Here is a 143,499-nt window from a genome sequence, read left to right as displayed (position 1 = left end):
GTTATTGTGGTGAGGTCTCTGTGAGTACACATTACTTGAAATGAGGATTACTAGCCACTTACCCAGAAGAGAAAGTTGAAAACAAAGAGCAGGTACTTGAGGCACACGGTCACCCAGTCGTTCTGGTCATCTTTATAACCCACCGACATCTTTTTGTCTTCAGTTGAATTCTATAAGTGCAGATTTGTTTGTTGGAAACATTACATTTTCCTGCAAAGTACTGCTAAAAAATGTATCACAATAAAAAAAAATCTTACTATAGTTTTCTTTAGATGTGTTTTTAGCATTTACATTCCTTCCTTTACCCAAAAATAGCTAAACAAGTATTGTTCACACATTTACACTTATCCAGCTGCACATAACTCCCATGTCCCAGACTTCTCACTGCACGACATATTACTAGTTGTTTAGTGATGCAGCATCCAAGGCCCCAATATGACATGCTTTTGTTATATCACAAACCACATCTTTGAATTATCACTAGGACATGTCCCTATGAATCATTAATTGAGCTTCTAGTCTTGGCCCTGTAAATAAAAGGCCGTGGGTGTGGAAAGCACTTAGACCTATACAATTGATCTAAATAGCATCCTTCAGCGGACAGAGCATAAAAGAAAATGTTGCAGCTTTTCTGTCTGCCGGCTCAGGAATAATACACATAATACTGTAGGTGTAGATCTGAGAGGAAAAGTGATGAATAAATCATTTGTTGGGGATGAAAATGAATAAGGTAAACACGCAAGTTAGTAAGCTTGCTAAAGGGTCAGCTTGTCTACAAAGGAAGAAGGAAAACGAAAGGAAAAATTGTCTCTCCATGCATGAGATTTTCCACTTCATTCAGGCTTTGAGATATTCCATCTACCTTTACTCATAAACAATAAATGGGAATGGGGTTTCATCTGAAATATCTACAGCATTTTCTACAATACTTCAGTTGTCTCTTGATAATTTACCTTAATTGCCTTGTTTTTAGATTTTATCTGACATGTTGTGGAGCAACAATGCTCCAACAATGCTCTCTCTCTAAAGCATTTGTGACTAATATATGAAGAACAGAAAAAGTAAACATAAAACTGATGAAAAAAAGCATAGGTGTGTCTATAAATAGCAGTGAATCAAGTTTTATTTTGAAGTTTCAATAAGCAGTTACCTTGCAGATTTTGTTTTTTAATAATTCATTTAAATGTATTAATAAATTATTCTATAGACTATTTGCTTCTCAGCAGCATAACAAGAAAATTATATACGGCTGAGTTGCTGAGTCAATAACTATTATTGATCAACATAATGTATATGCTTCTGAAATGGGTCCATTGTATAGAAGGTGAGAGAAGGTTCCAGATCTGATAAGTAAACCCAGTGCAGAAGTGTTAACATTACTATCCATCCATCCATCCATCCATCCTCATCCGCTTTGTCCGGGGCCGGGTCGCGGGGGCAGCAGCCTAAGCAAAGAGGCCCAGACCTCCCTCTCCCCAGCCACCTCCTTCAGCTTATCCGGGGGAATACCAAGGTGTTCCCAGGCCAGCCGAGAGATATAATCTCTCCAGCGTGTCCTGGGTCTGCCCCGGGGCCTCCTCCCGGTGGGACATGCCTGGAACACCTCACCCAGGAGGCGCCCAGGGGGCATCCTTGTCAGATGCCCGAACCACCTCAGCTGGCTCCTTTCGATGTGGAGCAGCAGCTGCTCTACTCTGAGCCCCTCCCGGATGGGGCTCAGAGTAGAGCAGCTGCTGCTCTCTCCATAGAAGGTGAGAGAAGGTTCCAGATCTGATAAGTAAACCCAGTGCAGAAGTGTTAACATTACTATTCTTTCTTTTTATTTAATTGTTTTTTCGGCCAGTAGGGGGCGACTGTGGCTGTATAAAGACAAGGTTCGTGGAAAATAAACCACTCTTTCAATGGCAATGGAGAAAACTGTATAAATATAAATTTTTAAAAAAGGAATAAAAAAAAAAACAAAAAAACAAAAAAAAAACAGGTTTCCATCAAATAAATCTTTTATGATAATTTACCCAGTCCCTGGTGTTCATCTGTACTAAGTATAGTCTGCAAGATCTCTGTTTACTGGGTGCGAAGCGTCCACATTTATATACCCTGGAGGAGGCTGTAAACTTTCTGTAAGTCCAGGAATCTCACTACTGACTGATGACAGTGATAGTGAGGTAAGTTATTGAGGTTATCCTTAACTTTTCCTTAAGGTTTGTCATCTTTTTTTCAGGAGACAAAGCTTCAAGTGAGAACAAAGAGCTGTAGGTGAGGGAGTAGAGAGCAGTGGTGGGAGAGTCGGATGAAGAAGAGGAGGAGTAAGAGGCAGATGATGTGGAGATGGCAGAGAGAGTGAGCAGGATGTATAAAACCCAAAGAGCAGACAAGGAGACAGGGTCGGGAACAGCACAGATGAGTGCCTTTGAACCACCATGTAGTCCAGCTTCTTCAGTCCGGCCCAGTGTGGTTCAGCCACAACCAGTATCTGTGGTCAGTGAGCTTCTTATTAATTTGATTGAGTAACTGATTTTATTTCCTATTTTATTTCACAGTAAGGAGGTCCTGGGTTTGAATCCATTGGCCGGCTGGGGCCAAACTGTGTCTAATGTTTACATGTTCTTCCCATGCAATTATGCATTCTCTCCCAATACTTTGCATTCCTCCCAGAGTCCAAAGTCATGCATGTTCTATATGTGTAAGCCCTGCCATAGATTTGCAACTAGCCCTAGGTTCAGCCTGCCAATTGCAATGGAAAATGACAAAAATTGAACAGAGTAGAGCAGAGGAAAATCAAGCCAAGTAGGTGCTAGTGGAAAAGAGAATCTTGTGCAGTTCCATTGTAATGCAATCTGTAGTGGGGCACAGAACACTACAAAAAAACCCCAAAAACAAAACAAACAAAAACACCCTGAGGTTTACTTTTAACATAGTATTCCCCATGCCCCCCTTATCCTCTTGGTTCCCCTTATGAACCCAAATTTCAAAATATCCTTTAACCTCCCCTGTAAATACAGCCAAATTTCCTTTCCGTGTTCGTGCCTACTGCAAACTATTAAATGACAAATAAAATTTAAATGAAATTAAACAATTTGTCTGATTTTAGAGCGTCTAAGCTGGCCGTTAACTCTTTCCTAACAAGGCCTTCCTGCTTTTAACAGTCTGTCCAGATGAATTAGGAGGAAACGAACACGGGTCCCCCTTAAAAAGAAAAAGAAAAAAGCCAGGTCTCGGACATTTTAGACTTTAACCTGCGCTGTTGTGCTCCAGCATCACAAGCTACGAATCAATACACAGACACTTAAGTCCTTTTCTGTGTAAGTCAAACTTTCCCCCCCCCCCCTCTTCTTCAAGATAGCTGTCCTGAAAATCCTGAAAAAATAAATGTCCCACCTGCGTTGCCGATGGCAGGACAAAGTTTAAACACATTATCTCACAGTTGGACAGACAAACAGGCGTTTTCATCTTATATCTGACCACATACTCACCAGACCGACGTTTAAGGCTGGAAAAAGGACCTTGTTTATCTCCGTCTACTCAGTCTACGGCACCACTGCAGTGGGCGTTTTGTCCGGTCCAGTCAAGCTTGTTGCTTTCAGGGTGTCCGACAGTCTGTGCGGATGGTGCTTTTGCTTGCAGCTCGTATTTTCGAGTTTCAAGAAAATTCATTACATTGATTTGTAACAAATTGTAATAAAATGAACTCCATATATGTGCAGGTAGACACTAAAACTACAAAATGAATCAATACAAATAGCCTCCATGTTTCAAATACAACAATTATTACTTACAGTGTAGGTTACAGTGAGTTCCAACAATGACCTCTCTACTCACACGCAAAATAAAACAAAGTACATCATTTACTTTGTTGGTACAGATATTGCTGCCGAGTAAAAGTATGATTGTGTAAAAATATTAAACAGTCTGGGTAGTAACAGAAATCTGCATAATAGGCATAGCAACGGGTAGTCAAGGAAGGCTGCAGTAGTTAACCGTGTCACATAGTAGGGAGTGACAGAGAAGGAACTGACTCAATACCACTAGGTAGTCTGAATACCACAGTGCCATTAACAGCATAACCTTGGTTACAATGTAACCACAACCCCTCTGAAGAATTTTCCAATAGGGTGTGCATGACTAACCAAAGACAGAGTCAAAAAAGCATAATTTACTGTGAGCATAGCCTTGGCACATTGGCTTGTTTGCATGCAGGTTCTATTCATTTCTATTACTACAGTTGGATAAATCTGATTAATAATTCTAGTCATGCCACTTAACACATTTCAATTTGCTCTTCATAATGTGAAGTTGACTATGAAATTATTGAACAGACCAACTCTGTGACCTCAAAGAGAAAAATGGAAATTTGGTATTTCAGGAATGAGCCTATCAGCATTAATTTGATTGTCTAGACGTTTTGTTTTTTTTTGTTTTTTTTTTACAATTCAGCAATCATTTAATCACCAAAGAATACAAAAAAAGCAGGGAAAAATAAAGAGATAAAACTGTAAAAAAAAAAAAGGTAAACACCATGGTAATTCTGGTACCCACTTATATCAATGTTAACAACATAAAAACTACCTTACTCCTATGTCACTTCTGTTGCTTTACATCCCTGTCCAACCAGTGTGTTCAGTGATGAGTTTTTATTGTAATGATAAATCTTTATCACAACAAGGCATCCTTTTCTGAGCAAAACAGACTCTGCAGTGGGCTGTTTCCTCTATTTCCGCCTCAGTAATTCAATGTGCTTGCAAGCTTTTAGAAATAGATGGTGGCTGCAGGCCTCGGCAGTGGGCACCTGGACTGGCGACAGTCAGTCTAAGAAAACAGCATTACTTAGCAGAGGATGTCATGAATCAGGTCAGGTTTTCCCCAATAAATATTGTCTAATCAGAGTGTGATAAAACAGGCCATCATCGTCCCATGGCTAGCAACTTGGAGCCTGTTTTCCACTTTCTCATAGGTGAGACATGGCAGAATAAACAGAAATCTGGCTTAAATGGTAAATGGTCTGCATTTGTATAGTGCTTTTCTAGTCCCTAAGGACCCCAAAGCGCTTCACACTACATTCAGTCATTCACCCATTCACACACAGGCGATGGCAAGCTACATTGTAGCCACAGCTGCCCTGGGGCGCACTGACAGAGGCGAGGCTGCCGGACACTGGCGCCACCGGGCCGTCTGACCACCACCAGTAGGCAAACATGGGGTTAGTATCTTGCCCAAGGATATTTGGCATGCAGCCAGGAGGCAGCCTGGGATCGAACCACCGACCTTCTGATTAGTGGCTGACCTGCTCTGCTTAGTCTTAAGCCAGCTCTTTTCAGTGCCAGACCATTCCCTCTGTGTCCAGTCCCATTCTGCTGGAGTTACTTTATCACCTTTCATGGTTTTGTAACCCACTAGGCTCTCCAATTCTTTCTCTCACATAGGGGTAGGAGTAGGTCATGACTGAGTGTGCATGTCAATCACAAACAGGTTAAGGGGAAAGCAAACATTGTGTGCACTGGTGTGTGCATGTGTGATTATTGCATCCATTCATTTAAATTTCACATTCTTCCTAACCAATTCTTAGCACCAGTTGCTTATCTAGCCTTCTATTCACGTCATAAAGAGAAGACAAGAAATTTAAAAAACAAGAAATGATACTTGTTTAAAGAGCTACTCAGATCCTACTTCTTATGGCTGACTTCTTGTACCCAGACTGCCACGTGCTGCAGTGCCTGCAGTACAATTCAGGCAGATTATAGGTGCCAAATTGCAAGAGATAAGAAACATCAAGAATCTTACAGAGTTTTATCAGCTTGTGCTAACCTCGTTGCTATTTTTCTTTGATGGATTAGGAAAGGTCAGGATGAACTACAGGATTTCCTGGACATGAACTAAGCGGCTGCTGTAGATAAAATAAGAAATTGTTACAGTGAAAGCTTGAGGGACAAGTCTTCCTGCCTCACAAGGCACAAGCATACGCACAAAGAACTAGAGGACTAGAGAAACACAAGCACAAAGAAGTAGAGAAACACAAGCAGTGAAAGCAATCTGTGTGTGGGAACTCTGGGACAATGTCAACAGATGGAACTGAGCATACTAAGCAGAGCAACACCATGTAGCATCAGCTGACAGATTCACAACGGAAACAAGGGAGGTTGGAGTAGCCATCAAAAACTATAATTAATCCCAGAGTGTTTTTTCTTTTTCTTTTTTTGTTTGTTTTGGTTTGGTTTTTTTTTTAAGGCACTCGAGATTTTTAATCTAGCATGGAAAATGTGTGCACACCTTATTCTAGCTTTACAAACCATCTCAGTTGTCCATCAGCTAGCTGGCCTGCGATTCTGGTCCAAGTAAAAATCACAGCTATCAGTGTGAACACTTCTCCATACATGCATTTTCCCAAGAGGACGGATCCGAATGATTTGAGTGATTCGCACACGTTCCATCTAGCACCCTCTGGAGGCTAACGCCTGTGGGTTTGAGCAAACGGTCTCAACACCTTTACAAACAATACAATTCCTTAATTTAGTACATTTTACTTTATCCTATATAAGTATAAGGTTTTAACACGTAACCAATTTACTTTAGCCTATAATTTAGAACTTTCTGGGGGGGGGCGTTTTAATCCATAATAAATTTACCTACATAAACCCCAAAACGAGCTTCCCAGAGCCCCCTTAGTTAAGTTCTTATCTTTTTTTTTTTTTTTTGCGCTTTTAAATTATATATATTTTTAATGCGGCTCACACCAATTTTAATGTCATGAAAGGGTTAAAAAAAATTAAGAGGCGTATCGTAAGTGACCACTGGGGGAGGGCCGCTTCTGGACGCCAACGTGTTGAAACGAAACTTAAGTAAAACCCCTCAAAGAGAACTGTTTTTTAAATAGAGAAAGTTTGCTTTCTATTTTTCGCAGCTTTTATTAATCAGAAACTTGAGACTTTGCAGGTATGGTTACTTTACTGGTTTCTTACACAGTCTGAGCAGTTTGTTCAGTCCACTGAGTTGAATTGTATTCGTTTTAGGTTATTAGTATTCATTTATTTATTGTATTTCGCTCTTGTGCAGATATGGCAACTGCCAGCAGTCTGTTGTCAGAGGAGAGGTTCTTATGCTGCATCTGTTTGGACGTGTTTACCGAGCCAGTGTCAACCCCGTGTGGACACAACTTCTGCCGCCCGTGTATCCACAAGTATTGGGACTCTAGTGACGTTTGTCAGTGTCCATTTTGCAAAAGGACATTTTCTTCGAGACCTGAACTCAACGTCAACACTACCATGTCTGAGTTAGCGGCTGAGTTTGCAAAGCTGGTCCAAGTCAAAGTGTCAACTTCAGACCGAGAGCTCCCAGAAGGAACAAATGTTCTTTGTGATATCTGCACCGGGATGAAAGAAAAGGCCGTTAAGTCTTGTTTGATGTGCCTTACTTCTTTCTGTGTAGTCCACCTGGAGCCTCATCAGAGAGTTTCAGTGCTTAAGAGCCACAAACTAATCGATCCTGTGATTAATCTTGATGAGAGGATGTGCAAAAAGCACAACAAGATAACAGAACTGTATTGTAGGACTGACAAGGCCTGTGTTTGTGTGTTGTGTTTCAAAAGCGATCACAAGAGTCACAATGTCATCTCGCTAGAGGAAGAGTATGAGGCTGTGTTAGCAAAAAATGATGAGGTAATGGCAAATATCCACAAGATGATACAATCACGATGCGATAAGATAGATGCAATTGAAAAGTCACTTGATGCCAGCCAGAAAGAAGCCGATGAAGAGAAAGAAGCCAGTGTGCAGATGTTTACTGACTTCATTCGCTCTATTCAGAAGAGTCAAGCTGATGTTGTTGAGGTGATTGAAGAGAGGCACAGAGTGATGAAACAAAAGGCTGAAGGTTTTCTGAAAGAGATGAGGATGGAAGTTGCTGAGCTTAAAAGCAGAATAAGCCAGCTGGAGCAGCTGTCACGATCTGAGGACCATCACTGTCTTGTCCAGAACTTCTCAAGCTTACGGGCTCCTTCAAGTAAGGGCTGGTCCAGTGCTGGTGTTTACAGCAACTTGTCTTTTAATGAAGTGAGAAGAGCCATGGCTCAGGTGAAACAAACAGCTGATATAATTTTGGAGAAAGTTCCAGAGATCAAAATGAAAAGAATGAGAGAACATGCAGTAGACTTGACTATTGATCCCGACACAGCACATTGCTCACTTACCATTAGTCAAGACCGAAAACAAGTTGGAACTGCAGAAAAACAGAATCTTCCAAAAAATCCAAAAAGATTTGAGATGTATCCAGAAGTCTTAGCAAAGGAGGGCTTCACAGGGGGGAAGTTTTACTTTGAGGTGCAGGTGAAAGATAAGAGTAAGTGGACTGTTGGAGTGGTGAGAGAGTCTGTAGATAGAAAGGGAGACACACGTCTATCAGTTTCAGATGGTTATTGGACCATCGGATTAAGTGAGGGCAAGTATTATGGATATGAAAATTCAGCTGTTATATTGGTACAGTTAAAAAAGCTTCAAAAAGTGGGCATCTTCGTGGACTACGATAAGGGAGTGGTTTCTTTCTATGATGTGGATTTCAAGTCACACATCTACTCTTTCAGTGGCTTTCGCTTTAAAGACAAACTTTATCCATATTTTTGCCCTCATTATAACACAGACAAAATGAATGTTGCCCCTCTTGTCATAACACCTGTACCTCACAGATTAGCTTAGTATGATCCTCATTTGCAGAAGACAAACTAGGCTTCAGCATTTCCATAATCAGTATGTAAAACTATATCTGCTTGGAAGTTCATCACAAGATCATTCTATATGTTTGCCTTCTTTGTCTAATGTAATATGCTATGATGTTAATATATTTCAGTGGCTAAAATTACCAGCTGACTTCATAATGTAAGTAAGATAGACTTTGACAAGATATTTGTATGTATATTTTTGTATTTAGACAAGGTTACATGCAGGTGAATTTAAAAAAAAAAAAAAAAAATTACACACACACACACACACACACACACAGAAATTCATGCCAGACCTTCTGCTTTTTGTTATCAAATTCAAATTAAAAGCTTTATCAGATTCACAGAAAGAGATGATACTAAGATGAGAAGATGAACTCTCTGTTTAAGCTGTTTTTTGTAGTTAGCAGTAACTGGAAATGAATTGATTTTATGTATTTGAAAAGTTACCTGAATAAACTTCACGTCAAGACTGATTTTCTCATATCGTTCCTTTATATTGCATTCCTCATAGTTTAGGCAGAACTCATATAAATACAAAAGGACTGTAACGTCTTCCCTGTGCCATTTTGACCCATTGAATGCACTACATTGCTTCAAAAGATTACAGTGGCTCTGGTTAAGTGTGTGCATAAGACATAACACACCTTGAAGAAGATATAGAGATATTTAATTCTTCATATAATTACAGGCTAAAGGTCAGTGTCGCCGAGCCTTGCTGCTACCCTGCTTGGAGTCTTTAACACTATAGGTTTATGATGGAACTTGCTGCGACTCACGTCTTTGTCACGCTCACAGCTTTGTGAGACTTATAAGTCAATCAATAGTATTCTGCCCACTGCTTTCACTCCTGACTCCTGCCTGTGTGCTCCTGCCCCCACACTGATTTGTGTGGATGATAAAGGGTATGCGCTCGCATTATCCTCAAGTGTGATGCGTGGGCTGATCTTCTTAAGCACCACTGATGGAGCTCACCCATAACTGTGACTAAAAACCAGTGTGTTTCATTGTGTGTTGTCTGTCATTAATGGGAAATGAGCCCATTTTTCCTTGCGACAAATGTTTTGTTATGTTTTTCAAAGTGGGTTACTATTAACTGAATCCTTTGATAGACTATGAAAAGACTGAGGGAGAGTAATGAAAGAGGTACGGATACCTCTGGAAATGGAAATCAAACATTGTGCGATGAAAGATATTTTGACATTCTTGGAAGAAGGCAGCGTGAATATTACATTGCAGGATTTAACTGCATTATTCTCTCCTTAACATGATCTTCTATCCCATCTTAAGCAAAACATATACTTTTTTCTTTTAGTCGTATGTCTAAAAGACTGAGGAGGGCCAACTGTGTAATCAGGTGTAAAATAGAAATAGAATGATTTAGGGTCAGCTCTACATGAGGTTGATGTGAAATACAAGGGGAGAAATCTCTGACCTGAAACAACACCAGTGAATATCGGTAGGCTACTGGGAAGAAAAAAAAAGTCTAAAAATGGTCAATCACACTGCTCTCTATTGATTCAAAGTACACATTTGTTGTGCTTAGAGCCACAACACAATCAGTGATGACACAGCAGGTGTTTTGACTTTTGCAGCCACTAAAAAAGCACCTGCTGTGACTTCTGATTGGGATGAAGAAAGAGGGCAGCATGCTTAAAAGTTACAGGAGTTACAGTAATGTACAAAAGTCTTGAGCCACTCTTCATTTCTTTAGATTTTGATTCCACAGAGCCAGACTTGCTTGTCATTTTTTATAATGGTCTTGAAAAATCTCCAGGCTTTCTGAAGGCCATTTGAGATGTAGCTGGCCCTTCATTTAAACAGCCTACTGTTCACTGAAACCTCATCAAAAGTTATCTGAGTTGGAAGGGTGGCTGTTAATAAGCCATTCTTAAGGAAGGAGAACAGAGAAAAATAAGGCTGAGGTGTGCCAAATTACACAAGAAATTGACTGGAAAAAAAATCAGCTGTAATATGTCTTATGGAGTAATGAATCCAAATTTGAAATATGCATGGAAGAGGTCCGAAGAGAGATACAACAGTGAATGTCTATAGCCATCTTTAACACAGCGTGGATACTCTACCGTGCTTTGAGGCTGGATTTCAGCCAGTGTTGTTGGAGCTCTTATCCAAATTAATCAAATTATGAATGTAGAAAAGTTCCACCAGATTTTGATCGACCATGTAATACCATGTAGTGTCTGATTGGCAGCAACTTCATTTTTCAGTACGACAATGATCGCAAACATACTGCCAATGTAGTCAAAGTATGCCTGGATGAAACAACGCATCAGTCATGGATTGATCTCTCCAGGGTTCGAACCTCAAGATAATCGAAGCAGTGTGGGATCATCTTGACAGAAAACAAAACAAAAGGCAGCCAGCATCCAAAGAAGAGTCTCGGATGTGTTTCAAGAAGCCTGCAGAACTAAGAAATTACAAGAAAGCTTACCTATTAGAGTTTAAGCTGTGTTGAAGAATGAAAGGCAGCTTTAACTGAACAAAAGGGGGAAAAAATCCCACATTGACAGCTAACTCAAGAGACAAAAAGCATTAGAACTTAAGTCATTACCTTACTTAAGGATAAATAAGTTAATTAATTACATTAACACATAAGCAGAAAATAACCTACAGTAACTACTTTCCGATATGGAAGTGCAAAAGACAACTGAAAGGGAGGATAGTTTCTATATATGTGGTTTCTATTAAGGGACAGAGGAACGATAAGAAATGATAAGAAATCAAGGACAAGGAGTGTGGTGTAGATAAGTGAGGAAATCCGATCATTACTACAAATTTAGTTGAAATTTAAATATTTTAACTATGGTGTGTGAGCTGGGCCCCTGGGTGCCTCCTGTGCGAGCTTTACCGGGGATGTCCTACCGGGAGGCTAGATTACATCTCTTGTCTGGCCTATAGGAACGCCTCGGTGAGTCCAGGAGGAGGGGAATGGTTTGCTGAGGCTGCTGTCCCCCAACAACATAAAACGGATGGATGGATATATTCTAACACTTAAAATAAAGATTCCAAAACGGAAATGATCGAATAACGTATGAAAAAATGTGCTCAGAAATTAATGTATATGTGTATTGTTTGAATGGACCTGCTCTGACTGATTTTCATATCACAACGAATACATGACTGTTTCCATGCGTTGTCTGTGGTAGACTACTCAGTCATGAATCGGGTCAAATAGCTTTTTTTGTACGTTTTGGTTGTAACACTGAAAAAAGATATCGTCAAAATCATTTTCAGCTTTCCACAAATTACCATGAAATTATAAACGGAATCAACTTTCAAGTAACAATGTAACTATAACATGATTCTGATAGGCTTTGTGCCAAGTAATTAAAAACTATTTACTGCTACTAATCGGAAGCTGCACACCTTTAATCGATTTACAATTCAGATATCATTAAGGGACCTATAGGTAGCCTACACCTCTCTCAACATTAAACAGCCTCATGGTCAGAATTAGCATACCACGTTTGTATTGCAGTTGTTGTTTTTTTCTTCTCCAACTCAAACACCTGTGTTATATAAGCGAGCCACTAAGAATCTTGCCGGTTGCCTGGGTCCTTTAACTGTGGGAAAGTCTGGTGTGAGAAGGAATCTAGCTTTGAGAAGGCAGAGATTAAGCTATTCTTTTTGGTGACAGTTGTATTTTTGTCACCACTCGTTTCATGTCGTCAGCGGGGTCCCAGTTTAACGGGCAGGCGGGTGCACACTAAGCAGTTTGAACTCCCCTTTTTAAACTTTCTCTGCGGAGAAAGCCTTCGGCGTTACAACTAAAAGGGCTTTAACACAAAAAGATGCGACTTTTGGTGTCGGAGTCCCTGTGATGAGAGCTGTTTCCAAGAGATGAAGTGGCTGATGAGAAGCATTTTTGTGGAACTGCTTTTGTAATACGCGACTGAATGTCTTTCTTGGTGGTGGTGCGGCACATTTCGCGTCTTCTCTGATAGCCTGCTTTTACCGGAGATGTAAAAATGAGCGAGCGGGTTACGCTGAAGCGGCGCACGAGGGTTTTAACGGAAGGACCGACTAGTGCTGGTATCAAACCTACAACCTTCTACTCGCAACACCATCTCTCCAGCCAATAGACTGCTCTGCCTCCCTGAGTCCTCCCACTAAAAACAACCTGTATCGCATTTATAGTATGGATATCCGAACGTTTCACCTCGCTCAAATTCATATTCACAACTTTCCACCGGGAGTGGGTTTAGCCTAATTTGTAAGAAATTGTGATACATTCTTAGAATGACCCTCACTTTTCCGTGTGTTCCAGTCATATTCTGTGGCTCTCTGTTATTTTTCCCATGCTTCTATTAGGATTTCAGAGCCCCCGAACACTTAAAAGAGTTGTAGCCTAAATCTCGTCAGCTCTCATGGGACTGAGGCATTCGTCGCGTTGTTTGCTGCTACGGCGGAAGATGGCGGAGGCGGACAGCTCAGAGGTAGGGACCTTGTGGTGTCCTGCACCGCATTTAGCGGGACCGGTGAACTCTCCGTCTGGTATTTTTTGATCGTGTCAACACATTTGGTGTAGATATTATGCATATCTCTGTATTTTTCAGCGATAATTATGGAGACGAGTTTAAGAATAGATTTTGCACTGATGGCTTGTAAGCTAAGTAAAGTGCATGTCCTGCAGATGTCAGGACAGCTCTAGACTCAAAAGACGCATGGAAATGCAGTTAAAATAGACGATGCATATGGAATATTTGCATTTTGATTAAGTGGTTCATTACTGATGCACGGACATGGGCTGCTGAACGTGATAATGTCCGCTGTCCTTGGTGCTGAAGCGGAACCTGCATCTCTTGCCGGCTCCTCCATGAGTGCACAGTGTATCACCGCTGTCTCATATGTGTTATGGAAATGGCTTTACAATACAATTAAAAAACATTTCAGAGTTTATTCTTGGTTTGAATTGAATGATCTCTCTAGAAGACCGTTATTAACCTGTAACCTATGTATTCCCATAATTTCGTTTTAAACCATTAACTTGACTGTGATGTCTAAATGATGCTACAAACTCTCCCTTTTTTTTCTTTTCTTGTATGTCCTTAACAGAGGCAGCAGCCTGTAATGTCCCCCATTTCTCAGTCTGCTCAGCCCTCCCCACTGCCTAAACCAGTGCCTACTACCCACCATGTGCCCTGCGTTCCCCATACGCCTCATGTAGCAGCACTGGCCACCTGTCCTGGTCGAGGCAAGATTGCCAAGTTCATCAGCCCCGAGGAAATGACATCACGGGACTACTACTTTGACTCTTATGCTCACTTTGGCATCCATGAGGTATGCAGACAGGGCTGGAAAAACAGCAGCTTGGTATGATTAGAATTTTTAAAAAAAGGCACCCCCTTGACTCTTTCTATCTTTGCCAAGGAATTTCAACCATGCTTGGCTGGCTTTACACTAGTAGGATATGTCAAAAAATAACCTAAACCGATTTAACACTATAATATACAAGGACAATTGGGCTTTTATTTTGATTTTGATGCATATTCTTATGCTGTATTTTCAATAACTGTGAACCTTGTGCATACAGAAATCAAACCTTCAGTTCAGTAGATCCACTTAAGGTAACAGATGCCAAGGGAAAGCCTAACGAACGACTAAAAGCAACAAAATGGAGACAAATAAAAACAGAACTCTCAGAATCTGCCCTTAAAAGGAGTTTGAGATTTAAACAAAAGCATCTGCAACATTTTTGAAATTATTAAATTTATCGAATAATAAACTCCCAGCATGAACCAAACTTTAAGTATTAAAAGTGATTTCAGTAGCTGACAACTGACAAAACACAAGGCTTTTCTATTACCAAGCACCACTAAAAACATTATATGCATGGTAAAAATCCATATTCAGCACTCCAGTAGTAAAAAGTGTTTGTTTGTCTTTTAAAACTATCTGAAGTAAAGTGCCAAGGCCACAGCCCAACTAATGACCTTGGTATGTGACAAAGAGATGGTGGAAAAGTTTAGGAACATATAGACCTCTTAAACAGTGTCTGCATTTAGCATATAGGTCAGCTTTTTGTCTGCTTGCAGTCAACCAGTGTGTCCTGATTAAAGCAGTGCAAAGTGAAAAAGAAGGAAAGTGGGATATGTGAATGGGCTCAGGGAGAAGGGTATCAGGCAGTCCCCAAAGGCTTTGTGTTGTACTCCTGTCTATTTCAAGAAGCTCTGCCACTGTCACTAACGCTTTTGGCCTAAATACTGCCTTTTCCATATCATTACTCATGGAAAAAAAATCAATGTATTCTCAAAACTGCCCACACTTGCCACAATGTAGATCCATTATGTAACATAATGTGTAATATGTATTCCTTTGAGGATTTTTATGAATCACACTGCTCTTTGGTAGTTGAGTTTTTGGTCCTTTGTATGCGTGCCGGTACTGGAAAAATCATCAGGTAACATGGACTCTTACTCTTATTATCACTGCAGGAGATGCTGAAAGATGAGGTGCGGACACTGACCTACAGGAATGCCATGTACCACAACAAGCACGTGTTCAAAGATAAAATAGTCCTGGATGTCGGTAGCGGCACTGGAATCCTCTCAATGTTTGCTGCCAACGCCGGTGCCAAACATGTGTACGGGGTGAGACAAATAGATGAACTATCTGACCACAAACAAATGCTTCACTGCAATCAAACATTCACTGCTGTTGTTTAAATCTTTATGAGAGAAATAGTTGCAGTCTACACATATTTGACTTCTGACTCCTCCATATCAAATACATTTATTTTAAAAAAGTATCCTGGCTTTTTAAAAATGTATCTTAAGAGCTTGTCAGGCAAACTCTGTTAGACAGAGGCAATAAGAGACACCTGGCTCCCCTTAGAGAACAGCTGTAAGTGACAGGTTGGTGTTGTAACCCACAGTTATGTATGATTTATAGGCTGTAGTATACCCATGAATAGGAAGGTTTAATCATGAGTTTTCATTTGGCACCAGATCTGAGATGACTTATCTGGAAGAACAGCAGCTGCATCCATAGACACTGTTATTTGCACTTGAAGATGCAAAAAGCCCCTTAGTGTTTTTAGATGGATTTGATTAATTTTTTGTGTGTGTTTACTCACACTAAAACCCATGAAATATTTTCTAATTATTGATAAATTGATCAAAAAAGTGTTTGTTTGTTTTTAATTTAAAGATAGACCAATAACTCCATGTCTCGACCTTTTAACTGGATGTTATTTTTCTGTGATCCTGCAGATTGAATGCTCAAGTATATCTGAATATTCAGAGAAGATTATCAAGTCGAATCACCTGCACAATGGTAAGAAGAAGTATTGTTTCTCATTACTGCCATAATCCCACATCCACCTATCTGAAGACAGAACGATGCAAACATATCTGGTTGAGAAGTAGCGTGTAAAATCTGTATATTTCCATCATTACCGTCACACTTGACAATATTAGTCACAGTCCTGATGGTTAAATGGCAGCTCGTCAAATAACAGTAATCTTTGCCATCAATCAGAATCCCCTCAGTGGGGCTTATTACCATTGTAAAATGCCACCCTGAACTTCACAGAGGGAGGATGGGAAACAGATGCTTGGTTTCATAACCTACATATTTGACATTAGGCTGGTTTTAATTTAATCTTTTATATTTACATTTCAGGTACTTGGCTTTTGATCCCCTGAACATAGACTAGTGGTAAAGTTATAATGTCAGGACTTCCGTTTATGCATTAATAACTATAAATATTCCAAAAGTAGATGTAGAACTGACTATCAGTCATTAGAAAAAGGTAATTTAACCTCCAATTGTGTTATTAGGGGCAGAGTATTGAATTGCTGAATTTTCCTGTAATTTCTGAATATTTGATAAATGAAATTTTGTGACTAGCTCAATTTACAAAACCTTGGCATAAATTCAGTAACTGCCCCTTTATGCTACTTTAGAAGGAAAGCATCTGTGCACTGCATTCATTAATGTTGTGGAACACAGATGGCTTAAATTCACTGAATGAATGAACACCTGCCCTGAGAAAATGTATACATTTTTAAAATTATTTTTCCTTATATTTAGTAATGAAATTAATGATATATACTGCACATCATAGGTCAATTGGTAATACAAAACTCCCTGCCGTGTAACACCTCTTTAAATTGGTGGTGTCTTCTTCCTCTGGAGGTCAAAGATGTCAGAATGGGGAAATGAGACAAATAAAATGCATGCACCAAAAAAAAAATCAGGCGCCAGATGACAACAATAATTAAGTTGGACTAATTTACAGCAATCCCAAGGCATACAAACATTGTCATTTGAGAATAAAGTCATTTGCTCTAATCTGATGAAGAAGCTGTGAAGTAATTTACTGCCTGCTGTTTTGTGGCTATGCACACTGCAGTCATTACCATCTTCAAGGGCAAGGTGGAGGAGGTGGAGCTGCCCGTGGAGAAGGTGGACATTATAATCTCAGAGTGGATGGGCTACTGCCTTTTCTACGAATCCATGCTCAACACGGTCATCTTTGCCAGGGACAAGTGGCTGGTAAGATGGTGCTGCGGGAGGTTTGGGGAGTTGAGCAGGGCTTTATGTGCGTGTGTGTCTGTGAGTGGCTGGCTGGACAAATAAGGCTATTTGACACATAGACACAGCACACAGCGTTGAAGTGGAGAATTTACTGTACGCTCGCTTGCATGTGTCTGCTCGCCAGATGCTGAGGTCATACATGAATGATCAGGTTGCTAACCTCAATGGCTGTCAGCAGGCTTTGAACTCAGCACATGTGATCTTTTATTACATGCCAGGTGTGTGAACAGTATGAGTGATTGATGGCCTTTGTGTGTGTGTTCACTGGATACCTGACTTTTGTTTTCTTCTTGTATTCAGAAACCTGGAGGCCTGATGTTCCCTGACAGAGCAGCGCTCTACGTGGTAGCCATTGAAGACCGGCAGTACAAGGACTTTAAGATACATTGTGAGTAGTTACGATACATTTGTTGCAGTTTCATTTAAATTCTTTCGGGCTTCCTCTCAGCTGTGTTTAACTAATGCCCACTGTTGCGTCACAGCGTGATGGTTCCTGTGGATGAGTAGTAGATAAAGTGCATATGAATGTTTGTTTAAATTTGGTTTGTATTCCGAACTGATTTAAGTAGTCAGTAAAACCAGATTACAAAAAGTCCAAAAGTTACATTTCAGACTCTACAGGTGTGAGTTAGCATGTTAATGTTTGTGGCAGTACAAAAGATTGAACAAGTGTTTACTTTGCTGGGAGAAAGCCTCTGTGAGGGTGAAAGGTAGCAGCCTAGGTTTGGGTCAGACCCGAGGCCCTTTCTTTTCCCACTTCATGCCTTTCTGTCTACTTTATATATGGTCTGATAAGGAGTCATGCAGCAAGACAATGATCCCAAGCAAAGCATCAAAGGTACAACAGAATGGCTAAAAATGGAAAACAAAACAATACTGCTGTTGCAATGCCCCAGTTAAAGCACAAACCTGAGTCTGATTGAAATGCTGCGTTGAGACCTTAAGAGTTGTGGATAAACAAATGCCCACAAACCTCAAAGAACTGAAGCAACACTGTAAATAAGAGTGGGCCAGAATTCCTCTACAACAATGTGAGAGACTGATAAAGTCACGTAGAAATTGCTGTTAAAGGTGGTTTTACAAGCTGCTAAAGTGCATAGTCCTGTGGAAGTTTTTTTTTTTTTTTTTTACATGACTGCAAATGAAAGTCAGTTTCTTTGACCAGCTTTAGACTTCATCAGTTGCTAAATTAAAATACTGGGTTCCACTCTCCTCACTAGTAGAGCAACTTGTTTATAATGTAATAATAATAATGTATACTTTATTGATCCCTGTGGGGAAATTTCTCTCTGCATTTATCCCATTCACTCAGTGAAGCAGTGGGCAGCCATTGGGCACCCGGGGAGCAGTGTGTAGGGACGGTACTTTGCTCAGGGGTACCTCAGGGTAGTCGTTCAGTGGATTCGAACCCCCAACCTACCGATCATGGGGCCACCACTCTACCTACTGAGCTTTTCCTGCTTGCCTCAAATGCCTCAGATGTTTTCAGTCCCAAACTGAAAACATCTGAAAAGAGCTAGCTACTTCTAAGACTGAACCAAAACAGTGAAGCTGTAGGTTATAAAACCAAACAGTACTTTATGTGACAGTGACAAGCCATAGATTTTTCTTAAATGCTGATTAGTGACTGCAAGGGGGAAAAAACCCAAAACATGCCACAGTAAAAAGCAGTACCTTCTGCAAAAGTGGCTAAAATGTACAGGGTATTTATTGGGTTATAGCCATAAAGACCATAAGATTAAAAATTGGGTGAATGCAAATAATTTTTAATTTAAGTGGAAGTAGTTTAATCTAGCATTGAAACCTGTTGTGCAGCAAGAGGTTCAAAAGCATTTAAACCAGCGTGTTACTTTTTATCCTGAACTGCTTTCTCTGCTCCAAACTCACGGCATGTGTTCAAATAGCTAACACAGCTGGAGGGCTGAGCTTAACATTGTGATCCAGTATTAAAGGTGCCATTCAAACCTGTACGTACATCGGCTTTGAATCTGGGTCAATAACGCCTACTGAGTTCCCTTTCACTGCACAGGTGGCCTCCTGTGCTTTATTACATCTAAACATACATAAAGGTACATTCTTTCACATAAATCCCAAAAGAACTCACTTTACCCCAAACCCTCACACTCTTATTTTTAGTTTTTTTTGCGTTGGTGGCACACTCACCATCTCATGATACAGACTTAGTGTTTGGCCTCCTGACAAAGCAAGGTGGAGTGAAGGGACTGAGTGAGTGGGGGAGTGAATGTGTTTTTTGGTGTGTTTTCAGCCCAAATTATAATAAAACAAGGATGCCAGACATTCTGGAGGAGGTAGAGGAGGAGGCCAGAGTATATTTTCGGGACGGCTTGTCTTTCTCCACATACGGCCTGGATAGACAGAAAGACAGCGGGACTGTTCTTCCTGGCAGAGTCAAGCGCTCTGTTTTATTTTCTCTGCTACCTTTTTTGTGCTGACAGCTTAGCAGGAACAGGGAGAACAGAGCTTTGCTTGTGCCTGAAAACTGAAGGAGAAAAAAAAATCCAGAAAACACATATTGTGTGCATGGTCATTCACATGGGTATCTGGTTTGCTTTTTGTATGTACAGGGTGGGAAAACGTATATGGGTTCGACATGAGTTGCATTCGCAATGTGGCCATCAAAGAGCCTCTGGTAGATGTGGTAGATCCCAAGCAAGTGGTGACGAACGCCTGCCTTCTGAAGGTTAGTCTGCATTTGTACCAGTTTGTGAACGCGTTTTGTCTACAGTATGATTTCATACCTGTTTGTGGCACATATCCAAACACTTTTGTTTTTCTCTATCTCCTGGGTACATGAATTCCCAGAAAAAGTCAGACAGCTGTGATCCTCTGTCACTGTGAACATTCCCCATCTATTGAGTCTATTTTCTAGTACATAATAGAGATTTCTGGCTGGCTGTAATAGGCTGCAGCTCTGTTTTCATGCTTGAAGATACAACAGAAGCTTGTCTTTCATCTCGCAAATGAACAGAGGATGAGAGCATTCACAGAGGTGATAGCCTTTTTGTTTGTCCCCTCTACCTTTACCTTTTCTCTATTTCACTGTCCCTTTTCTCTCCATATATCATGTTTCTTTCTATTCCGAGCATTTTATGTCTTCATTGCCCCTTTTTTCATTATCTCTGTCTCACATCATTTTATAGTCTCGTTTCTCACTTTCACTTTTCTAATCACTCCACCGTTCCTTTCATCTTGTGTCCCATTCTCTGATTTTAAACAATGTCAGGCCTCAGTAGTCTGAGTGAATAGGGAGGTCTCACTCAGTGTCTCCCTCTGTGCGATGGTGAAATGTCACACAAGAGCAGGCATTGAGTCACCAGTGGGAATGAAATGGGCTCTCCATCAGTGTGATAAGCGATGGTCTTGCTTTTGTGTTAAGAAAAGGTGATTCATGTGTTAGGATGGAGGAGCTTAGCCACTGACATGCCTGTCTGAAATTTTATTCTCACTGCAGGTATCTTTTTTACATGTATGTATTCAGGGCATCTTCACCCCAACCCACCCCTGCCAGCCACTTCACCGCTTCTTAATTCAAACTGCCAGTCATTCCTCGCCTGCTAAAATTACAAAGTCGCTCCCGGGAATTTTTTTCTCTCCTCCTACAATTTGCTGTATACGATACTGGCCTGGTATCATTGGAAAGGACAGAGGTGTTAAATCACAATCTGTCATGGTGACGCCACATGGCCGAGTGCTCCAAAGCCCAATAGGCTGGGCAAGATGAACAGGTTGCAATTTAAAATAAAAATCCCCCTCCATCCTCCTAAATACAGCATCATCTACATGCAAAGCAGATATGCACCTGCTCCTCTATTTTGAACCCAGTATGATGCCTAGCAGGTGACAAAGTACTTAGATCTGTGGCTACCTCAGTAAGGCAGTTTGATATAAAACACACACATATACTCACACACACAAAACCTCCCTCCCTTGTAGACATGAGGGAGGACACCCACACAGCATGTGTAGTGCGAGCAGGCTTCATTTGCCAGCCGTGATTCAACCTGTGGGCTTTCACACACACACATATTCTTGCACATGCACAGTAATCATGGTGAATAATCAAGAAGCATTGACATACATGTGCCGCATGTGTATGTGAGAGATCGCAAATGGTGGTGGCAAGTTGCAAGCCTGTGATTGTACAGTGGCTCTATTCTGAAATAGCATGGTTATGGATTTCAAGCTCATTTGCCCTGACATATATAACATCAGCTACTGGCAATTTTATTTTCAGGAAGTGGACATCTACACTGTGAAGCCAGAGGACCTGTCCTTCACCTCAGCCTTCTGTCTGCAGATTCAGCGCAATGATTACGTCCATGCTCTGGTCACCTATTTCACCATTGAATTCACCAAATGTCACAAGAAGACTGGTTTCTCCACTGGTGAGGCTAAACAGGAGCCTTTTTTATTTTAAAGAGTTGAGATTTAAACCTCTGGGTCAATCAAATAGAAAAAAAAATTGTGTCACATATTTTGGTACAGTGTGTGTAAAAGTCTTGATCAACCCTGGTAACCAGACTTCAAAATGTTAAACTGGTTTAACTGGTCGTTCTCCCAGCTTTCTGATAATCTTCCAGGGTTTTTCATTAGATATTGGCTGCTTTTTCACTTATTTTAAGGAAGAGGAATATTTCTTATTTGGTAAGCCACTTAACACTGACCTATGAATCATTCAAGCGTTAAAAAAAGGCACCTAGTTCAAGGGATGAATCAGTTTTATTTCCACACATAACAGATAACGTAGAAAAAAACGAATTGTAATTTTATCTTTTGGAACTCTGCGACTAGCAATTCATTATAAAAATACATAATTTGTTCCAATTCTTTAGCTGAATCTATCAAAAATTCCAAAGACACCACAGTTTAACAGCCCTAAAATGCTATTTCTGGACCAACAAGGTGATTCCTAAGATCTATTGTTAAAAACCTTGACATTTCTGAGCATGCTGGGTAGTCTAATTAACAAAATTGAGGACACTGAACGGGTGGAGGACAAAAGAAATGACAAAATTATCTACAGCAGATGAACAGTGTCTGAAATGCATGTCTTTTAAAAAATAGAAAAAACTCCAGAAAAGATGCATCTGGTACTTTGGCTGATCCATCTACGGCTCAGTAAAGTCTCATGAGAAAGGAAGGGTGCCTGCAAAGAAGCCATTTTTAAAGCAGGAAAACAGGAATGAAAGGCTGAGGCATGCCAAATTACACGAGAACTGAACAGAAAATAAGTGGCAGCAGGTGTTATGGAGTGATCAATCCAAAACTTACATTTTGGATTTGTTTAAATCATCAATATGAACCAAGGTGTTTAGGAAAGAGTCACTACAGCCATCTGTAAAACACAGGGGAGGCTCTCTCATGGTTTGGAGATGAATTTGTTGTGGAGGTGTGTTGGGGATCTTGTCAAAATCGATTCAATAACAAACACAGAAAAGTGCAGTTAGGTTTGTGCCACCGTGCAATATAATGTGGAAAGAGATTGGTAACAGTTTGATTTATCAGCATGACAATGATCCCAAACACAGAAAAACACACATGGAACTATCAGTCATGAATCGAACTATCAATCAGGGTTTGGCCAGAGCCTGAATCTCTGGATCATCCCAACAAGGAAAAGATCAAAAGACAGCCAACATCCATGGAAGAATTCTGAATGTCCTTCAAGAAGCCTGGAGAACTATTCCTGAATAAAACTCGTTTCAACAAACTGCTGCACCCATTTCCCATCATTGAAGGAAAATATACAGAATTGAGGGGTGATTCAAGCCATTTCCACAGTACTGTACTATACATTTTTGATATTACTTTCTCCATGTGGTGCTTATATAGTGAGGTTGTGTTATGCTGCATAGCAGACAAGGACAATTACTTCCCAGGATTGTCTATCAGGACTCTATTGCAATGTACCCAATGCGATGCAACAGAAAGGTTTATGAAAAGAGTGGACAACTCCTGTAGTTCACTTTCAATGATAAAACAATTCACAATCTTTTCTGAAACTTATGCCTTAAAACACATATTCTCCAAATCCACTTGTTATTTAACTGAAACACCAATGAGTGACATTTCTTTTTCACTTGTGATCAGTTTTATTTGTCACAGCAAGTGTGTTTCAGAACTGAACTGAGGTGTTCAGCGATTCACAGATTTCAAAACCTGATATAAATATTATTTCTCCTAGATTATTCAGTTATTTTACACCACAAAAGTTTATAAAATGTATAAAACTGTAGCCAAGGATACATGAAGATTTGCTTGCACCGTTAAGCAGATTCACATCCTGGCTCGCCCCGCAGCCACTTGAGTAGTTTGAGCAGTGAATCAGTGGATATTAAATGGATGGCGCTCCATTTCTGCACCTTAGCTCTTGGCTACACTCTGCTGGTGTTACGTGACCAGTGTTTGAACCAGCAGAATCACCGAGCGCGTCATCATGCTGTTGAGGACACCTATTATAGTGAAATATGTTATGCAAGCTTATGTTAATACATTCACGCATCCGGTGCTTACATAATATCACGTAGAGGAGGTTCTATTTTTTGGCTGTCTGTTGGCCCTGAGGCTGAGCATCACCGAAGGAGATCTCTTCTATCTGCCTCTGTATTTTTCCCATTGGATGAGAGAATTTCAGGCACTTTGCTGTTATACTTCTTCTATGCTAACATGCCGAAGGCAGTCTAGTGCCTGTCAAGACTATTCTGTAAATCTTTTTATTTCCCCTACTCCTCTTTACTCCTCTTTCCTCTTTCCTCACCACCATTCCTCTTTAACCTAATTTCAAATTCTCTCCTCCTCTCTCTTTATCATCTCCACCATCTTTCATTTTCACTTCCCTGCCTTTTCCCTTGCCCTCCATCACATCCTATCTTTAGCTCCAGATGCCCCAAGCACACACTGGAAACAGACTGTGTTTTATTTAGAGGACTACCTAACTGTCAAGAAGGGAGAGGAGATCTTTGGCAGTCTTGCTGTCAGGCCCAACGAGAAGAATGTGGTAAGACTAAAAATTTTCAAGACAATTCTCTAGACTTAAAAAGGGAATTTACCTAAATTACAACAGCAGCAACATACTTAGAAATATAATAAAGATATGGATACAAATAGTGGAAAAAGTCCTCTTTTTACTATAGATAAACCTTCAATTAGTAAAAAATGCCATATTTTTAACATCCTGTTTTACTGTAGACTGCCTCTAATAGCGCATATTTGCTTAGCAAGCAAAAAGTAGCTGGTTTAATTCCAGCCTGAGCCACAAAATCCCCTTTGGGGCTGCGTCAGGAAGAGCTACCCACTACGGTGACCCCTTGTGGCAAAGGAGCTGCTGAAAAGTAGCTGCTTCTTCTGTATCCTGACCACACACCATTAAATAACAGAAAATATTCAAATAATGGTATGTCCTATGTTCCCTGTAGTTATTGTTAATAATAGAAAATGTCCTGTTTATTTGCTGTGTGCATGCTGTTAATTAATAGAGAATCTCTTTTCTTTTTAATTAAGGAAATATTTCTTACAGTGCTGCTTGTCCTTCGCCTTTTTGGTTGTGTGTAATTCTTTGTAACTGATTACTTCAATTCACTTTTGGTAATGTTTGTTGCAGCGTGACCTGGAGTTCACCCTTGAGCTAGATTTTAAAGGACAGCTATGCGAGGCCGCCATTTCCCACGACTACAAAATGCGTTAAGAACAACAGACCAAGCCGTGCCGCAGACCTAGCCTCAGCCCCTCTGGTCAGCGAGGGGGAGGGCACAGGCTCTCCAACAAGCATTCCAGTTTGCCAGGGAGGGCATCTGGGCGCATCTGATAGGATGCCATCAAGCCAGCATCTAGGTGATGTCATCACAATAGGCACGTATCTATCAGCAATAGTGCCATCATGTGTACCAACTTGATTGACTCGGGCACCTCATTGAATGTATCATCCTACTTGATTTTTTGGTCTGTTTCTGAGAATTATTTTGATTGATGTATGAAATGAAAATCATTTATTTATTTATTATTATTATTATTATTATTATTATTATTATTATTATTATTACAATGAATGGAAAACGATTAACTTGTGTGATGTTAAGAGGATTATAGCACAGTCATTAACTGTTTTACCTTTAGTAACATTTATTACATATTGTATAATTGTATAGAGAGTACAGTAATTCATTGCTTTATTTTAGCAAGTATCTGCATGTGAATCCTTTTTCATTTTTTAATTTCAGAAAGATGTGAAATGGAATTTATTTCTTTAATTACTGAGAACTTTGGTGCCAGAAAAAAGAGAAGAATGCCTCAGAACAGTAACAAACATGATGCAATTATGCCATGTACCACTTTGTTTAGAGATCGGATGATCAAAGAATATGAAAAAAAAAAAGAATGTGGTGATGAATAAAATGTCAAAGAATCAAATAATTTATCCCGCTTTCATTTCAAACTTGAAGCAAAGATTCTGTTATGAAAAGGCTACAGTATACTTCTGATTTTCCTCTTAGGTAAAAGGATTTTATTTAATTGCAATAAGGAATATTCTAAATACTACAAAGAGACAATTTTGATTTGGCATTTACAGGTAATGGCACAACTTTTTGTTTTACTGTAGAGGAGCTCCTTTCATTAAAGTTTGACAGCAGTTTGTTCACACAGACTATACGGACTTCTACCGCATATTGATGTAAGCATTTACTGCCTTCCTGGTTTTAAAGTCCATTACTCTTTTCAGTTTTGTCTTCAAACATTTTAATCTCCACAGAAAAAAAAAAGATCTGCCTCTCAATAAACTGAGTATAGCAGTACAAAAATTTTTTTCCTATGGTTTTAGGTTTTCTTTGCGTTAGCTTGAGTCTTCACTTGCAGCAGGCTTTCTTCTTCACAGGCTGAGTGCTGAGTATGACTGTTGTATCTCTCACCCTGTCCTCCTGCTCCATTAACACTCTGAGTAAACAAAGAGGGGGAAAAAAGGCTTGACATCTGCTGCGAATCACAATGCAGCCCCAGTGCACTGTGTATCAGATTGTTTTGATCTTACCTGGCCAGGTGAGTCAGGGACTCTGTCACATTCTTTCCCGTGTAGGCACTGACCTCAAAGAACATCACCTTGTTTTCCTGAAAAGGGTGTGCACACAAATTCAGACCCACTGTTGTCCTAGAACAGGCAATACTTGCACAAAAATGCATTAGATTTACATAAGCAAGTTGCTCAGCTTCTTTAAATGACACCTCCCTGTCTTCGTCCATGTCCATTTTGTTACCTAGCAAGAGAATAGGGATCCCTTCTCCTGCTGCTTCCTAAGAAAATAAAGAACAGTGTTCCAGAGCTTCCCATTTCAGGATTTGCCAAAGATGTGAACTGCATAAACGTTATGAGCAATAACCCCAGCTTTTAAGAATGTGAATTCCAAAATTGGACGAACTGAACCATGCATGCAGCAAAACAAGACTTGCACAGGACTGAATGGGTCAAAGGTCCAACCTGAACATTGGTGAGCCAGGGCCACACAGCCTTGAAGCTCTCCTCCACTGTAACATCATACATCACCACCACACCATCTGCCTTGCGAAAGAACTGCTTGGTTATGCTGCGGTACCTGTGTCAGTAGCAGGATTTGAATGTCAGCACAGTGGCCCATTTTTCAAATGTGAGTATAAGAATACATTATGTACATCCACCTCAATACTGATACAATAATACTACATGGTTATTGTTTTATAGTGACTATTCAAGAAAAGAAGAAGAAGTGTTGGAAATACGACACATTTTTTTTGTAATTTTGTTTCTGTTCACTTCTACGGAGGATTTGAAACACTCAAGAAGTCCATAGTATTGGATTTAATTCAAAGGTTTTGACAAAAGTAATGCATTAAGTGAAATAAAAACATTTTTATACAGTATCTCTAATTTTCAGTCTTCCGAAACTTATTAACCAAACTGTATATACTGTATACACTTCCATTCATGTAAAATAAAGTATTGCAAGAGGAATTGTGTTTATTAAGAGGGCATATTAGATCAATTCTATAAAAAATTTTTTAACATAAAATAAAGTAATACAGTGGCAGGGTAAAAGCATAATTAAAGGAAATTTGCAAGTGTGGAAATTTTGTTTTGAGAATGTAAAGTCATAATTTGTTTAAAAAAAGCTCACAATTTCTCTCAGATTAAACCTAAGATTGGAGGAAGGTTGCAATAAACTGACTATATATTCAGACTTTGGATACGATATTCTTGATTAGCATTTTATTGGTAAGCTTAAAGTTGCAAGATATTAGTGGTTTATATCCAACCAGTTAACTGAAATATGCTGAAGGAAGTGGTCACTCACCTCTCTTGGCCTGCAGTGTCCCAAAGCTGCATGGCTACCTGCATATTGTCCAATGTTAATGTCTTCACACTGTAGTCAATACCTGATTTAAAAAACAACAACAACATATAATAACATATAATACATAATCGAACATAATATAAGGACACACTTCTCACATTTAATTTAGGTTTGATTTTACTTCTCGTTTTCACTACGAAGAAGCAATGATATAAATGGCCAGTAGGGGGATCAAAGTGCCTGTGCTTCATTCCAGCAGAAAAAGGGGTGAGAAAGGTGGTGACAACAAGGCATAAAAGGAGGATTGGAAAAGATGAAAGCGAGGATAAAGAAAATTCATCCAAAGTGACATAATCTGTAGTACAATGAGTGCCAGGGCTCTTAGACAGGCAGTGTGACTTCACAAGCCCTTTCATGTGATGCTAAATCGCCCCCCAGTATTCAGGAAAGGCATCCACAGCCACACTCGCACACATGCCCTTCAGATCTGTTTAAAACGGGCCCTGAAACATCAATAAAATATGACTGCCTTTCTTCTCACCCACAGTAGCAGTTGTGGAAGGGTGGAAACGGCCCTCACAGAAGGAGCGCAGCAGGGATGTTTTCCCAACGCTGGAATTTCCAACCAGGACCACTTTAAACAGGCGGTCTGGGGCAAACAGTTCTTTCGCCTTCTGTAGGCGAGCAATTAGAAAGACAGTTTCATTACCTCTCCAGTAACTTATCTAAAAGCATATATAAAAGTGGGGAGCCGTAAACACACCTGTGAGGTTTCCTTTCCCACAGGCTGTCCTCTTGGAGATACAGGTGGGGTCTTCTTCGATTGAGTAAAGTAGGATTTCCTTGCAGGAGGAGCTTCTTTTGACACTGAGATGTAACGTGGGGAAGCACTGAGGTCGCTCCTTCTGTCGTCTTCTTCCTCCTCATCCCTCTCGTCTTCCTCCTCGCTGAGCTGGTGCAGTAAGGGCTGAGGTCCTCCTTGGAGCAGGTGGGGCAGGTGGTCCTCTTCTATGGAGATGACTCTGCGGAGGGGCCACCCGTCCGGCGGGGCATCTAACACCTCCTCCTCTTCTGCCACCTTCTTATCAATTTCGACTTTCTTTGATTTGTCTCTGCTTCTCCCTAACACCCTCTTGCTGGTGGCCATTTTGGTGGACAGCCTTTTGGCCTTTGTCTTCACGTCGTGCACTTTAGGCAGAACGGGGCTGATGTGACCGTTGGCTAAGCCAGAGTTCCTATTCGCTGAAGGCCTTTGTTGGCACACAGGGCTGCTAGCAGCTGTGGTGGAGGGAGCAGGGGTGGCAGTGGTGGTGTCATCTTCACTACAGGAGGAGGAAGCAACAAAAACGATTTGAAGGTGCTCTATAGGCAAGGCCTCCAGAGATAGGTAGGACCCATCCACCAACAGTGAGGCTCTTTGGGGACAGAGGAGAAACAGAGGATTTACTGGATCAATTCACTTGAGTTTTCTAATATTTCTACTTGATAATTTGGCTATTTTTTGTGAGTATAAGGAATCAGACATCCTCTGTTTTTCCTCCTTTGATGCATGATTTTTACATCACATTTGTCATTTGTTGCATAGGAAGCAATCTGACAGGGATGAATTCTGTTAAAAAGAGTACTTGAATGATGAATGAATCACCTTTTTGCCGGCTGGCTGCTGTCATCAAATATATTGCCGAGGCCCGCTCTCTGCTTCTGCTTCTTTCTGAGTGAGGTTCGAGGCTTGTTTACAAAAAGAAGGTGCATTACTCAGCTATTCTAGTGCTGTAATCGAGTTAATGCAGTTACATAAAATACTATTTACTTACTACACCACAGCACAAGTCTCGCTCATCCTTTAAATGCTTGTTCATCTCTCTGGGAAGTTAAAGAAGGGATGTTAAAGAGTGTTTTGTGCTTTGCAAATCCTTGAACCTTGGAGTTTGATTCATAGGGTTTGGCCAGTTAGGACTAAACCAGGAGCCAAAATGAGTAAAACAATAGTTGTGGTCAGAAACTTATATCCACTCAACATTGGCATGAATGATTGTACAACTTTTGGATTGTCTCCAGTCCACACAGGCTCAAAAGTGTGCATACAGGCTCATCAAAAACTCATGGACTATTACCCAAGTTTGAAAAGTGCTGGGTGTTCTCATTATACCTGAGGAGGTCAAGCTGCTTCATTAGACTTTGCTTTTCCCTCTGCAGTCCTTCAGTTACTCGGTACATTTCCCTGAAACAAGACAGAAGAAACTTGCTTTTAAATAGCTACTCTATGGCATCTGTTTGCACACTGCAGGGAAACACAGTTAATACAAACAATGCTTATACGCACATTTCTTTCTCCCATTGTAGCCGGGAGGCCTGTTCCTGCAGCATAGCCAGCTGTTCCTGGGCCAGCACCAGCTCCTGGCTGGTGCTCTCCAGCGCTCTGGACAACTCATTGTTGGTCATTTTCAGTTTGACGTTCTCTACGTGGCTCTCCTGCTTCTCACTGCTCAGCTCAGAGCACTGGTGCTCTAACTAAACAGGGAGATATTCACAGGAGTTATAATACACTAATGCTGGGTAAGTGTACTTAGGGGATATCTGCACAGGGAACAAAACAGTGAGGTTTGGTGTAAATCCTCTCTACACGACAGATGTAATGCCACATGCCCACTATTCAATAGTTACACATAACAAATGTTTTTACAGAGAGCTTAATTTTTTTTTTTGTCATGCTGTTACAATGGTGGATGTTTCTTATTAAACATGACCGCAGAATTTCTTTGGGATGCTTCGTCCATATTAACTTACCCGTTTCTGCTTCTGGAAAAGCTGCTCCAAATCTCTCTCCTTCGTAAGAAGCTGGTGCTCCAGGTCCTGGCTGCGCAACTGAAGCCGCTCAGAGTCCTGCAGGACCAGAAGAAGAAAAGGTTCAACTAGCGGTTAAAAGAAAGTGCACAAAATTAACTCGAAAGGTAAAAACACTGCTGTCAATATGATATAATCCTTAAGCAAAACTACGCTTACATCATTACTACTGCTTGTTCTCTCTCTTTGAAAGACCCAGGATTTATGATAATGCAGAAAGTGGTCTTCCACTTTACTGAAATAACTGTCTAGTGGTTGAGTGTGGAAGACTATCAGCTTCCATAAGGAACTGCTTTTTTTTCCTTTTTCCTTGTGTTCCATCCATTTGCTTCCGCTTATCCTTTTCAGGGTCGCGGAGGTGCTGGAGCCTATCCCAGCTGTGTTGAATTCAGAATTAAAATGAGCACACAGAAAGTTATTTAAATTTGAAGTTGGTCATCTTGTGTCATAGAGTGCACTTCTGTACAGTGCAGTCCAGCATACATGTCTTTAAACATCTTGCTTTGTATTTCTGAATCTTTTTTACTTCTTCGGTTGCCAAGGAGATGCTTCATTGTCAGATTTTCTTCATGTCTGAGCTCTTTTACCTTTAGCAGCAGCCGTTCTTTCTCATTTTTGATCTGTGCCTCCATCTCTTCATATAAATACCGGATCTCACTGTCATGTGTTGCTGCCTTCCTGAAATGACACGTTAAGGTAAACGATTTATCGATGAAAGACACAAGGTGGTACATGTAATATCTAAAAACAGAACAACATTGCTGTCTACACTGTGAGCACTTGACATGCAAACACATTTTCAGACTACTGGTAAGTACAATCCCTGTAATGATCGTTAAGACCCCAGCAGCCAATTAGTTAAGTTTAGAAGAATAACAAGCTGTAACATGGTGCCACGCAGTACCATGAGTAAGCCTACATCCCACTGATGCTCATGTTGCATTTACAAAGACAAAAGACTATAATCATCAAGTATGTCATTCTGCATATCAGGGGAGTAAATACATTAATATACAGTACAAAAAAAAACAACCCCTTTGCTCTGTGTTCACTCAATCATATCATTAATGTGTTTGCACACCACTAGAAGGCAGTCAGAGTGTGGATCTAGATTAGTGGTCATTTGACAATGGATAAAGACGTTGTTCTATAGAGAATTACAGGTAAATCCCATGCACCAGGCTCTGGCTGGCGTCCACAATGTAAACACAATCCCACCCTTATGCCACTGATTATTTAGGGGCTAATGCATAAGAAGCATATTGGCTTTACTGTGGTTTTTGGTCCGTAAAGTGTTGGTTAAAACAAAGTAAATAAATAAAACATATATATATATAGCATATGCATTTCCTTACTTATAGTCTTGCCAAAAACCTGGCACCTCTTGAGATGGTATGCAGTGTCGTTAAAATATGAGGACAAGTGGAGGACAAAAGAAGATGAATAGTATCTTAAAGTCATGTCCTTAAGACACAGGGGAAAAAATTCAATAAAGACATCGCACAACGTCTGAAAGATGCATCTGGCCCTTCGTTTGAGCCATGTACTCTTCACAGAAGCCTTGTCAGAAATGATCGCAGTGGAAGAGTGCCTGTCAAGAAGACATTCTTAAGGAAAGGAAACAGGGAGGAAAGGCTTATGTATGTCTTATGAAGTGATGAATCCAGATTTGAAATTTCTGGTTCAAATCCTCTTCTGAGGAAGTCAGACAGAGGTACAAACAGAAGTGAGAGTCTGACTGAATTATGGACTCAGAAAAGTACAGAATTTGATCCACCATCAACATCATATGGATAGTATCTGGTTGGCAAGAGCTAAATTTCTCAATATGACAGTGATCCCAAGCACACTGTAAACACACACACACATTCATATGAGCAATCCAAACAGGAAACAGCCAACCTGTTTTTATATAAAGAAATTAGGGGTGGCTCGAGACTGTTGCACAATGCTGTATTTCTTTCTCATTCCTTCCCTATATTAAGCCTCATGTCCAATATTTCGTCCACACTCATAGTCACTAAAAACCTTGTGAATGGGTAGAACACCATGAAAAGCCCCTTTTCCCTTGCCCCTTGTGTATGTGTTTTCTGTCTAACTACCTCTGGAGGGCGCTCTCCATCTCCTTCTTTTCCTGATGAGCTTCCTTGATTTGGTGGGTGACCCTGGCCAGAAATTCCTCAAAATTGGACAAGAGGTGAGGCTCATCACGTCTGAGCTGGATCCAAAGGCTGCGCACCTCGTCTGGACTGGAGAAAGAGAGGAGAAGGGGATAAAGAGGGAGAGACAAAACTCAACTTAGCTCACAGGTTTGTCAAGAATGGATCATGACAAAAAACAATAATGCACATAAGGTTTTGTTGTGATTAAACTCACTCTTCAAATACATTACTGGCTCCCAGGCTTTCCAGCAGCATGCAGAAGTGCCTCTCCTCCTCATCCTCAACTCCTGACAGCTTGGCTTCCCATTGGCTCTGATAAAGGGCTTCCTTAGCCCTGAAGACTGGGCCAGGGGCCTGATTTTGGTCATCAGTCACAGAGATCCTTCGACCATGCAAGAACTGACCTGAAACACACCCACAGCTTTTAAACTTGAAAGATAAATTCAAAAGCTTTTCATGACTTCCCACATCTTTTTCTCTTAGCTGCTCCCATTATCTGCCTCCCATTAGGCAAATGATCGCTACATCACTAAATCCACAAATCTTCTCTGTGGTCTTCTACTTTTCATTATTGTCTGGCAGCTCTATCTTCTCATCCTTTCTCTAGTCTCCTACCACCCTATCCTTGCCTCTCCAAACCGCTCTACCTGAGCTGTCCCTCTGATGTAGTCGTTTCTAATCCTGCCTACATCTGGTCACTTCTGATGAACACCTTAACACTCCAGCTCTACTTCCTGTCTTTGCTTTAGTAAACTTCCCCTTTTACTTTCGTCACAAATCAGCCCTGCCTGCATTTTTACAAACTATTCCTTATTATTCTATTTTGCACTTAAAGCCGCTCTGTTTTTTTGTGTTTGCAGAACTACAAGATACCTTTAAGTATTCAAAATCAACTTGAACTCAACTTGATGCTATAGTAATGTCTTCTATTTCAGGTTCGACATAGAGAAATCTATTTGGAGTAACAAGTGTGATATGTGTGATCCAAGCAAAGAGCCTCTGATGGCAGAAAACCTACTGAATCCAGAGGTGAATGCCTCCAGTGTGAGGTAACCCGTGTGGTCTGTATCCAGAGAGTCAAACACGTCTTCCAGCTCCTCTGCGGACAGAGGCAGCTCTCTGTGGAGCCTCTGCCAAGAGAAACACATAAACAAAAAGGACTTTAAAATACCACTGTGGTGAGCTGAACTCCACTTCAAAATGAAACACACTCACTGTAAAACCACTGCAAGTTACTTTTAAGACACAATAAATAAATGTCTCGTGATAAGTTCGCACCTTGAATCTGCTACAGTACATTTTCCTCTGTAGTGACACAGCTCAGACGAAGCTTACACTGACCTAACAGTTGCACTGAGGTTTTTATTTTTAACTTTTTTTTTTTTTTTAAATGTAAGAGTGTTTTATTAAAAAAACCCTCAACACAAACCCACAAGAGCTGCCCTAATTAGCTGGGAGCACAGCTCACTAATGGTCAGACCTTTAAAAAGAGGCTTGCATGCATTGTTCCTGCCTGTGCTCTTCACTGCAGCCTGTGCGCTGAGAGAGTGGCATTATATTCATAAACATTTCCATCAGCCGTGCTGCTCCGACACTTCTCAGGCTGTTTGAGTGCTCCGAGTTCTTTAGCAACGGTAATATGAACTGAAAAAGTGACACTGAGTGTTCCCTGCTCGGTGCTCACTGTTATTAAAGCCCCGCAGGACACTAAATTGTTCCACAGGTAAAAGTGTGTCCTTTTGAACTGTTGTTCTTCTTAGCAGCGGCTTAATGCACTCACAGGTCCTCCACGGATTTTTAAAAACCGCTGAAAGAGTAAGAGTGTCGAGGAAAAACTGACCCCTCCCTGTTTTTCAAAGGAAATAAATATTCATATTGGGCTGGCACAATTATTAACCTAACTGGTGGAAAATGTTTACAGTAATGATATTAATAGATGGATTTGTTAAGGCTTACTTTCTGACAGTATATACACTGAATGATTAATCCTTGATTCATTAACTACCATTTAAAATGTCTTATATATATCTGCCTTAATAATGTGAAATTGTCAAATGCCTGCAGACTTTACAGAAGTGTGTAAAGTCCACAGAAACACACACAGCCTCCATCTCTAACCCTCATATCAGTGCGAGTGATGAAGCCTTTTCCCTCCACATCACAGGTCTGGAAGAACTCCTTGGTCTTGTCCAGCAGGGCAATGCAACCCCAGTCAGAGCCCCTCCTCTCTGGGCTCCGTCCAAAGCCATTCACCCCGTCCTCCTCCTCCTCCATGCTTGGCTGTGTCTCTTTTATCGTTATATATTTATTATTTTATGGACACTGTTGGGTGGTAGGTTGCATGTACTTTGAAGTTTTCTTCATTAGCCCTATATTCAGTCCTCTGGGCCTCCTAGAGTCACCATGACAACAGAGGCAGGAAGTAGCACCAGATGATGAGATCACTGATAACTTGGTGGCTTACAGACAGACTTAAACCTGGTTGCAGGTTCCTGTAAGACAGACAAAGAATTAAAAAATTACGTGAAGGCAAGTTTAAGAAAACTAAAGTGGTTACACAAATAGCAGAGCACTACAGCTAAACTGCATTTCCCTTTTCTAGTAAGCCACTGACAAAGGTATGTAAATACACAGTAAAGGATTATCTTAATACTCCACCATACAGAACACATGACGGCACAATGCCTGCAAGACTGCTGCAAGCAGCAGATGAATTAATGTGTCCCCCTATGTGTTTTCCTCGCGCCTTTGTTTTGAGGTGCTGTCTTGTTTGCACTGCTCCGAGCTGGAGCGCAGTTTATGCTGTCAGGAATTCTAAATCTGCAGCAAACACTGCTGAAAGTGAAATATCAGAGGCAGGTGTTGGATTGTCAAGTCTTGAATTTGGATTTTTCCTGAAGGCTGTTTAATTAGTGCAAATTTTAACTTGGCTACAAACTAAGTGAGTACATACTACTAAGCAGCACTGCCACCTACTTTGTAAAGACAAAGACACTTAAACAATGTAAGTAAATTTCTGGGCCTTCCTCTGCAGCATATACAAAACTCTTGGCGAATTCTTTCTTTCCTCAGCTTTTGTATCTACAAGTTGCACAGGTTTGCATTTGTCCCTTTTTTCTTTAAATAAGTCAGAAACGGAAGGAAAGCTCTTACCTTCTACAAATGACGAGCACAACAAACTGAAACCTTTTGTATCCACTCTCAGTATTAACAGAGCTGTGACCGCACTGTGTTTAGGAAGTCTTGCCTCACAGACGAGTGTTAGGCAAGTCATTCTGCAACCATGTGATGTCATGAGGAGGCAGCCTGAGGCTTTTCAGCCTGGGTCCACCCGCTGCTCTCACACTGAGATGGGGCTGCAGAGTGAGCTTACTCTATGCAGGCTACATGTGTGCAACATGTTTATGTAGTGTGTAATTAAGACAGCAGCATAATGAAGGCTGTCAGCGGGATGAGTGTTATTGTGTTTTTGGAGGTTTACTTGGAAATAAAAGCTAAACTTGTTGACTACCAGAAAATTGGCCAAAAGAAAGTTGTATTTATGGTTTATTTCAAAATAAAAGCACATTATTGGAAATTATATATTTATTTATTTTTAAAAATAAAAGCATGCTCTGTCCTCACTTCATTTCTTATGATGCCATCTTGTGGTTGGACAGTACAATGACTTTCAGTGGTCAGAGCAAAAAATACTGTGAAATCACAATATATATCTCAAAGTAATTTATGGTCAAAACAACCACAAGTTTCCACTTTGATTTTGCACAGAAAATCGCAGCCTTGATTCAGCCTATGAGGTTTTAAGTAAAGTCCTCTACTGGCATTCAGTTCTGAGGAGGAGTCATTTCCCACTTCCTTGTATCTTCTGAAGTAAATATTCCATTTGGAGGTTTAGATTTGGCTGTCCTTTCTTGGTCTTCTTGTTTAGGATCTGGAATGTCTCCATCTTTTTCTGTTTGTACTTCTGGATGGCCTCTTCTTTCTGTTGCTTGTTCTTCAAGTACTCCTAAAAACAGCAAACACACAGGCTGTTGTTTAAAAACTTTTTTCATTAAAAAAAATGAAAGACTGTGATCTTATTTTTCTTTTACTTAGTCAAACACATTACCTCTTTCTTCTTTCTCCGCTTCTCTTGGATCCTCTCAAATTCTTCTTTTGTCTTCTGGTAAGAGTTTTTCCTCTCCATTTTTTTCCTCATGCGATTGCTCATTGGAAGACTGGTGGAAACAAGCAAACATTTTTTTTTAAACCCAACATTATAAAAGCTGACTTTGTCTATGCATTCTCCACCCTCTCTTGTTTTAAGTGTTGTGTAAAAGTTGTGAGCCACCCCTCATTTCCTTATAGGACACAATGCATACCATGCTGAGATATGCCAGGTTTTCAGTTAGTAGCTCTTTGGGAATCAAACTGTTTTATCTTTGGCATTTTTTTTTTAGGTTCAACTAAAGAACAAATTAGTTTTTGCAACAAACTGCTAGCAACAAAGTGATTCAGTGTAGCCCCAACACTGTTCCATCCTTTGTACAAGGTGTGTTTTCTATGCTTCAGTGATTCGTACGTCATTGCTGAGTGGCTGAACAAGCAAGGAAGTGATCAAAAAAGCAGTCAATGCTCCTTGAAAGCTAAATATAAAGTAATGAGGATTGCTTCATGATTTTGGCACAGTTCTGTATGTCTGCACAGACTTGCTCACCTTTCGCTCTGTGAAGCTGATGTTGGCTCAGCTTGGTTCCCGGACACTGACTCTTTCAGCTCAGATCCCCCACTAACTTCTCCTTCACCAGCTGCCTCGGTCTGCTGTGCCTCATCATCATCCTCTTCCTCTCCATCACCTTCCCCCATCTCTTTCGTCTGCCCTTTCATCCTCAGCTTACTCCTGTTCACTCTGTTTGTCCAGGCTTCTTCCTTCAGTTTCTCTGCCTCAGCCTCGTACAGATGCCTGAGGTGTTCTGGATACTCTTCTTTGTACAGGTTTTTGGACCCTGGGTTCTTCTTCTTCTCCTTTCGCAGCAGTTTGTTGTATTCATGTTTGACTTTCTGCTTCCTGTTGAAAGCAAATCCTTGACCTGAAGAGTTAAGTCAGAGATTTTAAATACAGGCAAATCAAACCATTTAAAAAAAAAAAAATCAGATTCAGTGTCATTACTTATCTAGACTATGCTCATGCTCTTGTGTTGACAGTCGTTTGAATTAACCCAACACGGATTAAGTTCTGATTTTAATATGAATTCCTATGTTATTTAAAGATAGAGACTGTGTCGTTTTTACGTGTACGTTCAGCCTTATTGTACCTTCTTTTACGCTGCCTTTGAATAATTTCTGATCGGAGATCCATTTTCTTTTCTTTTTGACACCCTTCGCGCCACTTTTTGTTTTCGCCAAGTCGCCCTCTTTCCCTGCAAACTTCTCATTCTTCGTTTTTTGATCTGTTGGTGCCATGTGTGTTCAGTCTCTTCGGGAAAACTCAAATGTTTACAACCTCCTCGTCGACTTCAGCTAGCATGCCGTTTCGTTACAGACGCTGTGTGATGACGTCAACAAGACAAGACTTGATAAATCGATTGCGGAAGGCCCTATTTCAAAATGTTCCTTGTTGAAATTCCTTGTTATAAATTCATGCTGTAGTGAACAGGTATAAAAGGAGGCTTCAGTTAAATTTTTTTAATAGTTTTTGAACAACTTATCAATAACAACGTGAGTTTTATTATTTTTTTCTTGTCGGACTTCCAAGTATGTTGGTTTTTGATTAAGTGTAAACGCCCTGTTACACTGTGTAAACTCGCCTTGTATGTATGTAAAGCTTATATTATTGAAAAATAAAAAACAGATCAGTAAATTCATCGAACCGTTTTTTCTACTGCCAATGTCTAGGCGTACACCAGAAGTGGGACGTTTGCGTGCTTGCCCAGCTCCTCTTCGTTTTATTAATTAACATGAAATCCTCCTCATGCAGCCTCACAGAAATTCAGCAACGGATAGACGAAGTCACTCGGTTTCTATCTATAACTCTTAATATTGCTAATGCCCACACAGTGGAGTTTTACACTCACGACGTGTGGAAACGGTTCGTGGCCGTATCACCGGAGGACGTCCTGTCAGCTGTAGGTTCCGGTAATCACCAGCAGAGGGAGCCACAGCACAGGCAAAGTGGTAAGCTAGTTCCAACCAAACAAGAGAGCGAAGGGCTTTTCTTTTCTTTTCTTTTCTTTTCTTTTATTGTCTAATATGGAAGCTTGTTTCCTGGAAAAATGTCAGAGAGACCTAATTTCTTAAAAAAATTTGAGATAACAACCCCAAACATTGACTTATGGATGGCAAAAAATAAAATAAATAAATAAACTTTTGGAAACATTCTTCCATGTTTAGGAACAAGGAGTAACCTAATACTAATGATATATATATTTTTAAAGTGTTGATTTTACTTAGACTTGAAGTTGTTAGTTGCTTTTGAAACAAGGTAATTATCAGCCCAAATGTGTGTGGATCATATCGCATCTGAAAAGGGACTGCAGATGTTCTGGACCAAAATCTATGTTAGTATCAGCTTATTAAAGATTTGATCCCCAGTATTTATAAATTAATATAAATTATCAAGGCATAAAAGCAAAACTATTTATACATGGACCGAAACTGTGAATTTTAAAGTATATTCTATGTGGACTTTATGTTACAGATATCCCATATCTGTCTCCCTAAACAGAGCAGCCCAGCACCACATTTGGGTTTTGCAATGATACAAAGCGACTGGTTGGCACCCAGGAACTTGTGCAGGCAGCTAAAGAGCACTCTCTTCCCAGCCTTGGACTCTGCATGAGCCGGGAGAATCTACTGCAGGACCTCAGGGACATGAAGTCCGACTCTGGTACTCCAGAGGAGACAGGTAGGGAAGGATTGTTTCCCACTGAGAACAGGAAGCAATCCAGGATTGTCCTGTTCAAATCACAACCATAATTTTTGAACCTATGTGGTGTCAATTTTGGGGAAACTGTGACATTTCTTTCCACTGACCTTTTTTTTTTAATATAGTGGCTGCTTTTGAGTCAGATGAGTTTATGACTTCTAAGAAATCCCATGAAGTCCAGTCCATGTCTGAGGTGGTGGCCTGCCTGGCTCAGCACTGTGGGGTTAATCAGGTAGGGCAACATTTTTATAGGTACAGGCAATATCCTAAAGGTATATACTGTAAAAAAGAAATCTGTAAAAACCACTGAACAGCTCTTAACATGTACTGTTTTTGTTTTTTAACTTGACATGCAGGTGATAGATGTAGGCTCAGGGAAGGGCTACTTGAGCTCCTTCCTCTCTCTTCAGTATGCCCTTCGGGTGTATGGCATTGACTCCTCTAGCACCAACACCCACGGTGCTCAGGAGAGGAACAGGAAGCTAAAGAAGTTCTCGAAAGCATACCAGAAACACACCAAAGCAGCAAGGACGCAATCAGAGGCCACACATTCTCCTCAGGAGGAGTTAATAGAAAGAAAAACTGGGCTGAATGGAGACGAAGATGTTTTCTCTGGTAATGGGCCAAGAATTCGGTCACAAGAGGAGGAGAGGGTGTTAACAAGCTCATCAGACATCAACCCCACAGTGGAAGGACGTTCAGAGCAAAACCTAGAAACAGACGAGCTCTTCCTGAGTGCTTTATCCGTGGATGTAATACAGCCTGCTTCCCCCAGAGTTCCCCCAAGTCAACTCAGTGCTGAGGAGAGAGAGAGGAGGAAGAGAGAGAACCTGGAGAGGAAAGCTCAGAGCAGGGCAGACAGCACTGGAGCCGTGTTTTCACCTCTCACATCTTACGTTACTGCAGAAACAGAGCTCCGAGACCTCATCAATGAGCTGGAGGTGAGCAAACCCAAAGCCAAAAGTAAATGTTTAATAATATAAGTAAAAAAAGAAAAGCTTCTTATATATTCAGCCAGCTGTAGAGCATAGTAGCATAGCTTGATTCCCATAGCAACTCCTAGAATTACAAGTGTGTCACAGCAGCTGGAGTTTGCATTACTGGAGTGAGTCTGGGATGTGACTGCGGTGCCAAATCTGCAGCGCGTCATCATCAATAAATTTTACCATCGATCTCTACTACTCCCCCTACTTGCTTCCACCTCCTTTTCTGTTCTCTCCCATCTCTGTGTGATTTGTCCAAAACCCAGGATGCAGTCATGGTTGGCCTGCACACTTGTGGCGACTTGGCTCCCAGCACGCTGAGGATGTTTGTGGCTAAACCGGAGCTAGCCGCAGTCTGCAGTGTGGGCTGCTGCTATCACCTGCTGTCTGAGGAGTTTGACCATGCCGGACAGAGTAAACAAACACACACACACACACACACACACACACACACACACACACACACACACACACACACACACACACACACACACACACACACACACACACACACACACACACACACACAATTAGAGGTGTAAATCGCTTCCAGGAGTCAGGAGGTGTGTTTCTATCTGTCTCTGTTTGAGTTGAAAAACTGTAACTGTACACACACACACAGCCTGTGGTTTCTCATGTGCTGTTTATGTCTATTTCTCTCCCTCCTTATTTTCACTGACACTTCTCCCATAGTCCAATCTCAGACACCTGCACTTCATCAATCTGCTCTTATCAGAAATGTAATCTTATATTCCCACAAAGAGTCACATAAACACTTAAACCGAGCCACCACAACATTAAAACCACCTGCCAGATATTGTGTTGGTCCCGCTTGTGAGCACTGACCCGTAGACACAGATCTGTGATGTTCTGCGGTGTCTGTCACCAGGGCTTTGGCAGCTGAGTCTTTGGGTCCTGTGGGCTGTGGGGTGGAGACTGCTTAGATCAAGCCTTGAATCTTCCAAGTCCCAGTCAGTGCAGTAGTGCTGGATTCAGTCCTGTAAGGTTCAGTGTGAACCACTATAGTCAGAGAAGGATTATCCTCTGTATTTTTCCCATGTAGAGATCTTTAGGGTTTACAGAGAATGGTCAGAGCAGTAGAAGATATCCAATGAGCAGCAGCTGGCTGGGCAAAAATGATTTGTCAGGGGAGAATGGCCAGGCTGTTTTGGGCTGATAGAAAAATAACTAAATTAGCCACTCGTAAAAACCAAAGTATGCAGAAGAGCATCTCTAAAAATACAACAAGTCAAACCTTGAGGCATATGGGCTACAGCACCTTTGCAGCAACTGTAGGTAGACTCAGTCAGGTTGAATGGTGTGCTTTATACAGTGGGGCAAAAAAGTATTTAGTCAGCCACCGATTGTGCAAGTTCCCCCACCTAAAATGATGACAGAGGTCAGTAATTTGCACCAGAGGTACACTTCAACTGTGAGAGACAGAATGTGAAAAAAAAAAATCCATGAATCCACATGGTAGGATTTGTAAAGAATTTATTCGTAAATCAGGGTGGAAAATAAGTATTTGGTCAATAACAAAAATACAACTCAATACTTTGTAACATAACCTTTGTTGGCAATAACAGAGGTCAAACGTTTACTATAGGTCTTTACCAGGTTTGCACACACAGTAGCTGGTATTTTGGCCCAGTCCTCCATGCAGATCTTCTCGAGAGCAGTGATGTTTTGGGGCTGTCGCCGAGCAACACGGACTTTCAACTCCCGCCACAGATTTTCTATGGGGTTGAGGTCTGGAGACTGGCTAGGCCACTCCAGGACTTTCAAATGCTTCTTACGGAGCCACTCCTTTGTTGCCCGGGTGGTGTGTTTTGGATCATTGTCATGTTGGAAGACCCAGCCTCGTTTCATCTTCAAAGTTCTCACTGATGGAAGGAGGTTTTGGCTCAAAATCTCACGATACATGGCCCCATTCATTCTGTCCTTAACACGGATCAGTCGTCCTGTCCCCTTGGCAGAAAAACAGCCCCATAGCATGATGTTTCCACCCCCATGCTTCACAGTAGGGATGGTGTTCTTGGGATGCAACTCAGTATTCTTCTTCCTCCAAACACGACGAGTTGAGTTTATACCAAAAAGTTCTACTTTGGTTTCATCTGACCACATGACATTCTCCCAATCCTCTGCTGTATCATCCATGTGCTCTCTGGCAAACTTCAGACGGGCCTGGACATGCACTGGCTTCAGCAGCGGAACACGTCTGGCACTGCGGGATTTGATTCCCTGCCGTTGTAGTGTGTTACTGATGGTGACCTTTGTTACTTTGGTCCCAGCTCTCTGCAGGTCATTCACCAGGTCCCCCCGTGTGGTTCTGGGATCTTTGCTCACCGTTCTCATGATCATTTTGACCCCACGGGATGAGATCTTGCGTGGAGCCCCAGATCGAGGGAGATTATCAGTGGTCTTGTATGTCTTCCATTTTCTGATGATTGCTCCCACAGTTGATTTTTTCACACCAAGCTACTTGCCTATTGTAGATTCACTCTTCCCAGCCTGGTGCAGGTCTACAATACTTTTCCTGGTGTCCTTCGAAAGCTCTTTGGTCTTGGCCATGGCGGAGTTTGGAGTCTAACTGTTTGAGGCTGTGGACAGGTGTCTTTTATACAGATGATGAGTTCAAACAGGTGCCATTCATACAGGTAACGAGTGGGGGACAGAAAAGCTTCTTACAGAAGACGTTACAGGTCTGTGAGAGCCAGAGATTTTCCTTGTTTGAGGTGACCAAATACTTATTTTCCACCCTAATTTACGAATAAATTCTTTACAAATCCTACCATGTGAATTCATGGATTTTTTTTTCACATTCTGTCTCTCACAGTTGAAGTGTACCTCTGGTGCAAATTACTGACCTCTGTCATCATTTTAGGTGGGGGAACTTGCACAATCGGTGGCTGACTAAATACTTTTTTGCCCCACTGTATGACATTTGCAGATTGGATCCAAGAGTCCTCCGTGTCATGTCTGAGCTAACTATTCATTTAATTTTCCATAGCTGGGACATGCCCAGCCACACTGCAATGTTGTGGCTGATTAGTGCATATTCCTACTTTTTAGTAAACAAGTCCAATATTACACTGAGAATTCTGAGACTCGGCCTAGTTACCCTTCTGGAGATTGAGTTAAGCTCTGACGCCTACTGTTACAGTCATTAGACTGGATTTATGGATTTAAAATGGCTGTTGAAGGCTGCTGAAAATGAGAATATTTGACCCTTGTATTTAAAAACAGAATCTATTAGAAGGAATTGATTCTGCAGCCAGCGTGAAGTATTCTGTGTTTACGGTGTCGTAGTTAGCCCCGAGTTTCACACCGTAGAGGCTGTTTATCATTGTCTGCTGCTGCCCTAGCTTGACGGCAACGCAGGTGCCAGAATGCAGGCTGATATCATCCCTGTCTCATATATTCCTCCACTCCAGAGTTTATGAGGTATGAAATTGTCTACATGTGTCCTCGTGCTTTGTCTGTAGCCTCTGCACGTCTGCAGGAAAAGAGGCCTCGCTGCTGTCGATACAGCACCACGTCATCTCTTGTTAACAGTGCGACCCTCGACACTTGAGAGTGGAAAATGCTATCATGACAGCTGATTGAAAACACTCTTTTCCACACTTGTTTCTCGATCATTTAAGGAAAGGAACAAAGGCGTTCGCTCACACACGCACAGTTTCACTCCCCTGTTGGCCTTACAGTGCAGTCTGGGCTGCAGGCCAGCTCCTGTGGTGGCCTGCTTCAGCCCAAAAAAGGATCCAAAGGCCTGAAAGCTTCGTTGGAGAAGGACGTTATACATTTATGTGATCGGCTCATTTAGAATTCAAGGATTTCCTGAAGTGCAGCATCCACATCTAGTACTGTAAACTTTCTATATACTCACAACAGCAAAAACGACTCCAAGACGAGTACAGCTTTTGAGTGTACATGTCCGGTCACGCACTAGAATATCAGAAATATTTATCTGACCACTTCAGAACGAGCTCTGTGACCAACACAAGCAAAGCTACTATAAACAGCTCTGTGCACATAATGTACTGAAATCCACCCTTCAGATGTCACAAAGCCTCGTCCACTTCAGTTGCTTCTAAGGGCCTGTGTTGGCGGCCATGTGCCAGGCAGACGTGAAGCTAACCTGACTGCTAATATGCCCCCGTGTCCAGAGCAGTTTGTGAGAGCCTGACCATCCACAGCTGCACATGTTATTAGTGCTTCCTTTGACTGTACTCCCACTGGATTCGCTGTGCCTTGACCTCAGTCTTCCAACCTTTTTAAAGGGACATGAAAAGGATGGCATGCTGTCAACACTCGCCACCCTCCCACTGGGAATCAGGGTTTTTGAGTACTAAGAACTCCTGCGGTTAGAAAAATGGGGCTCAAATTGCTATTTTTCCACACAATAATTAGAGGTTAGCCGTACTGACTATTTAGGGGGTAACATATGAATTTGCTTGCATTAAAAGAGAAGTTTGAAGTTCTTTTGGGTGATTTTCTGCTGAGAGTTAGATTAGCTTAGCACAAAATGATTAAAAATTAGGAGGCTAATGGTCTTAGCTCCTCAAAGGTAACGAAACACTCTATCAGCATCTATAAAGCAAAATAATTACGCTAGGTGAAATTTGCTAAACTGTACAAAACCTCAGGATTGAATCAATGTTATTTTTAGGCTAGGCTTGCTTTCCCCAAGATTTATCTTTTGTGCTAAGCTAAACTAAATTCCTGCTGGCTGTGTCTTCGGATTTAATTTAACACTAACTAATAGGTCATTTGAATCCACTCCCCTGGGATGTTCTAAGGCAATCACTGCAAAAAACAACAAAAAAAGTTCGGTACTTTTGCTATCTTGATGTTTCTCTTGCAAATATTTGAAATAGATGAAAACAGCATGAAAAATCTCACTGGTCAACTAAACTGATTAATCAGTTGACTCATATTCCTGTGTGTCCTCTCACAGAGTGTTTACAGAGTGTGTGTGGTTTCCCTCTGAGTCAGTACCTCCGTGACCAATCCTGCTTTTGTGGCAGAAATGCCAGGATGTCAGCATGTTTGGTAAGTTTCTCATGTGTTTTTTTTTTTTTTTTCTTTTTTCATGGCTGCATACAAAAAGCCCCCCAAACAAACAAAAAAAACTATTAGCTGACAGTAAAACTTTACACTGATGAACTCAAGAGTCTGACCGTCAGTGGATGAATCACATACTGTTCATGTTTTCATAACCCTTGGTGCATACTGAGGTCTGATGGATACAGTCAACTGTATTTATACTGTTGCTTCCAGTGTATATAATTTTGCTTCTGTAACCAACCACAGTGGATTTGAAATGAAGTAGTGAAGCTGTGATTGAAGTGCAGACCTGCAGCTTTATTACAAGCGGTTTAAAAAACGTTGCATGGCAAATTACACCCATTTGTTATAAAGCCTTTCCATTTTCACAGGCTCAGAAGAAACTGTCCCCCCACCACCACACACACACACACACACACACACACACACACACACACACACACACACACACACACACACACACACACACACACACACACACACACACATTCACTTGAACAGCATGCTCGGATGCATTGAGGTCACTTGTCTGAATTGGATATTTAGGAACATTACATTTGTTCGCCTTACAAATCTCTGGGGCTGCTTGCACAGCATCATCCATCGTGGCCCTATTTTTATGCTGCAGATCTGAGCACCTTGGCCGGGAGTCCATTGATTAGCCACTTATTAATCGTCACACAGTTGCTTAAAGACAGACTCCCCAAGGATTATAGTTGGAAGCCAGAAATCTTCTCGTATCAAGGTCATGTCTCTCTCCTCTGTGACCAGTCCAGATATGTGTTCGTAGAAAAAACATCATCACCAGATCCTACATCCACCAACGCATCACTGCGGTTTTGACAGACACTTTGGTATTTTTTGTGTCAGTGGTTTCCCAATAGTGTGCACATTGAGGCAAGTCTGGGTGTGCCCTGATCCAGGTGTGCTTTGGTATTTTTGTACAACCATTGAATTGTTATTGCAAACATATAACTGTTCTATGTGCACTGCAAGGGTCTGTTTCAGAATCAGAAGCCAAACAACTCTTCTGAAAGAAACTTGGCCTACCTTAAAAGAGCACTGGATTCATACCAAAGGCTGACAAGTTAACAGAGGCAAAGTATTGTTGAGTGGTGACAACTCTGCAATAGATTACAAATGGCACGGGCTGTCAAAGAGTGTTATTCTGAAAAGCAAAAAGGGAGAACTCTTTGGGTGACAAAGATTGTTTTGCATAGATACTCCGTAGTTGTGGCTTGCTCGCAAAGAGTTTGAAAACTAATACTTTGGACCATCAGCCCTTTCATTCTGGCCCAAGGTAAAAGTTTTTTTCTTCACCAAGGAAATACCAAGAATTCTTCAATCATCAAGAAATTTCTTGCCTTCCTTGGGTAAATGTCTGTGTTATCCATGTTGCTGAACTTTCCGGTGCATCCCTTCTTTCCAAGAACCTGCAAAATTGAACTGGCAACCCAAGAGTTTCCACTATCTTTCCAATAGATCTCTTTTGTTTTTCACCCTAGCGATTGCATTCTTCATGTGCGCTGACACATCTTTCCATATCTGTAATATTGAGAGTTCCCATGAGCAGCTACCAAATTCAACTTCAATATGTGGCGTTTTACAGAAGCAAAAATGTACCACTGTTCAAATACTTATGTACCTAATATACTAGACCAGGGGTGGGGGAACTCCAGGCCTAAAGGGCCAGTGTCCTGTAGGTTTTAGAGGTGTCCTTGATCCAAGAGAGCTGATTTATATGGCTAAATGACCTTCTCAACATGTCTCGAAGTTCTCCAGAGGCCTGGTAATGAACTAATCATTTGATTCAGGTGTGTTGACCCAGGGTGACATATAAAACCTGCAGGACACCGGCCCTTGAAGCCTGGAGTTCCCCACCCCTGGACTAGACAATAGGCTCAGAAGTCTTGTAGAGTCCATCTGCTGTTCTGGCAGCACACAAAGGACCAAGACTATATTAGACAAGGGTGATCATAATGTTTTGGCTCATTAGTATAACCAGAGCATCAGAAATGTTTTTTTTTCTTTGCTCCTACAGCTCACTTTTTTTCCAGGAAAGTCTTTGTCTTAACACTTTCCCATTTGTCTCAAACAGGCACTGGAAAGAGTTGCACTTGGCCAAGGGGTAAGTAAGGCGTGCATACTAACTATAATCAATATCATAGACAAATAGCCATCATTGCAAAAGAATGGAAGCTCTTTCTGTAAACTGTCATTACGCTCATCAAAACAAATACATCAAATGATTTCAAATCACAAGTACGGGCTTTCACAATCACCCAGGACCGTATTATCTTCATTGCTGATCTCCGGCATGCATTCAAACAATCAGCCCATTAATTCTGCTATTGTTTTAAGTCTGTGATTGACTACAGTGTATTTATTTGAAATGCAGAGCTTGGAGGCTCCAGGCCAAAGCTGATACATGACACCCGCTGCCATTAATATGGAATGTTTATAAATATTAATGCAATCATGGAAAGATTGATTACTGACTGGAACAGAACTCTGAATCCAAAAACAGGCTTGATTGCTTGCTAGTGTTGCACTAAGTTTGCAAAGTGTCAGAAATATTCGTCGGCCATTTGTACACATGTTTGGTGAAGGAAAAAAAAGTTTTTCACTGTAAAAGCTGAGTTATGTTAATTCAAATAAACAGCTTTGTCCTTCCCTGCAGATTCAGATGGAATCTCTGTTCTACCGAGCAGTCCTTCATGTTATTCTGAGGGACCACTACAGCTCCTATAAAAGGTAATCTACAGGAATTCACATCTGGACCAGCGGATTTCTAGTGGAGTATGAGAAATCAGGGCAAATGCATGTAATTTTTTAAGACCTTTTTTTTCCTTCCCCCTGTCAGTGTGTACAGTATCAACTATGTTTGGTTAGAATGAGTGAGAACAGAACAGGTGTCAAGCTTTGATAGCAGTCCAAAGGTTTTGTTTTATTTGTTGTGAACCAGAAGTGAAAGGTTTCTTTCTCTGGCTTGTTTAGGTTACAAATGACCCAAGACTTGCCAGCAAAAGCCATATGTACTCAATTCCTGGCCAGATTTGGGTGTATTGTTGTATCAGGCCTAATGAATAATAGACTTGAGGGTTCAAATGAGCTTGAAGTTTACATATAGATCAGTTAGTGGACAGAAATTGAACCGACAGGAAAAAGTCTTTTGTTTCCAAGCAGGTAACCTATGGCAATTCTAGCGGCTAGAGCACAGCTACAAATGTTTTGTTCTGAAAATGTTCAAAGATCATTACCCTTCAGTGTTATAGTGATGTTTTCAGTACAGGAAACATTAAAAAAATCTGATTAATAAACCAGTTTTCTGATCTTGCAGGTATTATTTGCCAAAAAATAGGAACATTCCCTACTACATGCAGCGTGACCCCTACATAGGACAATGCTGCTTTAATCTAAATGCTAACATAAGCTATGTTATATGTTCATACTGTCTACGCTAACACATAACATAGCTGGAAACATTCCTCAGAGATTTTGGCCCATGTTGACACGATGGTGTCACACAGTTGCTCCAGATTTGTCGGCTATACATGTGTGATATGAATCTTCTAGTCCACCACATCTCAAGGTGCTCCGATTGTTTTGAGATCTGGTGACTGTGGAGGCGATTTTAGTACAGTGAACTCAAAGTTGTGTTCAAAAAACAGTTTAAGATGATTTGAGCTTTATGATATGGCATACTATCCTGCTGTAAGCAGCCATCAGAAAGCAGGTATGCTGTGGACACGGTCAGCAACAATACACAGCTAGGCTTAGGTATTTAAATGATGCTTAGTTGGCAATAAGAGACTCAAAAAGTGCCAAGAACGTATCCCCCCACACCATTAAACCAATGCCAGACTGAACTGCTGACACGAAGGAAGATGGATCCATGCTTTCATGTTGTTTACACTTAATTCTGACCTCACTGTTCAAATATCACAGCAGCAATTCAGACTCATCAGACCAAGTTTTCTCAGTAGCTCATGTGCTTCAAAGTTTGATGTGTTGGCATGCTCGTCTGCATACCTTGGTATTAATTAGTGGCTAGCTGGGTTATTGTTACCCAAAAGCAGCCTGGCCATTCTGTTCTGAGGTCTGGCATCAACTACATCTTCACCCAGGGAACTGCTGCTCACTGGATATTTTTCCTTTTTCAGACCATTCTCTGTAAACCCTAGAGATGGTTGTGTGGGAAAATCCCATCTCAGAGGAGGTCATCACCATGCCGTGTTCAAAGTCCCTAAAATCACCTTCCCCATTATGATGCTTGGTTTAAACTTCAACCTAAAGTCGTTGAATTATTAACTTGTTTGATTGATTAGATATTTGCGTTAAAGAGCATTTGAACTGGTGTACTTAATAAATTGTCTAAGAGTAAATACTGTTTACCATGCTTATCATCTTATTATACAGAGTTAGCATTGTAACAGTTACTGTTAGCACTAAACACAACAGTAGTTGGTCAAAAATGACAATTAAAGTGATGATGGGACTCTAATGCTAATGCAATCAAAGTCATTCCAATATATACTGATGGGAAGGTGAATGTACCAAATTTCATAGCAGTCCATTAAACAGTCTAAAGAAAGCCAGTAAAATCATTAAAATTTGTACTCTGAGAATCATTTCTATAAAACTTCAGATGCTTTTAGTTATTTCTCTTTCGACCAAAGTGGTGGCGAGACTAACTGGACATACATGCCGTAACTGACTTACTTAGATCCACAAAACTACTAGGAATAAAAAGGTGAGCCGTTGCCTACAGAGAATTTAAATAAAGGTACCAAAATATGGGCACATATATGAGAAGGCAGCGTCATAACGCACACAGAAACATGTTTAGACTGGCAGTGGTTCTTGATTACGCATTTTAAGTTAAAAATTCCTGCTAAACTCCACATCTCCTTTTTTCTTTGTGAATTTTCTAGTGTTTCTTGTGGATTTTTGGTATTTTAATGAACATTTGTACATTTTCTACATTACTAGAAATACTGTAAAAAATAGAAATTCTTAACACCATCTGGTAGCAATTAAGGCAGAATATGCAGGCATCCTTCAAGCTTCAGTTTGTCCTTAATTCACCTTGCTATCCAAAGAGTAGCTGCTGCTTTACAACCCAGCCCATTCTCACTCCATTCCCTATACTGTAAGGCCTTTCAGCCAGTGTAGTGCACATCTTTAGTGACTTATTGTATCTGCCCGACAAAGCCAAACAATAGAAGGAAATGCTGCAGACCTCAGTTTACTCTTATCAAAATATTATCACTCCAGACACCATCAAAGAGAACCTGCCTGCTGACCTTTGACCTTCATCAGATCAGCATTGAATACCCATTAGTCTTCCCCAAACACCAGCTATTCCTCATCGTTTAATCCTTAGAAACATTTGCTGAGGTGTGAGTGCATCACTGAGCAGAAACATGTTTGTTCCACAGTGAAAAGCGAGTTGGGAATGTTTACTCCAAAGCAAAGTCATTTGTGGACTACGTTCGGCGAGCTCTGCGCAGACTGGAACTGGATGAATCAAAGGTCGGGAGCAGAATATTACACTCATCTTTACACCTTCCACAAACACACAAGAAAAGAAATAAACACACTGTCCTTCTGCATTTTCAGCTACAGATTTAGGTTAGAGCTAGACTCAGTAAGTGGACCATTTCCAATCCATATTTTTACTCATGACCTCAAACAGAGAAGCGTTGCATAATTCACAATTCAAAATTATCCTTATTTGTTTTATACTGACCCTTGTTGTAGTCCCTGAGTTCATTCTCAGCTGTTTAAGCTCCTCTCTCTTTAAGGCCACCCTCCCTTTGATCCAGCTGGTCTTCTGATTGGCTGCATGGGGCCAGTCCCAACCAGCCAATCAGCAGCTGGATAGGCCCAGATGTTTTGACATCTTACAGAGCCATAAGTACAAAAAAAGACTGTCTGACAGTGGAATTATACATCTGCACCTACTGCACTGTGACCTAATGTGCAGCTCCATAGGAATCTAACTACACGTCACACTCAGTGCGGCCTCCACAGATATAAATGCTAGCAACAGCTTTAGCCACTTGTGAAGCCGACATCATAGGATGCGTGTAGATGAGGCCTGAGCTTTTGCCTCTCAGGGATTACTTTCACATATGCTGACCTCATTATTTGAAAATTTGAGCAACAATCATTCTAACAGCATGTATGTGACAGGATATAAGTAAAAACCTAACAGGTTGATTTAGGTTAACAATAGAGTGTGTCGTATCGTATAGTATAGTATAGGATCTTAGTATAGGATCTTTCACACTGTTGAGAAGTCAGTCATCTGGTTGCTCTGGGTAACAGTGGGCGATGGCGCGCTGTCTGTCTGTCCCATGTTTCTCACAGCTCTTTAAAAACATGCTATTTTCTGTCACTTGTCCCACTTCACATCTCCCTCACAGCTTGCTTCCAACTTTTTTTGTCATTCTCCTCTCTTTTACCTGCATATATAACACGTCACTCTCTCTTTAGCTCTCTGACAGCGACATCCAGGATTATCACAACACATACAGAGTGCGAATGGATGAGATGCATGCTTTTAACATGGTAAGTCTTCCATACATCTTGGTTCTCTCCCTGTCGAGCATCCTAGTATTTAATTCCCACCTTAGATTCCAACAACATGTTTAAACCCTTTTTTGTGTAAAAATCTTTTTTTTCCTGTAAAAAGAAAAAAAATTACAGACCACTAAGTGAGGTCATTGTATTCTACGGGGAAATAATGAGAGAGTGATTGCTCTGAACGAGAAGAAAACCACCCACTTTTTTCCCTCTTCTTTTCTGAGGCCACTAATTGTGATGTCAGCCAGCATACCAGTTTTCTTTCATGACACAAACCAGTAAAATAGGTTTTGGGGAATTGCGGACTACTTGGAAGACACAAGTTTTGCATATGTGTCAAATAGAGTAAAAAAAAAAAAAAGATATACACATGTGCTTTCTCTCATGTCGGCCTCTTTCTACAGCTGAAGGTGACCCTTGCTCCCTGTATCGAAGGTCTGATTCTCCTCGATCGCCTCTGCTATCTGAAAGAACAGGTAAAAAAAATATTTGGTGTCATCAAACTGTCAAATCCTGCTTAAATGAATTCAACTCTGATGGTGCTTCAGAACATTCACAGCACAGCTTTGGAGGATTTTTCCAATTTTCTGTCTGGGCTCATCTTTATGATTCGCTTGTTCAGCTTGTTGATTGGGATATGAAATATACTTCCCAGATGATGAAAGTGAACACACAGAAATGTCAGCTGAAATCTGGAAACCTCTCTTTGTTATTGACAGTAACATAGGTGTCGGCTAAATTGAAGCCAGCCTGCAATTTATCATCTCGTGTTCCGGCAGCCAAACACAACACGCTAATCTTTGGTCTGAGTCATAACGATGAGATGTGTATGATCGAAAAGCTTTGAAGTTCTGATTATGCGAGATTATATGTCAGATGAACCTCCTTAAATGAGAAGGGGGGGACGTAATCAAGCTCTGTAACATCAAGTGCACTGGTCAGCGTTTGGGGGATCTCCCTTGAGGTCAAGCAGAGGAAGGGGGGAAAATAGGAGATGATGGATGGATGTTAATGTGATCCATGCGGTGATAAGTGTGCAGAAGCACGTTCAGCCTTAAACAATCATGTAAGCACACAAAGATCAGGTGTTGAATTGATGTGTTTTCACTGAATTTGCAGGCCCTGATAGTAGAACAACGATGCACATATTCCAGTAAGGAGAGATCATCTGGAAGAAGAGAATGAGATTTATTACAAAAAATATGAATATGCAAATTTAGACTCAAATGAGAGGCGACATCATGGAGCAGATTCCCAGATTATGGTAGGAGATTGGTTGGACCCACAGGAGTCACATACACTGCTTGTGGAGCAGAGTAAGCAGATGGCTGCTGAGCACTTTTGGATGAGATGCCCTGGAAAACTTGGATGATGTAGAGATGGGGAGGAGGAGGGTTGCACGACGGGCGGCCTGAAAGGGAGAATTTACAGATCACTTTACAGAGCGAATTTAAAGGACTGAACAGGGGCCTGAATGGAGGCTGATTGACCCAGAGAGTGTGGGCAGATAGATTATTTTTGGATAAAAGCACAAATGGCAACATTTTCATAGAGGTGAGTATGACAGCGTGGAAAATCGAAATCACACCGGGGCGGCGCAGCCGAGCGTGAAACGGCTGGGTTTAGAATTAGCACCTGCAAGTCTGAGGCCATGGTTCTCAGGCGGAAAAGGGTGAACTGCCCACCCTTTGTTGTGGTGGATTGTTGTCCCAAGTGCAGGAGTTTTAAGTATCTCAGGGGTCTTGTGAGGGAAGAGTGTAGCAGGACATTGACAGATGAACTGGTGTGGCACCGGCAGTCAAGTTTCAAGTTTTATTGTCATGTACAGATAAACAGTGTAGCCACATTTACCCATAATGAAATTCTTTGGCTCGAGCTCCTCAGCTTTACATGAGCATATAGAAAGTCTGCAGTTATATTAAGAAGAAAATAACAGAAAATAGCAGTAATAATAATGATAAAAGAGAAAAAAGAGAGGAAAAAAGTATTAAATATTTAGAGAATTTAAGACAAGTTGGTATTTACAGGTTGTGCAAAACTTGTGCATGAGCATTTAAGTGGCATTTGTTGAAGTGCCAGTGTGTAGAGTCCTGTAATTATAGTGAGTGTGTAATGGTGTGTATAGAATGTCAGCAGTTCAAAAGCCTGATGGCTTGTGGGTAGAAACTGTCTCTGTGTCTGCTAGTGCGAGTCTGAATGCTCCCGAATTGCCTGCCGGACGGCAGGAGCGTGAAAAGTCTGTGGCTGGGGTCATGCAGAAGCTGTACCGGTCTGTTGTGGTGAAGACGGAGCTGAAAATAAAAGAGAAGCTGTTGATTTCCTGGTTGACCCGTGCTCCTAGCGCTTGTGGCCATAAGCTGGTGTCAGTGACAGAAAGGATGAGATAATGGGTACAAGTGGTGGAAATCAGCTTCCTTGCAAGAGTGGAGGGTCTCTCCCTTAGTAATGGGGTGAGGTTTTAAGTCATTTAGAACAACTTGAAGCAGAACCAGTTAAGGTGGTACAGGCATCTGACCAAGATGTGTCCTGGAGGTCTCCTATGTGTGGTGTTCTGGGCATGTCCTATTCGGAAGACCCAAGAAATCCTGCGTGGACGTGGCCAGGCAGAGGGAGGTCTGGTTGTCTCTCCTTAGACAACAACAGCAGCAACAAAGCTCTTGCTTGTGATGGTTTAATGGATGACAGTGTTAATCAGCCGCTCAGTCCCATATTTTGCATAGGGGCTGGTCAGAATTTGAATTTGTCCGTCATTGGTTTGTGACTAAACCTAGCACCACCCACCAGGCCTTCCTGTAAAATCCCCCAGCCACAGGTTTTTAATCCAGATAAGAACTCTAAAGAGTGTTCACGGGTAAAAGTTTATTGTAGAAATACTATTTTAGGGGAGGAATTCCCAAATGCCTCACAGCAAGAGGGTCTAAGATCTGAATCCTCTGTCTGGCCGGGGGCTTTCTGTGTGCTGTTTGGACGTTCTCCCTTTGTTTGCATGTATTGGTGTGACTGTGAGTGTGAATGGTTGTCCTTGTTAGGCCTGCAGCAAACTGGTGACCTGTTCAGGGTCTCGCCCTAAGTGGAAGGATGACATGATCACTTGATCGTGTATGAATCATATCAGAGTTTCAGAAAAGGTGGGCGGGAGTAAGCGACACAGTATGCTTGTTTTATTGGTGTAAATGCTCCCCATCTGTAGATATGCACTTCTGTCCATGATAGCACAGTGTTAGAACTTACAACGGATATTTTTGAAGACCCCTTGGCTATGAGTTACAAACACCTGCTTTAAGATTTTTAAATGGACTGAGTACAAACATGGTTGTGGGGTGACTGCCTGAGAAATTTCTGAACACACCCTAGTCAGCACTAGATGATGACAGAGAGAGAGAGATTTCCAGCGCGCATACAACCTCTGGGTTGGCTACAGTTCTACAGCTAAACAGCTTAGCTGCCAAGGAAGACAAACGTGTTTTGCACATAAACATGAGCCCACCTGAGTGAACACTTGCACAGATATTTCTTCTCGGGGGATTCAATAGAGAATTCTTTTATAGAGGAAACATCCTTCAGCTGTAATAAAGCCCAAACTGGGAGCAGAATCAAGATTTTTATATCAGCTCTGTTGTGTGTTTTTGTTTTTTTTTTTCCTTGTATGCCAGGAGGACGTGTCATTCTCTGCACTGGTGCAACTGTTTGACCCCCTGTTGTCTCCCAGATGCTATGCTGTCATCGGACTCAAGAATGATGGGAAAAGAACTACAAGCTGAGGAACTCAAACATATGCACATAATACAATGATTCAAGGTTCATGTTTATACATGAACGAAGCAGCAATCATGCTTTGAAAGTGATTGTATTATGTATGCATTCCTAACTGTTTGTTTTAATTGCAACATTTCATCTAGTTTGAATCTTTTTTTTAATGTTATCTCGATTTGTGGAACACATGGTGTTACTTTTAAATGGAAAAGTATCTGAAATATTTCTACTTCTCTGGTCTTGGCCTTGGGTTCTTCTCAGAGATCAAACCCGTGCTCGAAACACCTGGAAAAACTGCCTTTTCTCTTTGATAGCATACTATGTATTGCATCCTTTTAACATGTTTTTAAAGACAGTTTAGGGGGTTTGAAGCATTATGGGATTTAAAGTAACCAGGATCCCCTCAGCAGGTCTGGAAACTCAATTTCTAGAATCCCAAACCAGAGGAAGTAGAGGAAAAGACAGGGCATGTGGTGCCCTTGTCTCCAATCTTAATATTTACTTTTTTTAAATTTACCTCTGCCTCAGTTATTTAATAAATCATATTCTTTGTACATGTTTGAAAATTAATGTATGTGGGTTTTGTTTTTGTTTTTTTGTTTTTTTAGCATATAGCTCTTCTTCTGACCTTTCCCTGTAAAACCCGTAAGATGTTCGTGTGTGCAAATTGCAGTAAATCAGCAGTTTCTGAAATATTGTGACCAGCCTGTCTGACACCAGCAACCATACCACATTCAAAATCACTTAAATCACATTTCTTTCTCATTCTGATGCTCAGTTTGAACTTCAGCAGGTCATAAAGACCATGTGTATTTTTTTTAGCTGCTACAGTGTGATTGGCTGATTAGATATTTGCATTAACAGGCAGTTGATCAGGTGTTCCTAACAAAATGACCAGTGAGCATATAGTTAATATGGTTACTGTAGGAATAAAACATTACATTTATGGGAAACTGTTCAGCTACCAGGTTAATGGATGACAGCTTCTTACTATATGAATATAATATTTAACTGGTTAAAATGTTAAACCCTCTGTCAAGTGCAAAACTTGACCGAAATTTAACAAACTCAAAATAACCGCTTTTGTAGTGTTAGTTTATCTAACAAGACTGCAGTTGAATAAATAAAACATAAAAGTGTTTGGAAACAATATTTTCTTCCTAAATGATGAGAATTAGTTCTGTCAAGTTGTATTCAGCTTTGTGCAAAACCGCACCACTGAGCCAGTAATGAGTATGTCTGCTGTGTGTGTGAACATTTTCATTAAAGCTAGGTAGTAAATTATGGAGCCTGAACAAACGTAGCCTGCAAGTAAGGAAATAGGCCATAGGACACTTTCCCACTGTGCAGCACTGGTGCAAAGCATTTCTTGTTTTCTCCCACTGCATCTATTTGTCACTGTAGCCACAGCAGCCTGCACATCTGTTGGCAATTCATAGGTCTGTCAACGTTGCCGTGGTGAAGCTGTGTCCTCGAGTGTTATTTTTATCTCTGTAAAGACACATGGCGAGGCTCTCTCTGCTGTGTCTGGACCGTGTTTGGATCCGGCACCGTGCTTCACACTGACAGCCTGCTGTAGTGGCCAAACTGGACTGACACGAATACAAACAATTCAAGATGTGTACAAAGCTTGTTTAGGATATAAATATTGTCGGGTTTTGTTGCGGCGTGTGAGTCACGTCCTCTTGACCTTTCCCATCTTTGACTTCTAGCACGCATGTTTACGCAAATTCAAAAATCTCCTTTTCATGTGCCCACAAGGAAGAGGAGGAAAATGGCACGATGAAAGGCCTGCATCCGACACAGGCACGTGAAAGAAACCAGTTGAAAGGTATAGTCGGCGCAGTGTAGGCAAACTGCAATTTCCTGATTTGCAGTTGACAGATGACAGGGAAAGAAATGTTTCAGGGTGCGATGACGGCTTCAGACAGAAATCGTCTCCAAGGAAAATCATTCAAAGCGTTCCCATCTAAGACTTCTCACTGTAAGGTAGGAATGAGAGGAAGCAGAGAGGAAGCAGAGAGGAAGCGAGGGGAGTGTGTCAACACATTTGCTTTCAGCTGCGATCACTGTTTCTCACGGTGTTTGGATACAATACAAGCTCCTGCCACCCTCCCTGATTTAAACTAAAGAAAAAATCTCAAGGGTCCACTAACGTAATAGGCACTACTGTCCAGTAATATCTCTATTACACAGCAGGTCCGTGTGAATGAATGTAGACTGGAAGAATGCTCTTTCATCCGAGAGGGAAAACAAAGTCTTAGTCAATGAATCCAAAATAATTAAAGGATACAATGTCAAAGGGAAGTGCTGAACTTTATCAGAGATAGCATGACTACTTCAAGTAGTCATTTCTAAAATACCAGATTGCGAATTAAGATTAGGTCTCTGCTGTTATTTTAATATGTTTCATCTAAAGAATCGGTTGTTGTGGTGCTGTCTTTTACCTAAACAGAAACAGGGGACTTTTGGGAGATTGCGTGCCAGTCACAAACCACCTTGTCGCCGCATATGACGGCAGGCTTGTGGAAATAAAGAGATTCAGCTGGACGTTGCGCTGGAAACACGTGGCTTGTTTTTTATTGTTATCACCTCCGGCCTCTGCAGATACATTCTCTGAAGACGCACGTGGACCAAAACACATTCACCTGTCAGAGATTTATCTGTGGAAGTGTAAACAGGGATGTCAAACTATGTAAATGTTTGACTCGCCGCTCCAAATAGCGTCGCCGTGAAGAACCACTTAAGAGAGAATGGACAAATGATGTTTTCAGTGTGAAACACAGTCATCACATCCTTTGAAAAACAGTTCTTGTCGTTCTGATTCATATTTTCCATTCATCTTGCCCGCTCCCTTGGAATGGTATCCAGATTAATAGCAAATTAGACTGATTTAAAACATCTGCTAAGTCATGAAAAAATAGAGAAAAAAAAGAAACGCTGTTACGTGTGGTCAGCAGAAAGTCCAAAGTCAGTGTTACACAACAGTTTGTCTTATATATATTATTAAAGGGCAGCAATGTTCTTTTACAGCGACATCCACTTCATTAGGTTCACCAGTTCAACTGCTTGTTGCAAGTAAATAAATAATCAGACAATCACATGGTAGTAACTCAGTGCATTAAATGTGACATTATCAAAACCATCAAAACATTATCTACTGGGATTTTCCCACACAATCATCTCTGGAGTTGACGAAGAATACTCAAAATAAGAGAAATATCCAGTGAAAAGCAGTTCTCTGGGTGGACATATCTTGTCGATGTCAGAGGTCAGAGGAAAATGGCCAGACTAACTCTAATAATTACTCGTTACAACTAAGGTATGCAGAAGAACTGCTCTGAACTCATAGCACATCAAACTTTGCAGCAGATGGGCCACAGGAGCAGAAGGCCACACCAGAAACGAGTCCTGTCAGCTAAGAACATGAAAGTGAGGCAGAAGTTTAACAGAAACATCGTCTGCTCTGACATTTGGATGCTAAGGTCAGAATATGGCATAAACAACATGAAAATCGTGGATCATGGACCATGTCGCAAAGCTCAAACCAGCACAAACTAATATACTGAACATAGCAGTGCACTAAAACAGCCCCCACAGTCACCAGATCTTAATCTAATAGAGCACCTTTGGGATGTTGTGCACCAGAAGATTCACATTATGAGTGTGAAACTGATAAATCTGGAGCAACTGCATAATCTTATTGTGTCAAAGTGACCAAAATCTCTGAGGAATGTTTCCAGCACCCTGTTGAACCTGTGCCATAAAGAATAAAGGCACTTCTGGGCTGGATCCCACTAAGACAGAAGGGGGTCCAGCCCAGTGAGGTAGTATCCAACAAAGTGGCCTGTGAGTGTATATACGCTCAAATACACAGAGTGGCTATGAGCACAGAAGCTCAATGCTGTTCAATAAAATACTCTAAGATACTAATACTGTACTACATTATCCTCACATTAGGGCAACTTTTTTATTTAATACAGGTTTTATTTTTTTTACAAAAAGAACACAATCCAGTGACATTTTTAACCACTATTCAAGCCAACTTCAGTCAACCATTATCTTGATTTAAAAGTAAATGTCAAATAACAAAACCTCATTAACTTATCTACTTTAATTTACTGCCCAAGCCAAAACAATAATCGTGCTCACACTTATTCAAGACAAAATGATATTTCTGATCTTCCTGAATTAGGACGTGAAGGCTTTTGCGGATGTTCCACAAACCAGGGTGGGTTTGATCTGAGGTTCTGATTTTCGGTTGCCAAGCTTCAATGTTGATATTAATACCACGAGTGTGCTATTTCTGTGAGGCCTGGTCCTTCCAGCTGTGATTATCTTTTTCCTGTGTGATGTCAATCTGCTTCAGGGGAAGAAGCAGTGGTTCCGGAGTGAATAGCATGTGGAAATTACCATTACTTGCTCTGTAGGGCTAAAAGGGATGAGGAAGTGGACATAGTTGTGGCATTTAATATTTGCCCTGTTGTCAGTTTTGCCTTTTACTTTACTTAAGATTTGCTTTGTGAACTGCTAAAGAACATATTTATTTAACCTGTGCACTTGTATAATGACGCTATTAGGAGTAGTGAGCACACAGTAGTGAGAGGCAGATGGTAAAACCCCTGGAAATATAAGGTTACTGCTTGTACACAAGAAATAGTTTAATGCACACCCCAGTGTAAAACCGTAGCTTTGAATACAATAAATAATTCACAACATGTGACCTTTGGAGATAGTGGCAGGTTAGGTTTGTTGGCTTAGGACAGAGCCATGCTGTCTTTATGCTAATCAACAACAAACATAATGTTCATTGTGAAGAATCATGCAAAAACAAGTCTGGATGCATATCATATTCAGTATGCGAGCATTAGCTTTTTCCATGAGCAAAACAAAATCTGGTTTTAATGATCAAACACATACGTTTTAAATTATAAGCTTTAAAAATGATTGCCACTTCCCCCCAAAACAGAAAGCAAACAGGAAATGAAAGAAGGAAAAATACATTAATCAATTATGGCAAATGCACTGAATGCTCAAAAGACTCCTCATCCTCCACTTACTGAGGCCTCGAGTGACCTTTCGGGCCGGCATCTGAAACCAAAATAGGATGTTTTTGTTTAGGATTCTTGGCTGTTTACACCAAAAGAGCACGGAATATGTTCGTTACGAGCCAACACGGTAAGAGGGTTGCAGGTAATCAGTCTGAGGGAGTAAACACTTATTCCCTTCAATGTGTTTGTTTTGCCCTGGAGCTGTTTATTCTTTCCCCTGGAATATTTTTTCCTGATTTTTTCCGTTACTAATCCCTTAATTACTTGTGCGGGCTTCTCCCATACAGAGCATCTCCTTGTCCCTTTGGGGCAGACAGAGGGCACAGTGTTCATCTTTGTGTTTGCCTCCTAGCATGTGTTTGTTTGAGTATAGCTTGTGACAATGATCATTCACAAGACTCCTTATCTATAATGACTAACATAAAAAAGGGATATATTTTGAGCTTGTCTCATTCATAAACTGTTAAATAGATCAAATCTCTTCCAACAGCCCAACACCAACTCTCATTTGTTACCTCTTGACACTGATGAATACTTTAGAAGAGGAAAAACATCAACATAAGTCTCAGGTCTCCTAAATAATCCAGCAGACAAGTTCCATGAGGTGGAGGTCAAGTCCTGCTCAGAATTAGGGTCACTGGTACAAATGTCTCTCTTACTTCCACCCTGAATTTTTTGTCACTGTCTCAGCCATTGTCAGCCAGTGCCCGTATGTTCTATACATCCTCCTCCAGCCATCTGTTTTTCTTTCTCCGCTGCTCTGCCCTGGATTTATCGTCTTGGATCCCCAACTGTGGGACAGGCGTTTGTCCAGCTGGTAGTCAGCGGGGCCAAAAGCGTTTCCAAACTATTATGCGTGCTCACCATAGGGTGAGGTACAGTAGTTAATCAATCACACCTACTCTCTCAGTAACGCTTCTCCATAGAGACAGTGGGGGGTTGGTGTTGCAAATTAATCAATATTTTCAATTTGGAGTAAGAAAGAAGCTAATGTGACGCCTGCAGTGGGAGTGGCTTCCCATCTCAGCTTCCCAGAGTTAAATTTAAATAGAATTTCAAAGAAAAAGGGCCTGAGGCTTCCACCAGTTTGCAGTCATTAGGCAACATATGCCTGATGAGAAAGTGCTAAGAAATTATTATCTGTTATCCCCTTGCAGCATGAGAATGGCGTTTGAATATATACAAATTATATATTTTCATATTAGGCAAAACATGTTGAAACAGAAAAATCAGTAAAAGGTAAAAACTACTGACAAAGTAAAGGAAAAGACAATACAGTGTGTGTTACTATCACATTGGGCCGAAACATGCCACAGGAACAGCTTCAGTGTACTTTTCTTTGACTCACATGGCACGTTTCTAGTCTTACTAACCACTCACAATGGTTTACACTATAAGCCATATTCACCTTACGGGGCGATCGTGGCTCAAGAGTTAGGAGTTCGCCTTGTAATCGGAAGGTTGCCGGTTCGTGCCCCGGCTCGGACAGTCTCGGTCGTTGTGTCCTTGGGCAAGACACTTCACCCGTTGCCTACTGGTGGTGGTCAGAGGGCCCGGTGGCGCCAGTGTTCGGCAGCCTCGCCTCTGTTAGTGCGCCCCAGGGTGGCTGTGGCTACAATGTAGCTGCCATCACCAGTGTGTGACTGTGTGTGTGGATGACTGGATATGTAAAGTGCTTTGGGGTCCTTAGGGACTAGTAAAGCGCTATATAAATACAGGCCATTTACCAATTAAATCTGTAGCAGTTTATCTATGTCTCACCAACATTTTACAGCCAATTTACAATCAAACTGTCTAAAATGCATGTCTTTTGGCTTTGGGAGGAATCCTGAGTGCCTGGAGAAAATGCATGTGGTTTGCATGTAAATGCAACATGCAAACTACACACAGGAAGGGCCCAGGAAGTATCGAACTCGGTGAAGCGGCAGTGCTACCAGAAAGCTGCTGATGGCAGAAGCCATAAAATATAATAATCTAAATTTTCATACTCAAACAATACAGCAACCATTTGTTCCCTTTGGATGGAGGCACTGTTTATCTACCTCTCATCCTTGGTTAGAGAAGACCGCTTCAAACACGATAGAACTGTGGAATTAAAAAATCATTCAAAGCAACCTTGTGTGAATTCGCCTCTATCCTCCACCAGTAGGATCGCAGCAGAGCTACTGAATCCCTAAGGGGGCTAAGGGTTGATGGTGACCATTCTCCCTTCTAAAGTCACATGAAGACCACCGCAGCAACCTGAATTTCAACCATTCAAATCCTATTTCAGATACACCATGTGGACACAAAAGATACTCATGGCCATTGTGATTTCAGTCTCTGTGCTCTGCATTTCAAAGTCTCAGTGGTAACAGTTTGGCAACTGACATGTTTGCTTCTTAGTGTCAAAAATTAGAAGGTGAAGTGGTGAGCTATGAGCTAAGGTTAGCGATCAGCTGTGTCAGCACAGTGGTCAATCAAAGCTGCTTTGGCTCTAATTTTAAGCTACAGAAAAATTCAAGAGTAACTTAAAAACTGTATTAAAGAGGCAAATTGGCTATGAAGACCAAACCCAGGCTAAAAACATGTAAATTTCACAGCTTTAGTGTGACATTTTAAAATGTGAATCTATAGAAACTGATTAGCTTTAGGATCATCAAGTGGCAACTGGAGGAACTACACTTTGATGTTTGCATCCTATTTTAGCTCCAGAGAGTGGCACTTGTTCGGCAACCAAAGCTTTCTTTTATTTTAATATTGTTTTTTTTGTGTGTGTTTTTACTCCCCAAAGGTTTGTTTTCCAGCTCACAGTTACATCATTGTAACACCATGTCATATTTTAGACTAATAATATTTACCGTGCCACACTAGAAGAATACAGAGGTCCTGACCTATGGAAGTCTGTTCCTCATTTTTGGTTAAAATTGGATTCCGTGCCATGAAATCAAAAATATAATCTTGTCATGGCAACAATCTGCAACTACCATTTCATGCATGACTCCCTGTTTATAATTGATTTGCAGTGTAGCCCATCAGTAACACGCAAAACCACAAATCCTTACTTCACTCGCCACCTTTTCTCCCTTTTCTCGCCAATGCAGAGCCCATTGCGCATGCTCACCCTCCCCGAAAACCACATGCGTCTCCCCGCTCTGCTCTCTCCAGTGCCAAGGCAGGGAGATGCTCACACTGAAGGCACCGCAGCACAGAAATGCGCACCGTTCCGAGCCGGACCGGGCGACAGCTGCACCTCCACTTCTCCAGGCTTGACGCGTTTCACAGCACAATGGGTTAGAGGGTGATAAGGGAAACTTTGACACACTTTGCATGACACGGGAAAATGCCCTGCGTTGCCTGTAGAGCTCTGCTGCCGAGCGGCTGAATTGAGAGCATAATAACAGAGACTTCAGAGAGAGAGAGACACACAAACAGAGAGACGAGGGGACCTGATTCCAATCATTTCTATCCCGGTTCCTCTCCCACTTTGGTTTTGAGAGATGATCACGGAGCTCGTGTGCACCGCCGTGGCTGTGGGTCTCTATCTGAACACGCTGGACGCAGATTTCTGCTACGATGACAGGTAGGTTTCGCCTACAGAGCGTAGCAGCGCCGCTGCCAACAACATCACAGCCCGCTCCTACACTTGTCATCTCCTCCGGGTACGTCGGCACGGAAGGGAAGCGGAGAGGGACGGGTCGTTGCTCCTGTCCGCATGTTTGCATGTGCTTTTGTCTGTAGCCTGTGATGAATCACCGCTTATTTGTCGGCTTAAGGCAAGACACAAAGACAGAGTGAGGGGGTGGGAGTGCACTAAAACCCAAGCGTTAAATAAATGTTGTAATATTCCTAAAGCATCTACTGTGCTCAACTGTGCGTTCATATAACTTGAGCTGCTCTTGAGTTCATATAGCCTCATGACTAAGTGTACGTCTTAATGTTCTGTGTTTAGCCCCACAAATAATTCTTAAGTATGATGGACATGATTAAAGTCCACAGAGACGCGGGGTTTATTTCCACAGTAAGGAACCTCACAGCTCAAGTTCAACACGTTGTGAACCGATAGCAGCCCTGGTCCCCTCGCCTGCATGCACATGCACTGCTTCTGATGCTCTTTGTGTTGCACTCATGCTTGTTCTAACAATGCCCTACTCTCCGGGGAATAAGGCTAATTTAAACCGGGAGTGATTTTGCAAACAGCTGAATAAACATGCCAGCATTTTAATAGCTATGGAAGAGCGATTAGAAAGAACCTCTGGACAGAGATGGACAGGGATCTACTGTAAAATGTAAAGGTGGACAAAACGGGACTCAAAGTTATGATCACTGTAAAGCAAACATACAGAAGTCTTATGTTTAGGGATATCTGCATCAGCAAGATTTATCTGCTCATTATTTTTTCCATTGACTCCTCTATTGTTTAGCCTATAAAACGCTGACAAATATTCACCTATTTTATACACTATATCCAATTAACAGCCAAGAGCCCAAATGTTCGTTTTTTAATGCTGTAAAACATAATTCTCCTAGTTCTGGAGAAACTGCAATTGGTCTTTATTGTCTTCATACAGTCTGAGAAGTAAAAAAGGAAAAAAGATGTGCGCAAACCAGTAAGATAGATGGTTCCATAAGCATAAGGGGCTCAACAAAATGCAGAAGATCAGATTAGGTGACACTAGGCATGTACAAAAGAGAAAAATGTGGTACATTTCAGGGAGTGGGTGTGCTCGCAATGCATCTGTGCTTGTTAGAATCGCCAATTTGTAATGTAAATGCCTGGGAGTTGCAGCACAGCTGGGCTCCTTTGAAAAAGAACATCTGGACAGATAGTTCCCCACTGACCTTGAAATACTGTATATGGCCATAAAGAGAGCTTGGCTCTGTGAATCCTGATATCAATTCATCTTCCATTATCAAGTGTTGAATCATGGGGCGAAGCTGCTGATATGCAAGGTATGCGGTAGGTTTCTCTGTGGATTAAAAGCATGAACAGACCGAGAGCAGGCTCCCTCCCTTATTCAGCCACAGCTCAGTCAGAAAGGTTGCTGCCTGGCTAGCATCTATGGACAGCCCTTAAAAGTCAAAATATCCCCCCACTTTCACTTTTCAGCACCATCGGTGACCCCTCTGTGTGCTGTGTTTGAGTAGGACGGAGTGAAGAAAAAGGAGGTGACGCAGCACAGAAACGTGCGAGTGGTGGTAGGAATAAATTTCGTATTCTATCTTCAGTTACATCGCACCTCGCCAAGTATCCCCCTGTAAAAATGCCCAGAGGTTCTGTGGCCATCGGCTTTGTCTGCACGGCATTGCAAGGTTGTCAAAAAGCCAGTCGGTGAAAGATTATCCGGGGGAACTGCTCTGCCCACTCCAGCCTACGCTTGCTCTTCATCCCGTCAGTGAAAGTTCAGTATCTCCCCCACCCAACATTGTGTATTTATCAAAGTCACCATGGTAATTTACACTCTGGGGGACAAGAACTGGTGTTTTGGTTCAGTGCTTTCAGATGGAGGAGGCTGAATACCAATCAGAGGTCTGACATTCCCTGGTCGTTCATCAAACGGAGTCCTCTCTTGGGGTCAAGAGTCGTGCGCTCCCGGTCTCTTCCCTCAGGGTTTGAACGAGAGTTATGAGCAAAAGGTTAAGGTGGGAGAAGGATTGAAGTGGAGGAGAGTTCAACTAATCGTTCTGGTACGGAGCTCTCTGCAAAGACTGATTTGGTTGTAGTCAAGTTTGTTTGTCCCCTGGTAGGGAGCTTACGTGATCTTATCTTACCTTTAACTCTCTAATCAAATTCTCATTACATGTCACATGCAGCTCCTAGCATCCTACACAAGATGCTGAAGCAGATAAAACCTCTCAATTCAGGCACTCCGAGTTGTGGGGATGTTATGGCGTGTCTCTGCTTTTTCAATCATGTCAAGTGTTTTTCCTGGGCATTGCTCAGGGCCTGGCCAAGAAGTCTCTTGGCCAGTGGTAATCACAATGAAAAGCCTCTGCGTGTGAAATGACTAAGTTTTACGGGAGCTGGGAGGGGAGTTGAGCCAGGCCATATTTGACTCAGGGAAAAAGATCAAGACTTCTTTTACTGTAGGGCTTTCCTTGGGTTTAGCCAAATGTAAGGGCAGACTTTTCATCTATGGTTTCATCCATAAAAAACAAAATGTCCATAGTGGTGATGTTTGTATTTGTCAGATTGATTGCGTGAGAGATTTGGTAATAGATTGGAAAATGTATTCACCATAACCTCTGAACTTTCCTTTGAATACCCATCATCGCAGCTTTGACAAATGTGGCTCCGTGTAATTCTGACATCTCAATAATATTGATTTTATAACCACACCTTTTGACTAATGGATCAAGTGGCTGAATGGATGTCTTCACTTAGATGGCATTATTCAGCGGATGCCAAATGTGAGGCAAGGACAAGAGATAAATGAATGAGGAGAGAAATGAAATGCATGCTAAGTGGCTTTCAGTGTCTCCAAGAAACATCTGTGACCCCAGTAACGTCACAGACCCTCTGTTCAGCTCAGAAGTGCATTACGGTCCCCAAGGGGATTGAAGTGAAAACATCTTCCTTCTTTGTTTTAGCCAAACAGTTTCATCTCCCGGGGCTGCACAAGTTTGGCTACGTATGGATTTTGTTGTATGGCACAACGTGGTCCTGAAAAGTGCACTGTAAAAATCTCCATATTTTCAGCGCTAATTAAATATACCACACATATAGTGAGTCAAAAGAAGTGGCACAGTGAAGACTGAGGATCACAGAGTCTGTTAGTTGCAGCATCTGCTCCTTTTCTAGCTCGGGTTTTGTGGTTAACCAATAAATGCATCAAGATGAGATTGCCTTTTAGGAGCACCCTTTCATCATAGTTCAAACCATATAGCTTTGAATTGAAGTGCTAATGGATTATGTATGTTAATGATGCACACATTGCTTAGCACTGTGGAACACTTACTAAAACAAACAAAACTGCCTTGTGCACTTTCAGAGAAAACAGAATCAAATCCAGAAAATCCTGCTTTTCTTGCTTCCTTCTGTATGTAGTCACGTTGTGGAAGCATGCTCACTTAATAGTAAGGATTTTACATGTCTATGTGCTCAACAGCAGACTGAATCAGGAGTTAACTACACAAAAAGTTTTCAAGTATTTCTTTTGTCTTCTGTACAGCTGCCATATAGACATTTTTTTTCTGTTGTAATATTTTTCTATCAGCTCAAACATAAACATAATGTAAACAAGATAGATCCAGTTAGACTCAGGTAACCTAACAGTTACATGTTCTACAGGTTATTTTTTGAGGGGAGGGGGGAGGGAGGCACGCCCTAGCCAGTCTGTTACTGAACATAGTAGGGATGTTGCCAGAACTGGTATTTGCAATACCTTTACTCAGACAAAGGGACGAAATACTTCTAATATTAGCAATGTATCTAATAGACCAGCATCTAGATCTGTTTAAAAACTTCAGCATTAAACAATATCCAATGTTCTGTCCTTCTTTTATTACCCTAAAAATTTATGTTACCCTTTTGCTTGAGACATCTGGTATTGCCGTTGTAAAAATCAGCCTTGAGGTAATTTAATGTGACTAACTTTATACCTCACAGTAGTGTTAGGCTGGTCAATGAGCAGCCTACTAACATTTCATTATGTTTCACTTCTGTCTAATTTTGTTACTTAAATTTTCAGTATAGGAGTTTGTGTTCAGGGATAATCGTTTTGTTTTGGTGTCAAACTGAGTACTGATGATTGTGTAGTTCTACTTGACTACTAAATTTCTAGGATTTGTAGAAGACATAGACAATATCAAAACTCAGTCAAGCTCTTGCTAAAGCAAAAAAATCAAACAAACAAACAAAAAAAATCCTTAAACTATGCAAATACTGATGGTTACATAGTTTTTATATCAGTAACCTTTAAGAGACCACTGAGTCCACAGATCTTAAGCTCAGTGGGAGAAAGTTCCAGGGTCTGGAGGCCACTGTTGCAAAAGCTCTATCTCCTTTAGATCTCGGCCTTGTATGCTGCACAGCCAGCATGCCCCGATCACATGACCTAAGGGAATGTGTGGATGTAAAAGTTCACTGATGTATGCTGGTGCTCTTCCATGCAGACCTCTGAAAGTTTAAAGTTAACCAGAAATGTAACATTAACATCCAAAGTAACAGCAGAGTCAAAAGCCACCCCAAGGTTCCTGATAAAAGATTTGGTAACCGTGCAAAGGGGACAAGAGTTTATATTACCTGAGGCTCAAATCTGTTCAGAGCACAAACAAGGATTTATGTTTCCCCATTGTTAAGCCTTCCAACTTTATATATAATCTTAAGCACCTATGAAAGTCGGTGCATAAACAATGAAGGCCCCAAAACAGAACCTTGTGGCACACCCTGGCTAAGAGAACTGCAAGAGGATCTGTATATAGAAGCAGCCACAGTGAGCTCTATGAAAGCCAGACTAAAAGGAGGATCTAAAGGAGACAGAATGCTTTGTTTTTCCAAAATAGCTCCAAACCGTAGGTAGTGGGAGGCAAAAAACCCCCCAAAACTCTCCTCTTTTATATTTAGTTTTCAGCAGCAGGTATTTCACTTTTTCTGTCTTAACCTTTTGAAACCAGATGTCACACGCTCATGTGATAGTGTACATTAACAGTAGAACATGTATGCAGGTCAGAAGTGCCTTAAATCTGGTTTTTCTCCGAGGGCCACCAGATGGTGATAGTTGTGGTTGCAAAAAGACTTTGAGGCTTCAAAACAGGACTTTAGAAACCAGTGGGTGATGTCATGGTTGCTACATCTACCTTTTACGCTGTATATAGTTGCGACTTCTCACAGTAGAGCCTGCTGTATTGTTCTTTGTGAAGCTAATGGGATTGTAGTTTTACAAAATAAACATCATGCTGTATTCAAAAATGCTTTAAAGCAATGATTAAGACCCTAACCTCATCAGGAAGTTCTACTGGGGACATGGATCAAAGGAGTTAAGGGGCAGTTTTCCGTAGATGCATACAGCTGGACTTTATGTTACAAACAGAAAAGTCACCTCCTCCTCACTTTTAAAAAATAATGCACATTGAAGACATTTCCACACAAATATTTTCAAAAAATGATAACCAGGTCTTACAGAGCCTATTTGGCAAAAAGCATTGAAGAAAAACTTCTTTCGTGTGCTGTTACATTACCCATTACTGAAATACCTCATTAAAATATCCACCACCGCGGATGTGGTGACACATGGTATCATGACTGAAACAGTAAGAAACAATTTAATGTTTTGGAATAACTTATTTTTGAGGCTGAGGAAATGAAAAATTATAATTAGCACATTGCACAAAAAAGTCATTTCTAACCAAATGCCCCCTGTCACCTCTCGATCAAATCTGTTTATCATAACGGCTCATAATTATTATCTCTTATGGGTTGAGGCTCGTTGTGATCAGTTTCAGCCCACCATATTAAATGCTGCCAGGAATCCCGTTGCCTCTAGTGGAATAATTATCTAAAACATCTGCCCTAGTTGCGTTGAGGCTGTTTAAGTTACAGTATGTGCTTGGAGATGCTAAATATTGAGGCAAGAGGAAAGCTAATCAAATGATTGAACAAAGTCTCTTTTTCTGAACTATGTGTGGAGCAAGTAATCCAGCTGAGGTGAAACGGCCTGTGTCTGTCAGGAAGAGTTTTGAGTGTAAAATGCCTGAAGACAGAATTAAAGTGTGGTAAGGATAACTGATGAAAAAGGGTCTTTATGAACAGTAATTTGAGATAGTTTTGAGGCAAGGAACTTTTAACCAGATTTGCGTACTAAAGGATTATGTGCTTTCGAGGAGAAATGGGCAGACCTCATGAAAAGTGTGGTTTCGTGGTGAAAAAAAATCTTTTCTGGTAATATGTCACCATCATATGCACCCAATAACCATTCACATATGTTTTTGCTCCCTAGCTTTAAGAAGTGTTGCCATTGATGTCTTGTTTCTGCAGACTCCTTACACTTGGGATGGAGACCTCAGACTATCATTAAAACAATAGGAAGGCAGGGGAAGGAGTCTCATCTTGATTACTTGCAGATTTAGTCAACGTAAGCACTTAGTGGTCGACCTTTAAGATATTGTGGCTTCAAAACTGTTTTCAGGCCAAAAATGAAGGCTTGGAGAAGTCAGGAAGTTGAATTGGGTGAATTAGATTTCCCCTATAGTGGTTGTCTAGCTCCACGTTTAAGGGAACAAATGGCAATAGATCAGCTGAAGACAGAGAATGAAATATCAAGGCCAATCTCCTTGAAATGGCATGAGCTCAAAGCTTTTACAGGAGTGGTAAATAAAACCACTTGCAGAGATTTTTCTTCATAACAAAGGGGCACTGAGACATTTTCTGTTGATCAGAACCATCTTATGAGAGGTTTTATTGATTTAAAGTTGTCATTGTAGAGTTGTAAGGTGAAGATTAAGTTTCCTTTTAAATCTTCAGTTTCAAGGTTACACTACGCAAATGCACACAACAATGCAAACAGCTCCATTTGCGTGATACTAGTTTATCTTAAATGGGTCACAATTCCTGCCTCCTCATTAAGTGATGTTGTATGAACTGTGTTCCCGGGTCCTCTACGTTGAAAGCGCTAGTCACACAGGCCTAAAGACCATTTAGCAATTGCCTGGCAACCAGAAAAAAATGTATTTTTCAGCTAGATGCGAGTGGATGTGAGAAGTTTCTGGCAGTTGCTGTGAAAGCAGTTGTTAGAGCCCTGGCCAAGAGACTGGTCAGGCACCCTGAATAACGACTGGTAACTAGGGGAAAAATGTGTGTTTCCCAACCAGTTGGGGAGTGGTTGTGGGAGGTTGCTTGCTGTTGCTAGCTCCTTGCAATAGCTTGTAATTTGTATGGTAAACATCTTTGCAAACATTCACCAGTTACTTGCTAGCAAAACTGTAAAAAGCTATATAGTTTCTGGGATTGTGTGACTACAGCCTCAATCTCTCATACTTTTCCTGCAGTGCTGTGCTACTTGTTTGTGATAAGGCCTCAATCCTAAGTGGACTAAGTGGACCTTTTAAGCTTTTCTGACATACTGTTGGATATTCATACCAAACAAAGCTAGGTTTTACAAAGGCAAGGCTTTCTTATTGTGGGATGTGCGACACCAGCCCCAGGGCACAGATTAAATTCAGTTTCACAGTCTACAGCAGTGCACACATTTACGCATGTGGTACAGTAACAATAACTTTAATACCACACAGATGGTTTGGGATCTGACAGTAAACAATGTTTTGTGTTCTGCACATTGTACATGTTGTCTGTTACACACAGATTTGTATGGTGGAACTCCCTTGATAAATGCTACTTTCCACTCGAGTTGGTTCTCAAGACTGCACACAGTCGCCAGCATTTTCTAACTGAAAAGTTTACCCTACTATCATAAACATATCCAGTCCGCTTCAGCCTTCTCTCATTTATTTATTCTGAACTGACATGTTCTTCTGAGAAAAACACTTGCACTGTTATTTTGTTAATACATTACTCCACAAATTTGCTTTTGGTAGAATTCTGGTCATTAATGAAATAAACTTTTGTTTAAAATCATTAATCAATTCACATACAGCATTTAGGTCATGGTTGTTGTTGTTTTTTTAAAGGCAAAAATGTCAAATCCTCAACTAATCTGATTTTTCAATAGTAAGAAACTAATGTATTCTTTCCCCAGTGTAATGATAAACTAAACGTCTTTAGGTTTACTAGTGTTGCTGAGTTTTTGCTAACTGATATTGGCATTTCTTGCATTTCATAGGTCAAAAAAATTAAGCAGATAGTAAACTGGCAGGTAAATCGGTGATAAACATATCTGCTTGTTGCAAACATGTTAAAAAACCGTCAGTACATTTCTCAGTGCCTTTTTCAAAGCTATTAAGGAACACCTAATATTTGTATCATGCTTGCACCCAATACAGAGACACACAAAAGAGATGGATTTGTTATTTTTAGGTTGTCCCTCCTTGTCCCATCAGATCCCAGCGATGCATGAGGCTGGTTGAGGCTGCTGCAGTAACCCTTGGCTGGCCTTTGTGCTCCACAGGCCGCAGTCGCCCCGCCTTTCTGCCAAGACAGGACCGCCAAACCTCAGTCCCACGACCCTCCCTGTGTACACACCATATGCGTATCCCAAAACAGTGGTAGCCACTGACAACTCTGCTTACAAGATTGCCAGCCCTCTGCACAATACACATACCAAAGGCACAGATTTGTCATGTGGCACTTATGCTAGATTTGGTAGGACGGAACTCTCAGGTTTGTAGATAAAGTGGTGAAAACATTGTCTTAAATTTATAATCTGTCCAAATGCGTGTATCCTCTTAATCTGAGACCCTTCATCACTGTGTTCAGCAGCATGGGGTTGAATTTCTACCACAGGGCACTAAACTTTTCTTTGTAAGCAAGGCACTTTTTCTGTGGCATTGGATTACTTAGGAGTGAGCATCCACATTCCCTCTTTACGCTGTGAGGTGGACTTCAAAACAAGTCGTGGCAGTTGGGGGGTAATACAAAACCAAACCGAAGCCGGGGATCACACGGTCACTCTTTCTACCATTTGTAATCAATAGCCATTGTGTATCATTTTTCAGTGACCGTTGAGTTTTTTCTAGCCCAGAACAGCTGTCAGGACAGTAACTCAAACATGCCTTTTTTCTCTCTTTTTTTTCCCCTGCACTTGACAAAGCAGTCGTGTTTCAATACACATTGAAAAGTGAGTCTGAACCAAATCCCAACATTGATCACAATCTTAAAAGGATGTGTTCATGGATGTGGAAGGGTTTGTTTTTTCATGTATGGGGACCACTGACAGCCCTTCCCTTGTGATGAGGAAGCCGTCAGGAGATTGTCGTGTAAATGATTGGGCTGATGGATTATGCTTGTGGTTGGTATGAGCTGGGAGCTTGGTGTGGAGGCTTTTTTTTTTAAACTTTCTTTTTTCTCTATTTATGGTAGAAGGTTGCAATAGGTGGTTGCAGAGGGGTTTTGGGATAGTCTTGGAAACATATGACATGAGTTTCACTGGTGTTTTTGCTAAGGTTGGATCTCTCTCAACCAAATCTTAACCCCAACAAATAGTATAATGAATTAATTTAGAGGTATTTCTATGTGAGTGTCAACTCTTTCTTAATAAACACAAGCAAACAAAATACTCAAGAATTCAATCCTGCTGACCATATTGTGTTTTACAACTAAACAGCTACAGCTTATTGGATATTTGGAGTGCTTTTTATTTTAAGCTGGGTAGAAATTTCGCCAGAATATTATGACGAATAAATGTTCTTTTTATTTATTTTTTATTGCCAAACTGTTTTTCTGTTTGGGACATACCTAGAATATGATGAAGTAAAATGATTATGCCATGCGAGCTGCGATGAAACTCCCATTCATCTCAGCATGGTACACTCAGATTGCACTGTGCCTTAATTATTATTCCAAGTGTCAAGCGCTTCGCAAAACCAGTAGAGATTCATTAGCTTGGCAGCCTTGGCACTAACTTAGCTTCACACATGGTCAGCTAATAAAAATATAGTAATATGAAAAAGGCTTTCTGGGCCCGAACAGGGCTGGCTGCAGATACCCAGTTTGTGTGTGGGGGAAAGTCAGTTTGTGATTCTCTCCTCATAAAAACCTGAGACATGGAGAATGTGAAAGCTAGTGTGAGGGCTAGAGGGATTTGGGGTTCAGGAGAGATCATATGACAGCCCTGCTACCTTTACTCAAAGGTATAGTATGTGGTCCAGAGATGTAGCAGGAGTGAAGTGATTACGCTGAAATTTGGCATTTGTTACCTTTTATGTAATGGTCAGAAGCAAAGCCTCTAAGAGGTCATGATGAAGTGTTATAAATGTTTATAAGGCATATAGCTTGTTTGTTTCTCACCCAATGCCCTTGATTTACTCTGCAGAGTGAGATAGCCTTTCTTTGTTTCCTGTTTCCTCTTGATAAGTGCGAAAAGTTGAGAATCACACGAGATAATACAGACAGAGGAAGTGTGGACATCTCAATGCTACTGTGTTGTTTAGCCCCTGACTCATTGTGGTGTAACAGAGGGCTATTTCGAGGAGTGATGACACAAGCTGCATAATGAAGGGAAATAATATTATTATTGTAGCTTGTTGGAATTGAAAGCATTTTCTATTGTTCTTAAAGTGTTGGTTTATTCAGAAATGTGAAATAAGCATGGTTTGATCCGAAGCTGTTCTGTTTCTAACTAATTTCCTGTTTTGCCATATAGCTGCATTTTTCGGGTTTGCGGTACACCGTTTCAGTCAAAAAACACCAAGTCACTCAGGTTTGGCTCAGTTGCAAGGTCCTTATTCTGTGTTTAGAAGCATAAAGCATATCATCTCTCAAGTTAACTATCCTCTCTAATTACCAAGCCAAGGATAGGAAACATTTAAGCTAATTTTCCTATTTTGCACTGCCCTTTAAGCACTGTTCAATAGTCTGCTCACCCATTTTTACAGAAAGAAACTGAACTTATTTTTTTTCTTTGGAGTTAATCTTGTGATGGAATCACTGGCTGGCTTTGCAGGTATTGGGAGTTTTGGAAGATAAGGCGAATTGCTCTTTAAATAAACATGGCAGTTTGGACTGCAGCAAATCTGCATGATAATGGCTGCTTTGGAGATAAACCAGCCAGTCTCTCTTTTTCTTCAGAGGTGCAGTTTTAATATTCATGGATCAGTGGCTTTAGGAAAGGCTGTACAGTTATTGTGCTTTTATGACAAGCTATGACAGCTCTGTAATTTCTTTTAAATAGATTTTTGAATATCCTATACAGTTTAGCCTTTTAGTTAGTTTCATTTTTTAAAATCTTGTGGGCTGTATTGAAGGCCATTGAATAATGCATGCTTTTTATTTGGATAAGAACAAGACCAATTTATATGAGCTCTGTGATGTGTCTTCGCTTTCACTTTGATAAGAAGCAGACACCAGAGAACTTGGAATGTGTCGATACTATAATTGGTTTGTCCTTGATTAAAAGAAATTCAGTATTAAAGGCAATCAATCATGCCCTTTCATGTGAGTGTGAGCAAAGAAACATCCAAAGGTGCTGGCCTGTGGTAGATTTGTATCTGTGCTGTGTACACACAGCAAGCAGTCCGATTAGCAGTCACTGTGGAGCGTGATGGGCTAGCTCATCCGTCACACTGCGCATATTTCATCAAAAGATACACACAGACATACCCTCCCACCCCAAGGCTCCCTGTAACTGTGATACCACTTCAAGTTAGACCGTTATTGAGCTGACTGACAGCGCCAATTTAATCTATACTCTGTGGTCTTGCTGTTTTTTCCCCTACTATGACCAGCAGCATCTACTGATAAATAGTGTTGTTAGCAGAAGAAACATACTTGACATACTTGTTGGACAAACCAAAGACATCTGTCTAGGTAGCATCTTGCCATATATCCCTTCAGATTAGGGTGCATGCTATCATTTGTTTTTGAAGCAGATTGTTTCCTATTGAGAGTTGAAGAGTTGATACCGCTCTTGTGTTGCTACAAGGATTACAAACACTGCCATTGTGAAACTGGTTACGCCACGCAGTGGCAAACCAGTTGGATGCAGAAAAATGTGTAATCTATGGGCACATACAAAAAAAAGTACTATCACATGAACAAGGCAAACAAACAAACAAACAGAAAAAAACAAAACAAAAAACAAAACCCACCAAAAAAACCCCAAAACAAACAAAAATAGAATAAAATAAATACATAAATAAAAGGGGGGGGGGGGGGGGGGGGCTGCATTGTGCGCAGTTCTTTTTGGCTTGCTACAGATAGTAGGTGGCTCTAAAGAAAGAAAGAGAAAAAACCCCCAAACACAGATAAAAGCAGTATTACATCATACTTCAGTAAATGACAACTTCTCCACATATTCAACAAAGGATGACCAGGTTTTGTAGTATTTACTTTGAGACCCTCTCAAACTGTATCTCAAATGCTCTATCTGCAAACACCTCATCACCTCTCTCACCCACTGAACAAACACTGGTGGACCTGAATCCTTCCATTTAAGAAGAATTAGCCTGCGTGCCAGGAGAGATGAGAAAGCCACTGCATTCATTTGATAAGAAGTTATCCCGTGTTGGTTTGGGAGTACACCAAAGACTGCTGTCATCGGATTAGGATCAATTGTTTTCCCACACACATAACCAAAACCGGTTCAAATCAGAGCAGGTCCAGAACATATGGCTCATAGTGGCGGGTGATTGCTTGCACCTTGGACATCTATCATCGGAGGGTGAATTCTTCAAGTTTATGCGGTCACCACAAACAGACAGGCACATGGACATCTGCATGCACCCTTGTGCTCACCGTCTGACAAAATGAATGTCACTCGGACCAACTCTTTACATTTGCAGTATATATGCAAGTGTAATCCTAACTTTACTATATACTCAATAATTGCAACATTATGGAGTATATAGCCGAGATTACAATAACTGCAAAACCATCTCGACAGGTCTTGCAGTTATTGCAATCTCAGAGGAAGGTGGTCTCTAGTTTACACTTTGCCTTTTTTGTACAAATAAAAAGGAATTAGTTAGCAGTTGTCGAGCTTATCCAGATTTTTTGTGCTAATCTTTGTGCTTTTTTTAATATATGAATCTCACATATATGACAGAAAATTTAAAAAGTATATAATAGTTTCCCTGAATAGAAACGATCCAATATATTATCATTAGCATGGCTTACAGGCAGAATCTGTTTTCAGGAAGAGCCAAGCTAGCTGGCCCTGTTTCTAGTTGTTTTGCTAAGCTAAGCTAAGCTAAGCTAAGCAAATTAAAGTGTTTCCTTCATATATGTGGAAACATTAGAGAAAAGTTCAGTTTCTTTTTGCCCCCTTGTGTAATATGTATGTATTGAATAACAAAGGGAACAACTTGGCCACAGTCACTTGTAACCCAGTCTTCCATACACTTGTCATGATGTTATAATATGACATCATGTCTGCTTTTCCCTCCAGTCTATCTCAGAGGGGAATATGGTCTTTTTATAGTGTTACACAATGCGTTTTATGGTCTTTATAATAGAGTTTCCTGCAGCATTCAAACATAGCTATATATTTTAGAACACCTGCTGATAGTTTGACAAACTTGGATTATAATAAACCTCCTGCAGGGAAGGGAATTTAGCATGTTTTTGTGTAATCTACCAAATCTTATCAGTTTCATAATCCATGCACTTGCCAGTAGTCCACAGATAGTTTCATTAAAGGCTTCAAAAGAAGTCTTTAATGAAACTATCTTTGAATGACTTTTGACGACTTTTGCTTTGTCCAAACTTGAGGGTCAAATGGATGCTGTTTCCACTCTTGGGATGACTCCATTGGTTCCAGTGTTAAAGTTAAGTTCAGGAAAATAGTTTCATTGTACCAGCCGTGTTTAACAGATCACAGATCAGAATTTGAAAAGATCTTAGATAATTAGCACCGATCCTTGAAAAGAAGACAGATTTAGTTTGGGTTGGCCCCTGTGGTACCCCTCTTTAGCTGCCGTTTCTCTCTGGCTAATGCTGGAATGTGACAACTGGTCACGGCAGAAGAAAGAGGGGCCTATTCTGAATTGGATACAGTGCTGTATGGTCTGTTAGTGCAGCTTACTTGGCCATTACAAATTCTGCATGTGAATCTGACCACTGAAAGCTGTCAAAACACAGAGAAACTTGACTGGTCCAGAATGTGACACTGAACACTGTTTTCTGTAAGACTCGTAGCCATTCTTTACGTATAATGCAAATCCTCCACATTCTCAAAATAGCTGCATTTTTAAATTTGTGATCGGATTACAAAACGATTCTGGGGGAGCGTTATAGTGAATTTTTTTTCCTAATCAGAGACAGAAAGCGTTTGAGCAGAAACAGAATGCTGCTTTGTTTCTGCAGCTTCTCCCTTGGCAGCGCTGCAGCACTGCAATCCTCTACTGGCTCTGTGATTTGTCATCAGCAATTAAACTTGTCTTCATTATAATCTCGATTGCAGATCAAAACCGATCCAGTTTCTCAAAGAAACTGCAAAGTCTGAACAGAAGTCGTGTCTCAGTGGCAAAGATCTGTAGTATGATTATAGAATCCTCATAATTTTTTGATTAACCTTCAGGAATTAAAAAAAATTTAAAATACAATTTTTTTTAAAATGTCTGTGTGCTACTTTTAAGGAGAACAAGAGAGGGAACCTTATCCTTGGTGAAGGACAATAGACTCTGTTGGACATTGCAAGTGAACAAACTAGGCCAGCAAGACCGGAGAGGGAATCGGTGATGCTTTGTGTCCACACCTGGTGCTCTGCGTGTAAATTTGAACATGTGCATTTAAGTTACACAGCTGGACTTGGGTGAAAAGTGAGACGAGAACACTGGCAATCATTTCGGAGACACGACTCTTCGTGACCTGTCAACACCCATCTATTCCCCATAGAGAACAATCAATGCCAGGCACTGGCCTGGTCTTGGACCCACTATTACAATTCAAATATGGAAGGAGTGTTTCATAGTGATTAGTTTAGATGGCGGGGGGTGCACCTTTTTATAGGTCACTGTGCCAACACCTGGAGCTATTTGGAAGTAGGCCAGTGGAATTGATTGTAGAAGCAAAAGGTGAAGTGAATTAAAGAGGAAAAGGAAAGAGAATTTTAACTGCTGTTTAATATTATAGTCACAATACATACAATTTTAGAGTATTTGGATACAAAATTACAATGTAATAATTTTTTCTTTAATGGAGACTTCAGTTGCACAATTTAGTGGTAGACAGGCTGTACTGCTGCAACACTGTTTCTAAGTTGGACCCAGCTGCAGACAAATGGACATAAGAGAAAGAGAAAGACAAAATTAAGAAGATTAAAAAACTTCAATTAGTGATGCTTGATAAAACAGAAGAGTCCCAAAAATGGACAAAACACAAAAGCAAAAAAAAAAAAAAAAACTACCCCAAAATGCACGGAATGATGAGGAAGACTCATGAACATGTGGGAGATGATGAAGGGAGGGAGTAAAGACTAAACAGAAAAAACTGGTGCAGTAAAGCCCAGGTAACCTCAAACAGGAAAATGCCAGAAGAAAGAATAGATATACTACTTGTGGTTATCAAAAGAACAAACAAATACTTGGATACTAATATCCATTTTTCAACAGTATTAAAAGCGGCAGTGCCATCTTCACCCCCTCCAGCTAATGCACAGCTTCACACAGAACTGCTGTAGACACACAGCCCCTCCCTTCACTAGCAGCTGAACACTTGCACAGCAGCACAACAAACCAGCAGCACAACAAACCCATCTTAAAGACTGCAACCCTGGGGCCCGTTCTTCGTACCTCGCTAAGTAAGTTAGCTGGATTAGATTGTTGACGATTTCGCGTGATCTTGGATCGTTCGGTTCCCCGAAGCTCATCCGGGACTTGCTGTCATAGCAACAGAGCCGTAAGCGTAAACCTGCTCGGGAGCAGGTTTACTTTATGTAAACAGGATTAGATCGCGGCCACGCAGGTATGTCCGCTTCATTTATACGAAAGCAACAGCGATATTCCACCACTGTTTCACCATAAATAAATAACATCAATGTAACTAAAGATAATGCAGCACTTGATCCTTTTATTGATGTCACACAGATACATACAGGTCATTTCCTAAAAAAGGGAAATGTACTATTAACATTCTATTACATGTATGTGATTATTACAGATGTAATTCATATTTCAGAGTAGTAATTGTAAATTACTTCGTGTAATCAAGATGAGAGACCACGGCTATAAAAGCCAAGGTGGATTTGGGAAGCCTGTCGCAGCCATGTCCTGTCCGTATACGCGAGCCACCCATTGCGGAAGGTGCAAGATTGATAAGGAGAGTCCTCAGAATTCAGCGTATATTGCGGGATAGACAGGATCCTTTAGCTCAGCGCGACAGTGTGCTCATTGAGAGATATCGATATTCCCGTGAGGGTATTATTTACTTAACCAACTTGTTGACGAGGGGGTGCAGGACCACCACCTGTCTTTTTTTCCTCTGCCCTTTTCTTGGTTGCTGTTATGAACAAACTAACAGAGTATTACAGGCCAGTATTACCTTGCCAAGAGACGCAAAGCAATCTAAGAGATAAATATTACCATTCTGTAGAATACTCCTGTATTCCACTTTTACTTGTTCCCATGTTCTTGTGGGTCCTGTTGTGGCTCTAATGTGAAAGGGGATATAATATAACATATTATAATATAATATAATGCCATATGATATTGGACAATATAGTGTCATATGTTGGCCAGAGGGGCCGATGGCGCGATATGGCAGCCTGGCTACAACCGTAGCTGCCTCCACCAGTGTGTGAATGTGGGAGTGAATGAATAGTGGTATCGTAAAGCGCTTTGGGTGCCTTGGAAAGCGCTATATAAACCCAATCCATTATTATCATTATTATTATTATTAAATTACCTACGAGTTTGATTTGTCAGCAACTTTCTGCCAGCCCTCTCTCCTTGCTTTTGCAGCCTTTGCAGTGTTCCCTTGCGTTTTAATTAAACTCTGAAACTCCTGAAATCCCTCAATCAAGAGTTCTTGCTCTGCTGCCGGAAAATACCGAGCACGCCCCTTCGACATTTTCGCCGACCAATCAGCGGGTTGCCGATCAATGTTTCTACTATCGATGCGTAGCCCCTTTTACGACACCCAGTGATGTCACATTACTGCGTCCAGCTGTACTAATCGTCAACAGCAGGTGTGTTCGGGGAACTGGATTAGCGAGCTCACGGTTAGCGCGATGGTTTGGTCTTGGATGTGTCATTTGATCTTGGATGTAGTAAGCGACGTACGAAGAACGGGCCCCTGATCTTTAGGCAAAGTTTTGTGAGGGTAAAGCTCCCGATTCAACAACAATGTAGTGTTAAGCAGTCTTTATAAATATTAACTTGGCCGGTGCACACGTTCATTTTTTCCTACAAGGCTGTAGGTGAATACAATTGCTCGGACCAGTCTTGTTCTTCATTAAAACAATACTTCTTTTGTTAGCAATGTGTTATTGAAAATAATACCACATATAGTGTCTTTTATTGTAAGGCATAAAGATTGACGGTTTTGTATTGTGACAAGTGTAATATGAATATAACAAAATGCAGGTACCTCTGTTTTCAGAGCCTCACTGAGAAGTCAAAAGCTAATGTTATCTTAAAGCATTTCATATTCCAAAGCCAACAAAATATATATTCATATGTTATATATTAATATGCTTCTCCATCTATGATGCAGTCCAAAGGCTTCCTACAGGATTTGTCCGGCTGTTTGGTGGCCTGATTTTGCAATAATAGAGAGAACATTAGCCTAAATTAATACAACAATTTTAGGGACATCCCCTCCTGGATTGTGCCATAGACTTCTGGTTGATTAAATTGCAGTTTTAATTGAAATATAATTATAGACTTATAATTAATTAGGGTTTTTCTTTTCCAAGAATGGGCCTCTGGGGCATGACAACTCACAAAAACTCAATCAGTTGGGATAAAGTGTAAAGGAATAGTCTGTGACTCAGTGATGACCGTTTTATGAATAAGCATCTCTGTTATGCTTAATTAATTGAATTAACCATAACATTAAGCAATTAAGCATAGCATAACAATTAATTTGTAAAACTGGTTCTTTTTCCCCCAGTGCTCTTGAATTTGAAGTTAAACTAAAATTCCTTTAAATTTTCTTTTACATTTAAATAGTAGTTTGGGGTTTAAGTATAAACGCTTGTTTTCACATAGTATGAGGTGATAAAAAATGGGACGCAGCAAATTAAGACCTGAGTAAAACAGGCTTTCTTTGCTTTTCATGTTGAAGCAATAATCAACAACAACAACAACCTTGCATTTTACACCATATCCCCAGCCTGTACACAACACTGATTTATGCATTGTTTGACTAAGTCAGGGTACAGAGCTCTGTCCGTTTTTAATCAAGCATCACATTTATCACGGGATGCAGGCGACTCGCGGAGGCCTCTCTAATTACACATCCACAGTCAGACACTGTAATTAACTGTCGAGCCTAAGCTAGATGAAAAACTGAGAGGTGATTGGCTGCTCATTTGCTTTTTGGTAACATTGCTGGAGGTTGTTCTGGCTGGATCTTACTGGTGGGATGGAGGGTGTTAGAGTTGGCCACTGTTTCACTGATAAGAGGTGGCTGTGTGGGGAAACCCTATAAAACTCAGCATCCATTGCTCCTGTGTTGTGTTTCACGCTGCGTCTGCTGTTGGGCACAGTACCAAACTGTATGGCATATTTATTGGGTGAGGCTTAGCAGAATTCTATAAATTTTGCAGTAGGGCTCCCATCTTAATGTATACAGGATAAACACAACTCTGCATAAGCATTCCTGGTGGTCTGTGGGTGTTCATGGAGATGTAAAACTGTAATTTGCTGTTGAATTGAAAGGCTACACTTGAAATGCTAGCCAAGCCTTAGTCTCTATTGTTTTTCTGCATAAATGCATCTAGTCATTTGTACAACAACTCTATACAACTGGTCTGCAACATACTTAAACTGCTATTCTTCAAGGATGAACAGTTGCACAGCTTCTGCAATTCAGTCCGGTAAGTTAACCCTAACCCCTTTCAACATAAAGCTTTTATTTGTGCTGTGAGGGCTGGCCACTTTAAATCTCAACCAAGTCTTTCTGTTCACTGCACCTGCTCTGCTCCCCCCATAGAGATGTAAAGCATTAGATTTATTAGCAATTGATTTCTCATAGCCTTCCCGGTGGTGAGTCTGAGGATTCATCACAACCTTTTATTGACATCAGCTCTCAGGAAATGCTGCAGGGGCCCCAGCCACCATTTTTAGCTGAGGTGGCAGTGGAGGCATTGTAGTCAGATCACTTCGATTTTACGGGACAAGCGTAATGGGAAGTGATCAATCAATCACATAGATGGAGATAAAGACTGGGTAATCAATCTGCTGAAAAACAGACGAGGGAGTAACACTCTCAATGATTAGGTTCATGATCTTTTTACCACTAATTCCATATATTGACAGTGGGTTTTATTCAAGACTTTGAAAGTTTTAAACAAAACTTTGTTTCAGTGTTTAAAACAGTGAACAGCTCATCATTGTATCAAAAAAGTGCTGAGAATTGGATCACATCAATTGGTTTATAATAGTTTTTACTGTCCGTTGAGCATGAACAGAAGATACTTATTTAACGAGCAGAATGGAAGTATTTCTTGGGGGTTCAGTACTTGTAAAAGGACAAAGCCAGCAAAGTTAATTACTTCCTGGCTCTAAACTAAAGCTAAACAGACAGAAATAATTTTCAGTAAGTCTGAGTCTTATATTTCCCCAAATCTGTCACCTTGGGCTAAGATAAAAGGTCTGCACTCATTTAACCTTACCAAAGCTCTGTAAAACTCTTTACTGTGTTTCTCATTAACATATCATTGGTTGCCATACAAGGTAATTGCCTTCCACTGGGAGCAACATGGGGTTCAGTTAGCCACAGCTACCAAGATCGCATGGATAAACAGACAAATCATTAGACCCAGTTGTTGTTGATAGTATTTTCATTTGATTTGTTAAGTATAATAAAAACAGAAAATAATGAAACATGTCATTTAAGACAAAACCACATCTATAATTTCTACATAAACTGAATCATCAGCATCACTCAACCAGTCACGATATTTGCAAGAGGCATGAATTTTCACATAGCTTCACGCATGCTTTAGACTAAAGTCACTTTTCTCATTGTTATATCAAATTCCCAGCCTTTCGTCACTACTTTTCACACTAATCAAAACCGATATTACAAGGTTTGAACACTTGTGAAACAATTCTGATATACATTAAGAGACTTAAAAATTGGACAATTCGTGTTCAAGGTTTATTTAGGGCATTGACTTAGGGCGGTGCACTGTTGGGTTTTAGTTGTGCTGCTTATCAGGAAACCGGCTTTATAGGAAACATGAAAGCAAGTCCGTTCCCTGACAAAAGAGAGACAGCCAACTTCCTGATGTTGAACTCACACTGTTTCTCCCTCTTTGAAGCTCAAAGCCCCCGGAAGAAATCTCTTGCTCTGACTCGCCAGTTTAGGCAGACTGAGGATGTAGAGGCGCCTTTATCCTAATCAACACTGAGTTGACCTGAAGCTAAAACAGCTGGACTTCAGTGATGAGTCATAAGTGAGAGCTTACGATTAATTGCAACAATTAAATCTGCAGATAGTTATAATATTTAATTGGGCTGAGACCAAATGTTGCAGCGCTGATCTCCAGTTGTCCATTAGGTGTCATCACAGTTTATACATGACATAGCAAATTAGTTTATCTGTTTTTAGAGTGAAAGCAAATTTGAGTTATTACTCACTCCCATTTCTTGTTGTTGCATATTGAAGCTCTACTTGGAACCTTTTTAAGATCCAACCATGCAAAATGTGATTTTTTTTTGCCATTTTTTAAGTGGTCTTAAACTTTTGATCGGGACTTTATATGAACTCTGAACCATGTCCTTAAATAGTTACTCAAATTTAGCTATTCATTCAGAATAGCTAAATTCACATGTATGAGGCATATACTGTAAGTGGCTACAGAAAATAATTAACATAAATGAGCAGTTCAGACAATTTGTAACTCAAAAGATTCCTTGAAGTGGATGGGCAGTTAAGGGATGGACAGCTTTGCATTTGGTCCATGGTATGTGGACACAGGAGTGTATGAATGCAAAAACAGTATGTGGATGCAACTGTAACTTCTTTACAGCCTAATTATGTATGTCAGTGCAACGCTGGGTTGCATTGAAGTGACAGATATTTGTACAGTGTTTTCAATAACAGAGATTGAGAAAGACCAGCCTTTCCTTTACAGTGTTTGTGCAAGTTTTGTTTATATACAGCTGTTGGGATAGTGGGCTACCTTTACACAATAAACAATTTCCTCATAAACACTTGGTCAAGAAGCATTTCCTCAGAGTAAACATACATCCACTGGAGGGATTTGTGACCACAGAAATGGCTGCAAATATGCACATTTGCTGAATTAATTGAAGCTATTTCACATTTACGTGAAGAGTTAAAATCAGTCATCTAAATGGTCTGTTCATTCAGCTGAATGTGGGGGTTTTTTTCCACCCAAGGGAAAACTGCTGGGAGCAGCATGATGGGCTATTAAATCAATGGAAAATATAGATCCAACAAACTGAGCGAGCAAGAAAAAAAAAAGTCTGGTACCTTGAATATAAAATAAGCTTCCTCTTGTGTCTCAGGTTTTCTTTCAAATAACATAAAAAAACAAATGAAAATCTTGCCAGTTTTCAGAGCCCAGTTTGTATGGAACACCATCCAGCAGCTGTTTATCACATTTAGTACATTTCAGTTGATTGAAAGAAACAATTCATTATCTGAACTCTGCATAAAATCAGCCAAATTAATATCAGATGTTGCCTCACGCACAAGGAAAAGGAAGAGCCTCTGAAAACCTTTGCACAAGTCTTTCACCAGGCCACTGGCTGCATGGGTTTTATGAATGCTATCTTAGACATTTATGCATTTTTTTCCCCCCCCTCCTCCCATATTCGTGCCACACTGGCGTGGGACAAAGTGTGGGAAATTAGCGGTGCCACTTCTGGTATTGTTCTGCGAGTCGCGTTGATGACGTGTGATGTTTAAACACACGCTTAATGCTCACTTCCTGACCTTTCAGATACACAAACTAAACAGATACAAAAGTTGATAAAAAATGACGAATGTCTTTATTTTCTCATTGAGTCTCCAGCATAAGAATTTTATGAGGAGAAAAATTACGGTTCAAATAAGAAAAAAGTAGGTTTACCAGGGGTAATTACTTTAGGTAATATTGAGAACGGGTAATTATGAACTGTGGGTTCTGATCCCCCTCAGCATCTCACTCATCTTCATCATCATCTCCTCATAGTCTGTCATCATGTTGTGGCAACGTACTCACAGGATTATAGCAGATCATAATCAGCCAGTGAATGACTTGGGGCAAGCAAGCAAACATAATGACTTTATACTAGATTTTTGCAGTTGTTGGGCAGAAATTGCGATAAAATGGATTGATTATCTGTTCTACTAGCTGCAGTTAGCAGTGTAAAATGTTTCAGCAGATAAGGATAAAAACATCTATAAAAACATATTTAGAGATTATCTGCATCACCAACTTAATGGACATAAATTGCTGAAACTATAGTTTTGGTCAGATATTTACATACACTCATCAAGGGCATGAATATTCTGGTAATTTTCACAGAAGTTTAATGTTAGCCTGCTTTGTATTTAGAATTGGAAAACCCAATTGTGTCCAGGTTTTAACTGTCTGGATATTGATTTGAGGTAAAGAAGAGCTTTGAGGTTTTCTACCTTCTTAATTATTCCATCCACTTTGTGCAGTGTACCAGTACTATATGCAGCAAAACAGCCCCAAAGCATAATACTACCATAACCATGCTTAACAGCTGGTACAGTGTTCTGAGGTTTGAAAACCTAAACTTCACTCGTCTTGTCATTTTGGCCAAACAGCTCAATCTTTTCTCCACACGGCATTGAACTTGTGTATGTCGGCTTCTGCAGCTCAAAAAAATAAAGTCACACTTGTTCACCCAATTCTTTTTTTTTTTTTTGAAGTTATTAAAGTTGTATGTTGTCTGTTCATTCCACCCTGGAAAAAGAACAGTTCGAAGGATTCATTAAAAGCCCCAAATTACCATGACATTCATTCCCATGATGAGTGTAGGCAGTTAGAGCATGTCATGGGAAAAAGAATCCATGACGAACCAAAACTCTGAACATAACCTGCTCCAGACGAGGTTATGCGCTGCTGGATCAGGACACTGTGTTGTAGAATCACAAGTGAGGAGACTTGAGCACACATACATATAATACACAGACCTAAATCAGATTAGTTATTGACCTCAACCTCTGTGCATGTCTCAGAAACTCAGAGCACTATATGATCACCTTCTAATCCTGTTAGCATTGGATTAACACACAAGCTCTCTGGACTCTTTACATCCACCCATATACAAGCCCTCTCTTTATCACACTGGCCTTTATCCCACTGTATGTGAGACTGAATTGAAATGAAGATGAAATCAATAAGTGGACTTGGTTGCAGCACAGTAAAAATGCTAATAATTTTAAGAACTCAAAGGTTCTCAAATCTATTTATTGACAAGTGTTTTTATCAGCAGTGTTTTCAGAAGCATATGTCAGTTTAATAATTCAAATACTTCAAAGCAAGGACGATGCAGAGAAAATATACAGATTAAGCTCAAAGTGATATTAAAAGAGGTTTATTTTTCAATTCATTTTAATAGACTATTAGAATCAAATAAGTTAAAACAAGTGAGTCAGTGAACAGTTCATTTGATATTAAATGTAGAATTGACATGAAAAATAAACACGGGCATGAATGAATTAACAAAGAAATGACTTTAATAGATACTTAAATTTATTTGGGAAATAAAGTGTTGAATGCAAAGGGAAACTAATATTAACAAAAGAAATGAATACTACAAATATAAATTCATGAATTCATATTTTTGAAATGAATTAATGCCATATTTGGCATATTTGTTTACTGAGTTAGTTATTCATTTATTTCAGATTTTGGCATTTGTGCCCCTCCATAACAGTAATTAACTTCAGAATGAAATGGGTGCACAAACACATGATAAGTCTTGCAGCTCTTATTTGTTTACAGAGATGGCGGCTCTCTAATTAAACCCTCCACCTGTACACATTTTCTGCTGTGCCAGTGTGATATGAATTTTCTTTGTCCCCTCCATTGCGGACAGTTTTTCTCCTCGCAAAGTTTTAATTATCTGCATTCCTGATACTTCTGCATAAAGCCAGCAGCATCAGCGCCGTGTTTACTTCAACGGTGCGCCAGACCAAGATTAGCAGTGTGTGAATAGGCCGGTCTGCTGCCGCTCTCTGTCTGTGAGTTTAATTAGCTCTGAGATTGCTCAAGTAAAGGAGATGGGAATTTAATAGATCTTGGCCAGACAAGTCATATTGTAAAAGGTTTGGTAGCGAAGCAGGATCTGGAGCAGATAAGGCTTTAGAGGCTGATGGCGAAGATAAAGAGAAAGGTGGAGGACAAAAGAAATGAAATGGAGGAAATGGAGAAAGTGGTGTTGACTTTATATAAAGCAGAAGTGAATTTAAAAAAAAAATGGGGAAATGGATCTGTATTAATAGAAGCAAATGGAAGAGAAGTGAAAGGAAACCGAACCAAGAGGTGATGATATCCATGAAATAATGTCTAGGCCAGTGTCCATTAACAATCCTGTTTTATGATGATTGGCTAATCCATCTCGTTACTGCTGTCGTGGAGCAGCAGGATGCACTCTGCTCAAAAAGCCTGTAATTCAGCCAGTTCTGATTATGCTAAGTGATGGCAGTTTATACTAGACATGTTTATTACAGCGGAACAAGCTTGTACATGCTGCAGACGTACGAAGCTGGACGAGAGCCCAAATATTTAAAATAGGCTCAAGTGCAGCGTTTTGCAATGTTGTTAATAATGTTGTCCTTTGAGTAAAGGTCGCAAAAAACATGTAAACTAATGATCTATTCACCCAGCACGCAGTGGGAGAGAAATCTGTAAGCTGAACTTTAAAAGGTTGCAGTTAAGGAAACAAGTTTTGGATGGGATGCAGTCTGTTTATCTTGGGATTCAAGATTTTAGCTGATGTCCATACAATATGACAACACATGGAGCTCTTGAAGCCTCGACCCCTACAAGGAGGGGATCCGGTGGCTTTATTGTGCTGGGCTCTTTTTCGGTCTTACTGACATAAATTTCCTCATCAGATGGAGAGCATGTGTTTGCAGACATCTGCCTGGTCTGCAAACACAATTTTTGTGATGCCAGAGACACTACACTACAAAACACCACCATCAGTTTTCAGGCCAACCTTAAGCAAACATGAAATAAAAAGCGTAACAGGAATGACTACTCGACCATGGTGTCTGCAGCATATCTGCAGCTGAGACAATTTCTAAGGGTCACTGAAAGTGATTACAAAATTGTTCTCAGTGCTTACTTACAACCCTGAAACTTACTTTGAAATCACAACGATTTACAAGTGTACCTAGCACTCCTGGAATGCTCCCTTTTAGTACTGAGGAGTGCATTTAAAAAAACATACTAAATATAACTAAAATATCCTAAAGTCACTCTTGCAATAGTATTTTTTGTAAAGTGTAATACTGCAAAGTAGACCAGAAGCGGGGTGTTTTATTTTGAAAATTGTCAGGATGCTCCTGTGTATGTCTCCTGTTTTCCTCATCTGTTCTGACAGAGCATGGGAGCCTCTTCTGGGATGTGATCTGACCTTTGAGCAATTGAGTAAATGCTTAGAGTTCTTTCTTTAATCAGTGAACTAGCTCTGTAGACCAAGTTTGTGCACCTCGTGACTTTGATTGGTTGTTAGTGACAGTAAATATAAATCCTTAAGCCGTTAAGGATGTTACGCATTTTATTGCACTGTAGCAAAGGGGCAAAATAGTAAAAAATGGTAGTAATATCTGCTGGTATGCTATATTTGTTTTTTTAAATACATTTACTTTTAAATTCAATCTTCTTAAAGTTCAGGAATTTGCTTGTCTTTTAACTGGGTTTTGGTAAAATTGTCATTTATGAAGTTTATGCAGGGCATAACTTATAATATATTGAAGACACTTTAGAATAAATATTTGTGAAATATTTGTATTTTTCACATTCAGTGTAGGAAAAAGTCTGTGTGTCTGTAGGCAACAACAACACATGAAAAACCAAATGACTGGTGGTGAGATCACCGCTTGGAGAGGTCCATTTGCATAATGAGAAAAAAAACATACCCAAACACTGAAAGACAGCCAATTTTCTTTCCACTAAAAGCAGCGGACAGGTGAAAGTAGACCTCACCCCATCACAAATTGATCTAAAGAGGGGGAAAAAAATCCCTGCTCACCAATGTGTCCTTTCAGACAATGTGGAAATCCCTCATTACCTCCCCCCACCAAAAAAAAGGTGGTGGTGGGGGGGGGGGGGGGGGGGGGGGGGGGAAGAAAATTGAAAAGCCCAAACCCCGTCCTGTACTTTACGGATTGTGAATAGAGTGCCCTGCAGCCTGCCTGCCTGCCCCACATACGGCGTTTGAATACAAAAGACCCCCTTCTGTAAGAGCAATCACTCTGGGAGGCCACTCTATCTGCACCGCTGCAGAGACGGGCCTCAATGAAGCCATCAGCACAGGCTCTCTTGTCACACAATCTCACATGCGCATGCACTCGCAAACACAAAGAACGGACACGTCGCATGTAACCATTTATTCCTTTGCGTGCGCATGCACAGACCCGTTGCCAAACTCTCATGGGTAATGCATTCTTTGCATCCTCCAGTGCCGGGCAGGAGCAGGGAGGGAGATGAGTGGTTGGCGCTGATTTGAATATTTAAATTATTTATCACCGCAGAGTTTTGAGACCCAAGACATGGAGAGGGACACAAGGGAGCTGGGTGAGACTGAATCAAGCCATGTATGGATTTCATGGTGTGCTAACTAAGCGCCCAAAGGGACAGGATGGGAAGAAGCGTGAGCAGAGTTGCAGATTTTCACGAACAAAATATTTATTCTGCTTCAGTAAATTGCCAACATCTTTTAGGAGTGTTTTGGGATAAGCATAGAATGAGTTGCAATGTGAGATTACTTTAAAGACTTGAATTTTGATAAACTTGGGATACATTTATTTTCCTTGTATCCTCAGTCCTTGCTGTCCTCATGCTCCACGCTATGCTGGGACTGTAAATCATTTCTAAAATAACAGCTCAATGTGGAACTACAGTAAAAAAGGAAGAGGCTTTGTAAACTGCATGATGTAATGCACCGCCTCCTTAGAAATATTATATGCTGTAAGTGAGAGCCTGAGAAATACACAATGCTTTTTTCTGACAGAACAATCTTGGGAAATGCAGGAATTTACTACAGCTCACGCGATGACAGGACTGAAGGCTTAAAGGAAAAAAACATTTAAATTAATTCCTTCAGCAGTTATTGTTTTGAGACTGGATCTGTAGGCTAATGGGTTGACTTTTTTCCCTCTCTTTGCTGTCTTAGTTATTCTTTTACTTTTATCCTGTCTTCTATTACAGGCCGACATCTCGGTCTTTTTCTCCCCTGTCCTCTTTTTTTTTTTTTATAAGCTCAGCTCTGAGTTTCAGTCTGTAAACAAAGGAAGTCCCCAACTGGCCTCCTTTTGCTGTTCCTTTCCTTCCCGAGTGTGCCATGCACAAACACAGAAACATTGCAAAGGATGATCAAACCCAGACAGAGAGAAAGCGGGGGATACTACTGGGTCAGTGTTAAAATCCTGGAAACGCAAAGCTTTTGCAATCAACCTCACATAACCCAAGCTTCTCCTAGTGATATTAAAATAATATATTCAGCCTGTTTAAAAAAAAAAAAAAAAAAAAAAAAAAAAAGCAGCATTGTCCTCAGAGGATAAGAAAAGCTGGAATGAATCTGCTTGTTGTCATCACCCAGCTGCTTTTAATTGGCACGTCAGCCCTGAGATCAGTAGATCTGGCTATCTTTTGGTTTTCTCTATGTTATAAATTAAACACAGTTTACTCTTATTTCCTGTTCCAACAATTAGTGGCATATTTCTTGTATTGTGGGCTTCTCTGTTTTTCTACATCCACTATAATTTGATCTACAGTAATATTTTCTTTGTCTGCTCCAGTCACCTCGTAGGTACTCATTAGGCTGCATTCTCGACAGCATGCAACCCTTCTTTGAAAACCACACTGCCTCAGTGATACTTGACATTGCATCAAATTACTATCCATCAAACACTCGGCAGATTTTTCAGTGCAGACACTGGTGTTCTGGTGTTTTCAATCCCCCTTTCATTTATTCAGTGCATCAGTCCTGCTTTTCAAATGCTGCACTTATTTTTATGGCTTAGCTGGCTGTAGGTAATTTTGTTTCATTGTTGTAAATGCAATATCTCTTCCATGTGATGATGGAAGATTTGGCACTTGAACCCAAGGATGAAGTGATGAAAGGTCAAAGTCATCTTGAGTGGGTGTGGGGTGTGGGCCCCGGCACACGCTGGTCACAGGCCTGGGTTGCGTCAGGAAGGACATTGAGCAGAAAATCAATGCCAAATCATATATGCGAGCCATCAATTACACATCCATACCAGATCAGTTAACAACAACCGCCTTTGGTACAGTTGATCAGTAGGATGCCAGTGGAGCGGAAACTGTGCTCCGAAGACAGGAGGAGGAGGATCATGGGTAGGTGTTGTCAGAGGTAATAGGTAAAAAAAATAAAGGCCTTTAAATGTAGGGACTGAAGCTGTGAATATGCAAGGACTGGAAGTATTGATGAGGTGGATGAGTTTAAATACCTGGCTTCAACCATTCAAGCCAATGGACTGTGCACAGGAAAGGTGAAGAAGAGAGTGCAGGCAGGGTGGAGTGGATGGAGACAAGTGTGATTTGTGACAGAAGAATGGTAGCAAGAGTAAAGGGGAAGGTTTACAAGCTGGAGGTGGCAGAGTTAAGGATTTATGATTTTCATTGGGCGTGACCAGGAGGGACAGGATTAGAAATGTATGAGAGGAATGGCTCAGGTTGAGCAGTTCGGAGGCAAAATTGGAGAGGCAAGCTTGTGATGGTTTGGAAAGGTGCAGAGGAAGGATAGTGGATATATTAGACGAAGGATGGTAAAAATGGAGCTCCCAAGGAGGAGGAAAAGAAGAAAGTCACACTGAAGGTGTTAGGATGTAGTGAGCACATGAAAGAACAAGGACACGTTTTTTTGTTTTGTTTTTTGTCTTCAGTGGTGACATTTTATATTGCACAATTTGAAGAACAAGTCTGGACAGAAATTGATATAAATTATATGTTGAATGGTTGCTGTATGCATGCAGCTGTGAAGCAAGAATAATTGTTATCTGACATGGCTGTTCATGATGGGAAAGCAAATGCTGCAAAAAAAAACTAACTGGAAATGCACCGCTGCTTTCCACGAAAAGAGGGCTTCTCTCGCTTTCTCTCGATCGTGGCTCAAGAGTTGGGAGTTCGCCTTGTAATCGGAAGGTTGCCGGTTCGAGCCCGGCTTGGACAGTCTCGGTCGTTGTGTCCTTGGGCAAGACACTTCACCCGTTGCCTACTGGTGGTGGTCAGAGGGCCCGGTGGCGCCAGTGTCCGGCAGCCTCGCCTCTGTCAGTGCGCCCCAGGGTGGCTGTGGCTGCAATGTAGCTTGCCATCACCAGTGTGTGAATGTGTGTGTGTGAATGGGTGGATGACTGGATGACTGAATATGTAAAGCGCTTTGGGGTCCTTAGGGACTAGTAAAGCGCTATATAAATACAGGCCATTTACCATTTACCCAGGAATTTCAGATATTGCCTATTTTAGTCAATGGGAAAATAACTCAATAACTCAGATCTTTGCACTGATCTGGTGAAAATGCAGTTTTATAAAACTGAATTATATAAACAAAAATTAACTACCTGGTTTATTAGGCAAATCACATTTTTAGGACTGACTGTTGCGTTGTCATTTAAAAGATTGATTTCTATATCTGCATTGGTTGCTGTGGTAACTGATGGAGGAATCTGTGCGTGTGTGTGTGTGTGTGTGTGTGTGAGAGCGTGTGTGTGTGTGTGTGTGTGTGTGTGTGTGTGTGTGTGTGTGTGTGTGTGTGTGTGTGTGTGTGTGTGTGTGGCTAAGTTGGTGACTTTGTAGTTATGATAACAATATTACTGACTTATTGCAGTGAGCAGACCACAGTGACAAATGATTTCTTGGAAATTTAATGATTACAGAAAAAAGTAAATAAAAATTTAACAAGCCATTCAGTGACTTTTATCATTTGACTGACTAAAGTTTGTTAAAGGTCAGTTTGTTCAAGTAAGTGTCTGGAGATGTTTTGTGACAACACAGACTTTTATTAAAGTGTATGGAAAATGTAAATTTCACTGCAGTTTCCCCTCTGTTACTGATTCCTTTGTCTTTATTTTGTGGTCTCACTTTTCTCCTGGCAAACACTTATAAATCTGCGGAATATCTACGCAAGCTTTTTCTTTCACTAACCTGGCTTCGAGTTGTTGTTGTTGTAGCAGCGATCCCATTCATCAGTCTCTGCTGTGATCTTCATTTGTTGCCGTCTGTGACTGTACACGAATGCTGCTCATGTCCCTCAGTAATGAGACGCTAATTACGAGAATCCGCAGAACCTCGGGGGTGTTATACCACCTGTCTGTGTGTGTGTGTGTTTGCAGGTACATGTGACATATGCGCATGCTGCGTGTGTGAGAGCTCAGCAGCGTGCACGTCTCTGTGTTTAATCAAATACTCTGTGGTGTTCTCATTGCATTTGGCTATTAAGTTTCACTTATGAGTGCATGATTAGCAAGATAGAAAACTTGGTATTCCAAATGACTCCTATCTCCGTGTACACAATTCAGATGGATGCTACGTAAGGGCTTCTGCAAAGAAATTCTTTGTTAATACACGCAGTTGAAAACACATTTTAAAGAATGTTGACCTTAAAGTTGCTTTAATCTACACCCATACTTGTATGTTGAAAATGTTGGCTCATAGCACAAAATATCAATATTAAATCAATAAACGCCTCATACCTATTCCTTTTGTTCTTTCAGCCGAGCCATCAAGACCAACCAGGACCTTCTCCCTGAGACTCCCTGGACCAACATCCTGTATGACGACTTCTGGGGCACTTTGCTCACTCACAGTGGCAGCCACAAGTCTTTCCGTCCACTCTGCACCCTCTCCTTCCGCCTCAACTACTCCCTGCACAGCCTCAACCCTTGGGGCTACCACTTAATGAATGTGGTGCTGCACGGCCTGGTCACAGCCCTTGTCACAGCCTTCAGCCGGCCGCTGCTGGGTGGGGGATTGTGGAGCCTTTTGGCAGGCCTTCTTTTTGCCTCCCACCCGATTCACACTGAAGCAGTCGCTGGTGTGGTGGGAAGGGCGGACGTTGGTGCCGCTTTGTTTTTCTTGCTGTCTCTTCTCTGCTATGTGCGACACTGTGGACTCCGACCGGTGCCACATGGGGCCTTCCAGAACAGGCAATGTGGTGGAGGCTCTGTCATCAGGTGCTGGGGCTGGATGCTGGGCAGCCTGTGGTTTGCAGCAGCCAGCATGCTTTGGAAGGAGCAGGGGGTGACGGTGCTGGCTGTGTCAGCTGTGTATGACCTCTTCGTGTTCCAGAGGCTCCGGTTTCGCCAGGCACTTCTTCACCTATTAGGAAAGGTAAATGAATTCTTGCCGCCGGGGGTAAATGTCTGTGTATTTTCACTGGCTCTTGTTTTGGCATCTCTGCGCACCCCAATTTCCTCTTCCTTCCCTTAGAGGTGAGCCTCAGCCTGCCAGCTGTTAATGGTTCCTGGATTAGGTTTTGTGTGTGTATTTAACAAGGTTTTGTTTGTGTGTGAATTGTGTGTTTGCCTTTCATTAGTGGTGTAATTAGGAAAGCTGTTTGCTTATGCAGACTCCGTAGTTGCTGCATGAAAAATAAGCTTTCCTCATTCGCCTGCTAAACAGGAAGATTGGAAGTTTTTCACTTCCTTACAATGCTGCCACCACCTTCAATTTGCTGCAGTAAATGGATACACATTCATGCAAGGAAATCTAAATTAGGATCTCGGACTCATATGCGTGGATACATGTGCATTTGAGGAAACGGGGCTTGGACAGGAAAAAGCTATTTCAGGGGTGAGTTGATTTCTCATTTGAAGGTGACAAAAGGTATGTGCAGAGAAGCAACAGCACATCCTTCTCAGGTGTATTTGGTTATACACACAGTTAATACACAGATGTACACACACAAAGATAACATGTGCTTCCTCTGCAGGGAAACCCGGCATGGCTCAATTCCCCCCCCTTCCAAAGTTAAGTTATTTAAGGAAGACAACCTTGACGTGGTGACTCATCTGATTATGGGAAAGAGTGTGTGACTCCACACTCCTCATTTGATTAGAGAAGCTGCTCTTCAGCCAACATGATGGCCCTTGTAAAATGCATAACTAGTGTAATAAAAAGTCCCCTTGGGTTTACTGTACAAGGACAGTCTCACTCTAAATGTGCATGTGTCTGCATGAGGATCTGTTTATAGTAATCTCTTCTTGTGGAAACATCTATAAATACCTATGTTTGCTTGAAGGTTTCTGATGCAACCTTGTACAGTTCATCTCAAATGTCTTGTGGCACTCTCTGTTATGTATAGAGTGTCAGCACATTCGTGTCTTCTTTATGCTGCCAGCATTCCAACGAAAACACATTCGTTACCATCTTCTTCAGGAGTTGTTTTTGGGAGAATAAATAACCATGACTGTTATAAGAAGTTTGCAGTCAGTGGCCCAGAGAGATAAGAGACCAGAGAAGTCATAGTCTGCTTCTTTACTATGTTCTTGGCATGAGAACCTGGAATTATATGTGCTTTCACAGCCAGTAGACCATAGTAGATACAAAAAAGCACCTGCCTTTCAAATTGTACTCAGTCATCTAGTATAACAAGTATTTGCATATGCTGATGGAGAAAAAATAGCCGTAATACAAGCAAAGATACATGAGTGAAAAAGAAAAAACCTGGTTTTAAAGGGGTTTGTGCAACATTGCCTTTAGAGAGTGTGAAAATGATCTTTTACGTTCTACAGAAAACATATATTTTATCACTTTTTTTTGTTCCAGACTACAATATTTCACTTTGTATGAAATAAAAACAAAGTAAGAACCAAATGGGAAGTTTATATTATATTTATGTACATAAATTGCCATATGTAGGCCATTTTTACAAGATAAAGACTTTTTAAAAATGCTAATGTGTAAATGGACTGTAGTGTAATTTGAAAATTTGGAGGACTAAGAGTTGCTGGACTAGCTATATGGTGCTATATGGACTGCTTAGCAATTTGTTCACATCAATAGGTAAGCTAGGTAAATTAGGTAACGTAAGCTAATTTCATCTACTGAAGCTAATCGATCCAAGAAGTGAAAATATCCCAAAGAAGCTACAAAGCAGGACATACGTGGGTCAGCATGGGGTGAACCGAAAACCAGCCTAAGCTGGACTTGTTTCGGCTAATGTTAACCAAACATAGGTTATATAAAAGATGCCCTGCAGCTAGAAGTGTTACACGTTATGTGGATGAGGACCCAAAGACTGGTGGAATTTCTGGTAGAAAGGGTGAAACATTTATTCAGGCTAGCTTTAGGTCCTCTGAAAAGACGAAACGCAAAGTCCAAAACAGGAACTGAAAACTGTAAAAATTAAACATAAGGCTAGGAAAAACACTGGGGCAAGATCACAGTTACTCTGAAAAATGACTAAAGGGAGGACAGGAATACCCACACGCACAAAAGGGCAAAAGTCGAGACAGCTGAGCGGAACGAGACACAGCTGAACTAAATCACAGAAGATAATACAAAGTAAGCTAAACTAAAAGCAAATTACATGGAGCAACTAACTATCAACAAAAGCAGGAAAACAAAAAAGGGAAAATACAGACACAAGAGTGAAGCAAAGACAGGAGACTTACTGAAGCAAAACAGTCAAACACCAAGGGAGGATTTAACTCTACACCAACTCAGAAAAGAACTAAATATACTAAGAAAGAATTCCACAAAGCAACCATGACATTAAACAAACCACTGTGTGTATTTCAAAGCTATCTGCTAATGCTATCAACCTTGGTGAAAGCAGTATTCATAAATTGTACTTGCTAATTAATGCTTGATAACAGATGTAAAAAAACAGTGTCCTAAAATTGAAACCCATACTTCTCGGTCACTCTGTACCACAGAGAGGGCTATATTAGTTGTCAGTTAGCACCACATTCTTTGTGCCACGCTATAAACGCTGACTTGTTTTTGGAGTCAGCCTCAAGTGGAAAATGGTACTGCAGGAATTGGTGTTTGTGTGTTGGCTTTTTTTTAAGCCCTAGAGGTTGCTGCATGTACCCATTTCTAACTTTGAATTTGCAAATTGCGAGCCATCTAATGCTGTATACAGTCTTGATTAGACACTTTCGGCTTATTCACAGAAAGCTTCCAGAGCTGACTTGAAAGTTTAATGTTATTTCAGCCTGTCGCAACCTGTCTCATAGCTTCACAGACAGAATTATGGAAAGTCAGATTTTATTGTGTGTTTATCAAGCTGTGTAGCAGAGATATTAACAGCAACCTGCACCTCTTTGCCCACACACAATAACCCTGGCCAGCATTCTTGTGCCAGCCCATCAGGTCGGTGCCAACCCCCCAGCAACTCCTGTTGCCCCCGGCACATCTGGCTCATTTATCAATCTGGCAATGCCCTTGTCTGCTGGACTAGTCACACTTATCTTGGCAAAGAGCTCGTTACGTGCTGGGGCCAGCCGTGGGGGCAATCATTTCCTCCATTATGAGCCAGACGTCTCGGGACGCATGGGAAAACAAGGGAGATGGATAAAGTGAGAGAAAGAGCAAGCGAGGGAGAAGGAAACTATGCTCTCACTTCCTTTCCTTTATCTATTCTTGGTTTTTCTTGCCCACGGTGCCCTTAAAGCACTTTGGGAATGGGGGGTTCTCCTGTTGCCACTGAGGCTTAATCAGTTGCTATTGAATTGGATAGTATCTTAGGTGGAGAGACTGCAAAGACGTGCTTCAGAGAACAATGGTGCATATTGTGATTTTGTCTGAATACACGTTTTCATGCTTTCTTCCAAATGAAGTTGAATAATACAAAATCATCAACATCAAATCACCTGAATGAGCTGCTTCACAGCAGCTATGAACAAAAAAGGAAACGCTCCAAAAGCAGCTCCAGTGCAGCAGAGGGGACAGGTGTGTTTCGACCAGCACTCCATTTCTCATCTTGTTAACTCTCTAATAAGATTGAGATGAGATTTCAAATGAAACAAGGTAGGATGGAGGGAGAGTTAGGTGGTGATAGATGGAAACAGATGAAGGTGAGGTGTTAGAGCCGCGGTGCATTGAGAAAACAGAATGAGGCTTATATCCCAGACATTATGTCTTTGTTTCGCAATTCTGGGTTTGTCAGTTGCAAAAACAAGCATGTTGACAACAGGCCCAAGAAAATAGTTTCTTTTTGTTTGTATCAGGAAAAGCCAAGGAAAGCCAAACATTTCGTAAACCCAGGGGTTGATGAAATGTTTGGCATATATATATATATTAGGGGTGCAACGATACACAAAATTCACGGTTCGGTTCGGTTCGATACTTTGGTGTCACGGTTCGATATTTTTTCGATACAAAAAAAATGTTCATGCCTTTTTAATTTGTCATTTATTAAAATTATAAATATATATTTTAACTCAAAAGTACAGTTTTTAAATTTAACCCTAACCCTTGTGCGTGTTTTTTATTTTGACAGCGAATGCGCACCTGCGGACCACTTATGTGCAGCCCTGGTTATTTAGCTCGTCATATTGCAGCCACAGAAATTCTTTTGTCCATGAAACCATAAAGCTGCACTTTCTTTTTGCCTTATAGTCTGATTTGTCATAACTTCTCCGTTTTGTGGTAAGCTTTTCTTTGGCTGTCACTTCTTCACCCTGACCTGTCTTATTTGGCTCAGCAGAACTAAAATATATATCTGTCTGTGAAGGTTCTCAGTCATCCAGGTCATCGTAGTCAAATATAAATCCTGCTGCTTTTACACACGGACTCACATAAGCTCAGCGATTCTCTGCGCGATCAACCTCTCACATGTTTAAGCTGCGGGAGATTTCACTTGTCATGTTTGCATAGTAAGCTAACAATTAATAAGACGATGTCAGAGGAATTGGTGCGCAAATTATCATCACTCACAGATCAGTGCTGTCGCTCTCTATACACAGTTCGCGCGATTGCAAAGTGAAAGCAAAAAAACAAGCGCAAATTCAAACGCGATTTCAATATGTCACATATTGACAGTGGCTCACCGATGCCAATGACATAATTACCCAGCTACATTTCCGAAAGAATGCAAAAGCATTGACATATATTTTTCCTTCCTACAATAGCTCGACGGGCAGGGCAGAGATAGATTTTGGTACCCCGACTGAAAAAATCGCTAGCCCCGGGACGTTGCGAGCCCTGTATCTGATTGAGGAATCACTCATCTTTGGAAAAGAGAGTTTATTACAGAGAAATATCTCTTTCCAAAATAAAAGCTATACTATCCACTTCTTCTGGGCTATATTCTCAGCAGCATATTAAACAGCTGTCTAAATGACTCGGCTAAAGTTAGTAGCATGCTTGCTTGTTTTTTTTTCTGCTTCCACTTGTCTTTGCACTAGGATGATGTCGGCGTAAATGTGCAGTCATATTCGTTGTGTTCCCACTAGTGCTTTCAGGTTAATCTCGTTGAAATGACCTTAACGCCACAACACGGCAAATCTCCGTTAACGAGCTACCGCCGATCGCCCCGTGCATGGGGCTAGACGGCTAACACGTTAACGAGCTAACTGCACTAACACACTAGTTCCCACCCATGTAATTGAGCATTGCATGGCACATCCAACATACTGTTTTACTTTAGTCCATGACTCGCTTACCTTCAGGGTCATACGTCACATGAAAACCAAAATAATTCCAAACGCCAGATCTGAATGAGGGTGGGGGAGGTCCATGTTGTAAGGAGAGCTTAACTTCTGTCTCGCTAGCTTGCCCTGCGCTCTTCCTTCTGACGATGCTGTCTGTGTTGAGCGCTCAGTGAATCTGCGTTCGACTACTCCGCCTAGGCTGCACTGTCGACCCTATGCGGAGTAGTCGAACGCAGATTCACTGAGCGCTCAACACAGACAGCATCGTCAGAAGGAAAGTTGATAAAATAAATTACAAATTTTGTATTGTTCGATACATACAGTGGGGCAAAAAAGTATTTAGTCAGCCACCGATTGTGCAAGTTCCCCCACCTAAAATGATGACAGAGGTCAGTAATTTGCACCAGAGGTACACTTCAACTGTGAGAGACAGAATGTGAAAAAAAAAATCCATGAATCCACATGGTAGGATTTGTAAAGAATTTATTCGTAAATCAGGGTGGAAAATAAGTATTTGGTCAATAACAAAAATACAACTCAATACTTTGTAACATAACCTTTGTTGGCAATAACAGAGGTCAAACGTTTACTATAGGTCTTTACCAGGTTTGCACACACAGTAGCTGGTATTTTGGCCCATTCCTCCATGCAGATCTTCTCGAGAGCAGTGATGTTTTGGGGCTGTCGCCGAGCAACACGGACTTTCAACTCCCGCCACAGATTTTCTATGGGGTTGAGGTCTGGAGACTGGCTAGGCCACTCCAGGACTTTCAAATGCTTCTTACGGAGCCACTCCTTTGTTGCCCGGGTGGTGTGTTTTGGATCATTGTCATGTTGGAAGACCCAGCCTCGTTTCATCTTCAAAGTTCTCACTGATGGAAGGAGGTTTTGGCTCAAAATCTCACGATACATGGCCCCATTCATTCTGTCCTCAACACGGATCAGTCGTCCTGTCCCCTTGGCAGAAAAACAGCCCCATAGCATGATGTTTCCACCCCCATGCTTCACAGTAGGTATGGTGTTCTTGGGATGCAACTCAGTATTCGTCTTCCTCCAAACACGACGAGTTGAGTTTATACCAAAAAGTTCTACTTTGGTTTCATCTGACCACATGACATTCTCCCAATCCTCTGCTGTATCATCCATGTGCTCTCTGGCAAACTTCAGACGGGCCTGGACATGCACTGGCTTCAGCAGCGGAACACGTCTGGCACTGCGGGATTTGATTCCCTGCCGTTGTAGTGTGTTACTGATGGTGAGCTTTGTTACTTTGGTCCCAGCTCTCTGCAGGTCATTCACCAGGTCCCCCCGTGTGGTTCTGGGATCTTTGCTCACCATTCTCATGATCATTTTGACCCCACGGGATGAGATCTTGCGTGGAGCCCCAGATCGAGGGAGATTATCAGTGGTCTTGTATGTCTTCCATTTTCTGATGATTGCTCCCACAGTTGATTTTTTCACACCAAGCTACTTGCCTATTGTAGATTCACTCTTCCCAGCCTGGTGCAGGTCTACAATACTTTTCCTGGTGTCCTTCGAAAGCTCTTTGGTCTTGGCCATGGCGGAGTTTGGAGTCTAACTGTTTGAGGCTGTGGACAGGTGTCTTTTATACAGATGATGAGCTCAAACAGGTGCCATTCATACAGGTAACGAGTGGGGGACAGAAAAGCTTCTTACAGAAGACGTTACAGGTCTGTGAGAGCCAGAGATTTTCCTTGTTTGAGGTGACCAAATACTTATTTTCCACCCTAATTTACGAATAAATTCTTTACAAATCCTACCATGTGAATTCATGGATTTTTTTTTCACATTCTGTCTCTCACAGTTGAAGTGTACCTCTGGTGCAAATTACTGACCTCTGTCATCATTTTAAGTGGGGGAACTTGCACAATCGGTGGCTGACTAAATAATTTTTTTGCCCCACTGTATGCGTACCGAACCGAAAGCACTGTATCGAACGGTTCAATATCGATACGAATATCGTTGCACCCCTAATATATATATTATATATATATATATACCTTTGAGTCTAAATACATAACTTAGAAGTATTGTAGAACTGTTATTTGCAGCTGGTGCATGGTGTTTTGGCTAATCTGTACAAGATTATACGCAACCCATGTAACTAACAACAAGAGCCGGGAGGCGTCTTCCCAAGCACAGCTATCTGTTTCATAGCAACAGCATGGAAGGCCTGGGGTTTCAAGCATTTACTTGCATGAAAAACACGAATATCAGTGATTGTACCTTTCAGATAAAGTATTGCATGAAAATCTTTAAATCCAAGGTATGAAATTAAAAGTAGTTCCTTCAAGAAAAATAGATTAGATGTTAAGAATTTATTTACTTTAATCCTCCATACTTGACACGTTGAACTTGCACGTGCAACATCAACGTCCACATCTGCAGTGTAATCAAAGATGACGGCAAATGTTTTAGTGGAGGTAGATGGACAATGGGAGGGATTTGATGGCAGGCTTACAAAGTCGAAGTTGAATTGGTGTGGACTTCTCCTCCTCATTTGTCTCAATGAATGCCCCAGACACACAGATTAAGGTTAGTTTAACCAGCTGACGGCTTGATGAATGTTGTGCCAATTATCCTGTAGCAGAAGCATTCGGCTATGAAATGATGGCCCCTGTTGCAAGATCTGCTGCATGCTCTCTATTTAGCTTGCATTCCTGTGGATGCTGGCAAGGCAAGCTTATTTTTATATACTTAGCCCCCGAATCTTGCTTACTTTGTAAAGTGGTCCAACTAAAAAACACCCAAACATTAATTTTAAGAAACATGTGGTGAAGCTAAAGGTTAAACAAATGTTTTGCTCAGTGGGGAAAATCAGACATAGGGCAAATAACATGCTTGGACCGCTTTTTAAATTTTGTTTATAGGTAAGAAAATGAATGCATCAAGCTCTTGTGACTCTTCTTATGTCATAGGTATATTGAATGAATATCCAGTGTAGTGTCTTATTGCAGTTCTCCCATAAATTTTAATTAAAAAAGGGTATTGCCTTAAAGAGATGCATTTTCTTTTTTCATAACAAAAATATGAAAGCGACAGTATTTTCTAATTTCTAGGGGTTTTGCCATCCATCTGATCTGACATCTGAAAATGAGGGGCACAACACCATTTCAGTATCTGCTGGGTTCTCTTTTATGTACCTTTAACTAGCTAACGGCTACTGCTAGTTGTTAAATATTGCTACTACAGTGGACAAAATGTTCTTCTGGACATTTTCTCAGTGACTAAACAGCTTCAGGAGTAGAGCCAATACCTATTTGCATGTTTCATGAAAAAATCAAGTCCGATGGATTTGCTTTTTTTTGTTAGCTTAATGCAGATGCATATTTACTGTATGTGGCTAAGTGTAAATGAAAGACTGCATCTGGCTTTCATTCAGATAAAAGCTTGAGTAATTAGAGGCTTACATCATTTTCACGGGGGCAATTAAATCTGATCGTCTTCGCATAAGCATATCTTTCAAGAGGCTCATTATAATTTTCATATTTGGAACGTGCATTTTAGCTCCTTATACACAGCTCCAATAATAATCAGCTTTAATGATTAAAGTCTAAATCAGATACATGACAGCTCTTCAGCAGCATCACCCAGCCCTGACTTTTACTGTCTCTTTCTGATACTGATGACCTGACATTACACACCCAGGAAGCTCTTTAAAAGTCAGCCCAACATGGACAGCGCCTCTTCTTTGATCAGCTATTGTTCTGGACGGCGTGCAAAGCTTCACCCTGTGACCTATCTCATTACAGGTCTCTGTGCCAGCAGCAGCAAAGCTTTCATGAGGAGAACATTGAGATAATTGGGTCACTCTATCAAAGTCAGCCGTTCTCAGTGCCAGCCACGCTGCCGTCTGATGACTTGGATGAGCTGCGCCAAGTCAGCACAATACAGAATACGTTGGAGTGCTGGAAAAAGCACCGAATACGTGCCTCATTGTACCTTTCATCACAGTGTACTATGTCACTGTTAATGCCTCAAATAAGACAGGCTGCTGGATGTTTGTTATAAAAATGCAGGGCGTCCAACACTTTGTAGGCCTTTCCATGCACATGTCATTGAGAACGAATCACCCCAAAGGCACAACTTCAACTCAAGGTTTCTAATCACAAAGGATAAGAATATAAGATTTTGATTAAAAAAATGCTCTGCATGAGCTGCCCACCACGTTCCAAAGCATTATGAGGAGTTTGTTTGTTTAAATGGGACATGCCTTAAACAAGAAAAGTCAGGAAGATTGTTTCCCTGCTGTCTTACGTCAGTCCAAGGCGGCTTTAAACAGCACAAATATGAAGTCAACTGTAGGGTGCCTTGTCTTGAAACATGTTTTAAACACTCTGCACGCTACAGTGTCAACAGGCACACCACACACTTCTGGGATTTATAAAAGCAGAGTTAATAATGAGTGGCAGTTTAAGGATGAAGGCTTAGGAGCTATGTTTTATGTGCAGAAAGAGGCCGATGGAGAGAATATTAAGTCAAGGGAGAACGTGGATAATAAAGCAAAAGAGAACAAAAAGTATTTGAGCGAAAGCTTCAGAAATTGATGCTGAATTTCCAAATGAGGATCCAAAGTGGAGGAGATATGTGGGAGAGTATTAGGTTCGGATGTTTGACACGAGCCTGATGCTACATTTGACAGCTGGCTGGGGATTATGCCAGCCATTCTCCGTGGATACACGCAGATCTTGTTAAAGCTAGTAAGAGTAAGAACCAGTTCCCAGGAATTTCACTCCGACTGATAACGGTAAAATTTTAAAATCACAAAGCCCCTTCAAAACTTTAAAAACAGACCAGTGGTAAGTCCGGGATCCGTTGAGTCTTGCATCCACAGATAACAATGAAAAGCAGCGATATAGATGACTTGCAATGCAGTCTTATTTCAAGACAAAAGAACTTGTGGTTTAAAAAAACTAAATCTTTACACTTAGCCTGGACATTCAGGATTATGAATTTGAAGGCAAATTCTCAGTATGCTCACATCAATCACTCTGCTGCTACGTTTCGATTCCCTGCTTCGTAAGGATCCCTGTGCATTACTCATAATCCAGTGGACTACTTTCTGTGTTTACTTTCAAATGCATCAAGAGTACCTGTATTGCCTTAAACAATGCTGACACTCTTTCAAGAAAGCAGTTTAAAGGCCAAGATAATACACAGGGTGACCATTTACTACCATCTGTCTCTGATGCTGTGTGATGCAGAATGACCCTGTTTACTGTAAACAGTATACTGGCCATGCATACTGGCCACTGCTGTATTTGAGTGTCCAGTGTGTAAATTTGTCTGCTATGCTGTACTTTACACAACAGAGAGGTAAAAGTAGCTTAAATGCAATGCAGGCTCACAATCCCACAATTCGGTTTTAGAGTATATAATAATGTAGAGATTAGCTTCCTGGTTTAATCCAAAATATTTTGCAAGGCTTAACATCAGATGAGAGAATGCGGTTTAAGCTGTGGTTTCCGTGTCTGTGGATGCCTGGAAGCCTAAACTCAAAATGTACTACACAATAGGCACATAAGCACACGTTCCACGTATGTGAACTGGAAAGCAAGATGACAACCTCTTGACAGTGCGCCCGCTTAAAAAGAGTAGAAACGAGGGAGTGGAAAACTAACAATGAAATGCAGTTGGAACACAAAACAAGCATTCAATTTACTCGTACTTCAGTGCAGTTGATGTTGACAGTGCATGGCACTGCAAGTGGAAAACGCCTTTTGTGTGGGCCACAGAATTCTGTGAAATAACCACACCGATGAAGCAAGTAATAGTTTGTGTCACGTGTCTGAAAAGGTGCTATACCTTAGCTTTTCATGCCTGGAGCACCTTGCCCATAGTTAAAAAGCACCTTGGGAATGGTAACAAAATTGGATAAATGTCAAATATCAAAGATGCCCTGACACATGCTCCTATGACCTCAAAATAGCAATTTACTCTATAATATTTGGATGAGTTCTTTGCTAAGTGGACAAGATAAAAAGACTTTTATAGCAGTTAGAAGTTGGATCTGTTAAAGGACTGATTGTTTTGTGTGAAGAGGGTAAAGTTGGGTTAGTGGAGATCTGTTTTCAGCTACCACATAATATTCTGCTGAGGTTAAACTGACTTTCCTGATGCAGAAAACAGTTTCCTCTAAAATGCACTAACGAAAGGTGGTGTTAAGAGTTATTTGCTCTCTGAATTTGTGAAGGCGCAGTGGTGCATCACTGGAAAGTAGAACTAGCAGTGCACCCCACCGTTCTGCAGTTTGAGATGTGTGTTTGTGTGTGTCTGTGTGTGCAGCTGATTGCGAAATCAATTAAGGAACAGTTTAGAAATAGACAAGCCATCGAGTAGCAGAATGAAACTCATTCAGCTATACCACAAATGACTCTCTTACAGGAATTGGCTAATCTTCCAATACTGAGCAGAAGTAGGTTCCTCTGTCAGTTGCCTTTCTTTACATTCAGTGTGGTCTCATCCATCAATAAGCACATCCCACCTTTTCTTGTGTAAAAGGCACTCTATTTTATCCTTTGCGCACCACCTTTTGGCATCTGAATCAATATCCAATTTTTCCCCGCTCATTTGCCCCCTGCCTCTCAGAATGCTCTAAATGCTGAAGTCCTTAAACTGGTCCTTTTTCATCCTACAGTTGACAACTGATCTAGTGTAACTAGGCTTCTTGCCTCATCTAACTTCTCCAAAGAGACCATGCTTTTCCTTTTCAGATCTGGAGAAATCAACAGTTTAAGTGGAGCCAGCAGGTCAGGGTAGATGCTAAGCCTCTTATTCTAATCCTAGCATGGGCGTGTTATGGATAACATGAGCACGCGTGAGCTTACTCGAGCATGCTCATTTCATCAGAGTTCATTAATGACACGACTGATTTGCTCTTTGTGCGTTGTGAAGCTGTAAGAAATGGCAATTCATATTGCATAGATTATACAGCGGAGTATAAACGATTACTATAGTGAATAAACTTACTTGGAGATAAAAGCCAAAGCTGTGCTATCCTTTTCAACAATATGAGTTGTATGAGCTCTTGTAGTAATTTTCAGATCTATTAAAGCTTTACGGATGATAATATACTAGACCAAAAGTATGTGTGCTCCTCCTGTCCTGGGCATTGATAGTACACATTATAAAAACTGTGAGCATGCACTTGTATACACACAGAGAGCTCAATTCCCTCAGGATACTGTAGGTTCAAATAAAGTTCATATTACAGCAGTGCTTGGATAATAAATGGCCCCAGAAAATAGGAAGTTAGCAGCATCTCTGTGATCATCACTCATAGTGTTATGCCATGTTCATCACACAGTAATATAACTAACAAACACTTTTTAGTTGGTGTGGCGCCACACTGTCTGTGTCAGTAAGTCTTTGACTATATGACTTTGAAGAGTAATCGGTGTATAAGAAATGAAGTCAGATTTGCTTAATCTTGTCAAAAACATACCACTAAATCAGATTTGAGCAGTAATTGATTTCAGAACGCATCATGTCAAATTGTGGTATTGAGGAAGTCTGGCGTCACATCTGACAGATAGAAAACCAAATTAAAATGGTCTCAAAAGCATCACTGGTCTTACAGCTCCCTCAGATTTCACCTAACAAATGTAATTTAACCAATCTGTGACCAAATGTTAACCAATCAAGGAGCTCATAGACTGTAAATTATAGATGGACATTGCCTCTGTAACGTCAGCCATTTGTGTATACTGCATGCTGAAGCCTCATTGTTGGCATTGGAAGTTGGTTTGCATTGGAAGGATACAGATAACTGCTAAGAAGCTCTAAGAGACTAAGAAAAATACTAGAATATGAATCATTAAAACAAGGGCTCAAACTTCTTAAATGGGCTGTACCTCAAACAGGAAATATTATTTGATTATTTGATTAACTCCATTAAAACTGCTCCGAAAGGCACTGACTATCAGAGATTCAGCTGAGTGACCTGAATGGGTGAGGTGAGGCTTAGCAGAAAGATTTTGAGTTGAATTTTGAGATAAATTATAATATTAATTTTAATGTAGAATTTCAACTTGCCTACAAATGTTTAAAAGGTTTCTTTTTATTTATTTATTTATTTATTTCAATATATTTTTTTCCTATTAGAAGGAGCGAGCTTCCATAGAGACCAAAGCTGCAGTTAAAGTGGATTAACTCCCATTTGGAGCCTCAAGCGGCTATAAGAACTGCAGTTTGGATTGTTTAGTTTATCTTTCTGTGGAATGGGGGGGGGGTTTGCTGGGTGTGATCTGACAACCTTGTCATGTCTTAAAAACATTACACCAAATTGCAGTGAAAGGATTTTTATTTTATTTAAAAAATCCTCTTTCTACTTCCTTTCAAGCATGTGCTTTATCAATAAGCAACAGAGCTCTGTGCAAAATTAGAAAGGTTACACAAACTCTATTTAGTTCAAATTTTATGGGTTCCTAAACAGTTTGGTCAAAGTTGTTGCGTGACAGAAAAAAAACAATAGTGATTATGTTATAGAAGTAATGCTCTTATGAGATGTAAACGGCATAGATCAGAACAATGAGTCCTAAGCCGATTACCAGTCACACTTTCTGCAACAGGCCGAAAGAGTTGGGAAGAAAACCTCCACTGTTTCAAATTTACTTTGGAGTTGCCTACAATGAGATCAGAACTGAGGGGTGTGTGTGGAATACTAATAAACTGACATTTTTTGAAGTTTGTTGATTTTTTTTCTATTCTTTGATTTTGGACTTTGACATTTTCCGGACGGGATTCCCGGCCGCGTCCTCAGGTCATGCGCGGCTCAGCTGGCTGGAGTGTTCACGCACATCTTCAACCTTTCCCTTTCTCTGTCTGTAGTCCCAGCCTGCTTCAAAATGGCCACCATCGTCCCTGTACCCAAATCCTCCACCATCTCCTCATTGAACGACTGGCGACCTGTAGCCCTGACCCCCATCGTAAGCAAATGCTTCGAGAAGCTGGTCAGGGACTTCATCTGCTCTGCACTACCCGACTCACTGGACCCTCTACAGTTTGCATACCGCCACAACAGGTCCACTGATGATGCCATAGCCCTGACACTACACACTGCCCTGTCACACCTGGAGAAGAGAGACACGTATGTGAGGATGCTGTTTGTAGATTACAGCTCAGCATTCAATACCATCGTTCCCTCGAAGCTGGACAGGAAACTGCAGGATCTAGGACTGAGCAGCTCCCTCTGCAGCTGGATCCTTAGCTTCCTGTCTGACAGACGCCAGGTGGTCAGACTGGGCAGCATCACCTCATCCCCCATCACACTGAACACTGGTGCTCCACAGGGGTGTGTACTGAGCCCTCTCCTGTACTCACTCTACACCTACGACTGCACAGCCACTAACAGCTCCAACATCATTGTGAAGTTTGCGGACGACACTACAGTGGTGGGTCTTATCACCAACGGTGATGAGACGGCTTACAGGGAGGAGGTCAGCGCCCTGACCCACTGGTGTCAAGACAACCATCTCACCCTCAACGTCGCAAAGACAAAGGAGTTGATAGTGGACTTCCGGAGGTGCAGAGAAGTACACACCCCCATCACCATCAACGGCGCTGCTGTGGAGAGAGTGAGCAGCTTCCGGTTCCTTGGTGTACATCTGGCTGAGGATCTTACGTGGTCAGTACACACAAACAAAACAGTGAAGAAGGCGCAGCAGCGCCTCTTCTTTCTCAGGAGACTGAAAAGATTCGGCATGAGCCCCCGCATCCTCAGGACCTTCTATCACTGTGCCATTGAGAGCATCCTCACTGGATGCATCACCACCTGGTATGGCAACAGCACCGCCTACAACTGCAAAGCTCTCCAGCGAGTAGTGCGGTGCTCTGAACGGATAATTGGAGGTGAGCTTCCCTCCCTCCAAGACATCTACAGGAAGCGCTGCCTGAGGAAAGCGGGGAGGATCATCAAGGACTCCAGTCACCCCAGCCATAAACTGTTCAGACTGCTTCCATCAGGAAGGAGGTTCTGCAGCATCCGGTCCCGTACCAGCAGACTGAGAGACAGCTTTTTCCATCAGGCCATCAGACTGCTGAACACGTCATAGACACCTCAGCTTCACTACTGGAACTTCAACATTATGCACTCCACACTGTATATAAATGCCACTTGTTTTGCACATATTCAACTCTGTATATTTTATATATTTTATTATTATTATTATTATTTTATTTTATTTTTTTACTATTTAATTTGTAAAAATGTGTATACACACACACACACACACACACACACACACACACACACACACACACACACACACACACACACACACACACACGTAGGAAAATATTTAGTATACACATCCAGAAATGCATACACTATTATATATTGTACATATATTTATTAGTTTCAGGTTGGCCATTCTTGTATTTTGCTCGTTTGTGTTGTTGTGTTTGCACATCTCTGTTGCTTGTGGGGCTCGCACACAAGAATTTCACTCGCATGTGCTGTGCCAGTGTGCCTGCACATGTGATGTGACAATAAAAGTGATTTGATTTGATTTGATTTGATTTTCTCTTGTTATCTTTAATATAACTTTCTGAACATCAAAAATGTATTGGCAAACCAGTTGTGAATTTCAAACAAAAAATATTTCACCACTTTGAGTAAGACACATTCAATCTGAAGCAAATATTTCATCATATAAACAATCCTGTTGCTTCGCACTGAAACTGACACCAACGAGAATGCCCTGCTTTCCAGATCCTAATGTGTCTTTCACCAGTTTGCATAGTGTTGTTTCTGGCTTTTTGTGCATTTTAACTTTAAGAAGTCTGCCAGTGTTGCAGTATAATTGTTCACGAGTGTGGTTTAAACCCCAGGCAAAAACATCCCAGGGACTGCTTTACATACTTTCTTTTTCTCTGTATTGTAGGAATGAAAAGATAATAAATTAAATAATATTTAAGCAAGTGCATATCTATAAATTATAATGAAACGTTATTACTTATTATAACACAGAAAAGGATCTTGTTCATATAGACTAAAAAAACACAAACAGGACTATGTTTTGCTTGAGCGCTGATTTTAAAAGGTCTGATATACGTTTAGCTGTCTAGCAGGAAGTGCATCAGGTGTTCTTGAACACAGACACAAACCTTTGGCTTTGACCTAAATGTTGATTTAGGTGTTTCCCTTTAACATTTTTTTCCCCTACTTTTCAGAAAAAGAACATCAATGTTTTGCTGAGTCTTGGCATGCTAGCTTCCTGGGGAGCACTCTTGCTGTCAGCTCGCCTCTACTGGATGGGCAATAAACCTCCAAACTTCTCCAATTCCGACAACCCTGCAGCCGACTCGCCTCATTTCCTCACTCGAATGCTAACGTTTCTCCACCTGCCTGCTGCCAACGCCTGGCTCCTCCTCTGCCCTGACAAGCTCAGTTTCGATTGGTCCATGGATGCCGTGCCCTTGGTCAGGTCCTTGGCTGACTGTAGGAACCTTCACACCGTTGCCTTTTATGTTGGAATGAGCATTCTGGTTTTGTTTGGCCTTCGTGGTCCCACCTCCAAAGTCAAGGAGACCAATGGGAAGGCCCATGTCACTAATGGGAAATCCATCACTAATGGTAATGGTTACCACGCTCCTGATGCAAACCATAACACAGAGCATGGCTCTCCAAAAACCGCCCTAAATGGCTCAGCTGGACTGCACCACTGCCCTCCACGGACACCCCTGCCCCCTACAGAAAGCCTAGTACTATTTTCACTGGGCATCCTTTCATTGCCTTTCATCCCAGCCACTAACCTATTCTTTTATGTGGGTTTTGTAATTGCAGAGAGAGTACTATACATTCCCAGTATAGGCTTTTGTCTGCTTGTTGCTGCTTGTGCAAGAGCCTCGTTTGTTAGACTGAGGACTAGAGGCTGCAAGGCTGTGCTGTTGTGTCTCTGTATGGGTCTAGTACTGCTGAATGGACTCAGAACTGTTCAAAGAAACAAAGACTGGAGCAATGAGGAAAACCTCTACAAGTCTGGGATTAATGTGAATCCCGCTAAAGGTAAGAAGGCCACTGGCTATCTTTAGATGTAAGTAGGAATCCTCCTACCTTCAGCCTAAAGCAAGGAGCAAATTTGAATGACTGAATTTTAGAGCTCAATTGATACAGGAATTTTTAGGACTGATAGCGATGTTTTCTTTCCAGCAGGTAGAACGTAAACAGAATCTTCATGTGTAGTTATTTATTATTATTAAGATATGCCAGTACAGATATGTCAGCAAAATTGGATAGTAATATCTGCCTGCCGAAAAATCATTCAAGCTCTAGTTAATTTTACAAACTCAAAGCTAGCTTATCAACCTTTTGGCCACAGCAACCGTTACTATAGCTATGAAGCTGTTTTTTTTATTAGGGGAACATTACGCACCCATTCCTGTTATTTTACAGGTAACATTCAAAGATGACGAAGCAGTTTCACAGCATCAATGAATACTGATAGCTACTCAAGATGAAAGTGAACAAAGAACGTAAAAACTCTGTTTGGCAAATGCATTTTTGCCGCTTGGATTTTGTGCTGTGTTAATATTTGTTTCTGTACGTTTTTAGTACATTTGAGACATTTCACTTGTTTTGTTAAAGATGGAAAAAAATGGCATGTACAGCAAATTTTTAAAAACTCAAACAATACCCAGTTCTACTTAATATGCATGTTTTTAACTGGGCTGAGATCTGAAACCCACTGTGGGAACCTGATCTTGAAAGAGGCAAGTAGAAATATGTGCAAGAAAATAACAGAAAACTGCTTAGAGGATTGTTACACACTTGCCTAAGAATACTTAAATAAAAAAAAGAGAGCACTCTAAATAAACAAGTAAGCATGAGAAGTACAATTAATTGTTTTTATCAAGTGATACTAGTTTACTTTGACAAATTAGTGTGAATAACTGCTTTTACATGACCACCAACTGCATCTTTTTTTTTTCTTCTGCTGTATAACTCTTGACTGGCACATTTCCTCTAGCCTGGGGAAATTTGGGGAACGTACTGAAGAACCAGGGCAAGATGGCGGAGGCAGAGAAGGCATACAGAAATGCTCTGCACTACCGAGGGAACATGGCTGACATGCTGTATAACCTGTGAGTGATAAAGATGCCCGTTCCACCTCCTCGTGTTTGCATAGTCTTGACACAAACAAGTTCTGATTCCTACCATCCATCACTTTAGATCACTGTGGAAAAGGAAGAGAAAGGGGAGAGAGGAGAGCGCATATAGACACAGAGTGACTAGCAGGAAAAACTTACAGAGGGCACACAAGAATAGATCTAACACAGGAGAAGAAGCAAATGAAATACAGAGTATGGCTTGATGCAAGAGAGTTGTGTGTCCCTTGTGGCTCTTTGTACCGTCTGCTGCTGATTTGATTAGTCATGGTTTGCAGGGTTCGGGGGAACACAAAGACACTTAGAATCCTGCAACACAAGGTGTCACAGATGCCAAAACCTCATAGCAGACCCGTGTCTGTAACTCTCATGCAGACACTGTTTTCCTTCCCACTTCTCCGTTCCCTCTCAAGTTACGGGTGCCAAGAAACTGGCAAAGAAACAAAGAGAGAAGGGAAAACTGAAAGGTGTTTTGCATTCTTTAAAACAGAGGTGCTACCTGAGCTTGATGGATGGTTGGCTATATTGGGATTATATATAAGTATATGGGATACGGGAAGAAAAACCTGCCACTTTCACCACTCATTACTTTGATGAGAGGTTAAAGCTTACTTTGCATGCAGAGTTAAAAGAAACTGTACTGCAGCTTGTCACATCTTTGCGTTTTTCTTGGACCAGGGGTTTGCTTCTGCAGGAGAATGAACGCTTTTCTGAAGCGCTGCGTTATTACAAACTTGCCATTGGGAGTCGGCCTACGCTGGCATGTAAGTAAATCTCGGAGAGTCTCATTTTTGTAAATGATCTATGAGGCGGTCAGCCTGAGGGGAAGAGCTGTCATCAATTAGACTTTGGGGTTAATTACACTTTAATTTTATTGCTGATGTGGTTATTCTTTTTTGCATGGACATGTAAAGGGCCAGTGAAGTAATGCAATTCAGTCCTGCGCTTGAGTGTTCACATTAGATGAGGGTCCAGCTTTTACTCTACCAAGTAGAGTAGCTTTATTGTTAGCTTTATCTCTTTTTTGGCATGTATTTATTTATGTGTCCTACTTTTCTCTGCTCCGACCTCAAGTTCTGCCTCCTTTAGGCTGTATTATCATGTTCTTCTGTGTAGATCGTCAAGTTTTTTTCTTTGTTTAAAGCTTTTTTTTATGTTTATTGCTCTTTTATTTACAGTTGATAATTATTTATTTGAACTGTTCTTTTTCCAGGGTGGAATAATTGTACAGCATATATATTTGACCTCAAAAAACAGGAATTTAGGCTGCACAAGTGTGAATTTATTTTGGATTTTCGTTAAGATCAAAACTATACATACATGCTCAAATATATGCGCATTCTCATTTCCATCTTTTAATAAGAGGTGTTAAAGGTTCTACAATGCCTTTTAACGTGACGAGTTAAAGCCATATTAACTTCTTGCTTGTGATCATGATTGACTACAACTTGCTGCTTCTGTTTGCAAACATAAACAAAAGAAGTGGTTTAACAGCGCTCATTGGATTGACCAAAACTCAGAACAATGGGAAAGTCCAAGGAACTGGAGTGAAGCTCTAAGAAGGAATTGGAGATTTACACAATCTGAAAAATGTCTATATTACTATACCACTACTAATTCCAAGATCCCCTGCTTCAAATTCAACACCTTTAAGTTTGGCTGAAGTTTGTAGCTCACATGGACAAGTGAAATGCCTTATGGCAGGGGTTTCAAACTCCAGGCCTCGAGGGCCGGTGTCCTGCAGGTTTTAGATCTGTCCTTGATCCAACACAGCTGATTTAAATGGCTAAATGACCTCCTCAACATGTCTTGAAGTTCTCCAGAGGCATGGTAACAGTAATCATTTGATTCTCTTGACCCAGGGTGATTTTCTAAAACCTGCAGGACACCGGCCCTCGAGGCCTGGAGTTCGACTCCCCTGCCTTTTGGCCACATGAGATACAGATTGACCTATATGTCCACAATGATAACAGAAATGTTTGGGTGAGTAAAGGTGAGGCTTTCAAACTAAGAACACTGTACCAGCTGTTAAGCATGGTGGTGGTAGCATCATGCTCCGGGGCTGTTTACTGCCAGTGGTAATGGGAGTAACAGTACACTGCACAAAGTGGATGGAATAATGAAGAAGGAAGACTACCTCTTCAAATTCACTTAAAATCAACAAATAGATGGTTTAAATGTGGATGGTTTGAACTTGTGGTGATTAGAGAAAATCCAAAATAAATTCAGACTTGTTAACCCAGTTCGTGTTTTTTAAAGTCATTAAAAATGAAAAAGAAACAATTAAAAACAATGATTAAAATCCTAAAATTACCATGACGTTCTGTTCCATGATGAGTGTATGTAAACTTCTGAACACAAATGTATTTATGTCAAAAGACATTTTATATCATTTCACATGCCTTTAATTGAACCTGCTTTTTCTTCACTCTGAACTCACAGCGGCCTACTTGAATATAGGAATAATTTTGATGAACCAGGGCCACCTGGAAGAGGCCAAACGCACCTTCCTTACTTGTGCTGACATTCCCGATGAGAATTTGAAGGATCCTCACGCTCACAAGAACTCCGTCACCAGTTGCCTGTACAACCTGGGAAAACTGCTCCATGAACAGGGCCAGCAGGAGGTCAGTGTGTCCCGTTTGTGGGAAAAGGGCCCAGCGAATATTTGAAGGAGCTGAGAAGTACTTGTTTTGTATCTCAGCTTTCATAACATGAATAAACAGAGAAGGACCAAAATAATTTTTGTAACACTTTCCATTAGGACTTTGTCCGTGCCGCTTGTGATTTAACTACTTAGTTAAAGGCCACAATTATGGTGACGCGAACTGAAAACTGAACTAGCTGAATTAACTATTTTCTTTCTACAGGAGGCCTTGTCTATTTTCAAGGAGGCAGTGCAGAAAATGCCGAGGCAGTTTGCACCACACAGCCTTTTCAACATGATGGGTGAGCGACTAGCTTTTTTTTCACATATAATATCTGTTTTAAACAGTAATAAAAAAAAATCTATTTTTAAAAATCACTACAAAGGTGATTCCAGCTTGAAATGTTAATAAGCATCTCGATGAGATAACGCTACCATTTGATCTATAAAATTACACATTCATGAGCTGTGAAGAACACAGTAATAATGTGAGTTAAAGCTGTGCAATCTGACATTATTGTTCCCGTCTCAAGTGTTGGCCTTCTGGCTTGTGAGAGCTTAAAATGTGAGTTAAACAAATTGCCATTTAATCATTGCCGAGGAACCCCACCTGTTGGATTCCACCACTGTAACTCAAAAACGATGTGTGCACACACTTTGTGTCCTCTTGAGGAGAAGTGACGCTCATCTGTGGAACGAGTCACATCCCCCTCTTCGTTATTGTAACACTAATTACATTATTGTAAACTCATCCCGATGACATAGTTGAGATTGCAGGGAGATGTCTGCATAAATTCCTTTGACAGGCAGGCTGAAGGAAAATAAGATTTGTGTTTAGTCAGGTGGAGAGAGGGATTAAGGAAGAGTGTTTGAATTAGTATAATGGGAGGGGATACTGAGTATATGTCATCAGCCTATCTTCTTACTCTCGGGACCAAGAGCATGCCCTCACATCCAACAACATCTCTGAGTTTTTATAACCAGCTTTTGTCCTTTCAGAGAAACTTCAGATTTATCTGCATTGTGGTCACTTCAGTCAACATGGGGTTAAGAAGAATTTGAAGTTTCTCAAATGACCTATTACAGCGAGCCATTATAATGAGAACCAGCATTACATCATTATCTGTTTATCTCAGATCCAGACAGCGCAGAGTTAACATCCATGAATAAATTAATCAGTTAGACTTGCAGCATGTTCTGCTGTTAGATGAAGTTCAAAGAGCTTCACAGATGACTGACGAGCTAATAACAAGTCAGAATAAATGTAATAAAAACAATGCAATTAATTATAGATTAAAAGCACCTTAAAGAAGACTAAAAAGACAAAAAAGATCAGAAGGAGAAGAATCAAATAGGATAAAATAAGCACCCTTAAATAGATTAATATTGTAGGAGCTACAAAAACTGACTGGAAAAATGAAATGCTGAAATAAAAGAGAAAAAAATCTAAAAACAAAAACTGATTAAAACTGACAAGAATCAGTACCCCAAAAGAGCAAGAACAATTATAAGTGTAATATATAGAATAGAGTGGAACAGTGCTCACCTTTTGTAAAGGCTCCAAATCTAATAACTGATTGCCCATTCAGTTTCCCCATTGATGTTTCTGAACGTCCTTGCTTAAAAAATGTTTTAAGCCTTGAACCAAGCCAAAACTGACCTCCATAAATCAGGGGTGTCACTGTTCCAATTTAGTATTGTGAGTTTCTGTTATGAGCACATGCCATCACATCACAAAGGCTCAGCTTATAGTAAGTCTTCTTTGGATGATTCTAACACTATGGCTCATAATCAAGAATATGAGAATATGAATGAGATTTTTACCTCTAGAACCTCACTGTACTCAATTCTAAAATATGGTATTATATTTATGTTGTTGTTTTTTTTAGTTTAGTTTTTTTTCCCTTGTACTTTAATCAAGAACAGGTTCTTATTTTCACTGAAAAAGGCAAAGCCCCTTGATGAAATAAGTGTGTAAATACAAGCAAGTGTACAAGGGTCAAAACACCAGGGTGACTGGGAAGCTAAGAGTGTTGGTGAATTTGGCTTAAGCCAGATAGTTTAGCACATGTTTTTGTGTTTGGGGAGGCAAGGTGCCAAGTGTGGCACCACCTATATTTTTTAAATAAAAGAAATCTTAAAATGCATATGCTAAAAAAAACACAAAACAAGTTCCTTTTATTATTGATATTTTCCATTCTCCTCTCTCCTTTCAGGAGAAGCCTACATGAGGCTGAACAGGCTGGAGGAAGCAGGTCACTGGTACAGAGAGTCCCTCAGGGTCAAGCCTGACCACATCCCTGCTCACCTCACTTATGGAAAACTGCTATCCATCATTGTATGTTCCCTTACAGACACACACACACACACACACACACACACACTCACACAGAAAGAAGCAGAAGACAAAGCATTATCTTAGTAATGACTGCAGTGGTTAACTATGTGGCAGAGTGTAATTAAATGGGACCTGGAGTGGCACAGTGGAGTGATGAATAATGCATATAGAACAACTTATGGGGCACTGGAGCAAGGCGAACCCATCCTATTGATTTCCCTGCAGAGACTGAAGAGCTGTGATAACTGTTATTACATATGGGCTTCCTGAGTATGAAAGGCAAGGGTGGATTCAAACCCATGAATTCATTGTGTGACCCTTGCAGCTACTAGTTGGACAGAACTTTCACACTTTTCACACACTTTCCACACAGTGTGAAAGAAAAGAAACTGAAAAACTGAAGGCAGAAATGTTAAATAGATTTTGGGTGACCTTAGGATGATCCTGATCCAGGACTGATGCCAACAAACTGCTGTGTTGGAGCAGGGTAAATACATGGCTGACATCTGAAGGTCAGGGAAGCAGGGAGTTTTTCTGGTGTGGATGAGAGCGATCCCTCTGTGATTGGATGACCCTGATAAACCATGTTTCTTTTTTTTCTGTCTTTCATTGCATGTGCCTGTATATTCATGGGAGTGTTAGAAGACATCCAAGGACACACGAACTTGCCCAACTTCTAAATGTTAAACTTCCTGTCACTTCCTGTACTTCCTCCACCTCTCCCATTCCACTAAACAAAAACAAATACACATGCATGTGACAGATGTGTGAGCAGCTGAGTCAAGTTTAGATTTGGGAGACAAACTGTGTTTCCTGCGTAACCTTTTTTAACGACGCTGACCTCTCTCCTTCCACGGCTTCGGGTGCTGCATAAAAACACAACCGAGCTGAAGTTACAAAACTGTTATGTGCACACTGGCAGCTGCAAACCCTAAGGGCTTTAAACCTTACCTCTGACCAGTTCCCCGTCTTTGCTGAAAGATTTAAAGATATGCAGCATATGCACACACACCTTAAGTAGGTTCACATTAGAGTCACCGAGGGTGGCCGGACATCTGCTCTGCTCCCTTATGCTCAAGGGGCTCCAGATCTATGCACTCACCACGAGGCCACCTCCACTACTAGAGGGCTTAAGAAACATGAGATTGGATGGGCTCGGGACAATAGGCCAGTGGATGGGCTTATTATTCAATTACTCCCCTTCCTTATTGAATCACTCCATCGGCTACATTTCTGGCCATCCTGCTAGAGTCAATCGACAATACAGACAGGGGAAGGAAAGGTCAAACTCGAGCCTTGTACTGTGGTTCACCCCAGCACTGTTTTTCTTTGAAACGTGGAATATTTTAGCTCGAAAGCGACCACATTTCAGCTTTCAAAGCTGCCCACAAAAAAGCTACATGTGTAAATCCACAAAATAATAGGCAGAACCTGATAGTCTTGCACACGTCCACATCCGTGAGCAAATAACAAGTGCAACTCCAAAGCCGCTAGTGTACTCTTTCCACTATATTACAGGCCTCCTTGTCTGTCAGACGTATCTTGCTGGAGTCAGAGTGGTGTGGTGTGCATTAAGGAAATTTGTGGTCATTCAACACCATGAGACTTATGACTTTAATCTCAGCCGTATATTTGGATAATTCGGCACTAATTCTAACTATGGTCTCGCACTGTGGAAGACCGCACGATAAAGTACGTAGAAGCAGCTAAACTAACCTTTTACTCAGCTACAAATCAGGGAATATCCTTTTGATAGTTGTTTGAAAATCATCCTTTTTCCACTGACCTGAACTCGTCCATAAATCTGCTAAATGATGATTTGCTTCTACCTAAATGGACTGAACCACTGTACTTTCTGATGGATGTTTAGGGAAAAGGTTTAATTGAATGTAAAGAGTATGGAGCCAAAGAAAATGTGAAATAAGCCATGTATGCCTGATATTCGGTCATTCAGAGCGATTGACGGCACTGGGAGAAGCTAATGAAGCAAGCCTAATGAGCCCTGCCCTCTCATTTCTTGTTGCATGACAAGTCCGCTGGCAATATAGAAGCAATCGGCGCAGACGTGTGAAACAAAAGAGATGGAGAAATTCAGCCTCGTGAACAGAGGCAATAGAGTCTGCACACAAATGCGCCCACACCAACACCTTGGAGGTTTTTCCTCTAACGGTTTGGCATGAGAGATTGTGCGGCTGTGTTTTTAAATAGCGTCTCTTTTCTGCAGATACAAAGAAATTGGGTTGCTCTGACTCAAATGAGGCCTGCTGATGCACTACAGTTTTTCAGATGCAAAGAAATACATGCTCAGGCCCAGCTATACATATTGTGTGTTATATAATATGTACTGTTGGTGGTCAGCATAATCTATACCATTTTAAACCATGTCGAAACAATAGTGTTGTGGTTTAAACATTCACCATTTGCCTAGCTTCCCTGTTCCATCCTGGGAGGAGACGCAAATCCCTTTGGGTTTGCGTCAGGAAAGGCATCTGGTATAAAAAGTGTGCCAAATAAAACATGTTGCACTACCTACTGTGGTGAACCCTTGTGAATACGAGAGCAGCTGAAAGTAGGTTTAGCTTTTTTTAAGGTTTATGTTTTTAACCCTTTGTTTTAATCTTTAATATGTATATTAGATTTCAGAGCTGTCTTTACAGCTAAAAAGAATTAATTTGATGGGAAGCTTATGAATGAACAAGTGTTTGGCAGTATTGGTTTACCCCGAAGTGCATTTATTTCAGTATTCTTTCTTTCAGGCCTGCAGTGTTCAGGTTATGTTGTATCAGTGGAATAATCAAGGATGTAACAAAAACCTCTCAAAAAAAAATCATGTTCAACCATCACTTATAATGACTTGAGTTGCTTTTTGTTTTTTAAGGGGCAGAAAACAGAAGCGGAGAGATATTACCTGAGAGCTATTCATCTAGACCCGACGAAAGGAAACTGCTACATGCACTACGGTAAGAAATATATTAAAAGATTTATTTAGAGACACGTTAAACAAAGCCTGTTTAAAAATAGATATTCTAATTATAAAACCATGAATGCCTTTATCTTCAGAAGTGTCTGCCTGTAGTTGATGGACAGTTTTGAAGTTATTTTAGCGACAATCTAGTTTGAAGTGTTTCTCTACCAGCTAAATCATGCATGGCTGCCAGTACTGTAAGGCGTTGCATTAATACGGTTATGATCGGCCTCTGCTGCCTTCAGCTGTGCTCACACTCGCAATTCTTTACCCTCCACAAACCAAGACAAAAACTTAATGGCGTCACCCTCAGAGTGCAATTAAATTTACCATGTCATTTGACAACTAATGTTATAAACCACACTGGTTCCACTCTGATTGCTTATGTAACTCGATAAGAATTATGGGAAAGAAAAAATCAAAGCTGGGAGTTAATAATCCAGAAATGTCCAATCTCTCAGCGCTTTTATTAGAGTTCCGTAAAATAATGGCGGTAACACGCTGTCATTTCATTTTTTTCTTCGTATCAGTGCTGGCACTGTTGGAGCTGTTTGAAGCGTTGCAGATGGTGCAAACACACTCAGAAAAAGCCACGTATGCTGCGTTTATCTGCGTGAGAAGACAGAGTCTGAATACACATTTTACGATTGTTAAACACGGTACCGTGTTCCTCCCACGCCGCTGTTATTGAGGCTTTTCATATCAGCTTGGAGGAACAGATTCCCTGCTGCTCCAAGGAGCTATCTCCGGGATATTCATAGGAAATGAATTCTGTGTTATCCCGCTCAAAGCACCATTGTGCATTGTCCCTTTCTCCTCTTATCTCCTTCTATTCCTCCTGGTGCTTTCTCCGCACTGATATCTTTGGTTTTGAGTTTAGATTGGTCAGTGTATGAGGGGTCTGTCTGCTGCTGACTTTGGACGAAGCAGTTTCCCCTTCTGAAGTCCTTACGCTCTTTCTCTCCATTTTCTTTTTTCCAAATGTTATCTTGTAGCTTTTTGCTATAAGTGATGTTTATTTGGGCTGCCTCCTCCTTTTATCGCACATCTGGCTGCCTTTGCTATCCTGGGGTCACTGGATGATCTCCAGGTGTGAGTATGTTAGGAGTGATGCTATCTGTTCACATTATAGAACACCAAATACACGTACAAAGATGTGCTCGGAAGGAAGGACACAGAGGGTGAAAGCTAAAACAAAGACCCCTTTCCTGTCATTGTTCTCATTTTAATGCAGAACCATTTCTAGGTAGTCTCCTTTGGAGTGCGCTTGGTTTTCGGGAATCTCAGGCAAACACAGTTAGCATTCAGTGCAAGAATGCAAACAGGCATACGCCTGAGTTTATCCCTACATTGCAATTTTTTCCAGCATTCAGTAACATCTGTGGTTAGACTTGGCTGTTCATTTATAGCCGCTGGTGCAGGGAGTTGAAGGTGCTGAACCAGGTGGCAAGACTCACACAGGAAAACCCATGAAAACCTGCGTCTCATCTGTGTTAGGGCTGAACGATATATCGCATTTGCGATAATATCGCGACATGATCAAGTGCAATTTTCTAACCGCAAAGGCTGCGATTATACTGCGATTATAAGGCTGTCCAAATTACTACCATATCCCAGAATTCATAGCGCGGCCCAGCCAAACTCCAGTTTCCAGCAATGGCGGCCGCTACCAAGTTTTAAAATTACTCATACTAATCTTTCTGGGTCACAAAATAAACTTTTAACATATTTTCAGGCGAGAAAGTAGTTGTGTAAACATCAAATATCTGCTCGGTTTATCAAGATATCCCATATTTGCAAAAGTGCTTCGACGTTTTCAGAGGCGTCTGCTACCCACCAGCTCGACAGCTAGCCGGGAGCTCGAGGGTTACTGATGCGGCCGAGAACGGCACAACTCCCGGCACATCATTTTCAGATCACCGCGGAGTTTCGCTGCTCGGGTTAAACGTAATATATAAGTCACTTAGACAACCTAAAAATGTTATTGTTGGGCTTTTTTCAGTGTTTTGTTTGTTCGTGAGTAAATCGGTTTGGCTGAGATTAAAGTTATTAGATTAGATAAAATAAAACTTTATTAATCCCCCGGGTGGGTTCCTCCTTGGTTTTCACACAGCTGACTAAACGTCAAACAGAAAACTTATTAAACAGAAGTATGAGACAGTCGAGAATTTACACCAGTGTCTGGTTATATTTTAGATAGCAAGAAGCAGACGGCCGAGTTTATTAAACTCCACCGAGACAGCGGTGACGCTAATCAGAACTAGACCGTCCAATTTCACGCCTTTAAATTTTAAAGGCGTGTTTGTGTGTGTGTTTATACAATTGCTATTATGTTTGCACTTTATGTGTAATGTTACTGACTGCAGAGATCAGTAAGATGTGTGTATTTTTTATTTATTAGTTTTATTTATTTAATATTATTTTTTAATTTAATGACTGTCTAGTAGTTCACAGATGTCGAAAAACTGAGTGTGGTAAAGCCACTGATTTTTTTTTATGTATATTTCTGCAATCTGCACATTGTACTGACTTTCATTTTAATGTTTACACCAGGGTTCCTTGTCAGCACTTTATGCTCAGATGTTTGTAAGCTAAAAATAAACTATTGTGTATGTTCAAATATACTGTTGTGATTGAAGAAGTTAAATAAAAATGTCAGTCATCAATTCATGCATCACCTCATGTCATCATAACAGAGGTCTGTCTTCCAGGAAAGAACAGTTTAAAATTAATGTAATATAGTATTGGCCATACTATATGATGTATTGCTTGTCTTTGTTTAATAATACAGAAGACAAAGACCTTAAAAAATAATCGCATATCGCATCGCAATCGCAATATTGGGGCAAAAAATCGCAATTAGATTATTTTCCATAATCGTTCAGCCCTAATCTGTGTTCTCAAACGCTGCCGAGCAAAACAACAACAATCCTTCAGTCTATCACTGTCTGACTTGTCTCCTGCTTTCCTTGCCTCTTTTTCTGTCTCACTCATTTCTTACTCAGCTTCCATTCATCTTCGTTTCTTTACACACCAGTCACCATCTTTACCTGTCATTACTCTTCTACAAGATGTCCCCATCTCATTCCAATCCCATTGGTTTGCTGCAGTGCGATAACAAGGAATACAGTTGTGCATTTGCTTGGTAAAATTGAAAAGGAAACAAAAAGCCCCCGTAGCTCTGGTATCTTTATTTTGTATATAAAGATATGCTTAGGCACAGTTATTTTTAAAACTAAATGCTAATGTCAGTATGCCGGAATTTTCAGTGTTGATGCAAAAAGTCTTATTAGTAGTAGGAATAAATTGAAATTTTGAACTAATAATGGCCCTATATGAAATGTACTAAAATATTTCTACATCTAGTAGATGAATTGAATCTGAAGCATAATGATACATGTTCTGGACACTATCAATATATTTCAATAAAGCAACATCATTTGGAAAAATCTGACAGGATTTATTAAGATACAGAATTACGCTAATCTGTTTTGGAGGCTTGGATGGGGTTCTGGATGACCAATGTGAGGCAGATATGGGGAGGACGTGTCTCACACAAATAACAGTCTGAAAGACAGAATGACAGAAAAGCACTGACATTTAAAGCACACAGCTTGCAAAACGTGCAAAATGATGTCAGTATTGAGTCTGACAGGATGGGTAAATGGAAGAGATGCAAAGAAAAGACTAGCAGCTGAACACCCAAGAAGCAGACAGATGAGTGATTACAGATCTTCCATACTGGACTTAGGAATAAGCTCCATTTCTGTGACACAGGAGCTATAGGTTCTTAACAGAACTTCTGCTACCCTCATCTTTCTTTCTTTCCAGGACAATTTCTGTTGGAGCAGTCCCGTCTTGGCGAGGCTGCAGAGATGGCGGAAAGAGCCGCAGAATTGGACAACTTTGAGTTTGATGTGGTCTTCAGTGCTGCTCATATGCTCAGGTTGGCTAAAATCGCCACTTTGAAAAAGCTGTGTTTCTGCGTGGGGATTCCCTTACTAGTACAGAATTTTGAATGAAGAGATATTTCAAAGAATTACGGTGTTTTGGAAATTCATTATTTGCTGAGTTTGCCCTCATGCTGCCTCAACATTTGAGGGTTTTGTTCTTTACCACTGCCGTTTAAAAGCCATCTTTTCAAATATAAATTATACCAGCGTTACAGAATAGTAAAATGTCCTCTCAGTGGAAAAGCTGCTGGTAAAGTTTTTATGTATTACATATATAAATGGAAGTGGTGAGGTTTCTGTGCACGGCTTGTAAAGAAGCAATAGGAGAATTTTTCCCTCAAAGTTTGGCAACCGTGTACACGGACAGCTTATAAATCTTAAAATGTGTCAAAAGGGACTGCAAATGTCCTCTACTCCCAGCAACTGAGGGAAAATATTGGAATGATGAACCTTAACTCATTTTTGCTCTACATATCTGGAAAAGTCATTTCTTCTCTGAAGCATCTCAGTGCGCTGCCACAGAGGGTTTGTAAAAAGCTAAAAGTCTAAGGGCTTGACTGAGGTTTGCATTCGAGAACCTGAGGATAAATCTAAATGACAAGTCATTCCTTCGAGTTCTGATCCGACTGGTTATTTTAAGATGAGACCCTCGGGACATAAATCCAAACAGATTAGGATTAGTGTTTATTGATATGACGCCCACCTGTCAAAGCTAAAGCTGTCTTGCCTGATAATAAAGATAAGCTACAAACCGGGGCTTGCTTTATGTGCAGTGACTGACTGAGCATAAACAGGATGATAAGAATGACCTGACAGTCCAGTGCAATGTAGGATTTGCCTGTAATTGTTCTGCACAAACTAACTCTAAATACACATCATGCAAGTGTAACATTGCTGTTAAGCGACGTGTTTTACCGACACAAATCTTTGCTTTATTTTACAGGTTGAGGATTAGGAAATATGCAATTTTCTAATCAGAAAAAGAAGGAAATGACTTTACTTTTGACCTCCCTGATACCTAAAGATTTTGACTTTAAATGTGGCTTCCTGTAACTTTATCTGTTATTTAATGACTCTCTAGCACTTCCCCAAACAAAACAAAGACCAAGGAAGGACACTAGGAGATGACTATGATATCCATAATGTGTCCTTTATTTTAAAGCCTTATAAATACAAATTAGCATGTCAGGAAGGAAGGGCTTTATTAACTTTGGCACAGCAAAGTCCAGATCATGTACTCCATGAATAATGTTAGTGTAGAGCCGATTAACTACTGCTACTGTACCCAGCTGTAACATGTCAGGGAGGACTTTTGGTGCTTTAAGCAGTCTTGGCATCAACATTGTCTGCTTCTCTTTATCTATTTATAAATGAGAACCTCAAAGTAAGGCCTAATGTGCTGAATCAGTGTCCAAACACATGATCCCATTTATGTCAAGCCTATTTGCCGCTTGTCCCAGAATATTGTTTACCGGTGGCTATATTAGAAGCTCCAGTATTTTACAACATCACTGCAGTAGGCAAAGAGTTTGTACTGTCATTTGACAATTACGTGAGACAGAATGTAAGCAAGTCTTTCAAATTAGTAAGTCATTTTTTAAGCCTTGGCAGGTACAAATAGTAGTATAATTTTCACTATGACTTGCTATTCAGTCAAATACTTTAACGCAGTGTGTAAAAATGTAGTGTGAAATCTTGCAGCTTTTAATAGTATTATAAAAGTTGAGTCTATCTGTATTTACTTAAAATAAGAGTTAAAAGCAGCAGTTACCAACTTGAGGTTCAAGACCCTCTGTAGAAATTTGATCTCACTAATGACTCGAAAAATTGTTAATTATAATTGTCAGAAACGGCCCAAAAATGTAATTGTGGAGCTTACTCTGTGTGTGTGTGTGTGTGTGTGTGTGTGTGTGTGTGTGTGTGTGTGTGTGTGTGTGTGTGTGTGTGTGTGTGTGTGTGTGTGAAATTTTCTTTGCTTAAGTATCATTGTGCCTATTAGTACTACACCAGCAGAATTTAAATGACACTAATGACTACATGAATTAATTTGACTATGTATGAGTGAAATCATACACATTTCTTTCTTACGTTAAATGAACAATATTCACGATAATTTATATACTAAGAAGCTTAACAATGAGTGAATACAATCATTAGCTGGAAAATATATTCGTTTTTATCACTGATAAAAATATCTTATAATGTGCAAATTTTTTACTCTCCGCTCTTCTTTCTTTTCAGACAGGCCAATCTAAACGAGGCGGCGGAAAGGCAGTACAAGCGTGCAGCCAGCCTCAGACCAGATGTAAGTACCTGGACTGGTAGGCCTGTTAGCACTTATCATGGAAATGCACACACACGTCTGCACTGTAAATTCAATTTACAACATACTATGTATTACCCATCATTCTGACATTACGTTATAGTACTGTTGTTCCTGGCAAGCAGCGATAGTGCTGGAAATGAAATGGAAACTGTGTTTTGGTCATGCCTGTGAACTGTTACCTTTATACAACCAACCAAATTCCAAGTGAGAAAAGAGCTTAATGATTCAGTTGTCTGACACTGAAGTCACGCTCTTAGCTTCAGAGTAAATGCTTGATCATAACACTATAGTTAAACAGACCAAGCTTTGCAGAGATCATGTCTCTTGATGTCTGCACAAGTGGTTGAGGAAGTTGGTAGCCATTATAGCCTGTCTGTCTGGTATACCTCAGTCACTTCAAAGGGAAAGGGTGCATGGACCAGTCTGTGGAAGGTGATTTAGAGTTATAGGAACCCCTGTGTTGTTAGACAAGGTCTGAAGGAGCTTCCTGGAGTCATTTATTATGTTAGTGTGCTTACTGATGCCCTGCTCTGTGACTTATGTTCAGTTATATGACGGGGTTAGACCTCATCCTGCCTCCACTGCATTAACTGGTGTAAGTCTATAAGGCTACACCTTTTATAGAAGCGTTTCCCAACGTATTTGTCTAACACATTGTGCAAACAACTTGGGCCAACTCTTATTAATTTATAGTTTATTCCAAGTTACACTACTTAACACTGACCTTTGCCTCATCCAAGCAACTAAAGGATAAGCCAGTGTTGTGTCTAGACATAGCAGACATCTTAGCAAAGAACAAATTTCAAATTGTATATTTAGGTACTTTGCTACCCAGTCAACTGGATCAAGAAAAACCTACTTTGGTAACAAAATTTGTTAATATGTGTAATATCTAACCCTTAAATGGCTATCGAGAATGTATAAGCTATTAATTCAAATTGATCAATCAAGTGGCAGAGAGATTTTTTCCATCAATCCAGATTAAAACTTCTGAAAACAAATATGCTTAAACACCTTCAAAATGACTAAAAGTCTCAACTTAGAACTTGTACAATACAAAATTTTGAATGGGCACTACTGTTTAACAGCGGGGTGCATGTGAGCTTTTAAAGTCGTTCAAGAAACCTGGAGAACTATTTCTAAAGACTTTTTAAAGAAATTAGAAGAAAGTTTGCCTGTTAGAGAGTTCAGGCAGTGGTGAACAATGTTAAATAATAAATGTGGTCACAGTACTGTTGCTCCACAGTTCTAAGTAACTTAGAACTGGTAAGATTATCATATATGACCTCGGAAAACAAAAATGTTTTATTATGTTTAGTTCTAACTAACCATGAACTATAACTGTTTTCATTAGGAATTTGATATATTTTATGCAGCTAGCTGGCTAGCTACATGCTAGCTGCTTCTGCTTTCTATTTATGACCAGAGATGGGCAGTAACGCGTTACTTGTAACGCGTTACTGTAATCCGATTACTTTTTTCAAGTAACAAGTAAAGTAAGGGATTACTATTGCAAAAACGGTAATTAGATTACCGTTACTTTCCCGTAGGAACGCTGCGTTACTGCGTTACTAAAACCGTGATTTTTTGCGAGAATGTCCCATGACAGTGACGTAAGCGAGTGCGCCGTTAGTGACAACAGCTGTGTGCAGATCAACAATGGTTCACATATCGAGTGCGGGAGAGAGTATGAGCGTGCAGCATTTAAAGCGTGGAAGTACTGACCTTACTTTGAGTTTGATTCCATAAAAAGTGACAAAAACATTAGCGTCCATCGTGCGTGGGAAGAAAACTTCTTTTTACAGCGAAAAAACCCCCTAAACTTCCAAGCAAGCACCGAGTGTGCTACCACGTAATGGGAAACTCACAGAGAAACTCGCGGATTCTTCAACTGACCGCGGCACACCTGCACCAGGGTAAACCTCCGCCTACCCCAGTCCTGCTTTACAGGTGAAAATAGAGCAACAGGACCGCTAGTCTTTGACTTTATTTATTTTCTGCTGTGTTTTACTTGCATCTATTTGAAAGAGTGAGTGTAAACACAAAAAATATTTTATTTTATGTGCTGGAATGTGTAGAAAATAGGTTTAAATGTTAAACTAATTCATTCAAGTCAGAGAATGTTGCATATAATTAAATTTTTGCTTGATGCATACAGTTAAAAGATTAAAACTGATAAAACAAGTTTTAAAAAGAGACTTTTCCAGTTGATTACAGTTTGTATGATGGATTATGTAGAAAAAGTAGAATTGGGCTGAAAGATCTATCACTTTATCACCTCTTCAGGTTGTAAATCGTGTTTTTAAAAAGTAACTAAGTAACTAAGTAATTAATTACTTTTGAAAATAAGTAATCAGTAAAGTAACGGGATTACTTTTTGGGGGAAGTAATCAGTAATTAGTTACTGATTACTTTTTTTCAAGTAACTTGACCAACACTGTTTATGACCTTTACTTAGTTCAACCTTGGAGACTGACTCACGTATCAGTTCTGGAGACTTATTTTAGCTAAACAGTTTAGGTCTTATCCACTCCATTCAGGTAACAGTTAGTCATAATATAGCCAAGTCATGTAACTAACCCTCTAGTTTCTGTTTAGTTGTATATCAGCTAATGTATCCTTTGCCCCAGCTAGTTCTCTAACTTTGCTGAAAATGGAGACTAGTAATGTAATACTTGTGACCTTTGCTCTAACAGCCTTTGTGCTTGTTATTCCTACAAGGAATTTCATTTACGTTGCCTCGTGTTCCCATATTAGTGTTGTTCCTGTTACTATGGCCCTTACTTCTTTACTTTTAGAGAACTTTTTAAAATAAGCTAATCTGACCTACTGCCGTAGGGAATATCTATAGGCTTGGTATTACTATTTTATACAATCTGACACTTTTAAAGAGAAGGGCTGCCTTTCTCTTTACATCCTGTTTAAGCCTTAAGAGCTCAGTCAGATCTTTGACTAGAAGAATACTGGTTGTCCATTTTAATTTGAAAAGCTGTGTGTTTACATTTTGTTCTGTAAGAAATATGTTTCTTCAATCCCAGTCATTATAATTCACACTCTTAAAGCCTTCACATGCACTTTCAGACACACTGAGGGGCTCCTCTTTTCATTTTTCAGGACTATAGTGCCTCTTCTCTTTGACATTTTCCCTGCACATGTCTGCTTAGTGAATGACAGTCTCTCAAATATCAGCTTAATCCAATAGCTTTCAGGTCATGAAAGATTCAGCTCTGGCTTTACGTGCTAAGAAAAGCAATGAATATGTGCCCCCAGAGAAAGGTGCGAGGGTGTTTTTCATTTTACACACTAAAACGCTGTATTTACCCACTCCGAGATTCATCACAAATATAATGTCGAGTCTGAGCAGAACAGGCAATGCTTCCAGCGTGTGAAAATTGTATAATCATGACACAGTACATGTCTTGCTCCCGGCAAATCAAAAATTATGATACGATGAGGTTATGTTGTAATTTGTATGCGCTTAAGATCATAATCCCTCAAGATTTCAGTGCTGGTGGATGTGGCTGCACCTGTCATTACTGTGGTAACAGTGAGTGTGATTTAATACTATAACAAATGTCCTCTGAGAAAGAGAATTGAACAGAATATGCTGGATAATGTGATCATATTCCACTATGGCTTAAAGGCCTCTTCTCAAAAGCTGTGGATCAGAGGTCGATACTTTCTTTTTCGTCACAGAGGGTAAAAATACAGAAACTTTTACCCTCAAACTGCCTGTTTTCTTTCGTCTGTCCAATTCTATTGTCCCATGATTGGCTTTGGTGTGATTTAATATGCCAGTGTGTTGCATATTTCCCTAAATAACAAGGGAACCCTCATTAAGAGTAAGAGTAAGTATGCCTCTCCTGCCTACAAAATTCCTGTATGATCAAAAACTGAGGAGCTCTGAAATTCTGAAATATAACATTTAATTATAATTATTGTCCTTTTTTGTGTAGGTGAGAAAAACAAAAAGTTAGCTGTATAGTTTTTTTCCTGTAAAAACCGCAATTAATCAACAGCTTTCCAACATTCTCACTGCTTTAAATAATCAAGCTCTATATGTGCGCATTTGTTGAGTGCGCTCACAATCACTGAAAAGTGGAACGTAAACAAGTGAAAAATCCATGCTGAGGAGAGGCAAACAGTTGTGTTCATGCTGGGAAAATCTTTTGATTTACTTTCCAAGTTAGTAACAACATGTCATGCAGTGGGGATGCAGTCCTGGGAACGAGGCCAGGCCTGGGCGATTAGGTGCAGATGATTTTGAGGATGAGATATGGGTGTATTTGTTAGTTACGGATGGCTATGACTTAGATTTTGTAGATCCCCACAACTGGACTGCTTTTCAGGGTCATATGGTTTCACTTTGCAACTTAAAAGTATGGCATTTTAATCAAGAGGACTCTAGAAACACTCTTCTCAATGGGTTTGATCGTGCATATCACAATAAATACTGAGCCCTTGCCCACACACAATCTGTAGCTACCTTTTTGTTTACTGCGGCATTGTTAGAGGACATACTCCTATCTATTTGATCTGCACAGAGAGATTGCGTTCTATCTAATTTAATGGGTATTTGATTTTCTTAAAGGAGGGCCTAAAATAAATTGCACCAGAGCCCTTTCTTTAATCTACCATCCAGAACTGGCAAGCTTCCTAAATTGTGTATCTCACATCATTTTCTGTGTCAGATGCGGAAATAACAAGGGCAGGTTTAAAATGGTTTGCCCAAATAAATGCAAGGTCAGCACTGTTGCAAAACTACAACAATCCTGTATCTTATCACCCTTATGCCAAACATCCACTGCTCCCTTCTTTTTTTTTTCTGTTTTTTATTCCAGTACCCAGCTGCTCTGATGAACCTTGGTGCCATCCTCCACCTGAATGGGAAGCTTACCGAAGCAGAAGCCAACTACCTGCGGGCTCTCCAGCTCAAACCTGATGATGTCATTACCCAGTCGAACCTGCGGAAGCTGTGGAACATCATGGAGAGGCAGGGACTCAGGACTAAACGCGCGCTCGGGATGCAGAAAGGCGATGTTTGAACTCCTCCCTCACTGATGATGTCATCTCCTTCAGAGATATGAAAGAGCTGGTGGCTCAAATTTCACTAAAGACTATTTCTTTAGCGATTCAGCTCACAGTGCTTGTGAAAGACACTTTGAAGGTTTGAGGGCTGGGATTCAGTGGACATGTGCTGCCTCACAGTATGCCATATTGCCATATGGTAGCTCAAACTACTAAAACTAACTTCTTTTGCATACATTTTTTATAAAATGCTATGATGTTAAATATACATTGAAGTCAAAAGCAAATAATTTGAAAGTCCCCCAAAAATTCTTTAAGGTCTCAAATATCAGCTAATTATTAGTTGATATAATCTAAACATCTGGCATGATTTAGAGCACTTGATTTAATAAGAGCATAGATTCAGGTGTTAATTCTTACAGAATAGATTTTAAAGCGTGGGCACTGATGGGTAAATTACTCAAGTTGTTTCATTATATCAGCTAGTTTAACTGAAAGATGGACTTCACTACCACACTTGTACATGTCAGATTCTATTTGCAGGTCGTAGGGAGAACTACTGTGTGTGTGAAAACTTGTGTAAAGTCTTTTGTTGCTCCCAAAGGAGCAAGTGATGTCACTTCAGTCAGTGCTGATTGAGTGAAAGTTGAAGGGATTCTGGGGGGCAGCAGTTACAAAGAAGCAAGCTTAACAGACCAGAAGCATCTCTATTTGAGTTTCGTTACTTGTGGCGCGAAATTGAGTTTCGACCAAATTGTTGTCTGCTAAGCTGCATTATGGGCAATGTAAGCACCATTTTTTTGGTTGTTTTGGACAAGGAAGAAGGTCTTCTTTTGCTTAACTGCCCAGTGATAATGTTGTAAGGGTGCAATCCTAAATAGGTGGATTATTTTTTTAATTTTTATAATTTTTTTTGTAAAGAAAGGAAACGAAATCCCTGATGGATTGCTCAGGATAGTCTAGCTTTGAATTTGCCTCCTAACACACTCAATTAAACATTAAAAGCATGCAAGTGCATAAACATCTTCTAGAACCGCCTTCAGATAAAGTGCTGTACATTGCTCCGAGCACATAAAGGAATAGGTTTGGACATAATGTGCAGCCAAACACGTCACTGACGATTGTTTGCACGTGGTGCATTTTAAATTCTCGTGACTGTAATGATTAAAAATTCCTCAGTGGTGCCAAAGCTTGTACTGAGTCTTTACACCTCTCGTGCCAAGCAAGAACTTTTCTTCACTCCTGTGTTCCTCGTGTCAAATAAAGATGTTACATTTCATGTGATCAAATTTAATTTATTAATATGTTATTTTCTTGTGAATATGCCAACACTGTGCCGTTTCATTGTCGTATCTGCCCACCCTTTCTCATTCCTCGCAATAGATAGGCTACAGTAGGCAAAATGACAACTATATTGAAATGGTTTCATATGTGTATTTTTGTTCTCTCTGCTCAGGGACATCAGGTTGTGATTCCTGTCACAGAAATAGTTTGTGACACAGAGAGAGCTTTTAAAGGATTTTAGAGTTTTATGCTTTTTTTTTTTTTCCTGATGATTGTGATGTTTGGTTAAATTAAAGGAAATGTGTAGCTTAAACAGTGTTGTGTTTTGTAAAAGTGAACCTTTTTCATAATAAAAAAATGATTTTTTTTATTTTAGTGCTCCATAATGTCGTCCAGGATGCAAGTCAAAAGCATAAATTTCAGACAGAAGTCTGTGGTCACAAGGATACATAAACTCACCCTAGAACCAGGGTGGAATGATTATACAGCATTCATTTTTCACAATAAAAAAGGGTGAACAAGATTACATTTATTTTGGAATTTGGAATCCACACAGGGTCAAATGTACATACAAGCTCAAATACATGCAATAAAATCTTTTGATAAGTGGTACGGAAGGTTCTACAATATCTTTTAAAATTATAAGGCCTATTAACTAAATGTTAAAGATCAAGATTGACTACAACTGGTAGTTACTCTTTGCCAGAATAAAAAGCATTTGCTTGATAGCACTCATTGGAATGACCAACACTCAGAACATTGAGAACGTCTAAGGAACTCGGTGAAAAGCTAAGGAAATTTGTAGATTTTTACAGGGCGGAAATGGCTCTAGGAACCATTTCTAATCAGCTGCAGATTTCAAGATTATCAGTTTAAACCACTGTGTGTGAATATTTGTATGTGTCACCATTTTATTAAGGTCTGGAAGAAGACAGAAACTGTCACCCATCAGATGAGAGGTTCCTGAACATCTTAACCAAAGCCTGCCATGAACTGGAAACTGCTGGAACACCAGTGTCCCTGTCCACATTGAAGTGAGTTTTACATCGCTGTGGACTGAGAGTGTGCTGACCAAGACACAAGGTCTTGCTCCAAAATCAACACCTTCGAGCTCGACTGAAATTTGCAGCTTCCCACATGGACAAGCCAAAGGCCTTATAAAGAAATGTTTTATGGAAAGGCCACACAAAGACTCACCCGTTTGGCCACAGTTGCTAAAGGTCAGCTTTCAAACCTGAGAATATGGTACCAACTATCAAGCACGGTGGTGGTAGAATAGAATGGATAAAGCAGGCTGACATTAAGCTTCTGGAATAGCCTTTGAAAGTCCCAAACTCAACCCTACTGAAAATGTGTGGACTATGTTAGGAAATCAACCAATTAAAATGACCAAGAAGAGTGGTCACATATCCAGCTACTATTTCCAGAACCTTGTTGATGTCTGCCAAAATTGGTTGGTTGAGGTGCAGTTTGCATTTAACTGAATATAAGTGGGGATGCCTGTATATTATTGAACTTGCATGTATAATTTTGACCTTGAGTGGATTACAGAAAATCCATAATAAATCTAAACATTTGCACCTAATTCTTGTTTTTTTTGAAGTCATCAAAGATCTAAGCTGTACACCCTGGAAAAAGAACAGCTCAAAGAATTCAATAAAAACCCCAAATTACTGTGACATTCATGTAAATGATAAATGTATGTAAACTTCTGACTAAAACATGTTGTTTAGAGAGTCAACATTTGTTTGCACCTCAAAACACAAACCATGAATGCAGTTTCTGTGCAGCTATGGATCTTTGTATTTCTTGTCGCAAACTGAATGCTGTCTCTTGATTTAAACAGCCTAACCAGAAGAAGAAATTTACAATTATTACCAATGTTTGCATTGTATCCAGCCTCAACAAATGTTATAGAAACACATTTGTCCAGAACACTAAACCTTTCCCCTAAAAAAGGAAGTCAAAATATGAGTGTTAAGTCAAGCATCAAAGTACGTACCAAGCCCCCCAGGCTAGATTTGCACATGTAATAGAGAACTGACAAGACTAATTACAGACAGAGCTGTTTTGACAAGACTAGTGTGAAGTGTAATAAGTCTTCCACAAGTCTTCTGAGAAGTGACAGGTTAGTACTATATGTCAGAATGCTGGTATATAAAATGCTATATGAACAGCAGCTGAATACATGAATTACCATAAAGCATTAGGAATGAAGATATATATCAACAGCGTTCAGCCATCAGGGTCTTCTCTTGTGTAACAAACTGCTAGTTTAAGAGACATGCACCCTCTTGGAGTTGTTCCTCCATTATCTCAGTTATGCTGCTTCAGCCTCCTGCTGCTGTGGGATCTCCCACTGCACCTCTCCTCTACTCTTCAGTCTTCATATTTATTGACTCTGTGTCCACTCTGTGCTTCCTCTGTACATTTCTGTACATAATGCTTGTCGTGAAGTTGCACATTTCTGACCAACCTTCTGTGGCCCACACAACACTAAACACAATACTTTTAACATAGCTGTAATGTATGTTTGTTGCTGCCACGCCAGATATGACATTTTAATCATGAGTTTGATTAAAAATGCTAGTTTTAACCTTTGTATTGAATTAATTAGTTTGTGTCTCCTCTCCAGGCTGTACTTAGCTTCCATCTGGTTTGGACCTAGGAGCTGCTAAATCAGCCCAGGCCCTTTTGAGCACTTCCTTTGCAGTGGTGGGGGGTGGGGGATCGTATTTCAGGGATTTTCAGATTATAATATCTGCTTTTACTCAAATATATTTTGGTTTGATTTTCTGCACTTATATTTTAAAGCTTTAGTCTACTGTTGGTGATAAACTGTGTTGTTATAAGTCATACTAGCCATACTATCCAGTATTATATGGTATATGCAATGAAACCATTAGGAGCTGCAGCATTGAAAGGATACACATGAATACATTTATAATTATGATCAGTTAATATCATGTGTATTTTGTATATAAATAATATGTATATGTTAGTCTGACAAGCATCACTCCACATAATGAGCACTTTTACTTTCGGCACTGGACAACAACCACAGATAAACAGACTTCATGTAGTTAAAGTACACAGTTTGCCTCATGCTATGCTCAGGACAGTAGGAGCAAACAGTTCCTATTGCAACAACACTTTTTTTTTTTTTTTTTTTGTGGGAGTAGATCATCCAGGAGAACACTGGACAGTCAATCAGCAGGTGGAGTTTTCCTCACTCCCAGCTGGATCATTGCTGCTCAGACCGAGGCTTGCACTACGGCAGCATCAGCTCTCCTTTTTATTAATGGCATGACCATGACCATGACATGCCCCAGCTCAGGTAGCTCCGGCACCATCTCTGACATTCTGATAAAGGTCAGTGTGATAAATAAAATAAAATGAAGCTAAATGAAGCTTTTTTTTTTTTTTTTTAATTTTTTAAGAGCATCCAAGACCCAAAATAGAATTATTAAGTATCACATTCCAGGATTTATTCCATCTCATGAAGACTCTCAACAATGTTGAGTATTTGAGAACTGAAATGTAATTTTCTCTCCAACCCTGTTACCTACTCTTGGTTTCATTAGAAGTGAATAGTGCCACAGTCTCAGTCTCCCCGCTCTGTCACTGACACACACGCACACATACTGATCCACTAATTAGAGTTGGTCTTTTCATAAACTCAACATGTTGATATCATCTGATCAAGCAGACATCAAAGACTTTGTAATCACATGCCAGACTCTCTGAGCACACCAAGCTGTAAATATTTAAGAGGATATCAAACTTGACTCACTTATTGAGTTGAATGAGCTCAAAGTCCTAGTTTCTAACATTTTAAAGTGTGCATTCCAAGTTAGCATAAGTCTGTAAGGACATATTTTGTTATGTAATAAGAAGAAGAATAACAGCACAGAATAAAGTATGTGCTCATTATGTGCTGAAAGACATTTGTGTTGAAACACCATCTGCTGGATTGAATGAGTCCATCATACCCAGAGGACCAATTAATTCATGTCAAATAGTTTCATGAGCACTGATGACCTGGCTCTGGAAAACAGGTCCATCCAATCAGGGCACAGCCACACAAACTTACCAAACAATATAAAATTATTTTTTCCCCATATGTTATTCAACAAAAAATGAAAAATTCTTTCACTTCTTATGTCACACTAGAATTAAAAATCTGACTCTACAGCTGACAAATCGGCCCCTGTCTAATTTAGTCAAGACCATCTGTGCTTCTTACTGTACTTTACACTCAACCGCCAATTAACTGTAAGAAACTGTTTGTGTTTCAGGAGATGAAAGGGATTCACACATGAGGGCTGCATGTGTGTGCGGGAGGTTCGATTATTGCCAGATACTTTGGGAGCAACAGCTGGAAACACTGTTAAACTACTAAAAACCACACTATGGGTGTGAAAATGAGGCAGGGTCAGATAAACGGTTCGACCATCTCCACTTCACCTGCAGCAAACATATGGGAGTAGGGGGAAGGCACATGGGCAGTTCCTTATATCGTGTATCAGCAAACTGAATTTCATCAGCATTTCTTAAAAACATGTGCATTAATGTCAACAAGTTGTACTTTCCTGCCATAAATCATTAAAACGCTAACACATTTTTTGTTCAGTATAACTGTAATTTGACATCTTAATCAAAAAATGAAATAATAATAAAAATATTGTTTACTGTTATTAAATAGTTAATTAATTTTTTTAAGATTTAGCATTAAAAAATAACATTTTGATTAAAGATCTTGCACATACTGATGGATTACTATTACAGAAACCTATTTAAAAAAGATTTAAGAAAAACTTTATTGAAGACTTAAGAGAATATAAAACACTTGTTCTGCATAAAATGTGATCCCTGTGTTTGATGTACAGTATAATATCTCTTTCTAGTAACCTCTTTTGTGTGGCTATTAGAAACTCGCAGATATGTCAGATCTTTAAAGGGGCACAAGTCAGAAATGTTGGAAACCAAAGGTCTGAATTACATCAAAAAATCCTAACTAACTAACTAGCAGCCCAATTTTGCAAATAAATGCAGTGGAACGGGAGGATAAAGTTGCATAAAATGAAAAGTTAAGTACCTTAAAACTGTAAATCTAAATCTGGTAATTCAGTTAATGTTCTTTCCACTTATAATAGTAAAAATAAATTGCCAAGACAAACTGATACATCTAATGCAGACCAACTGATGCTGACCTGTGCCAAGAATGAATGAAAACTGTATCAACAGCAACCTCTCCTGACAGTTTCGGTAAACTACAGCCAATCATTTTAAGCACGTGTTAAACAAAGCATCAGACGGTGTGTGTAGTGAGTGGGGGCATGGCCGTTTATATTTTATTTCATTGAGACTTCTTGTTGGTATGGGGGAGTATTTGCTTTGGGTGTGAATGGAAAATGCCTGTTGTGACATATATGGTTATAAAAATATAACCATACACGTGAAACAGGTTTTCAAGTGAAGTTTCTGTTTTGTGGTGAAAGAGAATCTTCTATAATGAACACGCGTTTCGTAGCCTTAACTGTACCAATTTAGAAATATTATAGCACATGTAATGGTGAGTTCTTTCACATAAGGAAGATTTTGTGCTTAATGCTGTTTTATTGCTGGGGCAGATGGGCACAGATGTTCTCTCTGATATTTATTGATTGTGCAGGTTTGGTTCTCAACATGCACAGCTGGCAAAATCTCACAAAATGAATATCTGTGTGTAGGTTACTGTGTTTATAGCATGAAAATATTTAAAATCTCAATAGTTGATTAACTTTTCCGATGTCGTAAAATAAAAAAGCTCCTAGAATGAGACATTTTTTTGTATAATTACATGACAGTACATTTAGAAAAAGACTGAACAGTATGGTTTGTTTGGAGTTGTTTCTGAACAAGCCACAAGACCTCTGCAACAATGTCCTTTGAACAGATGAGACCGAAATGGAGTTGTTTAGCAATATTGCACAGCAATATTTGTTGAAAACACCCATCCATCCATCCACTTCAGCTTATCCAAGGGGGGCTGGAGTCTATCCCAACAACATGAAGCTATATTATTACTAAATTAAATAGAAATAAATTAGATGGGAATCTACATTACATGACCACAAGTATTATATTCAACTATTCTAATACTAAGCAGTAGCACCTGGTAAGTAAACTCATTTTTATTAGTACTTCTGATCCAAAGTAATGAAATGTAACGATAACTTTGCTGACAGATTATCTTGCTGAAAACGACCTAGTTTACTGGAAACCTTTCTAAAAATGTTTAAAATGTAGTAAAAATGCTGTAAAAACTTCATCGAAGCCATCAGGAGTTGTGCTTGAAATGTACCGTTTGAGGTAGCCATGTTGATCTTGCACATGTTGCGCTCAGCTGTACTGAATCAAATACTCCGGATATATTTGATTTGGATCAAAAATGACAAAAATATTAGGATGAGAGACATCATCAACACAGCTGTCATGCAAGTTTTCAGGACTCCCATGATCGGGTTTTTGGAAATGAGATTGTCCAGCAACTGGTTTTCCAGTCATCACCCGAGCCAAAAATATAATTTTAGAGTGTACAGGTTGTGTTTTCCCGCCATAAACTGGCAGTGGTTTCGAGCTGCTCTTACTGTATCTGTCGGCTAATGCTGCATGTTTGGCAAAATAAATTCCTACGTAAAAAAGAAACTTAGATCAGCTGGGAAGAAAAAAGACAGAAGAAATGGTAAAGAGTTAGAAATTCAGATTTGCACAAAACAATGAACTTACCTTTGCCAAATACGTGGGCATGTTGTCCAGCTAACCGTACATCAAAGTTATACTTGCAAATATAATCCACATTTTTGATATCAGTCCCATGAAAGAGTCGTCTCTCTTGAATTTCTTTGATGCCTTGAATCCTCATCAGCTGTTTCTTTTTCCTTTGATGCAAATATAAAAATAATGGTAATAAAGAAAAGAAATTATTAACAAAAAACATAGTGTAAAACTTAACTTACCTGCAATATAATTCCCAAAGATCCAAATTCTGTATCCTGTTGATTGACAGAATGGTTTTGCCCAACAGCCCAACGGTCTTTACATATTCTTCCACTTTCCGATACTCGGGGGAGTGCTCACTCAGAGGGATTAACTTTAAAAAGTATCAGAAATCAGTTATTGCTGAAATATCTGTGGTTTTAATCTATGCTTCTAACTGTATTGTATATTTGTGCTCTAGCTGTATGGATTTTGGACATTAAGTAACATTTTTGTCACCTGGTATGGCGATTCGGGATCAAACGATTCCCAGGAAGGGAGGCTGAAACAGGAACACCTGCGGGAGGAGAGTTAAGTTTCCATTGTGCTGAAACTTTCACTTTCATTTTGATAGAAACTATACTGACGCTAACTTGTAAACCTCACTGCTGTTACTTTTGAGAATATAAAAATTGTACCTTTTTTCTGTGTTGCAGCTCCTCCTGATTCTTTTTTGCCTCGTTGTGGTGAGGTCTGTCAGTAGCATTTCTACACAGAAACACATGTATTAATCTGAGCCAAGTTCTTAATGTGTGAATGAAGACTGTGAGGATGAAAATGCACAAAAATTACCAGAGAAATCAATCCTGTAACTGAAAGAAGATGTGTTCAAAATATCCTTGGAGTTTTTCAGGTAAAACGTGTCAACATCCTCACTGCTAAAGGTGAGATTGTGGTCATCCTACAGAAAAGGGACAAGAAAGTAGAAAAGTAAGCTTTACTTTACTTGACATTACATAACCAGGTAGTGTGGTCTAAAGAAATACACAAGTTACCTCAAACTGGTGCCAATGTCCACAGTCGGCCAGGTAATACCACCAGCAAGGGGTGTCAGATGTATCCATATCCTCTTCTGTATTTTCCCCCATTTTTTGTTGTTGTTGTTTCTTGTTGTCAGAAATGTAACTGATTATATCATAGAAAAAGCTGAAAAATTAACCACATAGTGTGATCTAAAGAAATAAACAAGTTACCTCAAACTGGCTGCACTGTCCACAGTCAGCCAGGTAATACCAGCACCCAGGAGTGTCAGATGTATCCATATCCTCTTCTGTATTTTCCAACATTTTTTGTTGTTGTTGTTTTTTGTTGTCAGAAATTCAACTGATTATATCAAGAAAAAGCTGAAAAAGTAACCTGCTTCCTCTCTATGACTAAACTACTGGTGTTTCTGACTCCTCATGAGTCAAACCTCATTCAAATTCAAATTCAAATTCAAATTTTTATTTGTCACGTACACAGTCATACACAGTACGATATGTAGTGAAATGCTTGGACAACTGCTCGTGACCTAAAGAAAACAAAAAAGGAAAAGGCTATG

At 40.4% G+C, this 143,499-nt stretch overlaps 8 protein-coding genes across 9 annotated transcripts in view; 4 read left to right on the top strand and 4 right to left on the bottom strand.

Annotated features, from left to right (window-relative positions):
* The window catches only part of tspan11 (tetraspanin 11), a 20,278-nt gene extending 16,686 nt beyond the window's left edge, over positions 1–3,592 (bottom strand). For both annotated transcript variants that reach the window (XM_080887340.1, XM_080887341.1), the window contains exons 1-2: positions 3,474–3,592; positions 63–170 (exon numbers count right to left, since the gene is read on the bottom strand). In XM_080887340.1, coding sequence (XP_080743466.1) covers positions 63–149 — 87 coding nt within the window. In that variant the 5' untranslated portion in view covers positions 150–170; positions 3,474–3,592. The remainder of the gene's footprint in view (positions 1–62; positions 171–3,473) is intronic.
* A 3,201-nt stretch (positions 3,593–6,793) lies between these two features.
* LOC308400101 (E3 ubiquitin-protein ligase TRIM39-like) lies at positions 6,794–9,151 on the top strand. The gene is made up of 2 exons (XM_080887605.1): positions 6,794–6,927; positions 7,048–9,151. The coding sequence occupies exon 2, from the start codon at positions 7,050–7,052 to the stop codon at positions 8,679–8,681; it is 1,632 nt and encodes a 543-aa protein (XP_080743731.1). The 5' UTR covers positions 6,794–6,927; positions 7,048–7,049; the 3' UTR covers positions 8,682–9,151.
* A 3,757-nt stretch (positions 9,152–12,908) lies between these two features.
* prmt8b (protein arginine methyltransferase 8b) lies at positions 12,909–25,013 on the top strand. Its single transcript, XM_080886070.1, has 10 exons — positions 12,909–13,161; positions 13,781–14,005; positions 15,160–15,315; positions 15,937–16,000; positions 17,082–17,224; positions 17,567–17,654; positions 19,852–19,967; positions 21,522–21,672; positions 24,163–24,284; positions 24,888–25,013. Exons 1-10 carry the CDS (start codon positions 13,093–13,095, stop codon positions 24,969–24,971), a joined length of 1,218 nt encoding a protein of 405 aa, XP_080742196.1. The 5' UTR covers positions 12,909–13,092; the 3' UTR covers positions 24,972–25,013.
* A 1,076-nt stretch (positions 25,014–26,089) lies between these two features.
* Positions 26,090–35,889, bottom strand: cracr2ab (calcium release activated channel regulator 2Ab). Its single transcript, XM_080886069.1, has 18 exons — positions 35,763–35,889; positions 34,728–35,101; positions 33,628–33,739; positions 32,824–33,013; positions 32,550–32,696; positions 31,035–31,125; positions 30,391–30,486; positions 29,927–30,114; positions 29,753–29,824; positions 29,418–29,466; positions 29,249–29,331; positions 28,367–29,018; positions 28,145–28,277; positions 27,604–27,685; positions 26,754–26,868; positions 26,468–26,569; positions 26,310–26,386; positions 26,090–26,215 (listed from the first exon to the last, which is right to left on the bottom strand). Exons 2-18 carry the CDS (start codon positions 34,881–34,883, stop codon positions 26,128–26,130), a joined length of 2,433 nt encoding a protein of 810 aa, XP_080742195.1. The 5' UTR covers positions 34,884–35,101; positions 35,763–35,889; the 3' UTR covers positions 26,090–26,127.
* A 249-nt stretch (positions 35,890–36,138) lies between these two features.
* Positions 36,139–38,143, bottom strand: ccdc59 (coiled-coil domain containing 59). Its single transcript, XM_080886775.1, has 4 exons — positions 37,904–38,143; positions 37,306–37,678; positions 36,718–36,826; positions 36,139–36,615 (listed from the first exon to the last, which is right to left on the bottom strand). The coding sequence occupies exons 1-4, from the start codon at positions 38,049–38,051 to the stop codon at positions 36,451–36,453; spliced, it is 795 nt and encodes a 264-aa protein (XP_080742901.1). The 5' UTR covers positions 38,052–38,143; the 3' UTR covers positions 36,139–36,450.
* A 115-nt stretch (positions 38,144–38,258) lies between these two features.
* Positions 38,259–56,600, top strand: mettl25 (methyltransferase like 25). Its single transcript, XM_080886774.1, has 12 exons — positions 38,259–38,762; positions 39,313–39,492; positions 39,639–39,745; positions 39,870–40,454; positions 40,763–40,910; positions 45,454–45,548; positions 47,662–47,691; positions 48,244–48,317; positions 51,005–51,098; positions 52,065–52,139; positions 52,559–52,630; positions 55,808–56,600. Exons 1-12 carry the CDS (start codon positions 38,546–38,548, stop codon positions 55,913–55,915), a joined length of 1,785 nt encoding a protein of 594 aa, XP_080742900.1. The 5' UTR covers positions 38,259–38,545; the 3' UTR covers positions 55,916–56,600.
* A 7,494-nt stretch (positions 56,601–64,094) lies between these two features.
* On the top strand, positions 64,095–136,509 carry LOC308399921 (protein O-mannosyl-transferase TMTC2-like). Its single transcript, XM_080887339.1, has 12 exons — positions 64,095–64,520; positions 95,604–96,219; positions 112,683–113,517; positions 114,479–114,593; positions 115,296–115,381; positions 117,060–117,244; positions 117,488–117,566; positions 119,481–119,602; positions 122,481–122,562; positions 126,399–126,513; positions 128,762–128,825; positions 133,688–136,509. Exons 1-12 carry the CDS (start codon positions 64,438–64,440, stop codon positions 133,889–133,891), a joined length of 2,586 nt encoding a protein of 861 aa, XP_080743465.1. The 5' UTR covers positions 64,095–64,437; the 3' UTR covers positions 133,892–136,509.
* A 4,951-nt stretch (positions 136,510–141,460) lies between these two features.
* On the bottom strand, positions 141,461–143,157 carry LOC308399137 (protein mono-ADP-ribosyltransferase PARP11-like). The gene is made up of 7 exons (XM_080886162.1): positions 142,955–143,157; positions 142,752–142,860; positions 142,598–142,667; positions 142,419–142,476; positions 142,160–142,293; positions 141,930–142,081; positions 141,461–141,832 (listed from the first exon to the last, which is right to left on the bottom strand). Exons 1-7 carry the CDS (start codon positions 143,045–143,047, stop codon positions 141,543–141,545), a joined length of 906 nt encoding a protein of 301 aa, XP_080742288.1. The 5' UTR covers positions 143,048–143,157; the 3' UTR covers positions 141,461–141,542.
* Between the last annotated feature and the right edge of the window lie 342 nt (positions 143,158–143,499).

Source organism: Rhamphochromis sp. 'chilingali', assembly GCF_963969265.1.
Source record: "Rhamphochromis sp. 'chilingali' genome assembly, chromosome: 7".
Lineage (NCBI taxonomy): Eukaryota > Metazoa > Chordata > Actinopteri > Cichliformes > Cichlidae > Rhamphochromis > Rhamphochromis sp. 'chilingali'.
The sequence above is the reverse complement of the archived record's forward strand: the minus strand, read 5'-3'. Positions and strand labels throughout refer to the sequence as shown.

What these genes read in the sequence shown, in the direction of transcription:
- LOC308400101 (XM_080887605.1), top strand. Translation starts at nt 7,050, where the DNA reads ATGGCAACTGCCAGCAGTCTGTTGTCAGAGGAGAGGTTCTTATGCTGC.
- prmt8b (XM_080886070.1), top strand. Translation starts at nt 13,093, where the DNA reads ATGGGACTGAGGCATTCGTCGCGTTGTTTGCTGCTACGGCGGAAGATG. An exon ending in GTCGAATCACCTGCACAATG is followed by an intron (nt 16,001 to 17,081) that starts GTAAGAAGAAGT and finishes TGCACACTGCAG; the next exon opens with TCATTACCATCTTCAAGGGC. An exon ending in CGAACGCCTGCCTTCTGAAG is followed by an intron (nt 19,968 to 21,521) that starts GTTAGTCTGCAT and finishes TTTTATTTTCAG; the next exon opens with GAAGTGGACATCTACACTGT.
- cracr2ab (XM_080886069.1), bottom strand. Translation starts at nt 34,883, where the DNA reads ATGGAGGAGGAGGAGGACGGGGTGAATGGCTTTGGACGGAGCCCAGAG. An exon ending in TTTTCCAGAAGCAGAAACGG is followed by an intron (nt 30,115 to 30,390) that starts GTAAGTTAATAT and finishes CTCCCTGTTTAG; the next exon opens with TTAGAGCACCAGTGCTCTGA. An exon ending in CCTGGCTCACCAATGTTCAG is followed by an intron (nt 26,570 to 26,753) that starts GTTGGACCTTTG and finishes TTATTTTCTTAG; the next exon opens with GAAGCAGCAGGAGAAGGGAT.
- ccdc59 (XM_080886775.1), bottom strand. Translation starts at nt 38,051, where the DNA reads ATGGCACCAACAGATCAAAAAACGAAGAATGAGAAGTTTGCAGGGAAA. An exon ending in CAAAGGCAGCGTAAAAGAAG is followed by an intron (nt 37,679 to 37,903) that starts GTACAATAAGGC and finishes TTAACTCTTCAG; the next exon opens with GTCAAGGATTTGCTTTCAAC. An exon ending in TCAGCTTCACAGAGCGAAAG is followed by an intron (nt 36,827 to 37,305) that starts GTGAGCAAGTCT and finishes TGTTTCCACCAG; the next exon opens with TCTTCCAATGAGCAATCGCA.
- mettl25 (XM_080886774.1), top strand. Translation starts at nt 38,546, where the DNA reads ATGAAATCCTCCTCATGCAGCCTCACAGAAATTCAGCAACGGATAGAC. An exon ending in CACTACAGCTCCTATAAAAG is followed by an intron (nt 48,318 to 51,004) that starts GTAATCTACAGG and finishes TTTGTTCCACAG; the next exon opens with TGAAAAGCGAGTTGGGAATG. An exon ending in AGATGCATGCTTTTAACATG is followed by an intron (nt 52,140 to 52,558) that starts GTAAGTCTTCCA and finishes CTCTTTCTACAG; the next exon opens with CTGAAGGTGACCCTTGCTCC.
- LOC308399921 (XM_080887339.1), top strand. Translation starts at nt 64,438, where the DNA reads ATGATCACGGAGCTCGTGTGCACCGCCGTGGCTGTGGGTCTCTATCTG. An exon ending in GATTTCTGCTACGATGACAG is followed by an intron (nt 64,521 to 95,603) that starts GTAGGTTTCGCC and finishes TTGTTCTTTCAG; the next exon opens with CCGAGCCATCAAGACCAACC. An exon ending in AGTGCTGCTCATATGCTCAG is followed by an intron (nt 126,514 to 128,761) that starts GTTGGCTAAAAT and finishes CTTTCTTTTCAG; the next exon opens with ACAGGCCAATCTAAACGAGG.
- LOC308399137 (XM_080886162.1), bottom strand. Translation starts at nt 143,047, where the DNA reads ATGGGGGAAAATACAGAAGAGGATATGGATACATCTGACACCCCTTGC. An exon ending in CTTTGGGAATTATATTGCAG is followed by an intron (nt 142,082 to 142,159) that starts GTAAGTTAAGTT and finishes TTTGCATCAAAG; the next exon opens with GAAAAAGAAACAGCTGATGA. An exon ending in TGCCCACGTATTTGGCAAAG is followed by an intron (nt 141,833 to 141,929) that starts GTAAGTTCATTG and finishes TTTTTTACGTAG; the next exon opens with GAATTTATTTTGCCAAACAT.